Source organism: Falco biarmicus, chromosome 7, assembly GCF_023638135.1.
Source record: "Falco biarmicus isolate bFalBia1 chromosome 7, bFalBia1.pri, whole genome shotgun sequence".
In the NCBI taxonomy this organism is placed as follows: Eukaryota; Metazoa; Chordata; class Aves; order Falconiformes; family Falconidae; genus Falco; species Falco biarmicus.
This window is the reverse complement of record NC_079294.1, coordinates 55625972-55767064: the sequence shown is the minus strand read 5'-3', so window position 1 is coordinate 55767064 and position 141093 is coordinate 55625972. Positions and strand designations below refer to the sequence as shown.

At 40.2% G+C, this 141093-nt stretch overlaps 5 protein-coding genes across 16 annotated transcripts; 1 reads left to right on the top strand and 4 right to left on the bottom strand.

Moving 5' to 3' along the window:
* Positions 1-56724: 56724 nt before the first annotated feature.
* On the bottom strand, positions 56725-65136 carry RSL24D1 (ribosomal L24 domain containing 1). Its single transcript, XM_056345313.1, has 6 exons — positions 64978-65136; positions 62668-62781; positions 60101-60173; positions 59297-59360; positions 58718-58803; positions 56725-57124 (listed from the first exon to the last, which is right to left on the bottom strand). The coding sequence occupies exons 1-6, from the start codon at positions 65056-65058 to the stop codon at positions 57051-57053; spliced, it is 492 nt and encodes a 163-aa protein (XP_056201288.1). The 5' UTR covers positions 65059-65136; the 3' UTR covers positions 56725-57050.
* Positions 65137-69514: 4378 nt separating this feature from the next.
* Positions 69515-103477, bottom strand: RAB27A (RAB27A, member RAS oncogene family). 5 transcript variants are annotated; one of them, XM_056345309.1, is made up of 8 exons: positions 103169-103468; positions 93080-93197; positions 90592-90757; positions 78425-78597; positions 76659-76744; positions 75791-75894; positions 74906-75029; positions 69515-72275 (listed from the first exon to the last, which is right to left on the bottom strand). In XM_056345309.1, exons 4-8 carry the CDS (start codon positions 78575-78577, stop codon positions 72077-72079), a joined length of 666 nt encoding a protein of 221 aa, XP_056201284.1. In that variant the 5' UTR covers positions 78578-78597; positions 90592-90757; positions 93080-93197; positions 103169-103468; the 3' UTR covers positions 69515-72076. The 5 variants fall into 5 exon arrangements, with proteins under 5 accessions (XP_056201284.1, XP_056201283.1, XP_056201285.1 ...); XM_056345308.1 differs by lacking the exon at positions 90592-90757 and having other exon boundaries at positions 103169-103463; XM_056345312.1 differs by lacking the exon at positions 90592-90757 and having other exon boundaries at positions 72162-72298; positions 103169-103473.
* A 2523-nt stretch (positions 103478-106000) lies between these two features.
* LOC130152133 (protein PIGBOS1-like) lies at positions 106001-106549 on the bottom strand. Its single transcript, XM_056345136.1, has one exon. It carries the CDS (start codon positions 106545-106547, stop codon positions 106383-106385), a length of 165 nt encoding a protein of 54 aa, XP_056201111.1. The 5' UTR covers positions 106548-106549; the 3' UTR covers positions 106001-106382.
* A 296-nt stretch (positions 106550-106845) lies between these two features.
* PIGB (phosphatidylinositol glycan anchor biosynthesis class B) lies at positions 106846-116248 on the top strand. Of its 4 annotated transcripts, none has more exons than XM_056345132.1 (12): positions 106846-106979; positions 107071-107206; positions 107477-107594; positions 108209-108313; positions 108517-108647; positions 109241-109381; positions 109803-109854; positions 110281-110492; positions 111712-111776; positions 114014-114224; positions 114979-115159; positions 115758-116248. In XM_056345132.1, exons 1-12 carry the CDS (start codon positions 106865-106867, stop codon positions 115887-115889), a joined length of 1599 nt encoding a protein of 532 aa, XP_056201107.1. In that variant the 5' UTR covers positions 106846-106864; the 3' UTR covers positions 115890-116248. The 4 variants fall into 4 exon arrangements, with proteins under 4 accessions (XP_056201107.1, XP_056201108.1, XP_056201110.1 ...); XM_056345134.1 differs by having other exon boundaries at positions 106908-106979; positions 107145-107206; XM_056345133.1 differs by lacking the exon at positions 108209-108313.
* Positions 110376-140557, bottom strand: CCPG1 (cell cycle progression 1). Of its 5 annotated transcripts, XM_056345131.1 has the most exons (10): positions 140439-140557; positions 135922-135993; positions 130704-130818; positions 129815-129894; positions 129424-129631; positions 125010-125264; positions 121396-121517; positions 118923-120319; positions 116894-116982; positions 110376-110557 (listed from the first exon to the last, which is right to left on the bottom strand). In XM_056345131.1, the coding sequence occupies exons 2-10, from the start codon at positions 135979-135981 to the stop codon at positions 110547-110549; spliced, it is 2337 nt and encodes a 778-aa protein (XP_056201106.1). In that variant the 5' UTR covers positions 135982-135993; positions 140439-140557; the 3' UTR covers positions 110376-110546. The 5 variants fall into 5 exon arrangements, with proteins under 5 accessions (XP_056201106.1, XP_056201101.1, XP_056201102.1 ...); XM_056345126.1 differs by lacking the exon at positions 110376-110557 and having other exon boundaries at positions 114013-116982; XM_056345127.1 differs by lacking the exons at positions 110376-110557; positions 140439-140557 and adding an exon at positions 140051-140311 and having other exon boundaries at positions 114013-116982.
* Positions 140558-141093: the final 536 nt, after the last annotated feature.

The following is a 141093-nucleotide window of genomic DNA, read 5'->3' as shown; positions in this document are numbered from 1 at the left end:
CTGGACAAGGTAATTGCTCTGCCAAGTGCCCAGAGCCAGGCAAGGGCAGCAGCCATTTCTGCAGAGGGGTTGTATTAGATCTCTGCAGGTCGGAGCACCTTAGCCCAAGCTTTGCTGGTATTAGTAAATAAACTTTCTTTTCTCCTGAGAACAACTGGAAGTTGGATTGTTCATTCATGTATAACTTCTGGTATTGCCTCCAATGAAGAACTTTCATTTATAATCATTGTAGGTTTCATGCACTTAACCCAGAGCATAGAAATGAGATTTCTTCAGAGTCATTTTCACCTCCATATTTTCATTTATAACCTCTATTGGGACCATACGGTTTCTAGTAGTTCCATTCCACAAACAGGGTATGAATCTACAACACTTTTCTCCTACATATACAAAACATTTTCTTGCAAGAGCCAAAACTAATATTATTACAAATATAATAATGGCTTTATCTGAATACTTTCTATGTTTCCTACGGCTATTTGCTCCACATACAGAAATGGGTTTCCCACCCCAACAATTCCACAAAGATCCAGATAATGCCATTCAGCAATGACTGCCTCCCTGACCTTTCTTACCTGCATTAACTTCTCCTGGTGTAGTCTGCATTTTCATATGCTGAAACACCTAGGAGGTATGCGGTAGTGGCTATAAATAGCTGTTTCCCATTATTCTTTCTCTGACCTTTCTGTCTCTCATTCTTGCCAATGTTCCCTCTCAGGGCAGCCAAATGACAATTTTGTCAGTAGTTTTTTGGATGTACTGTCTTCCCTTATTTATACTCCTTTTTTTTCTATGCAAAATATCTCAGTAAACCTTTCCAATTAAATCACACATCTTACTTTTTTTAATCCAGAACTAGTGCTCCACATGCAGCTTCCAAATTATAGTTTACATGTATACACCTACTGTACACAGATTCATACAGTTCCTCAATCTTTGCTTTTTTCCACCCTGCTACACTCTTCATATGCTATCTTTCTGACCCTTTTTTATATGGCTAGAAATAAACTCGAGACTCTCCTCCAATATTTTAAATTTTCTATTCCTGAATGACTATTAGTGTATGCTGATTTGTTTAAAATGTCCCCTACTTTGTTTTCTACAGAAAAAAATATTTTAAACATACAGGCGCATAGAACCTGAAATGCATTGAGAAATTAGTGAAAATCACTACCTCTCCAGCTCTGGCAAGAGGATCTTGAATGACAAAAAGACCTGGAAGCCATAGCTTGCAGTTAGAAGTGTATTACTTTAAAAATTCAATACGTACAAAAGCTTGAAATAAACCAGTGTTTTGCACTGAAAGCACTCTTCAGCATAATAAAAAGTAACAATGCAATATTCTTGAATAAGAGCTTAAAAACAGAGGAGTAAAGTTATTTGCAAATGTTTGCACAAAAAGCTATAAAGTGTAACTCTTGCAAACTTAACCATCAAAACACATCTCTGTTATAAAACTATATAACACAAAGGCATCTTTTTAAGTGGAGAGCTTATTCAGCATTTGAAGCACTAAGGAGACATCAATTTCATACCATTTAACAAGTTTGGAGCAGTCTATGGAAGCAGGAGTCAGAAATATGCACTGTAGATGATACTGGGTGGAGAGAACTGATGTGAGGATGAGGAAGCTTACAGGTTTAGCTTGAAAAAGTTGAGTGAGGATTTACTTAACGATTCCCTCATTCTTTTATGAATCCATTAATGCTGCATGCAGTCACACAAACAGCTGTCAAACATTCATACCCATCCAACCAAGGATAGCATCCATCCAACAGTGGTTTGTGTAAACCTGAGGTTTTAATCTTGTGATCTGTGGACCCCTAGCAGGGGCTCTGTAATGTATATAAAAGGCTGGCAATATGTAACTAAGAGCAGAAAGCCCATTATTATCAGTAGGTTTACACTTGCAATACAAGAAACCAAACTGGCATTTTAAAAATTTAAGTGGTCCACAAGTGGAAAAAGGTTGGAAGTCACTGATACATCAGACAAGACTCACGATGGGGGTCACAATTCATCAAATATAGCATTACACTTTTTCCATTAATATTATGATAGTAGTCTGTGAAGAGATGATAGATCAGAATTTGCCTATAAAATTGTTCTGATTCTTTGTCGATATGTATTGAGCAGTTCAAACGACACTGACCACATCCTAACCTCTATTACTTTTATTTGAATTTATATGTGCACTGCAGGGTGAATACACGATATAGTTACCATACTTGCCATGCTTCTTAGGAAAAACAAGGTTACATAAAGTAAAGAAGATCTATACTACTTTCATTTAAAGCTCTGGACAAAACTGTAGCCGACAGCTTAATCCTGACAACAGCTACAGCAAATGTTTGAGATGTTCTGTAGTTTAATTTTACATCTCCAAATCTCTGACCCAAGTAAAAATCCATACACTCCAAAATTTTTTAAAGATTGCTTCTAGCACTCTTCAGAGAACAAGCTTTTCCCCCTAAGACCATACAGGTTGATGGATGACAACCATTTTTACAGTAAGACTGCATATCAAGTCTATTGTAGAAGATACAACAGGAAGTGTAGATGTGGCTTCCCTTCTCAGCTGATCAACAAATATAGCAGGATGAGGGTTTACAGACCCATGTTCACTCGAGAGAACACCACAAGTATTTAATCTTTCTGCAGAACTCTTTTAAGGCTGCTTTATAATGAAGGCAACACCTACACTTCAATTTTGCAAGACTTTTAATTTCACATGTGTTTATTGCACTATTTTTTGAAATCTCTGATTTTAAATCCTATAGTATTGAAATAATCAGAATGGAAGACCTTCCACAAAACCAGAGGTGTTACATGGGTTTATGCTAGTGATTCATAGAAAAGGTTCCTTCTATTAGGAGAGTAAACAATCCAACAAGACCTCAGGGAATACATACAAGAGATGACATTCTATCCAAGGAGTAAAGGCTGAGGCCTTGACATTTTTCTTATCATTAAGATTTCATAGAGCCATTTGTAAAAGTCAGGGATACCAGTACTTGCATGCTGGCCCAGCTCCAATTTTTGTAATTACTCCCTGACAACTTAAATTCCCGTTTGACTTTGAAGTATCTTCCTGTTCTTTGTACAAAATCCCTACCAGTTTTTCTTTAGTAGTACCTCTGCTTTTTGTAGAGGTTCAAACTTGTTTACCTTGATTTGACTTCAAGATCAAAACCAAATTTTACTGCTTGTACCTCTCTCACTACTGGAAAGGCTATAACATCTGTTGATGCATAACCTCCTCTGTTTTCTCACTAAAGGATGGCCCATGGAGTGCCAGTGAAACCAAAAGGTGCTCTCAGTCATACTCAAACGATTTCCATTAAAGCAATGGGTTAAATTTACTTCCAATAGTTCAGTCCAGGGAAGCAGGACTCTTAAATTGCTGATGAAAGAAGCCATAAGGAAACCTTCAAAGCTTAATTCCCAGAGCAGGAAGGCATAGGAAGGACTTGAGGAGCTGGGCTCCAAAGCAGAGGGGGAAAGGACTGAGCTTCAGTTCAGTCCCTGTCCATGATGCTTCCAATGAGCTTGCAGGAAAAAAAAATATCTTTTAATAAATGTTAACAGGTGAACTCAAATTATTAATTACTACCTAAGTAAACTGGTTATAGGCTGTGAACTGCAAATACAGTTGTTACACAGGAATTTTTTTCTTGTTTTTTCTTCAAGCCTTATGTCTTCCTATCACTGTTTTGAGATTTTATTTCCTCCGTCCATCCTTACAGCCACCTTCATACAGTTGCTTTAAAAACCCATGTACAGGGACTGGCCTTGCTGCTGGTAAAGAGAGCTTTGGAATCCAAACTCTTCCAGACATAACTACAACAAAAATACATGCAATTTTGGACATAATTATATTTATTGCACTTGTGGTTTTGTTTGGGTTTTAATCTAAATTTAATTAAAAATATTACTTGCTATGCAAAATCCTGCAAGTAGAAAGAGAACTCCAGGAACTGCCATGAAGTTCTGCTTTGCACTTTGGCCCCATCACAGACAAAGCCTGGATAATCCCCATGTGCTGCTGGTTTTGACTGTAAGATTTTAATTTGCAGGTAGCGAATCTGGAGTTGCTTAGATTTGATGCAAAACTCTACTCTTGAAACACTTCTGCTGAGATCTGGAAATCACATCGTCCACACAGCAATAACTCACTTTGCTATAACAGCCCTTACACTTACGAATATGAGATGTTCAGTTTATCTGTATCACCTCTGTGAAGGAAATAAAGGTTTTACAGACAAAAATATGGTCAAGATCACACTCTACTGCTTTGTACAGTATCTCACAGTATGTAAAGCCTCCTCTGCAGTTATCAGAACTACTCCCAGCACAGGAAAGTCTGAGCTCAAGGTGGTCCTACATGGCTGGACAAGGTCATACAGCACATCTGTGACCAAAATGGGCAGACAGCCCAAACCTCTTCCAGCTGCTGCCTCCTATGCCTTAAACTATGCCTCCTCTCAGTATGACATTCAGAGTCTTCAAAGCTTTTTAAAATATTGATACAGTACATTAATTTCTAAAATATTTGAGATAATGTATATTCTACAATGGCATGCATACAAAATAGGAGTCATCATAAGAAGACAGAAAGGCCATTTGTAGGGGGCACCGGAGTTAGAAGCAATAACACTGCTTAACAAGTAGTTCTGTGTCACAGTTACCTTAGTACCTGTGCTCTGACAAGGCCATAGAATACAGCAGGGGTCTGTGCAGCCCTCCCAGAGGCCTGAGAAGCACACACATTCACAGAGATAGTGTTTGCCATGCACAACACAGGAGTCTCTGTACAGATGCACATTACTTTTAAAGTGTCCCCATTGACTTTCATCTCAGATGTACACAGTTACAAAGAGCTATAAAGTAAAATTCTTAAATAATAATTTTTTCATGCTGCTTCTTGAATACACACTTTGGGGCTGTCTAATGCTAGAGACATACTAACTTGTTCCCCTTGAAATGCCTGTCTGTATCTATTGCAGTCTAATGCTTTGGCTGGTAACCAGGGTGTTTCTGCCAGCTGCATCCACTGTTTGCATCTTAACTTTTCACCTTTTAACGTCACTTCCTCCCCTGCACCAATAACCTAAAACAACGTTTTTCTATGACATTCAGTGCTGAAATAATCTTGGGATTTCTTGCAACTTCCTACCTGGGATATATGTCCCCAACCTTCAGTGCTCTTAGACAGCAACATCAAGTGAAGAACACTGCAGGCAGAGTTGTAACAGCTCAGGTACCTGCTTCTGCTAACTGCAGGCAAGAGAAAAAGAGCTCACAAACAATACGGGACTGCTAAGCCAGACTTATTGTGCAAAGTATTTTGCTCCCATTTTTGAAAGATGGATTCTGGACATTCTCTGTCAGAGAATGTCAACAGCTAAAAAGCAACACCAAGAAACCTGTCAAAACAGCTGAGTTAAACCATTTTGCAGAGCAAGTTCCCCTCTTGACAGCTCCCTGTGTTGGTAGTGAGTGCAAAGAAGCCTTCAAATTTTTGACAACTAAAGTTGCTGCACAGTAAAACACAAGGAACATTACTCAATATTTCCCTATGGGCTGCCATATTGAAAAGGTTACAGCTGTTATCTTTCATTGGTTTTCTGCTATCTGCCTTCTTTAATAAGAGATTTGGAGAGGGGAGGTCACCAAAAAAGGGAGTACCTGAGAGAATTAATTACCTGCCAGTAACGTCAGCTCTTCTGGGTGTGCTGCTCATGTGATTCCACGTCCTGTTCTCTCTGTTGACTCCACAAGCTGAAGACAGTACCATCCACCCCATTCCCACACATCTGCACATAACACTTTTTGCACATTTTAAGACAGTCTCACTCAAGGACTTTGTCACTGGAAGATGTCTTCTTCTGCAGCCTTGCACAGGAGACAAGTTTCTTTCTGAAACACTATTAAAAGGTAGTCTGCCTCAGTCATCGGTTTGTTTCTGTCTCTGACATTGCATTCTGCTGTGTAAACCAGAATAAATGACAATATTTCCATGCCACTGACCAGCAGTACTGACAGACTGATGGGCAACTGAAAGAGCATTGGTGTAATCTTGTTCATTTGACCTAGAAACATAATTGCAACTAATCAATTACATAGTGAATGGATTAGACTCCTCCACAACCAGGCTCAGTGAAGTCCACTTAATTGTCTTTGGCATCTGCAGCAAACAGCTCCTGCACTAGGTGTTCCTCATTCCCATCATTTTGGCTTTCACAGAGCAAAAGTATCATGTCAGCATCTCTGTGAGCCTCTGAACAACACAGTGACCTAGGTTACGGCACCAGGAGTTAAGAGCAAATCATCCCTGAGACAGTGTAAGCAGAGCTCGCATCAGCTATGCAGCCAGCTCACCAGGGGGTCTTCCCTTGATTACAGCTGGTTTATTTCAGAAAATTGTCAATGGAGATAATTCTAGCTCACTCCTCAAAAGATAGAGTATCTTAAAAAAAAAAAAAATTAATCTTACCTATGTATGAGACTAAAATAAACGTACCTGTTTCAGCATTATTCAGAACGCAAAAAAGAATCAAAGGTTCATTAAATTACAACTGAATCTGATTTCATTCTTTCATATGGAATAGAATGGTTGTTGGCTACATTAAACATCATGATTCAATACATTAATTATTAATTTAATGATTTCATAGCCTCAGAGCTGATAAAGGTCAGCAATTTAACAACTAAATTTGAGTAAAAATTAAGCAAAGCAATAAAATGCCATAGTTCAGATTAAAAATGTGACTCTTGCACGGAAGCAAACTGCACTCCCAGGGTTGTGCCACACACTCTGCATTCTGAAAATGTCATTATGCAATGATGCAGCTCGCTCACCTGCCAGGCAAAAATCCTCCAGCAGGAACCTTTGGGGAAAATTCAGTCACAATGAATATACGCAATTGCTAATTAACTTATTTTTTCTGTTGCATTCTTCCAGGCCTTCAGAACATGGCCACTGTTTTTGAATAGTCTACAGTATGCCACAGCATAGAGAAGTATTATAAGTTGAAGTAATTGTCCCCGGAAAATAGGGCTGTTTATATTACTTTCATTTTCTTTTTTAATATTTATAACTATGCCATTAGTGCACTGTAGTGTGGATGAATGATCTTTATTTCATATTGATCTTGGGCAACTCGGCAAAGGCTTTCTTTAATCTATAATTAAAAATTAAAACCTTCAGGGGAGCTATTCATCTGACAGTCAGTTTTCTTCCTGCTGCCCTCTGCCAGTAATTAAGTTCTGCTAGCACTTTCAATTTTTATAAGGACTTGGTTTATTATAATTTTCTTCAAATTTGTTGCTACAAAACACCAGAGGCTCATGTGACAGCAACTTCCATTTTAAAAAACCCTGCACAGTAATAATGAAAAGGTATCTAAAGGGTTTGTTACTACCAAGCTGTACTCTATGAAAATCTGTATTGCATATCCATCTGTCTTTACAGTATATGTATTACAGGTAAAACCTACAGTTTGCAGAAAGAAGAATGTAGATTTCACCATTCTCAACTCCATTTTGTTAGTTTAAAACTGCCTAGTTTTACCTAGCAAACTCAATCCACCTGACTGACAACAAAAAAGGATTGATTCCACAAAACAACATCTTTTTACCATCAGAGACATGTGCTGATCAAGTCTCAATATGTTTTGTGCAAGAGTATTCTTTCTGTGCTACCCCAACGGGACTACTGCTGATCTTTGTATTAACCATACTTTCCATCCAAAGAGCTCAGAGCACTTTGCTAGGGCTGAGCATAATTATCCCCACTTCCCAGGTGGGCCAGGCACTCCCATGACTAGCCAAAGACCCAGTTATAAAGAAACAAATGTTTGCCTAGATCTTCACCAAACCTTTTCACATTAGACTAGTTAATATGCAGAAACATCACCAGCAAAATGCCTCAGTAATGTCAAACAAGCAGGATATCCAACTCCCTTGCTGCCTAAAAAATATTTGACTTTCATCTCTGCTTGTCAAATCAGAAATCGTTAGTTTATAATAGAGTATCTGGCGCTTAGCACTTTCCTTATTAGAAAGGGAGCTTGGGAGAAAAACATGATAAGAACAGCTCTGCAGCAGCGTGCTCCTGTGATGAGGATAGTGGCATGTGGTGCTTGACACTGCAGGTCTTGCTGGAAGGCAAAACTGCAAAGCACCTACCAGCCTTCCCCAAACCCGTCATTAATTGTAACCATAGGACTTAAAAAATTAATAATAAAGATAGGATCTGAATAACCTCCTGCTGTGTTACACAGTTTCTCAAAAGGTTCTCAATCACTAGCTTGCAAAATGCTGTAGGAGAGACAAAAATTATGTTAGTTAAACAGCCAGGGAAACACAAAGGATCATAGCTAAAGCAAGCAAATCACTGTGCTGCTGCATTTCAGTGAGCATTTAGAATTTCAGCCCACACTGATTTTTTTTTATCTTTTTTCTTGTCAGTACAGGTAAAGAAACATTAGAGGAGTTTAGATTTTAGCCAGATTTAGAGTGTCAAACCCTGGAGCCAAGATGTTCACAGACATCAACATTCTTCCCATTTTTATAACATTTATTCGAATGCAAAGTAAAGCTAAAGTCTCTAACAGGCACTCAAGCAAAATAAAGTAGGTATTTAGAAAAAGTAATTGGCATGCGTTTTCATGCCATACTAAAAGGTTAAATATATGTCCATAAGTAACATGATTGGTCAAAACAACTCTGATATAAAGGAGACAAATTTATCTTTGGTCTTAACCAGAAGAACATGGACATTAATGCGTGTTATAAGTTTAAAATGTGGGTAAATTTGGAGTATCTGGTGAAGTATCTGATGCCAGCATTACTCACAACTTATTTGCTTATCACTTCTGATTTAAAAACACATGACTGTAAAGATACCTATTTTGAAAGACATTTGAATTTCTTATGAAATGGAATGAGAACATGAAAACCAAACAGCCAAGCAATCTCAGCACAAACCCAAATCCTGTGACATTGACAACTCCCTGAGGATCATAACCACAGCTTGAAAAAAATCACATATTTTCTGCAAAGACAGTGCTTCTCTGTTTCGATTCATACCTTGCATATTTATGAAGCCCAAGAAGGCAGTGAGGAATCTACTTTGTAGGAGGGGAACGTGTAAACCGCATGCTGGGCCTGCTTATTGTACCCGGGCTAGGAGGACTACAGGAAAATATTTTTGACAGTCTGTGTTCACTGACTATCCCAGTTATAGTGTTTAGATATATTTAACTTTCAAAATAGAAAATAACATATGCCAAAGCTCTGATTCTATGATTTTTCCCCTCTGAGATCTCTTGCATAGTGCTGCTTCTTATTTTTCTGAACTGAAGCAATAAGACTGACTTAGATCCTCCCACCAGTGTATGACAGAACAAAATCAGAAAGGTGTTAGATATTTTGGCTGTTTGGGGCTTTTTACCAGAAGGTGCTTGTTTTCTTTATTACTCCTTTTTCAAGAGTGAATTTCTAAATTACTAGATATATTATGATATATATTATTCTCCTCTGATTGTGATACATTACAAGACCTGAACTGGCCAGTACCTCAGCGTGGAACTGCTTCACCACTTCAAAGCCAAAAGGCAACAAAGGCTTCCAATCTGCAAAGCCAGGTTTCATTAAAATGAAACATACGGAAAACTAGACCAAGGTAACCTTTTAAAGCAAGAAAACATAGACCTGCTGGGATGGACAGATTAAAATTAAATTACCTGAGAACAAACCTTTTTCCCTTCCCTCCATGTCCTTGCACAGTGCTTCTTTCCACTGATCTTCACTTTCTACTACAGCAATTTTCAGTTCTTCCTGATTTACAAAAAATGCCTCAGACCCATAAAGAGCCCCTGTGGGATGTGCCCTCTCTCAGCCATAGGACTGGCTTTGGGCTGCTCTCCTGCCGCAGGTTTCCAGTGGGTTATGCCTCCCATGAGAGCTGTTTGCCTGATTGCCTTGCATGAATGCAGTCTCCTCTCCCCTCCACAGCCCTGCTCAACCTTCAGCACAGGGCCACAACGGGGCTGACAGGTTGCCTGCCCACCACCGCCTGGATGAAGTCACCCGATCAGAACAAAATACCACACTGTAAATGAAGTTCTGAAATCCCTCATACCTACAGAAAGATTATTTCTGGCTCTATAGCCCTTTGTGAACTAGCATATTCCCAAGTCACCCAGAGAAGGAGCCTTTTCTCCCTGCTAAGAAGCCAGTAGAAATACCAAACTTACTCTCTGCACCTCTCATAGCTGTAACCCAGGGAAGAGACCAGACCTGCATGGCCACATGAAAACATGCCACAGCAAAAAAGAAAGAATGCAACACCCATTTCTGTACAGGCCACATGTTCACAGAGGAATTAAGACAAGCTGTGTAAAAGGCATTATTGCATGGAAAGCAATACAGCCTCCAGTCTCAATTACAAGCATCATTCTACTATGCCAATTTACATTACATTTACTCATGATAAATGTGTGTTTCCATAAGCAAAACTATTTTCATAGCACTGCAGCTAATGCTGCTTTGTTTCACTGTACCTGACCAAGCAGCTCTCATGGAGAAATTGCACAGAAGCAGCAGAAGAGAGTGTGCATGTTGACCTTGTGAATGGGAGGAAAGTAAATCTCTGTGGCTTTATTTTTCTTCTAGAGAACTTCTACATTCTGCTGCTTCAATGTCTCTTTGCATGACTCAACAATCCTTGATCCCAAAGGGACATAAAGTTTGGCAACTTAATTTTCTGTTGCTTCCTTGTTTTCTATTAGCTGTTAGTGTGGAAATATTGGATTTTTTCTTTGATCCATCAGAGGGAAATTGATCTTTCTGAAGAAAAACAAGCACAGAATTGTCTACTAACAATCACTGTTCATTTGACTTTTTCCTAGTATTTGGAAGGCTGCAAATACTTCATTCTAATGTAACACTACCTGCATTAACACCAAGTATTCTCCAAGGCTTTCTATTTTACTACTTCAGCTAGAAGATTTCCTTTCCTGTTAGCTCAGGCTCTGCAGCAGCTGCACCACATGTGAAAGCAAATATTGCAGATTTTCTGTCCAGTGATTAAGACATGACTAAGTTACAAATCAAACCTCAAATGGACTAGAGCAGAAAATCTTTATTAAAGAAAAGGCTTAAAAAACTATAAACTTCAGAGTTGCACCTCATGTCCAAACTCAGTTGTTTGCAAATCCCCCAGAATGGAATCTGACCCAGGAACCTGCTATGAATATATGGCACAGGTGATCAGTGCATGGGCAGTAGATCCAATGTTTCTGATGCACACTGTGTTTGCTAGCTGGGCCCATATGGACGAGCAGCCCACTTTGGCTTGGCAGTGGGTTGTACAGCCTGTTGTGGTGTGTGGAGCACAAATAGTTGAGAAATGAGCAGAAGAGACTCTCCCAACATCCTAGCCTTCTCCTGCTTTGTTCAAGCAAAGTTTTCAAATCTTATTTTTCTACTTGTTAGTTTGCTACTGTTAGTTAGAAAGCATTGCCAAATAAGTTAGAAAACAAAGAAAAATATTTTCATCTGGTTAATAACCCAAATTTCATTTAGAAAAACTTGGAAATCTTGGAGGTAGAGTAAATCATGACACAAAAAATAATCTGCCCTTGAAAAATTGCAGAAAACAATATACTGCTAGTAAGTTTTGTCACATGAATATGCAAACTTTTATTAAATTAAGGAGGGGAAGACAAATTCAACAACAAAGTATATGAAATTAGTTATATTCAATCATCATGGTATATATTGTTCTTTTTTCCCCTGAGGTCAAGCAGTAAAGTTGTTTTTAAAATTCTGTTCATCTGCCTATATTAAATGTGATCATCAAAAAAGCTTTATCTCCCTCAAATACAGTTTGGTGGTCTCTCTGAAGAGCAGAAGGGAAGGCATTATAACTGACTTGTCAACAATAACATAACAATAACAAAAACAACAAAACTCAGCAATACTGCCTTTTCATACTTCAGAGGCGACAAGGATGTAATCAAAATTCCATGCTTAAAAGGCAAGGCAAAGGAAGCAAGACAGCTGCTATAACTAGATCTGCTAAAAATAAATAAATAGATAGATAAATAGAAGCAACTTTTCTGAGAAACAGGATACAAGTCTCACAGGGCAAGAGTTGGCTTCATTAATGGTGGCAACAGTGTCACAGAGAGTAATAGCAGATATCATTCCTCCTGGGTACTTGCAAAAAAAACCCCAAGCTGGGCATTTTTAGGGACCTTTCAATGTACACATGGCCTAAATCCCACAGGGTACTCTTAGACTGCACTAAAAAAAAATTTAATTTCTTAAAAACTGCTCACTTAATTCAGGCATTTTCACAGTGAGATCAGAAAATAGGAGCTCAACAAAATTGTCCAATAGCCTAGTTTGTCTCTAGTCTAGTCTAGCTAAGAACTGAGTGAGAGTAGTTCTACATTTTATACTCAGGAAATGCTGTGAGTACCCCAGATTTCTGGAGTGGACTCCCAAGGCCTCAGTGGAGGGTACCACGTACCCTTTGCTGAGGCACCCATGTGAGATACCACTGTGCTGCCCCACTGAAGCAACCTGCCCTGGCCCTGCAACCCCACCCCAAGGAGCACAGAAAGTGAGGTGACAGGTCCAGCCTGGCAGGGAAGATGATCTTTGTTCAAAACCACTACTGTTCTTCAATAGAGACAGACAAAAATTTTCCATCAGAAAAAAGTCAATCCAGCAAATTCTGCAAGGACAAGTCAGTTTAGTCAACTCCAATGACTGAGACTTTCTGGCTTCCTGCCCACTTGCCTGCCACCTTGCCATCCCATCTGTTCCAGCTCTTCACAGCCTTTCCCAGTTTCCTGCAATAAAAATGGCAGCCCAGAAGTGCCACCCTGAGCTGAGATTCCCATGGTGTCATCCCTGCAAGGCTGCAAGGAGGGCAGCCATCGGGGTCCCCATCTATCATCATTATTATTATTGTTATGATTTTAATAGAAACATACAGTCAAAAGAGCCAATGAAGATCATGCTGAGTATTCAGGTGTATTCAGTAATGCTTCTATTTCCCATCACATTAAAGACCAGATCTCCAATATAAATAGTCGAGGGAAGGGGTCCTCTCAAGAGCACCATTCATTTCCTGAGTAGACACATCTTTACAATTAGAAAACATGTTTATAGCCTAATTAGCTATCGTCAGGACTTCATTAACCACTGCCAAAAGCAACCAGAGAAAATGAGAAGTGCTGATGTTTTGTACAGTGATTTCTAAATATTTTCTTTCATGGAAAAGACACTTCAGTAAGATGAGAGGGAGAAACACAACTGAGAGAAGAGGAAGGGAAAGGAGAGAATTTAATTCAGAGAAAGAAATTAGAGCTTTTTCCCCCATGAATAAACATGTTTTATTATTGTCACAAGACAGGGTATGGTTTAATGCACATAAAATGTGTGTTAACTTCAGTCTCCTTTAAGTAAGATTTTACCTAGGTATAGGGAATTAAGAATCTCACTGTGCCTCCTATAAACACAGGGAGTCAGGATGCAATCCAACCAGAAAAGAATATTCAGGATGGCTGCAGCAGTTTATAGAACTCCGAAATCATTTCCAGAGGTGACTGGCTGAATAAAAGAAGAGTATTTTAATTGTGTAACAGAAAAGATTTCCAAATGAAATTACTACTAGATAAGGTACTGGCTTGACAGTGAGCCCCTGTTTCACTGTTTTTCATTGCTACTTGGTTCATCACAGGCACAGATACTTGGTTTCACCCAGCTCTTCAGGTTCAATATACACCTTTCTGCACTGATGAGGAACACTGACAGCTGATATTCTGGCTTCCTGTACATCTTGCAAAAAATCAAAACTGAAGTATATTTTAATACCTCCCTGCAAAATGTAAGCCCTAATAATATTCAGCTCCTGTTAGATTCCAGCAGGAAAAACTTTTGGGAATCTATGATTTTTTGTTACACAAAAATGTATTTTGGAAGGAGGATCTATAGGCCTACTTCACTTTCTTGCTTAAAGTAGGGCTAACATTAACGCTTTTTTTTTTTTTCCCTGAGATACTAACATGTTAAATCACATTGGCACATATGAAAGAATAAAGTCCCCCAAAATGTCAGAAACTGGGCAGGAAGTCCAAAACATATGTAAAGATTGGCTATTCCAGCGCAAACATCCATACTTTCATGCAAATGAAATTATCCCAGTTTATCTAACTTGCCCTTTGAATATTGTTTGTTCCCCACCCACACAGCTATGAGTAGTTGCTTTTCCAAGAAGGATTTTTCCAGGAAAGAAGGGTCTTGTATTGGTATTGTTCCTGAAGAAAACTCACACCATTTTTTAACTGTTCTTCCTCCAGTAGTAGGTAATTAGGGAGATTAAAGCATGCTTTTCTACCCAACCTAATTAGATCACGACATTAACTGAGCTACTTACTATCTCATTTATTTCTGAAGCTGCTAATGTTTATACCATTTCAGTGGTTGCACAAAATGTATGAGGACCTAAGGATATTCTAGTGCAACTATTTATTTGCTTGCTACAGACTTTTCATGACTTTGGGATATTGATTTATGTTGAAAGGGCTATTTTCATTCTAAGAACTGCAAACCCTTTGAGAGTAGCCAGGTTGTTTGTTCTGTGAATGAGATGCTGACAGCCTCACCAACATCAGCACCAAGATTTCTCTAGGAGTAAGAGCAGAGCCCAGATGATTTAATCAAGAACAGTGCTATTATAATAATGCAAGACAAACATTAATTTTAGTGATTTATAGGGCACCCATGCTGTCATCTTACTTCTCATGAAAGACTCATCAATTACCTGATGGCAATTTCAAGAAAATAACTCCTAGCTTAATTGCAAATACATGTTAAATATTCTTTGAATTCAGCCACTTGAAGCTTTACAGCATAATTTTTCACTTAGCTAGCTTTTCATCTGATGATGAGAAATCAGTTTACAAAGCTTAGTATTTTCCCAATGCTTCTATAAGTTGAGTGTCATTACCATCTCAAAAACACATGCTACGAATTCATCAAAAACATCAGAAGCAGCAATAAAAAGGATGGCGGTCTAAGAGATCACTTGATAAATAAACACCAGTTTATTTGCAAGCACTACTGCTTCAGCATAAAAGAAGGCTTTTCTCCTATTTTATTATTAGGCTTCTCTCACTTGTAGTAATTAAATAAAATTTAAATTCTGCTTTTTAATAGCTATTAAATTATAAAAAAAGGAAAATATAGTGTACTGCATTTCTCTGAATCTCAGTTTCTTTATCTTCATGTTATCCAAACTGCAGAATTTCAGTTTTCATCTTCTCTCAGATAAGAAATAACTGAGGATTTATAGCAAAAAGAAATGGCTAAATAGAAAATATTTTGTGCAGATATTCAATTTCAATTTAATCCTTAGCAGAAGTGCAAGAAAACTCCATAAACGTTTCAATACTTCTTAAACTTTGTTCAGTCATACTTCTTTGCAGTTATATAATTTCAGAAGTACAACATAGACACTTCAGTGGAAGACAAAAAGCTAGAGTATGCTGCACAGACAGGAACAACTAAAATTAGTACAACATAGAACTTAGTTCAGCAGATATGTATATACATAAGTAAAAGTAAAAAAAAAAAAAAAAGACTCAAAATAGTAAGCTCTGCAAGAGGTAGAGCCATGCTGCAGTCCTCTCTTGATTTTACCATTTGGATTTTATTCATATCCTCTTAAACAGTGAAAGATTTTTTTCCCCCCATCTGGAATTGCACAAGACCATTCCACAACAGGCTCTTTAGACAAATGTGTCTCCCCTTGCCACAATGAAGTTTTTTTTTAAAAAAAAAAAAAAAAAAAAAACCAAAAACGAGGCAGATGATTTGTTGTATTCATGTGGTCTCAGTGAGATGCATGGTCCCCTGGGAAGGAGCAGGGCCCAGTGGAACACTGGAGGAAATAGCAGACAGGACCCAGGGAGAAGCAGAAAGATGTGTGGGGCAGGGGAAGGGGTCAGAGGCCCAAGCAGAAACACAGAAATGAACAGGGAAGAGAGAGCTGCTCAGCGTATAACTTCCCAGGGACTAATGGGAACTGAGCAGTTTGCAGGTGCCAAAATTTCTCGAGTTAGAAAACACAAAGCTTTACATAGACTCACCTGCAAGGACAGTAGAGAACAAGTGCTGGAGCTCCGCTTTCTCTGGGATTTTTGGATTTTTTGTTTTAAACATTAAATCTTTGAGTTTAATTCTAATAAAACGTTTTAGATGGGCATAGGTTTAAAGTCTTTTGGGCGTTCTGGGTGGACACTTCACTTCGCAGACCATCTAGGCAGGTCCACTTCAAAGGTCTGTCTGCCTTGGAGCCCCATTACCCCAAAAATTAAATCAAGAAACTACCTTTTTTATCATTTGAATGTATATCTTTTAGTAGATGTAAGCAAGGAACATCAATTTTGTCAATATGTCAAATTTAACTGTTATTTGCTCCTCATGAAGTCCTTTCTTGTTGACTCTCACTCTCCCAAAATACAGCCCTTTTAGTGTGGCAGGTGCAAACTGGTAAGAATAGTTTGCAGCCAGAAAAAAGAGATAGATGAAAGATGACAGTCACACCAACAGGGTACACGTAAAGGAATTGGTCTTGCTGCTGTAGTGTGGTATTGATGGAAGTCAGAAAGCAAGGAAAATTACTGAAGGAGAACTCAGTGCTGCAGTAGGTCACAGAAAAGTATTGGAATTGTTTAAGTTAGCCTGGCCCAGAGCCACTCTGCTAATTGTTACTTGCTGCGAGCACCCACTCTTTCTCCTATTACTGCTGCTTGGGAGTGGAAGACCAGGACTGTGTGAATTGCTATCACAGCAGCTGCTCTGAGCACTCAGAAAACGACACTAAAATATTGACCAGGGATCTGTCACAGACACTGACTTTTTCCTGAATGAGTTTTTATATCAGCTTACAATTGTCAGCACTAAATCTTTATGTTTAAACAAAAATAATGTCAGATATTTAATGTTTTTTAAATTATGGTTTCCTGGAACCTTTCATTCAAAAACACCCCCCTGCCAAAGCAGAGTTTTGTCTTCTTTAAAGTACACAGCATTAATACAGCCTGCATTATTTATAACTGTCACTAGCTACATTTAGCCCTTTAGAGACAGTCATAAGCTTGAAAAATACTGTTGAGCATTGCTTCAGAATTTAAATTTGAAGTGTGTGGGTGGTGGGGAAAAAAGCTCTCTGTTATCTGTCATTCAATTAATCCAAAACCAAAACATGTATCATCTTCTTTGATTCCATTTACTTTTATCTTCTGCTTCACCAGAAAAATAACTTTAAATTCATAACTGATTTTATTTGTTTGGGTTTTGGAGTCCCACAAGATTGCTTAAAGTCAGATTATTTGTAACTAAAGTAATTTGGCAAAATTGCAAACTAATAGGTGCAATTTGTATTGTGACTGAGCATTAAGAACTCCCTGGAGTGCAAACTCAGTAAAGAGTATTTGTGATACAATACCTTTTCTGGAGTAGAAAATTTATTTTCATTGGAGCTCAGAACAGCTACAGAATAAAGGACACCACCAAAAAATCTCTAATTATGAGGGAAAATATAAAACTTGTAGCAAAAAGTTTCCTTTCTTTTACAAAGGGGGGAAGGATGAAAAGGGGGATCTAGAAAAGAGTTCAAGGTTTCAGATCTAGCATTTAACAAAATATGAAAAAACATGTAACAACAGATTGAAACTATGGAAACACCAAAGGAAGAATTTTATAAACTTTGAGTGTCACTGTCTCCCTCTTTTAGTTAGACTGATGGACTGCCCTAGCCATTTAGATGGGAGCAGACTATAGTACACTGTTACTAACATAAAGTAAGTGCAAAATACTTCATCATTGAAGATGTTTATCCAACCAGACTGATCCCACTTTCATGCATGCAATGCCCAGCTGGAGAAAAAGAACCTAAGAAAAATGAAGTAGCAGTCAGTATTTAGTTCCAATGCTCCATCAGAAAAGACTGATTCACCGATTGCCTGCCTTCCAGGCAGTATAAAAAATGTCTGTCCACAGCTATTCAAAAGCTTGAAAGGATGTTATAATTACTGCTCCACTGGCCAAATCCCCATTTTTCACAGGCCAAATGAATTCCAGCACCAGTTTGGGCTCTCTTCTGCCATGACTCATTACTTCAATCCATTACAGTAAAAGTGGAATGAAGACATTATTTGAGGTAATCAAAGGTTGTAAGTAGGAATAAGTATGGCACAAAACCCAGAGAAAGCTTCAGCTGAGCTGAACATTGTCCCTAAAAATAGTTAGGCAGAGAATAATTGTAGTTTACTAGGAAGTGAACAAAAAAGACTTATTTAGGTGTTTGCCATGCCAACTTTCTATGCTTCTATTATGTTTTATGTGGAATTTTTCTAAAATGCACTTTGAACAAGGTGAAAAAGAGCTTCCCAAGCACTGGACTACACTGTAGAGAACTTGCTGATGTCTACTAAGAAATTATAGATTATATGGTATTAGCTTACCTATTCTGATTATAAACTGAACTAAAAAGCTGATTGGACTTACAATTCAATATCCTTCAGAATAAAAGACATTGAATACTACAGAACACTGAAGGAAACTTCAGTATCATAGCATTAAGATTGGTACGAGAAAAAATTTGGAACTTGTATTAAGACGAGAAAAAATTTGGAACTTGTATTAAGAAGAGATACAGAATTATACACAAAAGTATCTACTGCTTTTCACTTTCTAGGGGTTTAAAATGTATAATTCAAACAAACCACCAAAGCTACAAGACTCCAAGACAGAGGGTTTTCTTTTCTGCATTTATGGACATAAAATCTCAAGGATGTCATACACTAGAAAATAGAATGTAGGCAATTCTTCTCCACAATATTGCCACTGCTTTGTAAATGCAGCAGTAACAATCTGCACTGGGCATTTGGAAATAGAAGTCTGAGAAGAGATCAAGCTGGCCAGACCTTTCTGCTGGATCTGGTTAGACCTTCAAAAAAAGCAAAAAATGAAAAATAAACCCCCAGAAGACTCTTATACTAACAGATAGAACTCAACTCAGAAGATAAGACAGAGACAAGATTTGTAGGCTAGACTGCTCCTGTACCCTGTCCCAGCAAGTGGTCTTTGTTTCCAGGCTTGCTGCTTCAGCAGTTTCTGAGCTGCAGTAAACTCTGCCCAGTGACCTCCAGAAGTTCTGTCTCTCCTAGTCGTAGACCTGGAAGGTTACTCCCTGCTTCTCCTTGCAGGTCCTTTGCACAAGGTGCAGACACACAGCTCCCCGCTGTGCCTCCTTCACCTGCTCTTCATTATCTAAAGCCACCTCTTTATTCTTTCAAAAGAAATAAACAGAGGTGAGCAACAAAAACATATAAAAGACACAGGCTGTTAGAACAGAACTGTTTAAATAGTCATTTTCTGATATGCTTTGCTGACACATGCAAATGACTAAGCCATTTAATACTAGAATATTCTCTTCCTTTAATCCCCATTTACAACACATTGGTAATGTTTAAGTACCATTCCTTGAGGGTTTCATTTATATATATAGTCCAAGGCATTTATGCATCATTGATCAGACTGTGTTTCAGTTTAGTCCCTAGAAACAATGCAGCCACAATGCAAACAGCTTAAAATAGTTTTATTATTCGAGATGATTTGCAATCTTCAAACTGAGGCACTGTCCTCAAAAAATGAAAAGGAGTAATTAAACTGTTATTGCAGTTTTGAGAAAATTTATTGAAGTGGCTTGATTTTAAGACTAGAACAAAAATCCTTAAAATGCTTGTTTTAAAACAGTGACTAAAACTCCTGGAAAATGAGGATGTTCTTGGTCCTATTTTTCCAGTTCAAAATGAAGTTCCAGTGCCTCCTAGTTTTGTCTCAATGGTCATAACAGCACCATCCACACCAGCATCAGCCTACACACAGTGTTTTATAAAGCACATTCCAAGCCATAGAATCCATGGAAGGACAAAAAGGGAAGCTGTCATCAAATCAGCTTGAAACTGTTTGGTAGAATAAATTGTGAATATTGTTGTTGAATCAGTCTTAACTGAACTATATGAAAGTACTGGATAATTATAGTTTCTCTCTAGACTCTCCAGATACGATTATCAGTCAAAGTCAAAAATTTGGAGTGACAGAACAAGGAAACACATGAGGGAGTCAGAAGTGTGCATTTAAAGATAAAGATTTCTAATTTGTAATTATGGCCTCAGACAAAACCATTTAAAGCAACATTGTAACAAGCTCAATTTTTCATATTCCTAGAAGACAATATGATCCTTGGTTACACACTCAGCTGGTTTAAGGGTAACCTGAGAAAGATGCAAACAGAACACAGAAAACTAGCCTTGGAGAATTTTGTTGCTCTGCATTTCTTTATATGTCAGTTAGCAGAAAAGTAGCTGACAGACTACTGCATACACTTCTAATTTGATGCTATGCTATCACTATTCCCAGCAGGTTTCTACACAGTTTACTATTTCAAGGAGTCACATTATATTGTCACTATGTGAAATTTACTGTATTAAAAGCCTTTTCAGTAAAATAATAATCAGTTTGCTGAGACAGTCTCCCACATGAATCAGCACAGAAGAGACAAACATGTTCGCCTTCCTCTAATCTGCTTTAAATTGCCATGTAGTCAGCTACAGAAATCAATACACCCAAACAGACAATACCTGGTTTTGACTTTAACATATACATAATGATGGATGCACAGTAGCCCTGTTCCTAATTATTAGGAGCACTATTTGTGGTACTACTGTTACCAATATGTCAGCCAGTTCAGTAGAGAAACTTATTCACAGAAGTTTGTAACTACATGACAGAAATTGTCTTCAGGCCACAACATAGCATTAAAAAGTTCCAGATGTGGTTTTTAGGGGTTCAAAATAATTAAAAAAAAAAACACCCTACATTTTTTAAGAAATTAAAAAAAAAAAAAAGGAAGGGGAAATAATCTTACTTCACAATTCCCATATCAGATGCCAAACACAGGCTTTGGCATCTCAGGCAAGATCAGTAATCCAAAGCATTCGTGATCATTACAGATTCTGTGGCATATTTCATTATGGTTAAGAGTATTCATGATGGTGACATGCCCTAGTTCTGATCAAAGAGATTACATCCTGCTCATACAATCTTTCTGGACGGTTTCATTTGGACAGAGAACTCATCCTTGCTGTAATCCAATCTATAGTATTGTGGACTTTATTAATAAGCCACTGTGGTGCACTCCAGAGACAGCTGCTCATTAGCAAGTTGAATTATTTTTATATGTGATTATTTTTAGAAAGACCTATGGCAAATGGCTCTGTCCTTTCTGTATTCAGGTAAGAACACTGCACACAGAAGCTGTCCATACCACATGGCACCTAACTGACATTCGCTTGGAGCTAAGGTTTACAGGAGTCCTCAAGTGCTGCTAGATCTGGGGCACTGGCATAGGCTACCTATACCCCTATTTATTTGCTGTAGGAAAGTTTAATTAGAAAGCTTGCAAAAGAAGTTTTAGAAGAAAAGCAAATACTTTCTTTTCAAGTGAGTCTGATGCTCTTAAAACTTGCCCGTGTATCTCCACTTTATCCACAGGAGCATGCCTGAACCTGGACTTGAGAGGGCCAAGAGCAGTACAGAGTGTCCAGTTAATTTAATCTTTAATCTGTGCAGTCTTTGTCAGCCAGGATAGCAAACCACAGCTGATAGATCTTTTTTGATAATTTTTTTTCCAGCTCCCCACACACTCTGGCATCAGGGTGACATGCTCCCCAGGCTTTGCAAAAGGCAAAACCAAATACGTATTGTTGCCGTTCTGCTCGTAGAGAATAATTATTTTCAGGCAATAGTCAGTAGGAGCTTTCAAGAAAAGACTATTGAAAGCTCTGGGTAGTCTTCTGAGTGATCTGAACAAATCTACCTTCTCCAGGTGCTTTTCTGCAGGATGTGAATTACATGTGCTCTTTTGCAGGGGAAATATAAAGCTGTGCAGAGTTCTCAGTCACGATTCTGCAGAGCTGCTATTACCTTTGCTCTCACAATACCTAGCAGAAACCTGGAGGCGTAAGGCAGGCATCAAGGTTCCACAGGCAGGAACAAACAAATACAGGATTTTTTCAACCACCATTATATCTGCTGGAAAGATAACACAGCCAGGCACACACAGTCCAGGAGGTCCCTGCAAAGCACTGATGATAACTTTTTGGTGCAGGTGGTGGAGAAGCCAGTGAGGTGAGGCATGCTCTTAGACCTTGTACTCACAAAGAAGGACCGGTTCGGGATGTGAAGGTTGGGGGCTGCCCCGGCTGCAGTGACCGTAAGATGGTGGAGTTCACGATCCTGTGTGGAGGAAGCAGGACAACAAATAGGATTGCAGCTCTGGCTAACGCGGCCTCTTCATGGACCTACTTGGAGGAGTCCCATGGGTTAGGGCTCAGGAAGGTAGGGGGATCCAAGACAGCTGGCTGATATTCAAGCATCGTTTCCTCCAAGATCAAGATCACTACATCCCCATGAGTAAGAAATCAAGCCAAGGGGCAGGAGGCCTGCATGGATGAGCAAGGAGCTTCTGGCAAACCTCAACAGAAGAAGGAAGTTTACAGAATGTAGAAAAAGTGGCAGGCCACTTGGGAGCAATAAAGGAACATTGTCAAGAGTACACAAGGATGCAACAAGGAAGGCTAAGGTCTGTTTGGAATTAAACCTGATAAGGGAGATCAAGGATGACAAGAAGGGATTCTGCAAGTACATCAAGCAGGAAAAGGAAGACTAGGGAAAATGTGAGTCCGCTGCTGAATGTGGTGGGTGCCCTGGTGATGAAGGACACGGAGAAGGCAGTTACTACATGCCGCCTTTGTTTCAATCTTCACTGCCAAGGCCAGCCTTCAGGTTTCCCAGACCCTGGAGGCCAGAGAGGAAGTGTGGAGAAAGGAAGACTTTCCCTTGGTCAAGGAGGACCAGGTTAGAAATCATTTAGGCGAACCTGAGACCCACAAAACCATGGGCCCAAATGGAGTGCGCCCCTGAGTGCTGAGGGAGTTGGCAGATGTTATTGCTAAGCCACTCTCCATCATCTTTTGAAAGGTCATGGAGAACGGCAGAGGTGCCCAAGGACTGGGGGAAAGCCACTGTCACTCCAGTCTTCAAGAAGGGCAAAAAGGAGGACCTGGGAAACTACAGGCCAGTCAGCCTCACCTCCATCCCTGGAATGGTGGTGGAACAGCTCATCCTGGAGGTCATCTCAAAGCATGTGGAGGAAAAGGAGGTTATCAGGAGTAGTCAACACGGATTCACCAAGGGGAAATCATGCCTAACCAGCCTGATAGCCTTCTGTGATGGAATGGCTGGCTGGGTTGATGAGGAGAGAGCGGTGGCTGTTGTCTACGTTGACCTCAGCAAGGCTTTTGGCACTGTCTCCCACAACACGCTCACAGGTAAGCTCGGCAGCGCGGGTTAGAGGAGCGGGCAGTGAGGTGGGCTGAGAACTGGCTGAACGGCAGAGCTCGGGAGGCTGTGACCAGCGGCGCAGGGTCGCGCTGGAGGCCTGTGGCCAGCGGTGTCCCCAGGGGTCAGTGCTGGGCCCGGCCTTGTTCAACTCCTTCACCAGTGACCTGGGTGGAGGGGCAGAGTGCGCCCTCAGCACCTTTGCTGGTGACACCAAACGGGGAGGAGCGGCTGCCCCCCCAGAGGCTGCGCTGCCCTTCAGCGAGACCTGGGCAGGCTGGAGAGCTGGCAGAGAGGGACACGGGGAAGTGCCACCAAGGCCAGCGTAGGGTCCTGCCCAGGGAGGGACGGCCCCACGCAGCAGCACAGGCTGGGGCTGCCCTGCTGGGGGGCAGCTCTGCGGGGAAGGGACTGGGCTGCTGGGGGACAGCAGGGTGCCCACGAGCCAGCAGTGTGCCCCGGTGGCCAAGGGGCCAGCGGTGCCCTGGGGTGCACGAGGAGGAGCGTGGCCTGCAGGTGGGGGGAGGTGACCCTCCCCTCTGCTCTGCCCTGGTGAGGCCCCAACTGGAGCCGTGCCCAGTGCTGGGCTCCCCAGTTTCAGACAAGGAACTATGGGAGAGGGTCCAGTGAGGGGCTACAGAGATGATGAGGGGACTGAAGCGTCTCCCTGATGACAAAAGGCTGGGAGAGCCGGGGCTGCCCAGCCTGGCGAGGAGAAGGCTGAGAGGGATCTTATCAACGCATACAAACAACTTAAGGGCGGGTATCAGGAGGATGGGGCCAGGCTCTTCCCTGTGGAGCCCAGCAACAGGACAAGGGGCAACAGGCACAAACAGGACACAGGCAGCTCCATCTGAATATGAGAAAGAACTTCTCTGAGGGTGACAAAGCACTGGAACAGGCTGCCAGAGAGACTGTGGAGTCTACTTCTCTGGGGACAGTCAAAATCCACCTGGATGCAATCCTTTGCAATCTGATCTAGGTGAACCTGCTGTGGCAGAGGGTTTGGACTAAATGGTCTCCAGAGGACCCTCCCAAACCCATCCATTCTGTGTTTGCGAGTTTTCTGCATTTTCTTTGCTGTCATACCTGGTACTTCTATGACGCCAAGAGGACATTTGGGTACTGCTAGGACTTTTAGCCTTTTCTATGACTTTACAGCTCACCCTGCTCTAACTTAATTCTACAGATCAAGATGAACAGATAGATATCATCATTTTGCATCACAGGCAAAAATTGGTTTTTCAGTTTTTCAGATTTTATTTTCAGAGATTATTAGCCCCTGTTCTGAGAGAGCTATGTGGTACTAAGGAAACCACTAAAGTCCTAGTACAGGTCCCAGTGGGCATGGAAGCAGAGAACCAAACTACAGACTTCGTATTGAGTTTCCTTTTTATTCAGTAATAGCATTCCAATACACATGGCTCCCATATCTGCCATACAATGATTAAAATGTTTTCTAATACAATTTAGAGGTGCCAATTTGCAGGTCCAGTCAAAAAAGCAAACCCCTTCACCAGAAAGTGCCAGCCCAATGAACCTTAGAAGACTTGAAGAGGAGCTATCCTCTGCCAAATAAATTTCCTTGACAGTTGAATAATTCTACTTTATAAAGGAACAGGAATCTGTTCACCTGTCTTGAGTCCCCTTGATGGAAATGCATAAGGACAGTAGTGTTTTTTAAATGCTGAGTTGCAGCAAGGTCTGATCACATGGCAAATATCAGCTTTTCTCCTGCACACTAGGAGTGGTTTTCAGATCCATGCTAAGAAGCGAAGGATGAGAGATTGGCCACAAGTCTGAAAGGTGAAGATAATTCATAACCCCTTCTAAAGCAAGATCTGAATCAAGATTACTTAGCTCTTCTCAGTCTGCCGTCTGCCCCCTCCCCCCACAGGGCACTACATTTGCCTGATTTTACAGGTAGAAAAAACTGCTAAACTGCAGTGGAAATACTAGGTTGGCCAGGTAGGTATTCCACTAGGCTCTGTCTCTCACATTATCACACAATATCCCCCAATTACAGAATAAGAAGATAGATTGTTCAAAATATGAAAAACTAGAAGACCCAAGGTAAAAATCAAGGCAGATTCTCATCTGTATTTTTTTTAGCTGGGCACTTCACAAGCTTTGGAAGTCTTTGTCATTTGTTCCCCATTCTCTATAAAGCACCACTTTGTAATGAGGGCCAATCTTGAGGTCTGTTTTGTAGTTCAGCTCTCAAAACAAAAAAGAAATAATTTTAAAGCAATAAGCCCTTATTTAAGTGCTGCATGTGAAGGGACTAAAACTAGTTTAAGCATGCAATAATACCTGAAGACATGGCTGTATTTCAGACAGAAATCTAAACAGTAGTGAAAATGAAACTAGAAAAGAAAGGCTATTAAAATTATCTGCAGAAGAAAAACAAGGCAGACTGTTGCAGTGCTGGGGCACCAGCTGACTCACAGAAAAACCCTTAATCTAAACAAAGATGTCAAGAAGACTTGGGAAAAAGATGCAATAACCTGTGGCCTGCATTTAAAAAAAAAAAAATATCTAAAACTCAAGTTAAATCCACTTTGCAAGCACACAGTGGGACACAACATTTTGAGCATTTTTCTATAACCAAAAATGTTCTGTCTGTATAAATGAATTTGAGCAATTTTTAACCTCTGGAATATCATATCAACAGAAAATTCCTTTTATCAATCTCGTTCTACAGAAGAGCTGTACTGTATCACCCTCCCAATGGGGAGGGAGAGCTCATAGCTGAAATCTGAGCCCTACTTTAGGTAGGTGCAAGTGAATTTTGCTCACTTTGTATTAGTATTTTTCAGATCTTCTGTTCTGACACGTGGCAGTTTCAGGATTTATCCTATTCAGACAATCATTGGTGAAGAAAGGAAAGTGAGGGCAAGAATTATGTTAAAAACATAGCATAAGATTTCTAGCTTATACCATTTCACCTCAAAGATATAAAAAATAAAGACTGTCATCCTTACGTCCAATCTGTAACCCCACTTTTCACTACACCTGTGAAAAAAATATTTTCTGACTGTAATCTTACCAAAATGCAGAAACCTAGAAAATCCTACACCCTCATTGCGACTGAAGCCTTCCAAAATCATCGAAGACAATACAGTGCCCTCTGCAGGTTTTCCTCTTATATTACAACTCCAGGAAGTACATGTCTTGGAGTATCTTCACAATAGAAAAATAAACTGAATTTTTATTGTAAAATTCTGTCTGTTAATCTTTGAAATAACCCTGTAAGTACTGTAAGCTTAAAGGAAGACAAACTAAATGGAAATAATCTCTTTTAAAGTAACAATAATGCTGTTCATTTATCTGAAAAACTCTGAATTATAATAGATGATAATATGCAGTTTTAAATGATTCATTACTTAGGTGATGGAATTGAATGAAAGCATAGAAAATATCTAACTGCTACCTAAGCATGTATTTGCAAGCTAATAGCTTTTACAGGAATTCCACTTGGTTTAATTGTTATTACTTTTAACAGGAGCAAGTACCATTACAAACTCGATTAACACTTAGCAAGTCAGAAAGGAGATTAAATCCCATCATACCAATTTGTACAAAGCTTTTCCTTCCCTAGTACCTGGACGTATACAAGCTAAGCATTTAAAGCCATAACCACTTTGGCCATACCACTTAAACAGCCTTAAACTCAGACATGGTAGTGCATAAAGCAGTTCAGATATAGCATGACAAACTTATTCCTTGGTCTACATTTTCACACAACAGAAAAGCCACGGATATTAATTATTTTTCATTAGCTGCATTACAAAAAGAATTAAATATTCATGAGAAGTTGATTCAGCACCTTTTTAAGGGACTTACGAAAGTACATCAAGTGCAACTCAGTGCAAAGGTAAATCTTCCTGAACTTCAGCACTTACATTCAATTGAGCTGTGGTGCGGTAATATATCACAGCAAATTTTGCCAGCAAACAGATTGATGACAGTGGCAGGACTGACTTTCTGAATGTGTAAAACCCAGACAGAAAAACGGAGGTTTTTATGTGAGGAAGCAAGGAAAAAGATTAATAATGTTGTCATTTTCCTTCCTTTGTATCCAGTATGATTCAGTGGCATGAAAACCCCTTTTAAATATATCGCTGAGCAAGGGGAAATGTCATGCAATAAAAGTTAGTTTCAAGACTGCAAAAAGTATTTTTTGTTGAGATAGCTATGCCTTGCATCAGAAGCATGGCAAATAGACATGGATTTTATACATGTGTGTACACATGTGTAATAAACGTATCATTGTCAGCATGCTTTATGTCACAATTCTTTTTAAGCTACTGAAAAGGAAAGTTCTAGATATATACCCAAACCATTTCACTAGAATTTCATGACTCGGGAAGAGCACAGCAAATATCTAGCTCATCAGATGTAACCACAAGCAAAGCAAAGACACCCTGACAAGCCACAGAACAAAGTGAATAACCCAAGTGGCAGTGCTCCAAATGCAAACCTGGTGAATTTGTTTATAAGCTCCCAAGGATACCAGCAGACTCTGGCTTTGCAGACAAGATTAAAGGAACTACTGTCCTTATTAATATGCAGCCTTTCAACAGTTTCAACACTAATAGGAGCAACATTCCATTAATATTTCAGCCATCTAGATTTTTTCCCTATTATGCAACAGCATTTTCTCCTAAGAGAAAACTTTGATTTTTCTACCTCTCCACAAAATGCTTACTACCCCCAGCAGTCCTGGGTCTCTAGCAATCCATGGTTTCTCTCCCTTGCCTTTGCTAATGTGATGGGGAAAACAAGCTAGAAATCTTAAGGGCAAGAGACTGGATACGTGTTGTTATCCCAGCAGATCATCTGCTGGGTGCTGCAAACTGCTCCGAATGTAAAAGCCTAAAAGATGCCAATGCCCCCAGACTCCAAGGTAACACCAGAAAGTTATCACCTATCACTAGTAGGGAAGCTGCAATCAGACTGTTCTTTGTCTTTTGAGAGGACAGGCAACCATGCAGTTATGAGAACTGTAACTCTTCTCTGACTGCTGTCCTCACACAGCCAGCATCAGCATGAGAAGGGTAAGTCATGTCCATGACTGCCATCTCCCCCAAGACTAAATCAGAGGGGCAATAGCACTCTGCTGCACAGAGCCAGAAACAGGATTTGTTGAGAAAAAGCAGAATCAGCTTCATCATCCCTCAGGAAGCAAGGAATGAGAGGAAAATCGATAGCTCTATGAGAGGATACACTGGTCATGTGACATGTCCCCTTGAGAAGGGGCTGCAGCACAGACTGGCTCCTTGACTGCAGCTCTAAGAGGATTCAGCTCCAACAGCAAAATAAACACAGGTTACACAGAGTGACATCTGCAGTGCTGCTGCTGAGGAGCAGGCTTATATGCACAGTACGAAAGTGAGTGATGTTTCACCCAAAACCTATCGGTATAAAATGGCATGTTTTGATTTCAGATACTCATTAAGTAGGAGGTTATCCATTACATAAATGGAACACTGACACTGTTCAGCCTTCCCTTTGTGCTGCCATTGCTGCTTCCTGGCAATGGGAGCCTTCACCAGGTTATTTCAGGGTAGTTGCTGTCTTCTGTGATTACAGCTTACTGCAGGGGTGACAGCCTCCAGGGACTCTTGCCCTGTGACAAGGAGTAAGATTCAAGAATTAAACAACTGCTCTGATGCTCACATTGATGTTCATAGGGAAGGCAGATTTTCCTGCTTTACTTCAAAGCAGGCTTTCGTTATTTTGTTAGCACAGCATGTATTGATCCATGTGGCCTCAGGTCCCTGGCTTTCACTTCATAATTTAATGTTAAAGAAAACCCAATATCTTACCCTCTAGCTTTCAAAATCTGGACACAGCAATCCAGATATACCTCAGGGAATTGTGTGATTATGTTCCCACAACTGTGTGTCTATAATTAGGAGCACAGTGTTTAATTTACCAAGTGAACCACTCAAAGTAGATTTCTTCACTGCAGCCAACTAATATTACCAGCCAAGTCCCTGGTCACAGGAGGAATTCCAAAATGGGTGATCAGGCAGCAGCTGAAAAATTACAATCAGTTGGATTCCAAGTAGAAAAGTTCATCAGGAATTAGCCATGTGTTACAAAACAGACCCAAATCCATTTCGAAATGAAATGCATACTTTCATTCCTGATAATCAGTGAAATATCCAGTATTCTGGTAGAACAGCAAATTTAGGTATTTTTTTTATCCATATATCTGATAATCTCTGCATTGCTACTTGAGCACAGAGATGCACAACCTCAGTGCAGCTGCCCCAGATATGACAGAGATGTTACTGTCTCCTGTGGCCCACACTGTACACAGACCCTGGCTGCAGCCATGTGAGATGCAGAGCACCTCAGTCTTTGTCACAGCACTGACTTGGAGGGCCTTTCCCAGTATTGCCCTTCTTTTTCCTCCTCACCATAGACAAGAGCTGAACACTTTCTCAAAACAAGCAAGACTTGACAAAGGAACACAACAGCCAGCATTTCACACCCATGTCATGCATTTAACAAACTTCTATCACAGTAAGACCAGTTTTCACTGAGGCACCCTGACACACAAAAACTCCCACTTTTGTCTCCCTGAGAGCAAGATGAATATTACCATTCCCATGTAACCAATAGGGAAAGAGAAGATGACATTCCACCAGCATCAAGCACCCAGAGCAGGGCAGCATACCAGAAAGAGATCCCAAGACTGCTCTACAGTTGCTGGAAACCTCATGAGCATGGTGACAAATGGTCCTGCCAATAATTCAGTCTGGACATTACACACACCACCACAATTCTGTTCAAAGCCTCCTTAGAGCTCCATTTGTTTCTTTTGTTTGTTTTGGTTTTAAGTTTTCTCCATTCTACTTGCCTTCCTTCCCCCTTCCCGTGACTCTTAGCCAAATTCACACCAAATTTAAGCGCATAGATTACATGGTTTTCCTCCAGAATTTAGGATAAAAGAGTTCTCATTAGAAAAGCCATATGGCCTGTTGATATGACTTCTGCAGTGCCCGTCAGCATTAAGTCATGCTGAGAAATATGATCATAAATTTAAGACCAGCTTTCGAAGAGAATATAATGAGCCTAGCCATTGTTGTGTGTAGATACACCTCATTAAATATTTTAAAATAATCAAATTAAAGGAGACAGATTTTAAAAAGTCTTCAGTTACAGCTGCTTATATTCTCCTTACTGGCTTTATAACTTAACCCAATTACATCGCAGCAATTGCTAGAGGTGTTTTGTTTAGGGCATCTTTTTTTGGCTTTACAGGGACACAGACAGAATACAGCTGTGCATCATGCAAAACTTACTGTTACCATGTACTAGATACAGAGTTCAGTTAACTGTGACTTGAGAAGCCAACCATTTAGGCTTGATGCTAATGAGACCCACTAATCTAACTTACATGCCCAATTTTTTTTACTTTAGCGCTGCTGTAACTCAAAAAGCATCTGAAAGATTGAAAGGAAAAAATATTTCTCCTAGTTTTCACCTTGAAGTTCTGTGCAATCACAAGTATTTTCTATAAAGCCTATTTTCTCTTTTACACGACATAGTTATTGTCAGAGATCCTTCCCCCATCACAACAAACAACTTTTTAAGTAAAAAAAGAATACTGTGAATATGAAACAGTCACAAAAACAGAAAATATGCAAAGTACCTGGAAATAAAAGGCAATACTACACAGAACATTGTGACTGATTTAAAACTATTTCCTGACCCCATTAGCTGTCCTCTGAATACACATGAGGTTCCACTGAATCATCAGGACTCCACTAGAGTTCAGATGTTTGCCCAAATGACCCCCACAAGAATGAAGCCACCAGGGAGGGAGAAGGAGAAGCTTCTTGCAATGTGCTTCAGCACAGTGAGCTTTGGTGAGCCGCTTCTTCAAGGATTACAGTAGGGATGCGCAAACTACACCACAGTTACTAAACTCCAGCAAACTAATGAACACAAAACAATACAGAGCAGAGGATGTCAGTTGCATCTTATTCACTAGTAAATATGGACATTATGGAATATTAGTTAAGCTCAATATTTACAGCAATAATTACTTGAAATCTACACTCCTCTAAGGCAGAGCTGGATCTCACTTTTTACAATCTCGCAAAGCAAAGGAAAATCCAGGTTGAAGTCTGGAACTTTTGAATTTTTTTTGTGTACATGGCGATTTGCTGCCTCACATGTGTGCTGAATCTGGATGTGGATAGGGAAAACCATAAAGAGCTGAACTCTGAAATTACACTTTTGGTAAGCTGAATCACAGTTTCTTCTCCATGTCAGAATGCAACAAGCAGTCAGACAGCAGCTGAGATGCAAGTACAAAAAGCAAATCACAGTAACTCAGAAAAGCTAGACGTAATAAAAGACAGCTTGCTTGTGTCTACAGCTCTAAGGAGAAAGAAAATAAATAACTCATTCCCAGAATCCTCTCCTGCCATTCTGGGCGCTCATATGCCACAATTATTCATAACACTTCTGTGCCTCAAGGAGCCATGAGCTGAGTGTCTCCAGGCACTCGGTACTTGAAATAGAGGAAGCCCACAAATGACAGCATAAAGTAACTGCTGTTTTTTCCAACCAAAACCAGTGGACTCTTCTTTAGAGTCTATGTTTATGCTTTCCTTTGGGTACACTAAACACCAGATTTTCAAGCCTGACTTCGCAGTTGGATGCTGACAGCATCCACTGACAAGAAAGCAAACCCAAATGCCCTCTTGAGAAGCACCGTTTTTGTAGTTATGGATGAAAATCTGTTTTGCCCTGGCACAAAGTAATATTCTGCATGTACCATGCAGCAGTAACCATCTCTGAGCCTAAATATGACTGATTATTGAGGTTAATGGCTTGTCCACAAAATGAGTCACACTATTCTAAAGCAAGTGTAATTATTTTTAAACCAAGTTAGTTATTTCAGCATAAAATGCTAAAAAGAGCTGAGTTTAATTCAGATGCATTTAATTTGATTTTAGAAGCCAGTAAGGAATATGCTGAGAGTAAACTCAAAATAAGAGTATCAAACAAAGGAGTTTCAAACAAATGAAACAAATTAAAGCAAGTTTATATATAGGTAGGCCCATAAAGGCCATACTTAGGGTAATAATTTACTCCAATTATTTTAGCAAACATAGCAATTTCACACTAACTATAATTTTAGAGATGCTTTAAAGGATCATGAATGGTTTATATTCAAGTGTTATTTATCCTACCTGAGGTCTGAAGGTCAACAGAGTGACTCATAAGAAGCTTATTTAAACATTATTTTCAAAAACACACATTATTTTCTTACATACAAAACTTCTTAATCTAAGAAAATCAGATTTCCTTCTGTAGCTTTAATTATAAATTAAACCCAAGTTGTAAGACAAGGCAAATCTATTTTTAAAGCTAAGCTCACTAGCACAGAGAAGAGGCATTAGCCTGTCTTCCCCAGGCAGCTGAACACCATTCATACTCCGCTTTTGAGAAGTTGTTTCATAAACACTCAATTTTCAGTGTAATGTGTATCAATTAACATAGCCTTCTGACTTAATGAGAGCAGCATTTAGAATTTAAGTAAGTCACTCTTTAGGGTGTTATCATGGACAGAAATCTGCTGCAACACCAAAGAGAAAGAAAGCAACAAAACCAGAGCTCAGCCAATATGCAGGCTCCTAGCTCTTTGAGTGAGAAGACAACCAAAGTTGAACACTTCTCAGATGAAAATACCTAAGTCTAGATCAAGACTTTAGATCTAACTAAAAACAATTCTATTTTTTCATGCAATTTTAAATACTACAGCTGATATTCAAGGATTTTCAAAAGATTTAAAAGTATCTCACCAGTCAGTGAAAAAGGGCTAATGAAAATTGCACATTCCCCTCCCAAAATAAAAAAGAAGATATTTTAATCAGGCAAATAATTCCCTCTTTGGGTTTCCAGTGTACTAAGTAGCAAGAAGGGACAGACGTATAATAATTGCTAATGGCTTCCATACAACAATAACAATTACAAAACTTACATTTCACAAAATAGAAAAGCTTAAATCTTGAAAAGCCTAAGTCTTGCATTGTAACGTTGTCTCTTGTGGTGACAACAGTAAGAATCTGAGGGGACTCTTGCATGTTTTATTCAGCTTTCAGTAGAAAACAGCTTTAGTTCCTGTGCTATTCCTGTCACTGTAGCAGTTCCGTATGTAGTCATTTTCACAAGATATTAAAGCTATCAGAAATTAAAGGAAGCTTGAATTTCTGATACCAGATTAAAGGTAGGTATCTTGGTATCCACTGATCATTTAATAAACATCCACAAGGAATTTGTGAGAGGAAAATAAACTCTTGATTTGACAAGAAAACAAGCAAGAAAATTTAAATTTGCAAGATAGAGACTTCATCTAATGACTAAAATCAGGAGTGTCAGGAGTGAGAACTTAGGTATTAGTACCATGGCAGAGCTCTGCAGTAGCCTCACATACTTGATTCTATTGTTAATGTCATGAGAAGATGGAAGACTTACCCATCGACAACTTAGAGTATCTATTTTTCAACCACTGATTCCAAGAACGTCACCAGCAGGCTGCTATAAAAGCAATCACAGCAAAATGTCTTCTTTCCTTGCCTGAGAAATCGTAGCTGCTGTGGCAACAGCATTTTCATGTTGCCTTTTTATTAAGAATGATCATAACAGTGACACATCCCCAGGGATTGTAGGAGTACTGGCACCCCTTGGCTGGAAAAGGCTTTAGCCAGTCGTGGTTTGCAACATAAACAAACACCATCCAAAGATGAACTTTTTCTCAGCTGTGCTATGTTATTGCTCAGCTGTTCAGCCAGATCACCTGTGTTTTCCAATATATTCTACACAATCATCAGATAACTCATATGGTTTGAATAACTGACATTCACACAGCCTCACAAATTCAGAACAGAAAATTGGAAATGTTTCTATATTTTTTAATGATATTCTAATTTTGAAGCTCATCTTTAAGGTGTTTAATATTCTCCCTGAATTTTTTCTGTATGCACTACGTCATAAAGAAAAATCATTACACTAACAGTACAAATAGTTGTTGCATAGTTACATGTTGCTTCCTTCTCTCTCTAGTGTTTATCTGGTCTGATGTCACAAAAACAACCCCAGATAGTTTGCAAACAAACTGCACAGGACTAAGCTGCTTCCCGATACCAACTCCAACAGCTTGCTACCATGCCCACTTCAGATAATCATTTCTTAAACTAAGAGTTGTTCTTGAGCTCCCATTTTGCTTCTGCTATAGATATATTGTTCCAATAGTTTTATTCTTCTCACAGTTAGGAACTTTACTTCCCATCCAAACTTCAAATGGGCCAGTTTAAGCCCATTACCTGTGCCAGCATTTACCTTGCAAAACTCTTTCCCTGGAGCTTGTTCTTTAGACATATTAACATAGTAACACATCCATTTTCAGGCTTTGCTTTCCTGAGCCAGCCAAAGCTTCCACTCAATACATATTCTCCGTTCCCTGATGAGCCTTGCAACTCCTTCTGCACCTGCTCCAGCCTGCATCAAAAGGGCTGTACATACTTGCACTGTTAAGGGCTTACCAGGGCCTCGAGCAATGGCCCTCAGAGTCACTTGCCCTCGCCCAGGGTGAGAGGAGAAGCAGCAGCATAACACCAGCCTGCAGGATGCCTGGGCAGCACAAGAGAAGCAGACAAGTGTCCCACACCTGGGGCCCAATTAGCTCTGTAGACCTACTGCAGCACAGACATCAGCAAGGCCCTGCTGGCACTCCATGCTGTTAAAACATCCCACCCATACTAAGGTGTCTGTCCACCACCAGCTGGGCACTGAGCCAGCCTGCATCCAGCAAGGCTGACACTAGGCATAAAACTAAAACAGTTGCATTTGACTAGTTCACTTAGCCCAAACCTGCCACAGGAGCTGTACAGCCAAACTCCAGCAATGCAGAGCCATAGGTGACAGATGCTGCCAGAGCCAAGCTGGATCCATGCAGTGCTAAACCAGGTATCTCTGACAGTGTGACCTCATCCACCTGCAGCTGAAGCTATTCACCCGTGAATAACAGAGGGTCAGCTGTATGCCCCTCTGGAAACATCTCTGTATGCATTTATGACTCCATCACACCGATGTTGCATACTCACCCTGGGCTGCTACAGTGCAGAAATCAAAACCAGTCATATTCTGTATTTCCTGTGGGACTTGGCCATTGGTTCATGTCTTTGTTGATTTATTGACAGGAAAAAAAATTGGTGTAGGTTATGATAATAAATAACTTTCTAATCAACTATTAATTTTTCAAGATGGTTGTTTCTGGACATTAGCCAGCCCCACAGCACAGTAGCCAGAAAGGTTTGAGGTGGGTGTCAGCAGGCACATCTTCCATGTCCCCCCAACACTGGTAATGCACTAGCAATACCACTCAGCTGGAAGGAGACCACCTCATCGTAATCTGATTCTGCTAGACCCCAAAAGTCTAACACAGTTACTTCAGTTATCTTCTCATGCTGTATCCATCATTGCCTGACATTTGCACCTTCACAAATACAGATGATACATTATAAAAGCTGCAGATTTGCATGCCAGATTTTGAAATCCTTTAGCAGCTGTTTCAGTTGACAATAATGCCATAATGCATCAGAGGGTTGAAACAGTGGTGTGTACCTATATGTCCCTCTAGCAATACCCATCTGGTGTGACATTTGCCTGCTGCATGCTTCAGTCTAGGAGAAAAACCATCCTCTCCGTCACACTGTGTTCAGTAAAAAGCTATGCTGCAGAAACTAAACCATCAGAGGCGAAAGGAAGAAGCTGAGACTAGCTACATGCAGCACATAGTTCCTGGCCTTAACAAAAGTCATTAATAGAGTCTGCTACTCCACAGGGACAGATCAGTAGATGGTATCCTGGATAAAGAAAAGAGATAGCACTCCAGTGATGGAGGAGAGACAATAAAAAATAGGGGAAGAATGCAGAAAGGAAACAGAAGAACCAGGACTCATACAAATAACAATGGGGAAAAGATGAAGGGGAGGAAAATAATAGAAGAGTAGCAAAAAAAAAGAACATAGAAGACAAGGATAGGGACTTGAAAAGAAAGGAAAGTGACTTTATAAACAAAGAGGATGAGTCAGAAAAGATTCCTGATTTCATTTGCAGAATAATTGCTTACAAAGCTGAACTGGTTTTGGCATCTGTAGCTTGAGATTGCAGGCCTCACAGGTGGCAAGGCAAAGGGAACAGGAAACTTTGCATGCTGTTGAAATAAGCTGAGTAGAGAATTACAAAAGGAGAGCTGAGACTCTTTCATTCCACAGAGTTACATACACACTAATTTTCCTCATTCCTGTGTGTAATGAGGAAGAGATCCTTTGCACTGGCTGGAGAACAAGACAAATTTTTTTGCAGGAAGAAAGCTGTATTTTAAGAGGTCTCAAAATTCAGAAAACAGAAGTTTGTTTTGCAAAGACTTTAAGAGATTGCTTGTTGGTTTAGAATGAACAAAAGGGAAGGCTCTCTTACTGCATAGGTGCTGAGCATGATTACATTCCTTTCAGCAGCAGTTCTAACATATTCACCATCTCCATTCTGGCTGCTCCTCGTCCCTATCCCAGGCTCCCTCTCCTGGTCTTTTGGGACAGCAATTAGTGGGAGCCCTGTTGGGAAGCAGGCCGTGAACAAACCTGCCCTCAAAATCATTACTGCTGTTAAGAGAAACGGACACATACCTCTGAATTCAGGTCAAACCACAAAAGCATTCAAGAAAAATTAAAAAAAAAAAAAAAACTGTTACTATGAAAATTAAGAATTTATTTCTTGATGCAGTGAGCAAGATAGCCTCACAACTAAAACACAACTCAGTTCCTAGTTCTGCCAATGAATCTGTTGTAACTTTGTCACTCTCCTCTGTGCCTCAGTTCATCAACTGCACACTACAAGCTTTGCAAGGACCCATTCAAAAATGTTTGAGATATTTACACTGCAGTCATGACAGTGAGAGACGAGCACACCAAGCTTTCAAACAGAAGGAAAAATTCCAGGCATGAAAAAACCCAACTGCCAAGCACACAGACCAGAGAGGCTTTCCATTTTCTTGGAGCAGGAAACCAAGAAAGTGATGAGGAAAGGGAGGAAAGAGAAGAAAGATGACTGAGCACATCAGAAGTGCTGAGTGTTCAGCCACAGCAGGGACCACCCTACAGAGGGGTAAGAGCTGCATGCCCTGCAAAAGAAGCGCACATGTTTGCAAGCAAGTTTTTATAGATCAGGACCCCTGGTTCTCTTATTGCATTGCTAGCTGAGAAGAATTTGCTAGTGTCAGCTGAGATAACAGACGGGCAGGTGAAACAGCAAGTTGGATTAAGATATATTAACAAGCTGCAATAGCAGAATGGTTGCCAGTGTAGTGGATAACACAGGAAAGACTAGAAGTCACTTTTGAAACAGAGGCTGCTATTTTCACTCACAAGAAAAACAAGCAATTTTTTCTCCAGATCATCAGCTGCTAATAGCATATCATATGAGCCAGTTAACAGAAATAAAGCATTCTGTAAAATACAGTTTACATCAGCTGAGGAACTACAACAAAATCATCATAGTTGACAGGTAATGGGACATATCCCTTCTGGTGTCCATTAGTACTGTTCCCTTTGTTTCAAATCCAGTTTACACCAGTTAACTGAGTGACACCACAAAACGCTGTGCTAACAATAACACCAGGTATGTGATCCATCAAAGGGTTGATGACAGGCACACTAATCAATGAGAGCTACTTGTTCTGGTAACTGCTGAGAACCTGAAAAACGGAAACCTGGGGAACATTCATCTTATAGAAGTCTACATGAGAAATGTAGAATTGTACAAGTCTATAGGCATAGTCTGGAGATGATGGAATTAAGTCTAGTGCATTTTTTCACTTCCGTTGTGGTGTCTGTGAAGGGCTAGAGTGCAGATCCTCAGGGAGATATCCAGGAATTGATTTGTGAAGTGAGATGTAGGTGCCTCACTGGAGATTTCACCTGCCTGACTTTTTCTGTCACAAACAAGTTGAGTGCAGACAAAAGGCTGCCTCTTGGCATCAAGGCCAGTCTTTCCATTTTTCCTACTGCTGGCATTTATCCTTTTGGTCTAATGAGATTTGAAAACTCATTCAAGGAATTCTACTATGAAGTGTCTTAACTTTAACCCAGGGAAAAGCAAAACAAAAGCATGTGATGAAGAATGTATTTTCTTCAACAGAGCTGCACCACTGCATAAAAGATGCAAACATCTTCCTAAATATATCACAATGGTAAGTTCAGCTCTGCAATCAAACTTGCTTTAAAATTGTATTTCAGCTATGCATGAGAGTAAGATAGTTTGTACATGAAATTGCCCAGAGAATGCAGTTTTCATCACTTTCAAACCCCCCTCCATGAAAATGTTCATACTTCTTCCTTTATATTCTTCTGTTTGTGTTTTTAATTCTACTCTTCCTTCAACAAGATTATTGGCTCTTTTTCTAGCACAGGATAAATGAGAAGGATTGCTCTGTCCTAGAGAAGGTCCACCAGCAATCATACTTTTTAATCAAAATCACCAGCCAACCAATGTATGTTTCTAATGAAATTGCACTTTTCTTTGATAAACCTCTTTCTATTATCTTTATCAAGGTTTTCCCTGCAGCTGATTTTGGCTGATAGGCTTGTAATTGACAACTCGGTACAAGTCAGTACCTTTTCTGAATAATAATCATACAATCTACTCCCTAGTCCTTAGAAATGTAATGCTAAGATCTAAAAATACTATTTTTCCCCTCTCAAAACTCAGACACATGGTGTCAAGATTTTTAGGTCTGATTCACAGCTGCAGCAATATTAGAACTAAATGAGCTTTGCTAAGCCACACCTTTAGGCAGGCATATCACCCACCAGTATAGTCATGAGGGGGTAGCACTGGACAGTTTTGGCCAGCAGGATCAAGCTCCCAAAGATTACTCAAATTTTCTGTATTTACCATCATAGCATCACTATTTTCTCTCCAAACACAGGAGAAATTGCTTTTTACTCTAGCTACTTGCCTCTTTGGCAGGTGAGATCACTCCTTATGGGCAGAAATCCCAGGGTCAATGGAAGATTGGGCATCGCTAAAGACAAAATATCAATAAGAGTGGTGTTATTGCATATTCCCAGATCCCACTTATCCGAGGACTGGTTATCTTGTCTCATACCCTAGCTGCAATGTACTTTCAGCAGTGTATCATAAGCAACCAGCCAGGGCTTTTTTTAGCTGTGTAATTAGAAGCCATTGCTTCTCTGTTTAATTTCTCCTTCTGTAAGTATAGCTCCCAGTCACTACCAGATGGCTATTGTTACTCTTATTACTGACCCTGCTGTCTAGTTACCTACTTGCACTTATTATCCACTCTTATTTTTCCAAATAAGGACCTTAATGAGGACAAGCATAGCCATTATCTCTACATTTGTGTATTAAATATTTCAACTTTAAAATTCAGATTGTAAGCAGTGAGAGAGCATATGTTAGGAGTTTTTTTTTAAAATAGTTCCTTTATCATACTGTCAAATGATTCAATACAAATTATATTTTTGCAGTCACTAGAACACTGATGTTTTATAACCTCTACCATATTTATTGTACAAGGTTTATTTCCTTGGATTTGCTCCAGAATAGCTTTTGGCTGTTCAACAAATTAAAAAGATGTTGGGGGGGGGGGGGGGGGAGGGCCTAGAAAAAACAACCAACAAACAAATCCTGGCTTAGCTCTAGAAATGTGTTCACATCTTAAGCTTTTTTTCTTAAAGGTTGTTATTCCCCTTGACTAATTGTAATTAAAATCCTATGGAAACTGTATTTTCCTTCTTCTACAAGCTCCCCTTAATTATAAAGATTTCCTGATCTTCTTTCTGTCACTGTCACGGGGATGTAGAAGATGCCAAACAGAAAAAATCACCTCATTACTTTCAGTGTCCATGACTTCCCTCCAAGTTGTCCCTGCCGTGTCAGCCAAAAGAAATGCATCATTTCTCCCCATCCACCAGCACCATCCATCAATGCCCTTTCTGCCACACTTGCTTTGTTTGCCTACCCCTTTGGTAAACTTTGCATTTTAACATCTGAAGGCAGCACTGAAGAGTTTGGTACTGAGCAAATCTACCAGGCACCATGGCAGGAAGACAAGTAAAAGCAGCCCCCCAGGGCACCCTGCCGGAGCTGGCCCCTGCACTGGAATGGCCCTGGGAAGCCAGCCCAGTAGTTATACACATACATACCTGATGAACAGAGGTATCTGACCATCCAGGGAAAAAACACTTTAAATGGATGATCTGCATTTGTAGCAACTTGCTACCAGTTGTGATTTAACAATGAGCTAACATGAGCTGAAAGCTGTAATTCTGTGTTGTATTCTTGAAGCTTGGGATACAAAGCTCAAGATTACATTAGCAAGAATTAGTGAGGTTCCTAGGAAGCATGCTCACAAACATAGGCAAACTGTAGTGATATATAAAGGCATATCACCAATATGTTGATAGCTTGGATGAGTATGCTGTGCCAGTAATATTAATAATAGATATATCTAGGGAGGGGACTGAATATTTTTCTTCGATTTTTTATTTCAGATATTCCTGTCAAAAAAACATTCACTATATGCTGGCCTTTCATATACAAGGGAACATAATAATAATACATTAAAATAACCAAGTTACATTCATTGTAGGTTTTAATCAGCAAATGCTAACAAGCACCATTTTCTGCTTTGCACACAGCTTTCCTTCAGTATTGGCCTGGGGAACTTAAGAGATAATTGAATTTATTGTCCACTAGAGCCCAAACTGTGAAGGTTCTAATTAGTTATGAAAACGCAAATGTCTAAGCTCTAGTATCATCTTGTACAGGCCACTGTACAAGAGAGTGAAATCTCTTGAAGACAGATCATTTGAAATTTACTCACATTACCAATGCATATGAAAGTACAGACAAGACTGTTAATGATACCTGGCATATTATCCCATGAAATTTATATTTCTCCACTTCTACAAGCGCATCACTTATTTTGTCTACAAGCCACAATTCATCAGAACTACAGATCATTTCAAGACACCCTTAAATTCTCCTCCCCCATGCTCATTTAATCGAAGTTGTTTATACTACGCATAACCAGCAGCTACACAAATTCTCCTCTTTTTTTCTTCAACAACAAAAGTATTTGCTAGTGTCACACCAGGACATGACATGAATACTTATGAAAAGATTTATTAGCATAAACAGGTACATTTATAGATTCATTTGTTTTTGTCAAAAAAATTTGTAACTTTCATTCTCATTCCTAACCTGGATGGCTCTTTGCCGACTCAGAAGCTTGCATTTGCAATCCTTCCCAACTTGTACCATGATTAAAAGTATCTGTCCTGCATCAAAACCCAGAAAAATCCCTAAAACAAATACACCCCCTGCAATTTTATTGAAATTTCTCCAGCACGCTACCCTTGGATCAGCCAAGAACAGTGCCTTTCACTGAGAATTATCACATAAATTCCTGTCTCAGTAACATTGCAAACACATGCTCAGCTACACACTGAAAAATCCAGTAACTATCTGGCAATTTGAAGCACATGAAGCCCGGCTCTGACCACAGGGCTGTAATCAAGAAAGATTAGAGATCTTATGACTCAGCAAATTAAATTTCCATAAGGTTTTCATTTCATTCACTATATTTACATCAACAGAAGAGAAAGTCTCAGAAGTCATAACACAGATTAGCATAGCCTAATGAAGCACACAGCAGAGGGGGAATCAAGTCAATAGTGTACCTTTTATTTCCCATACTTTAAGCAGTCATTTGATTAATCAGCAAACCAACAGATTCTTGGTAAAAAAAAAAAAAAAAAAAAGGGATTAAGTATTTTGCATTGGGTGCACACACAGGGACTGCCACTGAGCAGGAAGCCCCACCATGCAGAAGCCAACATGTGGGCAGCATACAAGCCCTTTACAGGTTGCACTGGGGCCTATCCCCACACCTCCTGCAGCTGTGTCAGTGTGCGAGAAACCAGGCTTCTCCCTCCGTTTTGGGGGTGGCCCAGGGCACGCAGCACCCAGAAGGCACACAGAGAGCACCAGCAGCCATCCCACAGCCCAGGCAGTAAGGAAATTAATTGACAGCTTCATTCAGGACCGGAGGTGGCAGAGAGGCAGAACTGAGATAAAAGGCAAACACAAACTCAGGTTTGCTCTCCATTTTTTAAATTTCTTCCATTACGTCCACATAAAAGCACAAGTTCTATAGCAGGAGAAACCCCTGATTAAAAACGGTTAGGGGAGACAGGGCTGAAATGAAGCACACTAGTCAGGACAGTTTAGGACTTGTGAAAGGCTCCAAGCCCATAAATCTAATCTCTTGCTGTAATGTCAGCCCCAACTGAGTAATAGTCATGGTGCAAAAGACAAAAGCAGGACAATCCCTCTTCTGCAACCCCAGTGTACAGTGGTGGGGACGTATCATCTTCCTGCAATTTAAGGTCCCTGGTCCTGTCTCAGTCCTAGGGTCCTGAGAACGGGACACAGCACTCTCAGAGGACCCAGACCCAGCATGACTGCTTGCAGGCAGCCTTGTTGCCTAGAGATGGTATCCCCTCCTTCTTATATCCTAAATAAATTCATTCCATGCCCAGTTTGCTCACAGAAATTCTAAGGGAACAGTAAGTCCCAGATAGTGCACCTCCGGACTAGCTTTTAATTATGCAGCTGCAACCCCTGCCAAACAGGCTCTGCTCTTTCATCTTCAGTTTAGTGCTGCCATAGGTGTTCTTAATCCCTTTTTCTTTCCAAGTACACTCATAAAGGCACAGAAAGGAGAATAAAGCAGAACAAGTTCCTGTTAAAGCTTAGGGGATTTTTGACCCAAACAAATAGCAAACCTGCTTTGAGCTGCTGGGGCCTCTTCCCTCCTGCCTCCTTTGATGAAAAGGAGACCCACATGTGGAGACTGGCTGAGCAAGCACACAGCAGCCTGTTGGTGCAAAATGGTCTGATGATTGTATGCATACAACAGGCAGAGGTTACGTACACCTAATCTCTTCATTTTCTGTTCCAAAGTGGCCTATCCTGAATACTAATCAATGGAAAATAGAGAAAGCAATTATTTATACGGGCCTTCTCATTTATCAAAGCAAGAAGCTATAGGTTCAGCATGCATTAGGTCAGAAGGCACTACAGGCAGCTTTCAGGTCCTTGCAGCTACCAAACTTGTGATTAAATTAATTCTGTGCCCACTTTTCTCACACAGCTGGGCACCCATCAATCACAGCTCCCCCCTGGAAGTCCACTTCCCTCAGCTCATCTCCCAAGAGCAGTTATGCATGTACAACATTAGCCACTACTGGTAGACTGCATGCTGTTAGCAGGTTGTTGGAGAGACACAATCACTGTCCGAGCAATAATCACTCACTGTACAGTCCCCCACCACTCCCATCCTGTCCGTATAATTAAAAATCTGTTACCTTCTCTGACTTGGCTAGCAATTGGCAGCTCTCTCACAATAGCGCTCCGCAGATATAGGGCTTTAACAGATGGCAGGACAATGATGCAGTTCAAAATCTAGATGCGATGCCACAAAATCAGAGTGGTGCAGACTCAGTAACAAAACGAAAAGCATGACAACCGTGGGATCAATAAGACATAAATGAAAAAATAAATTAAATTCCTCTCTCATACAGTAGAGAGTGGGTGTAATTTGTTGAGGGATAGAAATAACAAGCTTGCTTCTCTGGTACGTTGCAGTACCCGTAGAACCACTTTGTATGTTTCCAATTTCCCTACTAATGATGCTGCAAAGTAATATTAACCAATAAAATAGCTCTTCATACTAAATGCCCAGGCACTGAGAATTAAAAGATGTAGAACATAGATTTCATTCAAGTATGCCGTACATACCATTAGCCATTTCTTATAGAGGTAATGCACCACAACAGAAAATGAGGACTGAAACTGTCTTAAACATACTCCGATTTTGCACCTTGCTGCTTTGCTAAAAGTGAAAGCATGTGTAAAAAGATTAAGTAATTGGATCTTGTATTTTCATCTATCACTATCAATATTCAGAGAAGACAGGCCGAAACAAAGATACTAGGAAACTTCTAAGACCAAGTCAGGATAACTCAAAAGGAATGCTCAAAAATGGATGCGAAAAACAATGTCAAGAATTTCTTCTCTTATTTATGTTTGTTATTTTTTAGTCAAAAGTATTTAAAATACCAGCATCTCACTAACTCTGTGTCTCTGTCATATAAACCTACATGAAAATATGCCTTTGGTTCTTGAACTTTTTGACAAACAACCAGTATGCCACATGATGAATGAGTACCTAAACATGATGTGAAAGATTCCTATAAAAACAGTAAAAATGCATTACATATTTCAGCACTTAAACCATGTATCAAGTCTCCCCTCTGTCTGGAATTAGAGGCAAAGAGCACCACAGCAATTATTTCACATCTAGCTCTTGAGGCCTAGTGTTTGCTACTGCTGTCTGTCACCATTGAGGGTGGCATTAAATCAACCAGATCATGCAACAGTAAGAAAGTTACCAGGTAGGTCTTCTGGGCTGCCAGTATGTAAGGTGGCAAATGTAGAGATACAGACAAGTAGAGCACTGTGTCCTTGCCCCAGGGGAAAGCCACATCACGCCATTTTAGGTCATTTTAGTTCATTCAGAAAGTTAATATGTTTCCTTGGAACAAAAAAATCAGGTCAAGAATCATGGACTTGGGTTTCACTTGAACACTTTTTATATGGAGCTTTCAAAACCCAGCTGAAGCATCGATCATGTCTTACTATTTCCCAGGATATGTTTATCATAACAGCTCCTATGGACTAAGAAAGGATCAGACACCACCATGCAAGAAGACAGACGACAGGTATGGAGAGAGCTGCGGGGAAGCTGTGAAGGATGGTGGTGATGGCTGGTGAAAAGAGCTGCAGGGCAGCAAGAAAGTACAAGAGAAACTTCTTATTTATTGAAAGCTGTTGCTCTAGCTGTTACACAGCCTGCACAAAAGCTGCTGTAGAGTCAGTTTCCCTTACATAAGGGACATCCTCAGATCCAGTTTGCTTCTTTCTAACGCAAGGCACAACACATCCAAGACAGATCGGATGTTATCCTTGCAAAATATTTAGCTTTAATTTTACAGGTAGAAAGACAGCAGCAGCAAGGAATCCCCATTGCATAGAAACCCTGAAGCTCTAGTGCTCAAGGTATCAAACAGTGCTTCCTCCCCTCCCCATGGCTCAGCCTCTACACAAGCCCAGTGTATTATTAATTCCACCCAAAGTTACTACTGATCTTCAGGATCCCGATATTAGTTTCTGAAATCAGATGGTGCCCCTGAGGTACTGGAATTAACCAGGCCACTTTGGCTCTCACCCGAGGGCCATGCACTCTAACACATTTGAGTAAATTACATTATACCTTCCCCGATCTCCCTGCCCACACATGCTCTGTTCTCCCAGGGCACTTGGACACCCAGATTCCTTCCATTCCCTCCCCAGGAAAGCCAGCCTTCCCCAAAGGAGCCTTCTAGAGTACTGCAAGTTAAACTGCAGGAGAACAAGTAATTGAAGCAGGTCCCACACAGCATTCAAAAATCAATCCTTAATAACAAACTGGCAACCTCAAAAAGGTCAAAAACTGAAGTAGGTGAAAGCCTCACAGAAAAGCCATAAAAATAGATTTTAAAAGATTACAGGGTTAAAAAAAAAAAAAGTTTAGGTCTGTTTTGACAGAACTTCTTTCACTCCTCCATCACATAAAATCTAAGACAGTTGATGCTATAACTGTCTCAAGTTCATCAGGTATTAACTCTTACTTTTCAGAGCTCTTCATCCCTACATCCACCCACACTAACTCCAGAATTAAAATTTATTCTGAAAACTCTATATCCATAGAACAAAAGCTTTTTCAGGGCATTATTCCTAATGTATCATAAAGGTGTTTCACCCCCCCTTCCCAGCAGAAGTTTTAGAATATTACAGAGGAAAAGCTACAGGAAAAAATAAATGTGCATCTGATGATAAAAAGGAGTAGAGTTTGACAAAGCACCTAAATATATGCCTAACTTCAGGGAGGAAGAGGGACCTTCAGTAGTTATTTCAAGTCTCTGCTGAACTGTCGTCCTTTATACACACAGATTTCCTCCTTTTCCATTTCAGAAATGTAAGTGGTTTGTCTGAAGTTACATGAGCATCTTTAAATAAGTATTCAGTAGAAAAGATTCAGATCACAAGACAAGCTGAAATATCAAAAGCTTGAACTTTAAAGCTAATGTTTACCTCTATTTCATTTTCAAAGTACATAGAATGCCAAATCCTGCTTGCTTTTCATATGCAATTAATCCCACCAAAATCCTTTGGGACTACTTTTGAAAATAAAACGAGCAGGATTTAGTTTATAATCCAACACCAACAGGAAGGGAAAATATGATACAGTGTTTTATCCCTAGCAAAGTACCTTGGCACTAAATCCTCATGAGTGAGCAGAGCATCAGTGAATATTCTGCAGCTAATCTGGCAACGAGGCAATTTCCTGTCTGTAATTTATATTTTTGCCCAAATGACTATATAGAGACAGATGGCCACACCAAAGGAGGACAGTTCTGGAAAGAAATCTTCTTCCCTCAGGAATACTTCACAAGATCAGTCTGGGGACTGCCAAAGCAAGATCTTTCGCCAGGCAGATGAATCATAAAACACCAAACACCTTCTTTAGGTTCTGGCTTCTGTATCAAATTCTTACCATCTAATAAATATAATGCTGAGGAAAGAAGAGCAAAAAGACACTTTTGTGACTGGATAGGGCTTTGAATGCTAATGACTGGATGTTGAGACTCATTTCAAGTTTTTATCATCCAAGTAAGGAAAGCTTTTCTGACTGCATTTTCTCCATCCTTAAGAGCATGCCCTAGGTTACTGATTATCTAGGATCCCATCATCAGGTTTTCAAGAAAGATACTTGTTTCCTTCAGGCTGCAATGGCTCAAGCAGATCCAGTTTCTAAAACACACGCCATAGAAATCTGATTTCAGCCAAGGGCTTTATTCTCCTTCATAATTTTCCACTGTTTTCTGACACCAATTAACAGTGCCATCTTAGTTTTGTTTTAAAGAGAAAATGAGGAACTTTAAAAATTATCTACGAAAATGCATGATATAGTTAGTATAGCAACCCATGTATTCTTTATTTGAATGCTGAATTTGTCTGCCTTTGAATTTTCAACATGTCAAGAAGATTTATATCATCAACTTCAGCTTAAAAAGCTTCAGAGTTGTCAGGTAGCGAAAGTGATTTTTAGAAAGCAAGATGAAATCAAATGCCACTGTGATCAACAACCTGAAGAGCTGCCAGTTTTGATTTATGATTAATCAGAATTAAAACTGAATTTAGAATAGTGAAAATCTGTCTCACCTTTTATCTATCTGTTTTGTTTGGCTGCAAATAATAATATTATTAGAATCCTGATATAGAATATACTGTATATATTATATATATATTCTATACTGTATACATACAGTATAGAATATACTGATTATATAGAAATATATAAAGAATAGTAAGATGGAATAAGACATCACTTCTTTAAGGCATTCATACTTGGCTGAGATACATTCTTCAGAAGCTCAAGGGCTAAGGAAAAAAGTTTTGAATTACATTTTAAAATACTGGATTACATTTCATGCTATAAATCATAAAATCTGCAACCTTGGAATCATAAAATACGTATTACTATATCCTCAGTGAATAGCTTAGGAATATTTCAGCTCTTTTGTCCTGTCTCCCTAGTGATAATAAAAATAGATATTTCAATGCTAAATTTGGTTGCTTACTAGACTTATGCTGGTCTATTAGGATTTGCAAATTACATAACCAAAGAGAGTTTCTGAAATGTGGCTTAAAGGAAAAATCATATAGAATACAATGTGTTAGTAGATGTAAGAACTACTATAATTTCCAATTTTAACTTCAGCAGAAGAAGCAGAAATAAGATGTCCCATGGCCTAGACATTCACCTAGCAAAACAACAGTCAACTTCTTGTTTGCATGGAAGCTTCTTCATTCCCAGTCAGGTGTTTGGGGTCAGACCAAGAGAGTTATTACTGAATGGCACCCTGTCTGATTTGTATTATACTGATTTCTATCAGACACACACATTGGGAGCCCATCTGACTTCCACAGCAACCAGCAAAGCTGTCTTATCACTGAATATGGCCCTAGAGGCCCCAGTCAGCGACACAAACCTGGGGGGAGGATGGAATAGAATGAATGAAAGGAACTCTGTTTCACAGCTGGGAAGGCAAGGTTGGAAGGACATTTAAAAGGTTCTCTAGGCTTCCAAGATGAAATTAATTGTTGGGTAAGTCCCACTTCAGTCCTTTACTAAGCATGGAAAAGAGGGAATGTACCTCTCAGGATCAAGCAGACCATTTTAGGCAGGACTAAGAAAAGATGAGCAACTTGAGTGAAATAACTGAGGAAAGCAGAGCCAGGAATAAAAATCAGGTCTGCCAACTTGTAGCTGTCTACTCACTGCTCAGCTATTGCATGTAATGTGTGGGAATGAAAACAGCATACGGTATTTAGGATGTCAGAATTTACTTCCAAAAAGGAAAATGATTCATAGAACTCCATACCAGCAAACACTTCCCTGCATCTATGATCAACTATACTTAAGCACTTAAGACAACAGCACCACTCACTTCCAAGTCACAGTTCTCATGAACAAAGAGCATTCAAGGTGATATTCTTGGCTTGTTAAGAGCAGCAGATGCCCATCTGTTGAGATCTGCTTTGACAGAATTTAATGCCTTCGCAGTTCTTTTTTGTGTGTCTGTTTATTTTTTTATAATGTTGTCTATCTCAATTCTCTTAAAAGCAAAATCCTAACCACGATGTCTGGTACATTCAGGTAGCCATGTATTTGTCTGTTCACCAAAGATTTATAAAGACAAAACACAGTGAATGACCCAGCAAATTATAAATCAAAAGAAACATCAACAGTCGCAGTTATTTTTCTTTCTGCAAAACATGCAGGAAAAAGCTGGGGGTATCGTTTGAAAAGACAGTTACAACGGAATCAAAGAACAAAGGGGAAACAGTATAAATATCCAGGACACATCCATATCATGAATATTGCAAGAATTTCTCATCATTCCACCCCACAAACCAGACAAGAGAAGTAAGTATAAGAAGGAGCAACAAAGATGCTCAGAAGGGTATGCCTTCCTACAGAACAGGACAACAGATTAGGACCCTTTGGTTTAGAAAATTGGCAACAGGAGGCCCTGCAAATACTGCAGAGAGGGTGATGAGAATTATTCAACTTCTTACAATACCAGAACTACAGAAAACCCAGTGGTATCTAAGCCAAATCACAAATAAGGTCTTCCTCACAATAAGCAATTAAACAGAAGTATTCATCACCACAGGACATTTCAGAAATGAAAGTATAGAGGGGTTCAAAATTAGGTTAGATACAGTCATAGAAGACTGATTCACCAGCAATTTCCAAAGAAATCCCTAAACTACCAACTGGGAAGATAAACCATGGAAAGGATCACTCAAATCCATGCTTTGTTATACTTCTCTGAAAGGATCTGGCACACTGGCTACCATAGGTATTACTAGCTTAAACGGACATTAGATTTGAACCAGCACAGAAGTTCCTCTATTTTTCAGTCTAAAGGCTTTAAGGGTTTCCAAAACTGGACTTGACATGATTGTCATGAAAAGTGAAAAAACTATTAACAAATTTTGGATAAACAGATGAAACCCATGTAATTAAGGCAGATATTTAAATGACTGGGAGAATCAGTTCAGCAATTGTTGGCATATCCTTAGAAAATAGAGCACAGTTCAGGTGTTCCTTGTATGACCAGGTTCATGTAGATCATTACATATGATACAGTAAGAAAATAAATTTAACTGAGTGAAGTGAATACCATGAAGATCACTGGAAAAGCTTGTAATATTACTGCCTGCAGACACTATTTTCCTGTCAACAGAGGAAGTGGATAAATTTGTTATTAGAAGCCTACAGGAGTTTGCCCTGCTCATGCACTGCTTTTAGTTTGACCTAAGAATGCCTCCAGTGTTTACAACTGTATGTTTTTAAGCAGAACCTGAATTCTGCATGTCTGCTGTAGAAATCTTCAACAGCGAGTAAAAGCAATTTCCAGAGAGCCATCTCCTTCCCTTTCAAAACAAATGAATCTACATTAGCATGATAAGTGAAGAATTCTTCCTGTCACCTTCGTATCACAGCTTTCTGACAGCACCAGTGAGAATATCTGGCACAATCTTACCCCAAGTCAACACCAGACATGGAGGCAGATATTTATAGAGAAAAAGCACAAGTTCTTTAAAAGCAGCATCACAGTACTCCCCAGATATCCTGGGGATCCTCTGTATGAGGCATCCCAAGCAGTAGCAAGGCCATGCCCTAAAGAAATCTGGATTAGACTGTGCTTTGCACATAGATCATTGTAAATTTATTCCTAGCTCAAGGGTAAATTCTATTTCTTCCTAAATATCACACATACATTAAGATCACATTATGATATCTGTATCTTCTATTTCAAAAGAAGATCATTCAAAAGCTGGGTAGAGCTAATCAAATTAACCTTGAAATTTTCCATCCATACCCAGGCATAACTAACCAAACAGAGAAGGCAGGAGCAGCCCAGGGGGGCAGCCTGCCTGGTTCCTCCTGAATCCCAAACCCACCATCAGTTTGTTTGGCTTGTTAGAAGAAAAAGCTATCTTCAGAGCTGACACTGAAGACTGCTAGGTTCAGGTCCGCCACCTTTATGAATCAAGCTAAACCTGTATAGCCTGTAGTACTCTGTCCCCGAGTTTTGTGTCAGGGAGTACGTAAAGACTGACTACATGGGGATTTGAAGTGCAATCTGAACTTGCTCAATGCTGGGAATGGCAGGCAACGGTCACATGAGAGAAAACCATCTGGTGTTTCCACCATTCACCTCATCCAGTACTGCAGAGTCAATTCCTGCAGTGAAGCTAAAAGAATGAAAACGTTACCTTTGGCAACATCTCGCATAAACAGAGATACTTCAAGCAGTGCTAGCTTCAACACAATAGATAATTTCTGACAGCTTTTTATTTTGTCAAGTACTAAGAAATCTCTCAAATTCTCCATTCAGGAATTACTTCAGTCAAAGTGGATTACCAAAGCAATTGTCTTTATCAGCAAGTTTAGCGCACAGTGGAGCCTTACAGAGAACAGCTTATATAACTGTAAACAAGAATGTCTTTCCAGTTATGTAGAGACCCCTGCCTTGATTCATTATGGTAAGTTGTGGATGCACAATATTATTGCCTTATAAACAACACCTTTAGTTCCATTCAGGAGTTGGTTCCCTGTACTGAAACAATGTCACTAATAAATGACACTGCTTGTAGAGCTAGATCTGATATTCCTCTTTACTCAGTACATACCTTTACTGCCATTTGTATGTATGTGTAAGGTAAAATGTTCCCCAAGTACTTTTTAAAGTGAAGCAACAGTTTAAGAAACAGGAGTGACTTTCCCAAACTAAATATATATATGGAAAAAAAAAGGGGGGGTGTGGGGTGTGGTGTGGTGTGTGGAAGACCAGACCCACAAACCCAAACAACCAAAACCAGCAAAGAATGTCTTCCAACTCAGCCACCTCCACAAATCCTTATTTCTCCCTCTGTTCCTACCCAGTCTCCACTGATGCAGCTTGTTCAAAACACTATGGCTATTATCAGTTCAATTACATCACAATTAGGGAAAAAAACCTTCCTTGTATTTAGCAAACACCACCAAAGAATGACTATTAGTTATACCAATCAAAAAAAAAAATCTTGGCCATTTCTCTGCATAAGGCTTTTTTAAATTGAGATCTAAAAACAGATAGACAGACAGCAAGAAGACTTCAACAGTTTTATCAGTGGTTGATTTATTTCGGCTTTCTGCTCTCCCTGGTCGCAGTTCAGTGCAATCCATAAATAAGTTAGGTTGGTGAAGGAGATTGAATTTTTGAGGCCAGAACAGTAATTGAGGAATTGAACAGCCTGGAGGCTGAAATACTGTCTCCTGGGACATAAGCCTTCAGACCTATTAGCAGCTGTCTATATTGCTTTTCCAGCCATTGACATACATGACCGTGTCAACATATTGAACTGATGTACATTTCTTTGTGTCACAGGATAGACCTCAGATGTGTTCTATGCTCCACCATGCTATTACTCTAATAGTACTGTTTCAAGAATACCTCTAACTAAAAGGTCTGATCTTTCAAAACTGCGGGAAGGCCCAGTTTCCTGCGAAGAAAATCTGCACCAGTTAGCACAATTGGACTACACAGAAAGCAGTAATTTTCACTTTTTCTACACTGTATTAGTCAGCACTTGCAAAGGAAAGACTGAAAGTGAAGCCTGAGGTTTTTGCTTTTGTTCTTAAAAACAAAAACAAATAAAAAACAAAACCAAAAAACACCACAGTTACCCACGACTTTGTTTTTCCAGTCATACTCTCAGGACAACATCTGACAAGAAAACAAGCGACCCCACAGAAAACCCCAGCAACAAGCGACGGATTACAAAACCAACCCATGACAAAAGGCAGAAAGTATATCCAGGCCTTACCGTGTTTGAAAACATTGAAATCTCCTCAGCAGAAGCACAGGCCGCGGAGGATGCCCAAGCGCTCCCTGGGGCACAGCTGCAGATGGCTTTACCTCAGGAGGGTGCCCCGACCACCGCACCCGGCATCTTCACCCAGGGCCACAGACAAAGCTCAATACCCAGAAATAAATAGTGCTTTCCCCCCCTCACCAACCGGGCATTCCACAAAACCTACAGTAAATATTTCTAAGATGGCGTCCCTCTGCACTGGCCACAGGCTTTCCTGTGCGTTACAGAAATGGTTCCTCACACACCACCTCAGGCAGTCAGGTTTTGGATAGTTAGGATGACAATCATATACTGAAGAAAGAGTAAAACTTGACAAAAAATAAATCTAAAAGGCATCTCTGGGGACTCCTGGCAGTGCTGTAATGTTACAGGGCCGCAGGCCTGCTCAGGGCCTGGCAGCACAAGCAGAGAAAATGCATTAGCACAAGGTTAACCTCCTGAAAACAAGGCCAGCGTTTAATTTGAAATCATTAAAGCCATGGATTAAAAAGAAGAAGGGGAAATATGAGGAAAAAGTTACTTCATAAATCACTATTAAAATGCACATTTCCACCTTTTGCAGTCAGTCTGTAAAAAGAGAAAAATATACATCTGGTTTTATTTTTTAAGAAAAGGTGCCTGCAACTGGAACCAAGAAGCTTTTCTTAAAAATAAGAGTATCGCATTTGTTTAGACCGAGCCCCTCATACTTGTTTTGAAGAAATGTTCCCAACGGCATCAAGTCCTAATGCAAAACAGCAGAAGTCTGTTGGATCTGGTAAATGCGGAGCAAGACGGACCGTGGACTGGAATTCAGCACTACCAGTTATTAATTATTTTTCTAATCAAACATTGAATCAAATGGACACATCATCATCATTTGTCTTTTAACAGACTGTGCTCACAGCACCTTGTGCTCTGCTCCTAGATCTCGGCACAGACAGGATCAGCGGTTTGGATGTATGACACTGAAAGAGAGATCTATAACATGCTGCTCATAAAACACCATCCCTGCGCTTGCTGCTGGGGGAAGGGACAGCAAGTCCTGCCTCCCCAGAGGCCTGGGTGCTGCTTGGCCCCCCAGGCAGGAGGCAGGCAAGGGCTCCCCATCTCTATCTCACTGCGCTCCGCCAGCGGCGCCTCAACTGGAGCTATTCTAGTGGGAAGAGGGATGCGTTTACTCCCTGGTGTTTGGCAGTTATTTCTCCACAACCACCAGAACACTGCTCAGCTGGACATTTTCTCTCCAGGTCTTGTAAAAAAAATCCAAAATCTAAAGGAATTTTGAGTCAGCTTTGGCTTAATTGAAAATTTTCACCCTAAGGAAGCAAGGAAAGTAACAGTTCTTTACCAAAATGCCCTTGAATAAGAACAATTCCAATTAGAAACAAGGTTTGACAGCCAGCCCCCTAAAAGAAAGAAAAAGAAAAACTACCACTCATCCACAGCTCAGCAGCTCCTCAGAAGTCTCTAGGTTATGCAGAGCTGTGCAGGAGGGATCAGCAGCCCTGTGTTGTTCTTCAGCTGCAGCTGTTCTCCCCCTCGCCCCCCCCGCCACTGTCTTAGCAGCATCCCGTTCCAGCTGACAGACAACAGGACACCATAGCAATTACATTTAAAAAAAAAAATAAATCACAAGGGCACCTTCAGAACAGGTGCTGTAAGCATGTTACTCATGACAAATTTTTAAAATAAGCCACCTCCCACGCACTCACAAGGTATACCCAGCAGGCTGCAAGTCTCTGCTTCTCAGGGAAATAGGACACCCATACAATGATGGACAACTTCAGTATTAACTTTCAAAGCCCTTGCTTGAATTACACAGGCTGTAATGAGGTACACAGGTTAAGCAACTCATAAACCTGGCAGGATGTTCAGGATTTATGGTTGTAGTGTACTCCCCAAACGGCCCTTCACAGCTGCTGCACAATGATGACTTTACAGACCTTCACAGGAAAGGGTTAACAATCCCATAGAGACACTATTACAGAGCACAAAAGTTAAATACTGCAGTTCATTTCAAGATGTGTGGACAGAGAAACTACAGATATTACATAATATAAATTATTTAATGCTAAAAAAAACTCACACGAAGTAAAAGATTGCATATAAATACTATATCACATCCAACGGGATTCATTGCCTTTGCTTTGCACAGGTTTACTATTTCTGGAGAACATTACAAATTGGCAGTCACTGAACTGTCATGACTGGCAGTCCTATCTTTCAGTAAAAAAATAATCTGTAATAAAGATAAGGAATGCCACTTCAAGGATTACAGACATCAAATACTATGGCAAAACAAGCCACACAAAAAACACATTTCCCAAGCTGAAATACTGAGTTAACTCATACAGTCACACATAAACATACTAATTAACCTTCTGAGGTCTCCCTTCACTATGTCCAAGCATCTTAGTGCAGCTATAGCATGTATATACTGTATTTATGCTGCAGCATCTTAGTGATTTCACCCCATCGACATGTTCTCTAGCCAACTTATTGAGATCTTATTTATATTAGTTTACAGGGGAAATACTAATACTGTACGAGTGAAATACCAGCTATCACGGTATCAGAAAATCTTACATTACAGTAAAATTTTAATTTCGTGAAAATATGAATTAATTAATATATTTTTATTACTAGATTTCTACTATTACCTCACTAAAAATAAATCCATGTTTTCTAAATATCTGAAATATACAGAATTCATAAATCAAGAGATGAAAAATCAGGTACAATGCCTGTTTATTTCTCACACTGCCCACCACTCCTTTTCGTATGTTCAAATATGAATCTTTTCTGAACTACACAGTACACATGTAGGCAGGTGGCAGGTATGAGGAAGTCTTCCAGTGCTTCATACAACACAATCAAATTTGGAATAGAACTACAAATTAGCATTTCTCAGGATAAACAGCACTGACAAGAAAGCAAGTACTATTTTAAATGCCTTTGAAAGGCTTCTCTGATCACACTGTCGTAGATAAACTGACATTCACAAAAGCAAGAGTATTTATCTCAGTACTGATGACACACTGAATAAAGATACATACCACCACAATATGCCAAATACCTACACTTTAACATGACCTTCTTTTCTATCAAAATAATCCTGAGTGTTAGGTAAAAACAGTCAAAAGTGTGATTAATTGAGCATCTCAATCAGCCTGATTACATGTTAGATTTGAACTTCAGTAGGTCAGAAGGATGGCAGGTCCAACTTCAGACTGGATGCTATCACCACTACTGTTTTCCAAAAACAGCAGTAAGTCCTACATCAATGCTAGCTTTGCCAGGCTTCAGTGTCAACTGCAATATAATTCTGGGGAAGCTGACTTAAAAAGGAGATGAAACAAACAATACAAACATTGATAACAAACTGAAAAACTTGCCCAATCACAAGTGTGAAAACAGTCTAGACTGCACTGGACTGAAAGAAAATAATACAACCTGCCACATCCTGTAACCATTAAGCTACATTTTTATCTGCTTTTACCACTATGAAAGAACAACAGACAAAATAAGGAAAGCTCAGGGCCAACATCTTTTATTCCTTGAATTTTCAGGGAAAATTTACCCAGAAAGAAAGTGTTAACTTTCCAAGGAGCACACAGTATCTCAAACAATATGCCTTATTCTCCATCCAGCTGACAAGGTTTTCTCAAATTTTAAGTACTGTCCAAACCAGTATCCATCTTGTAATATTATATAAACCCAAAAATCATTCAAACTGTAAATGACCACTATTTATTAAAATGTATTTTTCTTCAACTGTAAGCACAGTTCTGAATGATGTCAGGTGATGCAGTAAGGAACTGTTAACTACTGAAGAAATATAAATAGAAAATAAAAGCATTTTAAGAGTCTTCTTCCATAGCCACGTCCTCTTGTAGTTTCTGCACCATTTTGTCCTCCAGCTGTTTTGGTGTGCCTTCAAAGCAAAGAAAAATTAATTTCATGGTGTCTCTCTGAACCCAAGTAACTATTCTTTGAACAATACATGTGTTTATTCTAGGCAAAACACTCTAAATATATTGCTTAAAGAGTTGTTTAGGAGTAAACCCATCAAGCTTACAAGTATTTACTGCTAACCTCCATCATCACCTAAAACTACTGAAGAAACATTTTGACAGAAAAGCTGCTGCTGTTTTTACACAAAATCTAAAATGCAGTCAAACACATTTTTAATATAGTACAATGAACTTTGATATAGCTGGTAATACCTAGCAGAACTTTGCAAAGGACTATAATAACACATTACTTCTAACAGATCAGTGGCCTTCACCACATTAGTTTTTACACTAAAGATTTAAGCCCTCCTGAATGCTGTGCTGGATGGCAAAAGTGTTAACTCTCAATAATACTACCAAAAAAATAATCCAGGATTGCTACTTGATTCTGCTGTCTTTAAGGCCCAGCAGGAACTGCACAGCACTGAAAATGTAGCTGATGTTTGACAAACAGATGGACTACATGCTACTGTGCGTCATTTATTTAACATATGCAAAGCCAAACAAAAGAAATATACACTCAGGTTTATTCCTTTAAATTCACATCTTTTTTCTTTTTCTTCACCCAAAAAACAAGGGACAGTTTAAATCAAAGTTTAAATATATCCTGTCAAGACCTTGTTTCAAATATATACCATCTCAGACTATAGTTAATGCAAACAAGAAGAAAAAACACACAACAGATTTCTCATGTCTAATAATGTGTCACACCTACATCCAGGGAGACAAAAATCACTGGTAAATACACAATAACTAACAGTAACGTATTTATCTCCATTACTCTATTCCATTAACTGTATTTTAAAAAATAATCACCTTTACACTTCATTTTTATTAACATCATCTAACAGAAGCTACTACTTTTAATATTTTAGAAACCAGGAAATTATTTAGGAGTAACAGGTTTCTCAAACTGAAAAACTCTGTTCACTAACGAAAAAACATACATTATTATATGTGAACTAGGCACAGATTCGAGTGAAAATCTGTAAAGTTACCATGCTATTTTAAAAAACAAATGTTAGGCTTACACTGAAGAAAACAGTATTTTCATGTAAGTTTCATTATATGCAGTAAACTACAAAAAAACTATTGTCACAATTAGCTAACAAATTCAAAAAGCAGAATTTAACTACTGTATCTTATATCAATCATTAGTATAGCCTGTTGAGTTCAAATAATCAGTTCAAAGGGGAGACTTAAATAAACGTATTGGTTAACAAATACGCAGTTCATAGAGTACCAGGTATTGAGTGTAGTGCAAATCATTCAAATAAGGAAAAGACAGGGCAAACGCAGGACTAGATAAATCAAAAGGTAATTTGGATGAGCACTACGCTGCTTACAATTAATGATAAGAGCTGTTCTCCATATTCAATAGACAAATTAACTGCAAGAAAAAAGCAGTTATTGATCTGTAGAATTAGTCATATAAAAAAAAATAATACCAATATCCATCAATAAAATTGTATACACAAGTTAACCTAAGCAAACCAGGTAAAGCAAGTTCTTACCTGCATGTGGAGCACGAAGAAGGTGGATATTCTGTTTGACTTCTTTGATGTCTTCTGCCTTCTGCAACTCTTTGCTCTTCTTTAATCTGGGGAGTGAGAAAATTAAATTTAACTACTTTCAAAGAGGAGATGTATGTTTTCATTTTAACGCACGACAAATCTGTAGCTAAAGGTATGTAAACTGTAAATAACTATGATTATAAAGAAATCAAGGTAATAGAAGTATCTGAAAACCAATTCAAGCATATATTGGACACAAAATCAGAAAAAAAAAAACCAGCACTGTATCAACTCTTACCAGAAATCTGTTCAAATCTAAGAGTCCTTGTTACAAAGAAGGAAAACAAGAAAACGTAACTGTTATCAAGTGTCCAGAAGTTACATTTCACTGGACAGCCAATAAAGTGTAGTGGTTTGGTAGCACAGTAGAGCCCATTCAAACTATTTTATCGCATTGCTTGGATGACTGTGTATGTACAAGGCAAACAGCCATTCACAACTTCTGATCCTTTCTCCAGAAAGGCTGACTGTCTTAATACAATTTGCAAGCGCTCCCATAATACAAACATTTCTCCTCACCTGTTCATGATATATCTAGCTTGGCGTTTTTGCTTTATTTCCTCCACTCTCTTCATTGCATCAACTGAAATAAAGCAGAAGTTGTTTTAAATGTGCTTACATACCTACAGCTGAAAATACATGTTATTTTGCAGAGCAACACTACCAGGATTCCATAATACCTCTATATCAGAGGTAACACATAACACTATGTAAAGGAAGTTATTCCTTCTTCGGTGAGCAGGGTAGGGGAATATTCTGTGTACAACGATAATGAACTGTGTTTTAAAACTTATTCATGCTTCCACTTTTGTGCCTACACCTATTTTCTACAGTTAACCATCGCTACAAAAGACACTCTACTTGAAATCAGATGCAAGTTACCACCTTCTCATTTATGGTATTCATTCATGATGTAAGTAACTCTTCCATATATATATATATATATATATATATATATGATCCATTAAAACTGAAGCAGAATGAGCAGGAACAAAGAACCAACTGCATCAGTATAAAAGGTTCAAACTCAGAGCCTCTTAAAAAGCTGGAGAACCACTATCTTCAAAAAACCTTAGTAATTCAAAATAGAGGAATGCAGCACCTCATTTTCTAAAGTTTGGGGGGGGGCGGAAAAAAAAGGGAAACTCCACACCTGTTCACAATTCAAACCTCCTCAACATAAAAATTTAGTCATGATTCCTGTAATTTCAAACACAATCACTAAAAAGTATTAATACTCTAAGAAGTCTTCTGAAAACATATTCATGTAGAGTACAAGTTCACTCCCCACAGTTCATTTTTTGTTTTTTTTAAATGACTCACCAGTCTTGTTCCACAACTCTCTTTGGTATTTCACTGGTTCATTTCGACGTTTTTCAAACTCAAATGAATTATCCTATATTAAGGAAAAGTAAATATAGACTATATACAGAACCATATTTAGATCAATACATTCTTACTATAGCACTCACTATTATAACAATACTTTATGTGATATTTTTTCCCCCCCTTTCAGAATCTCAGTTCCTGTACTTTAACAGCCTTGAGAGATTACTAAACCAGAAGGAAACAGAGTGGAGTGTTTGACCTCAAAGTGCCAAAGTCAAGGTGATATGGCTGAAGAGGACTATTTACCAAAACATCTCCCTCAGCTATTCTCTTTATAGCGAAACAAAAAGAACAGAGAAGACCAATGTGGAATAGAAAATACAGAGTAGACTAGACAGGTAGAAAGCAAAATTGAAAATGCACAGTGTCAAAAGCATTTAATGCAGGTCCAGTAAGTTCTACTCAACAGCCTGTAATTTTGAACAGTTTAAAAAAAAAAAAAAAAAACAAACCCAAACCACTACTTCATTTTAAGAATATTGAAACAACACAAAATAATTTGAAATTGTGAAATATTTCAACTGATGACATTGTGGTGTCTGAGGCAGGTGGGAGTATTTCTTTTTGGGGTTATTTTGGGTTTTTTCCTCAAGATTTTAGGATGGAAAAACAGCTTCCTGGTTTGGTTTTTTTTTTTTTGCTCAGCATGCTTAGCTTTATACCAGCTTTTTCTGAGGACATTTCCCTGCCAAAAGGTTCTTTTTTTGTAGAGGTAAAGCAGAGCTATGAGACCAGCAGCTAATCTTCACTTGAGCTAAAGACAGCTCCAGTAACAGAAACTACACAGAACAGCAAGAAATGGCATGTACACCCTCACAAGCCATGCTCCATTGGCAGACGTCTCAAGTTTTCACAATGGGATAGCACGAAGCAAAATATCCAAAATACAAGCTGTAAAGCACACCGCATGCTAACATCTACATGCCATTCTTATACTTAAAAAACAAAAAGAAAATTCATTTCTAGCCAAGCATGACCCAGCACTGCACCAATTCACTGCAGTTTATCCTGAACTGTGTCAGCTTTTACATATTTGTAACACACACAGCATTGTTTTGTATCATGAGAACACACCACGAACAGTGAAAAGTAGTCTCCTAAGAGATGTTCAGAGTGCTATGGTCTTCTAACCTACATGCACAGAGATCAACTACAGCTGCCCCACACCAGCCAATGGATGTTTTCAATCTCAAACATGAGGGGACAGAACAACCAACTCCTCAGTCATTCTGAGCGAGCGAGTAAGAGAAAGTCCCTCAGAAATACCTTGTGAACAACCATCTGGCAAAATTATGTTCTTCATCTTTTTTGTTGTTTAATAAAAACCACTTGAAATCCAGGAAAACAAGTAAATATATTTAAGGCCTATCCAATGTACTTGTTTAAAGCAGCAAGAACTGCCACCTTCTTACAAACTACAGTAGTTCCCACTGTCACAAGCCTATTTAGACAATCTCCCCAAAGCTGGCTTTTGAAAAAATGAATACCAACCAATCTACAAGAAAGCACTATATTGATGTATTGTTTTCGTTCTTAGCATACATAGATATATCTCAATATTGGAGAATATTGTCACCTATTTAGACATGTATAAAAGGAATTTTAAAAGTTCTTTTCAAAAAGGTAATTCAACTTGGCAAGAAACAACTTGAAAGCAAGAAATACAATTACAGAAGATGCTAGTTAAAGATAGCTTCTCAGAGTCACATTACTAAATGAAATAAAATCACATTCTTCCCCTCAGAAGATCCACAGAAGGCACCAAATCACCGTGTCAAAATACTTACCAAATTCTTTGTATTCTGTCACAATACAGGAAATTAGCTCACAATAATTCTTGAATTATTCAAGGACTGTGACATCAAATATGAGTTCACTATTTCTACAACTGAAGTAACTTTGTCTTGAAACTGCTTTTAAAATCTCATATGCCGTCTCTGAAACACTCCAATCTATGCAAGGACTTTTCCTATACACTGTATGCTTTAAAGAGGCTTCAAAAGGTAACCATCTTATGTGTCTACATAAAGAGACTTCCTGGGGTACCCAGTAACCCAAATGATCTGACTGTAAAGAAACAACTACCAAATGTGTAGGTACAGAGAGCAGGGGACTTGTAGATGGAAAAAAAAATGCCTTGGATGTGGGAACCACCATGTATTACCAGCACAGACACCTGATACGCTGGCTTCCACACAAAAGCTGAAATGGGAAGTTCCAAGTTATAGTCAAGCTGAATGAATTTTATTTCAATTATTGATTTTTTCTTATCTTCATCCATGAGTTTTACCCTTTTTCTAATTATCTTCCCCATCCCACTGAGGGGGGAAGGCGGGGGGGGGGGGGGGGGGGCGGAGGGTAGAGGTGAGCAGCTGCGTGAGACTTAGTTGCCAGCTGAGGTTAAACCACAACACTAAACTAACCTTTTTGTAACTGGAAGAGGCTAGATTTCTGCCATTTTAGTGATCTAATATAAAGTGTGAACCGGTTCAGCTTCTTACCACTGTCAATTCTTTGCCAGATGCTTTCCGGAATGCTTTGGTCCATCTCATCTTTCTGGGATTTCGCTTCTTTTTAAAGTTTCTGTGGCATTTTGATTTGCAGAATCTAAATATCTTAAAAGAAGAAGGGGAGAGGGGGTCACCAAAAAAAAGCTTATGGTCAAATCACATTATTTTTGCCCCATTGCAAACATAATATCAAACACTATAGTTTCTCTAACATTGCTCATAGAGAAAACATCCATCTTTCAAATCTCAGTATTTTCAGTTCAAATAAAGCTATTAACAAGAAGAATTTCAAGCACTATTCTTGTTTTTTCATTATAAAGTCATTTCCACAGCTGTCAGGGACATGCACAAACACTTATAAATAAGCTGATCAGAAGTAAAATACGCCGGAGTTGTGATAATTATCATCTGCAAAAATAACTAGAAAACCAAACCTGTACTATGAGCAAACAATTCTCCATACCTGTCAGCACTTTTTAGATACAGTGCCATCCTGACAACAAAAAATTCTCACACCTCTCATATAACACTTTTGAATGTGATACACATAGACAAAAAAAGGTCTATCTTCTAGAATGTAGCTTTAAGCCTTAAAGATTACCCTGCAACAGGAGTCCTAAGCACATTACTTAAGTCCTGGACTGAATTTACTGAAACCAGTTAAAGCATATGCCAAAACATTCTAACTGACCTTTAATCATTTTAGGTACCTGCCACTGCTAGCCATGGCAGCGCCTTATGTTCGTCCAGGTGATGTTTTCAGGCCCATTAAAGATGCATAAAAGAAACTTCACTATCTACACCTGAAGTTTCCCTTTTGTTAGTATTGAAATTATGTAATTAACAGCCATACTGAAGTTCAACCCTCTATCCCCTATCCCAAACTGTCCCAAATTCAATAAACATTTCCCAGTCAAAGGGTATGCAGCAAGATGGCAGTAAGTTAAAGAGGGGGGCAACGATATAATCATATCCCTACATACAGTTCTTAATCTTCCCTAAATTTGTGCATCAACTTGCAAAACCCTGGGCTGTCTAGTAACCAGTGCAGAGCTGAAACATTACTTAAGAAAATTCAAAATCACATTTGTTATTCACCAGTTTTTGCAAACCCTGTTTTTCCTCAACCATACTCTCCTGCCCACCTAACAGTCACTTCTAAAGAAAAGGAATAGAAAATATGAAACCTCTAACAAAGGTAATAAACTTCAAATAATTTTTTTCTACATTCTTCTACCACATCTTTTTACCTTACCTCCGACAAATCTGCTATTACATTTTGCTCTTTCACAGACTACCTGTTCACAACTAATCTGTCATTGTGCTTTTTTTGCCTTTTTTTTTTTTTTAAATTAAAGAACATGCACCCCTTATGGCCATTTTCTAGTAAATGGAACTGTGTCAATCTACATCTACCTCTAAATTCCCAAAAGCTGTGACTCACATGAGTAACAGCATTGAGCCTGCACTTGTTTTCACATCCGAGCATGGGAAGGAAGCTATTTCTGTAAGCCTCATTTCACACCAGGGTCTCCAATGCCCTATAGAAGTGATGAGTAGTACAGCAGAGGCTGGGAAGCTGTACGCAAGATTTCACGTACCAAACTGTCACCGGGATGTAAAGCCCAAAGCGCTATATGCATCCTGTTCCGACAGGATCAACTGGGTGAGCCACATCAGCTATCTGAGCGGCTTACAACCTTTAGCAAGTACCACGAGAGAGACAACCCGCAGCTTTTCTGGACTGATCAAAGTTTCAGAATCACCTGCTGTTAATCTGAAGGCCCTACTTCTCCAAAATCAGAAAATTAAAGGATGACGATTTTGTATTGCTCTGCCAAGAACCTCGTTTCTTAGCAAAAACCGACCCCCAGCCTTCAGCCCACGCTTCTGACAGCCCCGACAGACACCAAATGACAGCATGGCTCCACGGAACGGCTCCCACACCGCGGACGGGCCGGGGCGGTGGCGGCGCCACGCAGCAGCACCGCAACGGGGGGCTGGAGCCCCGGGGGACTCTGCCGCCCGCAGGCCCAGCCAGGCCTGGCAGGCCGGGACAGGGGCACCGACCGGGCCGGGGGTCCCCCGCGGGCCCTGGCAGCGGCTGGCACCGAACCGCGTGAAAAGCGGACACAGCGGGGCGAGCGAGAGCCTCCCGCCCCCGCGGGGGGAGCCCCCGGCACAGGGCCCGTGGCGGCGGCGGGGAGGCCGAGCCACCCAGCCGCGCAGGCCGCGAAGGGGCGGCGGGCCGGGCGCGGGCGCTGCCGGGGCCAGCCTCGCTGCCGCCGCGGCGGGCGGTACCTTGCAGTCGTTGCGCACGAACATGACGCCGTGGCCGGGGTAGATGGGCCCCGAGCAGAAGTAGCACTTCTCGATGCGCATGGCCGCGCCGCTCGGCTCCGCAGGCCGCGCCGCTCCGCAGGCCCCGCCGGAAGGGCGCGCTCAGCTGACCGGAGGCGGCGGGGCGCCGCAGCTGGGGTAGCCACAGCGCCCCCTGTCGGCCGCGCGGCCCGCCAGAGCCCGCGCAGCCGCCGGCCGGGGCCCTGACAGGCCGCGGGCAGCGGCGGCGGCGCTGGGCTTGATGGCGCGTTACCGCCGCCGCTACCCGCAGCCCCGGCGCCCAGGGGCTCCAGCGGCCCGACGGAGGCAGCGGGCTGGGAACAAGACAGCCGTGGGCCGCTTCCTCGGCGGCACGGCCCGCAGCACGCGTCCTGAGCGAGCCCGCCGTGTGTGGGCGTTACAAAACACTTGGTGGTGTGGCACGAAAGCGACCCGGCGGCCGGCCCGGCCCCAGCGCCTCGGCCGGGCCCGCGTTGCACCCGGAGGTACAATGTGCCAGTGCCGTAGCTGTCCCAGGGTGCTCGCTGGAAAATGGCGCTTCCAATTGTGTCGGGGCCGTGGCAGCCTCCCCTCACACCCACAACGCACAGCCTTGCGACACGAGAGCTCTGTCACACGCTACAGGCATCTAGCAACCTACTGTGCAGCGGCCAGCAACCCACAATTAAGCAACACCCTCCCAAGAGTCCTGTAAATTGGACCACATAAAGCCTACCTAAAAAACCATGAGCTCCTTTTGTACAAGCCAGCTGAAGAAATCAGATACAGCTGCTTTCTGATGCAGTCTCCGCCGGACTACATGGGAAATAGGGAAGGCAGCTCCAGTGGAACATAAAGCCCTTCACAGCACAATGTTGGACTGACCCTTCACCTCACCAAAACAAACACATTCCAGACCACATTCCCTGCCAAGTATTCCGAAAGAACGTTATTTTTTAATTCCAGACCACATTCCCTCCCAGGGATTCTGGAAGAACGTTATTTTTTAATTCAGGGATTTTGGTTTGGTTTTGACTCTTTGAGGAGTAGAGTTGCACAAGCTTTTCTAATTGGTCTTCATTTCTTTGGCAGGCTTTAACTGTCATGGAACACAAGGAGGGCCATAACACTTTTTACATGTCTTAGCAAGACCTCTTTATAAAAATAAAACAGATCAGTCATATATAAAATGTCAAAAAGATTACTGCTCCAAAAAAGAGAAACTGGGGCACAAGGCTGCCACATGCACGATGCTGAGACTATAGTTTGTGTGGAAGTTCCCACTGCTGTGCTTTCTTTGAAGCCGTAAGCAAGCTCCATTTGCCACCTGATTGGAGCCACAATTTCTAAATCATTACACAAACAGTTTACTCAGGGGAAAAGGGTGAGAAGAGTATCTACAAAAGCAGCAATATGCCAAAACCCACAAACGCTACATTCGCTCACCAGACACATACAATGGCCACATGCGTGCTAACTGCAATCCATTATACCAGGAGTGTGGTCTGTCCTTTGATTTCACCAGAAAGAATCCTTTTGGAAGCTGAGAGATATTCGTGCTCATAAAAGTATTTAAAAAAGCAAAAAAGCACCCCATACATAGAAACAAAGTTGGGGTGAACTATTGGACAATGCTGCATCTTCAAAAAGAAGCTGACTTCTCTCTTTCCCAACTGATGCTCCCCTTCCCTGAAACATACATTCATATCTTAGCATGGAAATTAAATACAGATTAAAAAATTCTATGATCAGCCTGTGTCTGATCCCTGCTGGTTTCTCATTATAAATGCAAAATTTTGTTCCAAGTGTGAAAAAGGAATGAAGCTGAAATGGCTCAGTATTAACAATACAGTTAGAGACAGTAACCCAAGAAAAGGAAAAGGAGTCAGACAAATTTTTAAATCTATAGTTGATTTACTCTAGAATTCAGGCAAATTACTTTCTGCTCCATTTCAGTATTTGTAAGATTCAAGTCTTCTACAGGAGAATTAATTTTTAAAGCAAAATTTGAAGCACTGTCTAAAGCCAACAGTTATGCACATATTACTCTAAGAAACCTGTAACTCCTGTTCCCCCTCATACAGAGTAACCAGTTTATTGTGAAAAGACCTAAATGACAGGCCCTGTACCTTCCTAAAATGTTTGGAACAGGAGGTCTTCTCCCTGTTCTTCAGTCTTAGGATGCCGTCCCACCTCAAAGTCTGAAATCCTCCTCAACACCTAAGGCTTTACCACCACAATTCCTGCCTCTCCATTTAAAAGAAATTAACTATCTGTGCATTTGGTGAAAAATCCATGTGCTGAATTGCATGTGCCATTAGGGCAGATTTTGCTTTCTGGTGTTCAGAACGACAAAAAAGGCAGTCAGCTTGGGGCTATATTAAGAAAGATAGAAGGAAGAAAAAAAAAAAAAAAGAGCTACACAGTACAGTCACTAACTTTATCAGCACAGAACTTGTCTCCAATCTTTTTGAAAACCAGACCTCAGCCACATCCTATTGTAGGAGAGAGAGGCTAGAGTGTATGACTGGTGACTAGTACTCACCCCCAGCCCTAAGGAGCAACAGCTCCAAAGTGACTCGGAGGCAGAGAGCAAGATAGGACGGTGCAGGATGTTAGTCTCACACTGCACGCCGGAGGGAAGGCTCTGTGGCTGCACAGAAGATGGCAATGCAGCTGATAAGAGGAAACAGCAGAGACACATACAGAAAGCAGTTTTCTGAGGAAAGTTATGAAGACACCAAGTTTACAGCTAGAGGCAAAACCAAATAGTAAACAAGTCTGCTGAGGTCTAGGGCTGCTGTGCTTTGGCATATGCAGTTGCAATCCTTCTTTTTCAGTTTGATTACTTGTGAGTTTCCTGCCCATGTGACTTCCCCACGGGCTGTATTTATTTCACTCAAGACAGCTTTTTCCTGGCAGAGTACTGTATTGTGAAGTCTTTGGTGGCTTCTACAATTTAAACACTGCGGATTACAGACTGTCACCAACGCCTCCAGCAGACAGATGGGATGTAAGAGCACAGCCATACTACAAGCGTTTACAATTGGATCCTCCCCCACCCCCTGCTCTTTTTTCATATCAAGGCACTAATCTCCTCTTCAAGTACAAGCCATTATGTTGTGGATTTGAAGTGCTTATTCCTGATCTAAAATGCAATGTAGATTGAAGGTTGCTGGCGCCAGAATCCAGATTAATTATAAGAAAAAAAAAGAGTATGTACTTCTACTGCATTAACAATTATTCACAGACAGAATTAAGCATCCAGCTGAAAAACAGCCTCACTGGAAGAGGTTTTGAGTACAGAGCCACTCATTTGTTTGATTTTTGACAGATTACCACAGCAAGAATTGTTTCACCAAATAACTCAATACCTTAATCTCATAGCAAAACTGTGGTAGGCAAATATTTACGTACTTGTCCAAGTTTCCCAACAGAAGTAAAAGAACTGTCATACAGTCATACAAAACAACTGTCATGCGCACTTGTAGCACCAGCTTCGTAGAGTATACAATCATGCTGGCTGGTAGACATGTCTGGAGGTCATCTAGACCAAAGTCCTGCTCCAAGCAGGACAAATCAACACCAGGTGGCTCCAGGCCACATCCAATTGAATTGGGGATGAGACAGCACTGGAACAGGCTGCCCAGAGAGGCTGTGGAGTCTCCTTCTCTGGAGACATTAAAAACCCACCTGGATGAGATCCTGTGCAAACGGCTCTAGGAGAAGCTGCTTCAGCAGAAGGTTGGACTAGATGATCCCCAGAGGTCTCTTCCAACCCCAACCATTCTGCAATTTAAACTAGAAAACCCATAATGCACAGGGACAGCACAGAAGGACACAGACTGATACCGAACTGAGACAACAGGAAATGTTACAATTGAGTTCAACTAATGCTAACTGTGTTGGGTCTGGCTGAGCACCACAGCAGCCCCTAGCGCTGTGCTTTGTGTTGGTAGCCAGAAAGGTGGTGGGAACACACCAGTGTGTTGCTGCTGCTGAGCAGCGCCGGCCCAGCACCAAGGCTGCCTCTCCAGCATTCCCACCACCGGTACGCTGCGGGTGGGCAGGATCTTGGGAGGGGACAGAGCCAGGACAGCTGACCCACGCTGACCAAGGGGATATTCCATTCCACATGATGTCTGCTCAGACATAAAAGCTAAGAGAGAGGAGGAGGAAGGGGGGCATTCGGTATTTCCAACATTTGTCTCCCTCTTCTGCAGCAACCTCTACACATACTGAAGCCCTGCTTCCCGGGAAGTGGCTGAGCATCACCTGCTGATGGGAAGCACAGAATAACATCTTTTGTTTTCCTTTGCTTCTGCACACATGACTTGCTATTGCTTCGTTATACTGCCTTTAGCTTGACCCATAAGCGTTTTTTTTCATCTTATTTTCTGTCCCTCACACCCCCACCCCCATCCCCATTCTGCTGAGGAGGGGAATGATAGATCAGCTTGCTGGGCACCTGGCATCCAGCCACGGGCACCCCACCAAACTAACAAGGTTCAGATAAGAGATGTTTAACTGTTTTATATTAATACGAAATCCTAGGACAAAGTGTCATAATGGAAATCCTTCTCAAAGCTTTGTTCCATTACAGATCAACACTTTTGTCTGACACTGGATTGAAAAAACTTTTCTTGAAGTAAGTGTTTCTCATCACGGAGAATTCTTCTTTGTTTCCTTGTTTGTTTTGAAACCAATGCTAGACTTGTAACAATACTGTAATTTGCTGTCAAGAAACATTTACCATGATTTCTCGTGAGAGTTAAAAAGGGAACAAAAGTTTTGTCACAGAATAATTCAAACTGATAAATCTTACAGCCCATTTCAAACGCTGACATCAAAGCAATTTTATGTAGACTTCTTTATACAGTAAATAGTGACATATAATATGCATAACAAAAATATGACAGTTTCAGCATTTACTATTTAATATCAAATCTAAACTAGGTATTCAAAAGGAAATATTTTTACACCATTTCAGTAGTCACTTAGCTCAGTAGTTGGTTGCAATAATCCTTGGATGTTTTCAGGAACTGGATAGAGCTATAAGCACAAAAACTCCCATTAAAGTTAACACATGATAAAGTTCCACTGCAACCCTCTGAAAAGCAAAGAGTTACATGAAAAGAAATTCAGACACTGCAGTACATTGAAATGTATTGTGTCCTACAGTAGCTTGATACTCTACTGGTCAGAAACATGATGGTAACTTCAAAAGGCACTCTGAGTTAAACTACAGTAATGCTGGTCTACAAGCATTTTAGAAACTTGGTATTGTACAGTAGGAGAAAAAAAAAACCCAACCACAAAACTGTATTTATTCAATATAAATTGCTTTAATCTCTGTCCTAGCCCCAAAGCAGTCAAATTATATTGCACTTTCAAAATATTCTGTGTAGGCTGTGATAAAAATCTAATATTTACATGTTGTGTTAAAGAACAATGCGTTACTTTGTAAAATATTTTAAGAACCAAGTTTTAACACTTATTCTTGTATTATTAATATAACCAGAGGCTACTTCAAATATTTTTTTTTTTTTAATTAGCTCCTATTCTAGAAACATTTTTGGTCCTTCAAAAAATTTGTTATGCTGCAATTCATGTTCGAAACTGGTATCAATACTTGCCCGAAAATGCAGCGGTTAGAATATTTAAATAAATAAATACATAATTTCTAAAGTAGTAATAGCTTTTTAGTTTTGTAAACAAACTGTTGTGGAAAGTCTAACAAGACTCAATTTGGCATGTTATGACTATAAGTGGCAATACTTTACAGTTATACAACCTCTGCTAGGGTAGAAAACAGTTTGGCAGGCACATCTTATAAATCAGTCTGGAAAAAAGACCCCAAAAATACTGATTGCTCCTTAGGTTGTATGAATAAATAAAAATGATCAAAGAGTAACATGATCCACTGAAACCAAAATCGACATTTATGTGATCCATAGGGGGAAAAAAAAGAAAAGCAACTCTATTCTTTTTTAAATACTACCTAAAGGAAATGAACAAGCCATAAAGGAATATATGATAGCCAAGATATACATGACACAAAGGTTGGCAGAATAAAACGAGCATTATAAATTTATAGAAATACTGATCTAGACAGAACTGGTATCTTAGCTGCATCTCACCAGAAGACAATCATCATTCACTTATCAATCCAATTTGAAGAAACATTCCAAATCTGTGTTTAGTAAAACAAACCCCGTGCAAAGCAGTAGCTCTGATGAAATTTTGCTGACATCTAGGTTGCCCCTACATTCCTGTTGAAACATGATCGGTCAGTAACATAAAAGAAACACAACAACAGATGTACAGTTATGCCATTTACATATAAATATATGTATATGCATGTTCTAGAAATTCAAATTATTTCAGGAGGTCTTATAGGCTGTGTTGGATATATTTGATATAGTACAGTTGTAGTTGACAAGTTCAATTTCATGACATACCCAAAATGCTCTACATACGTGCCCCTGTGCTTCTGTGCAGCTCTTTATTCTATATAGAATACCTTTCTTTTGGTTTTGATCACTAAAAATCGATGGTTTGAGAGCGCAAGGAAAAGCTACTCGCAAGCTTTTGTGGAGAACACAGGATTTGCTCTTCAAGATTGTTATTGATTGATGAAATGATTAAATGTTTCTGTTCAAAACCAAGGACCATGTTGTAAGCTTCCTGTTAACAGAGACCATGAGCTGTCACAGTATGTAAATGCCTAGTCTGTGCATTTAATGCAGCCTTCAAAGGGCCATTGAAAATCCCTCAGTTCAGAAGGCTACCCCTTCTCATTGCCCATGCATGTTTCTAAATTTGATAATGAAAATTCCTCTCCTTCCCTTCCCTCCCAGTTAGAGAATTAGAGGAATATCCAATGTTGCACCAAATTAAACCTCTGTCCCATCACTAATAAACTACATAACTTTTTTGTTGTTGTTTGAGAGAACAAAACCAAAAATTAATATCAAGAATTAATATAGCTCATACACAATGGGATTTGTCCATAAGTTAAACAGTGAAACTGCAACTGTACTATACTTTATGATATACATTAAACTTCACTGTAACTGAGTTAACAGCCACATTTGCCTTTTTCTTGCTCCTCGTTCAACTGTTCTGTAGAGCTGTGCCCGTTGGAACGCACTACCCCTTCTGGGATCCAGGATTTATCCACACACCGTTCCATGCGCTTCATAATGAGGTCAAGCAGAGTTTCAATGGCTTTGCTTACATTATTCCCATTAGCTGCACTGGTTTCAAAATACGGTATTCTGCAGAAGACAAAACCCACAAACTGACACAGTTTATTATATGCATAGGAGAAAAAACAGTACAAGATTACTGCCACATACTTAGAAGTCACACAAAGGCAACTGCTACTCCATAGCAGAAAGACACTAAGTGGCTAGTGGTCTGACACGCAAAAGAAATTAATGAAATGGCTGACTCTGTAGGTAGGGCAGAAGGATAACCTTTAATTTACATCATGGAGTCCACAGTTTACAGAGGCACTGGTCAGTATAAGTTCCTGAAGCTGTGCTCCTGAGGTCTGGTTTTTTCAGCCCTGTTCCCCACAAGAGATGCAATTACTTTATATGGCCTTGTGTGCACAAGTGTCCTCCTCACTGTTTTCTATCTACATCAGCTAGGGATTCTTGCCAGTATGGACGTTCCCCTGCAGGCAAGGCAGTACAGATTCCTAATGTGGTGCCCTTACCACTACAAAATGTGACTGTTCTGTTGGCACTTCAACTATAAACTCGCTTACGTAACAAAAAAAATATAATAATCTCCCTGCTCAGACTACCTATGTCTTTGTTAACAAGTGTTTCTGGGCACCTGCGTACTGAAAATACATTGCTAGCTTTCATTCCTGCTGTGGATCAGGATGTTTCAATGGCGAGTCTGTAGGCTTCAAGCTTCCATACTCGGTGCTCCCCACAGGGTGGTGCTAGGGCAGCTCCATCAGCGTTACTCCCCAAGTGACAGGTATTACCACTTCGTAATTTTAAGTCTTTCTTACTTAACCTGAAAGATTCAATGAGTCGTCGAAGTATTACCTTACTGCCTCAGTGTGTAGGTCTCCTGCAACCATTTTCAAAGTACATCACCTAACAGCACAACGCCTTTCCACAGAAAGGGGATATTCACTATCTCACACTTGTGCTGAAGCAGGATTTATTTTGCTCCCCTCAGGAGTGACTCCCATCAGCTATCCTGTCTCATCTCTAGAGGGCAGAGAACTTTTTAACTGCCAACATATTGGACGTGATCTATAACTTCGACTTGTAGCTCCCTATTCCTAAATGAAGTTGGCATTTTCACCCACAAAGATAAATATTTAATAAATTATTTCCAAAAGTCACACAGAGAGAGATCCCTTTCAAATCTGTAAGAAATAGCCACAAGCCATCAACCGCTGTTTAAAAGTTTTTGCTCCTTCACAAGTAGCTGCTTAAAGTACCGTCTGCACTTGCTGTTGTCTGTGTGACATGGACTTCAAACAAGCATTTTCGCAGCAGAAGGAAAAAATAATAAGGTAATACTGCTCTAATAGGTTGCTTGTGATTTGCCTCAAATGATTCTTCAAAGTCAAGGAAAGCTAATTTGTGACTATACGATAGGAAACAGCATGGCACAGGAGGGCTGGACCTCCAGAACAAGGCAGTCAGCACTGCTGACCTAGCGTTCACGCTATGCGCATTCTGTAGGCTTTACTTTGGACCAGCTCTCATCTACCCATCCAGATTGAGTGCAGATTACTGGCTGGAGCACATAGTCTTGTTTATTCTTCAACCGAGAAGGAATCCAGTTCTCATGCTAGAAAGCTGCTCCACTATGTGAATCAAACCACAACAAAATATTTGGTTCAGAAGTGCACTTCTGATCCACGCTGAAATGCAATGTAATCCAGAGATGAGACCCATGGAAGAGTTAAGGGGGTATGAGTGCTATGGGATTAATTAGTGTTCGACAGAAACAAAGATTTCACATAGTTCCTCTAGGAACACATGACCTGTGCCTGTGGGGAAGGGCAAAGCTACCCTGTCTTCCTGCTGGTCTGACTTGGTTTTCAGACTCTCCCTGGGAGTCTGTGAGCACGCAGATGCCTGCAGTAAGACACAGCAATAAGACACAGCTTACGCCTATGGAGCTAAGCCACAAAAAATTCACCTAAGGTACAGTCCTACCAAAACTGCTTGAACAGTTGAGGGAAGACTGAGGAGGAGGCAGAGAACTAGGGAACTGGGGAACCGTGGTCTGGACCAGAACTGCTCTTCTGTGGGAACCCAGCACTCTGTAAGCAGACTGTGCAAATGCTGGGGAATGGGTCCCAAGGCTCTCAAAGAAACTGAGGCCACATGTTTCCATGGCCATGCTAGAGACAATGGTTACCTTACAGCAAACTTGTGTAAAACAGCTTAGCTTGTAAATTAGGATATCATTGCTTGGAATTATTTTTGCTTTCCCTAAAATCTGACATGACACTCATCACCTCACCAAATGCTCTTTTGGATTTCATTTTATAAGAGACCTGGGGTCCCTGTGCCCCTGGAAAGCCTCAGCACAGGCAAGAACAAAGAATTAGACTCCCATCATTCACCCACCTCTCCAGCTAAATTCTGTCTGTTTTCCAGAATGTTTGTGAAAACTTACTTTGTTTACTGCAAGGAAAGAAGAAGAATAACCAATCTCCAGTGCAGGAGTATTGCAATACTGATGAATTTTTAAGCAATGCAGAAACCAGTAATCTCTGACAGAAAAAAAGGTATCAATACTGGCCAGTTAAGCATTCTAAAATACTTACTCTCACAATAACCTTTCGGTATACAGAAAAGGCATTACACAAAACATTTCATTCTGCTTTAAACACAGCAATAACTGGAAGGAAGTTATTTACCCATATTTTTCTGCAAGTTCCTTAGCCTCTTCTTCTTTCACCATTCTTTGGTCTTCCAGATCACTCTTGTTTCCACATAATACAATGTCAGGGTTTTCACAATATGCATGCATTTGTAGCTGACCTAACAGCAACAACACGAATTGGGGTCACAACCTACTGTCACACATAAAGCTCATTAAGAGCACTACTGCATTTCAGGGGACACAAAGTCCTTCAGGAAAATTACTCTTGGAAAGATGGAAAACAAGTATGTTCTCTGTTATCTCACAGGACTTCTGCTATTGCACGAGGAGCCAGCGAACAGGTGGACATCTGCTATCATGTACCCAATGAAAAAGCCAGGGAGCGAGCCAGGGGAGCAGAAGCCTGGCAAAGTCAGCACAGAAGCTCTGTATTTGTAGCTTAAGGAGTTAGGCTCACCAAGCATCTTCAGTGAGCTGCCAGGAAAGGATATGCTTCCCTCTCCTGGTGGATGATGCAGTTTAGGAACTCCTTCGCCTAGATACATCAGCTTAGTAACACTTGCCTTCCATCAAGTTTTGCTGACAAAGCTTCAGGTGAGTCAAAACAGAGTTTTGCACAGGCTTTCCACACACTTACATTACTGAATATCACCAGAGCTGGGGATATGATGTTCTCTCATCCTGCTTTTATATAGGTTAAGATTCAAAGTCCAGTAGACAAAGCTGTATTTCAAGTCAGCACTAGAAGCCACCACTTGAAGCTATCACAATTATGAATGCAACATTTACTTTCTTCTGCTGAGAAAGCTATAAAAACCAGTATTTTCAATTCTGTTTCTCAGTGAGACTCCATATTTATAAAAATAGCCCTCTCCACACCCATGCAAAGAAATAAAGAAAAAATAAAGAAATGCCATACTTATCCAGTTCCTGACATTCAGAAAGCTTTGCTCATTTGTCAGATCAAAGAGTAGAAGAAACCCCATGGCATCTCTGAAGAAAGCCGTTGTCAAGCTACGAAACCTAGGCCAGCAAAGTCAAATTAGTTGGCTCGTCTCACAAGTTACTTAGAAAATATAATTGCATATAGTCATAAACCAGAGGTAACTTAAGACTGAATTAACTAGAACAAAATATTTATCGTAATCATTTTGCTGGAGGAGGGACTGCATAACAAGAATTGCTGACATTACTATGGTCTAATCAAGGCCTAAGGAAATCAAGGAGACATTTCACTTGAGTGTGACAGCTTTAGACAAAGACTTATGCTATAAAGCATGACTTGATCAAGATTCAGAAATTAAAATAAGAATGAAATTCAAACTTTGAACAGAAATTTTTCCCCTGTACGTATCAGTTCTTAATTTTAAGATCATCAACCACTGCTGCTAGTCTTTTGATAGAGAAATAGAAAAGAATCTTTTGAGGTGATTTCACCTGTCTGACCTTCCCAAGACCTCAACATATTTACAGAAATTTAAGGAAAACTAAAAAAAGAAAAGCTTTAAAAACATCTATATGCATTGGCCATGAAAAAATAAACTGACAGTTTCCAAAAGATGAAAAGCAACGATTACAGTTTAAATGTTCTAGAGTTGTAAATTACACTTGTAATTTAATGGGTATTCATAGGAAACTTTCCATCACTGTTAAAATAAGCGCACATTCCCATCTTCCATCATACAATTAAAATGGAAAAATTGACAAATAGAATTCATGTACTTGGTTCTGTTTGCACCTAGCTTGATGACAACAGCCTTACTTGCTAGGTGGGTGGTGGAACATACCTTTCCTGCCCTGCAGTATCCCAGAGCTGAAGATGTATCCTCTGTCCTCTGCCACCAACACCATCTGGCCCGTTGGGTCTATACACCTGTAAAAGGTAAATTCGCAAGACTGAGTGTTAGCAGTCCAGCCTCTGTAGAACACAAAATAACTGACATTTAAAGTCATTAAATGCAGCACTTGTCGACACAAAGATCCCAGCTACAATTCAGTCCCCCTGCTTTATAAGACAGAAGTAATATGGGTTACATTATGCTTCTTTTTGAATATTCAATTAGATGCAAAATTATAAAAAAGTGAAACTGGAAGAACATTATCCAATAGACAGTGGACTCAAAACAGATTTACAGCGACCATTGTCTCATTAGACAAGCTTAATTTTAATATTTTCATTTTCTAATTTTTCCTATTATCCTGTATCATGTTCAAATTAAAATATAATTACAAGAAAGCAACGATCGGATCAAGCAATCTGGCAATACATTCATACCACTATCAGAACCTCATTAGCAAACTCATGAAGATAATGATACCTCTTCTTAGGTGCCAAAAGATTGCTGGAAAAGAGCTGAGAGTAGATCTTATCATATCACAGCTTAAAAAGCAGAAACTGGATGATAATAATAAAAGCTGAAGAGAGTACTGGCATGAAATTATAAATAAGGGCATCTGTTAGCTTTGGAAGGATCAGATGAAAATAGATTCATGTCTTGTTTAGAACACTTCATGTTAGGTCATCTTCTTTACCTTCAACTGTCATTGTACCTAAGATTAAAGATATGTTTGTAACTCTGGTAAAGACACATAAACTTGCTGAATTTGTGGATTACGTGATTCAGGTCGTGAAACCTAAACCTTATCCTGCATTACCAAATACGCCGATCAAGCATATCTGCCACGTCTACTATCCCAAAGAAGGAACAGTAACTTCTTCAAGAGACCAGTTTCGCATTTCACTAAGATATTTACTCATTGCGCTACAGTGGTGCATTGTCATCCATCAAAAGCCAGTCTGCACAATGCCCATGACACCATCCGGATTTCTGGACACTTGGGAAATCATCAGACTACACTGAAAGGCATTTAATACTTCTACATAAGAATTAAAAAAATTTGTGCCAGCTCTATTTCTCAGTGCGGTAAGGACGAGCATCCAATTAGTTATCATAACGCACTGCTCAGCTTCATGTCAAACGTATGTTTGCCTAGTTTAGTAACAATTCAGGGCTTAAAAAATGCACCCCAAACTACCTTATTTTTCACAGCTCTTCTCTGGTAGTGGTAACTGCTTAGGAAGCCAAATAAGCTCCACGTATCATGTGATCCCATTTCATTCATGTGTTTTAAAATCAACATTGCACTCTTTGTACAGTAGCCATTTTGGTTCAAAAAAAACCAACAACATTTTTATTACAGCCCAATCCTTCCTCTTGAAGAGAGTTCAACAATAAAAGTGCTAATCCAGGTATTGTGTGCACAACTCTTGGAGTAAATACACTCATCAACACTTGCTGAGCAGTAAGAAATGGTTGCCTATATCAGCTCTTCTTACTTTAACTTTGGGAGAAACAGAAAGGGATAACACACAACAATGACAAAAATAACCAGGTCAAATGAGATCATTTCCTTGTCAAGAGATTAAGTACACAGTAAGTATTGATTGCACGCCTACACATAAGGATCAGATTTTTTAAAAATAGATTCTAGCCATCACCAAGATAGGTACCATTTTACAGTTTTACCACTTTCACTGGTTGTGAAGACTCACCACTCTCTTTTCCCGAAAGTCAATGCCCACCGTTGTGATAAATTTGGAATTAAATTTGCCATCTGTGTATTGGTAAAGAAGGCTGGTCTTTCCTACTCCAGAATCACCGAGTGCTAGAAATTTTATGAGGTAATCGTAGTCCCCATCAGACATAGTGAGAATTCAGAAGACACCTTAAAAAGCAAAGCAAAAAAGGATTAGTTAGTCAACAACTCTGCCAAGGCATATTTTGACAAATGTTTAAAATATAAATCATGATTTGTACCACAGAGCATCCAGCAGTGGGACCAGTTCTGTACTTGTACGCTGGTTTTACCTTAAACTCTCAATTATGCCATTTACCAATATCAAATGCAGCTGTGACTGAAAAAGGACATAGTTAATTTTATAACATTCTTCCTACTAGAAAGAGATTTTAACTTCAGGAGAAGACTGGAAAACAAGATCTAAGTATCCAAGACATCTGGAACACGAACTGCAGAACCATTTATAATCTGCATGGAAGCTGGCAAAAGCTACTTAAACCTACAAGCAATGTAATTCTGACTTTACGTTCACTGGGACGTTTATTAACATATGAAAAAAAAAATTGCCTGACGGCCCACTGTATTTAAATAAAAATGACAATCGTTTTCTATTAATAGCTATTTTTCAGTCTCAAATAAGTTATTTCATACAAAAAGGAAAAATAACCAAGCAACATTTTGTTGTTTATGTTGGGGTTTGCTCTATTTAGAGGACGAATTTTCAAAGGTTTTAAAGTTTTCATCATGATGCTAGTTAATAATTTAAACTAAATCTTGATCCTGAATTGCCATTAAACAACATACATTTTCGTGTGGCCTGTACACATTTTATGAAGTTTCTTTCTATCCTTTTAAGCCTTTGAAAAAATAACCATATTAGATATTGTGTGAACAAAGAGCAGTAAGAGCTAGAACATATTACAAAAATCACTGGTAAATTTCATGTATACTAGATACTAGAAAGACTGATGTAAGTGCACTAGTACTTCCCTGTTGAGTAGCTACTGAGCCTCTCTTCCCTGCAAACAAACAGTAGAGAGCTGCCTTATGTTGTGTTCAAACATATGAACATGAAAAGATAAGCCTAAAATAACCATTCTAAAAACAACATAAAACTGGCATTATATTGCCTCTTATGAAGGAGGGAAACAGATACCAAAATACAAAAAAATAAGATAGATGATGAAATAATATACAAAAAAAGGAAAAAAAAATGTGCTGTTTCAACTGTAAGTATTTTTGGAACTACCTGTAGCTTGAACTACATAAAGATATTCATTTCAAGTCAAACACCGCAATAGTTTGCATCAATGACAAAATATCAAATCCCTTCTTGAATATCAACTGACAGTTTGAGGTTTAGAACAAACTCCGTATCTCAATCACCACTGTTAAGCTAAAACCGTAACTCTCAAACCGTAACTATCTTTAAAGCTTCAACTCTGTAAGTACCACTCTTGGTTACAAGACAGAACCGTGATCAGTCAACTTAGCCATGACGGGACTTACCACACTCACACACCGACGATGGTCAGATTTACACCCAGATACTCTCCAACTGAAAAGGCAGTGGAAAGCATCTAACACCTTGTTGCCATTTCCAGTTTTCAAGTTTCCCTTTCCCCAGCCAAGGCGTATTTTGCATTATGCCACCGAGGACAGTAAAATCTTGCAGGAAAGGGGGTTTAGGTGACAGAGTTCACACTCACTACCACACCACAGCCAGCCAATTCACTTTCCACTGTGGCATTTTAATACAAAGGTTTGCGCAATAGAGTAAAAAATTGAACTAAAAACCCCTGCAGTAATAGTATGAGCTTTTTACATAAATACACCACAATCTGGTCTGAAGGAGCAGCATATTCAAGTAAGCAAGCTGAACAGGCAGCCACACACTGACATAAGAACAGTTTTTGAAGAAATTAAAAGCCCTGACTCATTAGCCACACTCAATGTACCAGCAAAGGGCTTTTTGGGGGTTTTGTTGTTTTTTAAATCCTCCCCACTGTTGGGAAAGGAAAAAGGAAAAAAAAAAGAAAAAAAAAGTAAAATCAGATTGCCTACCTTGTAGCTCTACAAAGTCTTTTAATTGAAATGCACTAGAAGGAAGGGAAAAATATTTTAAAAGGCAAACAAGGAGTTTTTTACTAAAGACTGGGTTTGATTTAGACTTTCATCTCATACATGGTTTTTCATTTGCCCTTCATTTGCCCATGATCTCCAAGGGCAAAGGGCTGTGTAAGCTGCCCCTCTACTCAAGTAAATGTTCTTTCAGCTTCAATACACCTAAACTAATTGTTGCTTAAAAGGCTTAAATGCAAATATTGGGGCCAGTATATTCTACAAAGCCAAGTTACCTTCACATCTTTTACGATGCTATCCGACCTGTATAGAAGTATTTGCCTTGTCTTGTTGATATTTTGTTAGCTAGCTATAACTAGGTACCTTTTCATAACAGCTACAAATGATAGTGCCACCAAATCACTGCTAATTAATGTTGTAAGAAAGCTAATCTATCATGCACCCTGTGCAAGATCTTATAGAGGAAGAAAGGGCGCTACAGCTCTTCCTCGGAGCTGTAAAACTGTTACGGTTCAGCTGCACCCTGCCACTGGACAGAGCTGGGTGAAAACTCTGGGTAAGAGAGGTCACAGTTAGACCTTGGGGCAGCAAAACCTAAAGGCGTTCCTAGCGTTCTATCCAATTTTTAGAGTATCTGTTTGGGCAAACATGCCACATCATTCGGACCATTTGAACCTCAATTCTCCATAGAGCTGGTAACAAATACAATTTGCAAATGACTGACAGAGGACTAGGAACCCTTCACAGGAAGGGCATAAAAATGCATCTGAAGGATTTGCTTGAGAAGGAATTTTTCTCCTTAGCCTTTTGAAATGCACACACCTTTCACTGCACCTCATAATGTCAATCTATTATTCAAATACCTCCAGGGAGTGGTTCTTGTGAAATCCTGCACAGTTAACCTATCCTTGGAGACATGCAAAGAGCTATTTTCATAGCAGTTTCAAGCCTTGTCCTCCTCCCTGTACAAATATTTAAAAAGTGATCTCCACCCTCTACTTCCCAGACCTGCAGTCCTAATGCCCAGACACATCCAGCTCCACATAACAGAAATAAAAATATATTCACAGCAAAGTATATTCATAGCAAAAACTGCTGTGGGGTTTTTAAAAGTCATGGCCCTGTTACTAAAAACCCATGCCACTTTTTCCTTTCAGTTTTGCTTTTTTTAAAATAAGACTTTACAGCTTCACACCTTCCAGTGTTTCCTTCCAGATTTTTGTACCTTTTGTATCAGGAGTGGGAAGCAGAAAAGGAAGAACCAGAGGAAATTGATGATACACTTAGAATTCATCAGGTCACCAAAAGAAAAAAAAAAAAATCTGAGTTCATTTTAAATGATCATTCCCAAATCTTGCTTCCAAAAGTAAGAACTCCTTGGCTGAAAAAAATCACTGATGGGCACAGTTCTAGGCTCCACATCAAGCCCTCCAGGGTCTTGCCTTTTGTAAACTCCTCCTTAAATTCCATTCAGCTCTAGCTTTGCACTTCAACTAGCATGCAGATAGACAGGGGTTATGACCAAGTGCTGGGAAAACTCCACCGGCCTTTTCTGTTGCTGACAGGACCCCCACAGCCATCACGTAAGCTGTGCCCATACAGCTGCTGCTCTGGAGCCTCCACATACACATATCCAGATTGTGGCTTGCCAAGAGGGGATGCTCTGCTAAACAAGTGCTCTTCTTGTTCAGTGGATTTCCTAATCCAAGGTACTTTCACATTAATAGGCTTCAGTATTAACAGGCTCGCATTTTTGCCTCCAGAACACAAATATCAGAACCCTATGGTGTGATAAAACATTCAAGACTATGGCAGTGCTGCTACTGCATAAATTAAGGAAATTGGCTTGGCATGCAGGCTTTCCCCTGTGCAGTCTGGGGACAGGGAATATGCATTTTGAACTGGCCTTGCACAAAACATGCAAATCCCATGCTGCTACAGGGCTGATGGGGGGGGAGAAGGAAAAGGAAGAAGGCACAAAAGAGATGAATAAACGAAAACATGAGGGAAAAAAAAAAAAGGCACTGAGCTGCAAATAAAAATTTGTACCCACGTGCACAGTGTACAATTCAGGAAATCTGAACATGCTCTTAATCGGACAGTCCTCAAGCACAGCAATTTAAAATAAAGTATACCACTTACCCCAAACTCTGCTAAAGGAATAGTTAGGGCACACTGGCAACAGTGCTTCCAATAGGAGTATTTTTCTAGCACCACCTCTTTTAACACACAACCAAGAGGCCTATGTGTCACCTGTTTGCATTCATGTTGATAGGTGCTCAGAGATAAGGAGGTGTGCCTCATGCCTCCCCATGCAAGGAGGGTGCTGCCTGACAGCATGGCTTGGAAGCAATTACACAGTTCACACGTCCTATTTATTCCTAGAGGCAAACAGCATTTCAGAAGAGATTTGTGCATGACCTACCTAGGAGCAGATCTGAAGTATGTGCGAAATCACACACACATCTTACTACAGTTACATTGTACCTAACAAGTGTTTTCATACTAAAACGTGTTTTACGATGGAGTATATGGATCACAGCTGTTCAGTTCTGCTCGCTACTTTACATCCTCTCTCAGGTGCAAGGAGGATACAGCAGTCTCTAACACAAACTGCTGTTTTCTTTCTTTCCGTCTTGTGCAGACTTGAGGACACTGCATTGCCCCATAGCTACGATGATGAAAGCCATCTTTACCATACATTTCTAAAGAGAAAAATTATTCTGTGGCAAAGACTGGAACATAAGGCTTGACATGACTTCAGACCACACCTGCACCACAGCCCCATGTTGCAGAGAAGCAATACATATTTAACGGAGGAAGCTTGGAGGGGGGGAGCGTCCTCCCCCACACTACACCACCTAGCCAGCCCTCCCAAGAGCAAAAAAAACACTATTCTGTATGAAACTAGTCAAATAAAACCATTTGCTTGATTCAACCCATTCTTTCCCCTCATACCAAGTGAAATGACTCTCTGTACAACTCTGACATCATCCTGAGCATCCCAGACCTGCACTGTAGCAGCCATAAAGCCAGCGAATAACATGGGAGGCTATACCACACAATTATAGAGACATACTAATTCAAATCTGCCAAAACACAGATATTAGACCTATAATTAATCCATATGTTAAGATACCACAGATTTTCATCATTATCCTTTTGGGGATGGACAGCAGACACTCAGGGTTACAACTAACAGTGTCACTCAGCTTTCAGGTAGATCTTACAGACAGATAAATTGTGTCTTGGCCTTGCCTTCTCTGCTCAGGAAAGGCAGACCCCACTGGAACAGTGGGGCATTCACCAGGCTGCATCATAGAGACAGGAGTGAAGTCTGCATATTCCCCCTGCAATGGAGATCCAGCCCTCCATGGATGGAGGGAGCGCAGTGATGGGGTTACATCCCTCGGCATCTATCACAGCAAGGGTAGCATATGATAGGTGAAAGAGTTGGGAATCTGCTTAAGAATGTTCCACTGTATTAATATATAATTGAGCCATATTTGTAAATATACCACGAAAAAGTCAATGCTGTTTAGAGTTCACAAATGCTTTGCAAATGAAGGTTTTCCCCAAATATGGCTTTATTCTTAAAAAGCAGTTGAGGCTGCATGCCTGTGATTGAAGAGCTGACAGGGACATTGAGGGAAGAGGAGTCCAAATCCCACAGAGACAGAAAAGGAAGAGCCTGCAGGTCTCTCAATGAACAATATGTACATACAAGTACGTGGTAATAATGCACTTGTACAGGTTTGATCATTCTGCAAGTGCGAGTCAATTCATACGACAAAAGCTTCCCACCCAGGCACTCCACAGGCTTGAACAACTTCAATAGCTGTTTTACATGTCCCCTGATCTGTTATGGCAGAAGCACAAAGCAAGCGATCTGGACCTCAAAGGAGTAAGTTTGCTAATCCTGTCATACCAGCACTCCGATCACACTACAGCAAAGCAATAACCACATTCTTGCCTAGCGTGGGTGAAGCGTAGCCAACAGCCTCACCCTGCTCTAAGGCTTCAGTGGCACCTTAATGCTTGCAAAACTGGTCACCATCAGACACTTCCAGTTCTGTCAAAACAAGAGACAGAGAGTTAAACAATGTTCCTGCTAAGTCAACACATTATTAGAAGTGCCTTTGGCTAAAAGCTGCCAAATATGTAAAACGTAATATAAACAAATTATGACAATTTTTTATAAACTCAAGTAACTGCTATGCTGGGGGAAGAGTGTTAGTAAATAAGCACTTTACTGAAATACTCTGAGCTGTACCGGTTTTTTCTCAGTAAAACATATGACCTGGCTTGCTTTAGTTTTGGCCAAAATAGCACTTTCTGTGACTTCTGGAACTTTTCTAGAACAGAAATAACAGGAAGGAAAATACCCCTTCCTCTCAAAAATGAGAGAAAGAGATTCAGTTGCTCTGAGCATTTTTTTTGATTACTCTCAATTGCTTTACTTGACATTTTATTCCTATGACTTTTTTAGGTTCAGCTATAGAGGAATTCAAAGGAATCGTAGGATCAATGTCTAAGGATTGTCTTTTTCCTGGAAGGATCTATGTTATTTTGAGGGTGCTCAGAATACATACAGGAGTCTGCAAAAACACATGCAAAAACTAGGCTGCAAGGTTTTAGCTTCCAAATGCTGTTGTCACTTTTATCTCAGCTGAAGGTGCTCTAGGACACTTTGTCAGCTGTCAGCATTGCTAGAACTGCAGAATTTTGCAGAGCAAGAACTGACAGGCACACAAAGCACTCTGACAATGAGTTATAATGGGACATGTCAGGCATAAAATTGTGATCCTATGCAGAAAGGGGGCACAAAAAGAGGTAAGTGAAGCAACAGGCCTGCAGATGTGGTGAGAACTTTGCACAACAGGCCAGGCAAGGAAACAGCAGATTTTGGATTTCGTTTCCAGAAACTCAGGGCAAACTGGGAATGGAGAAGCCAGGAAAGGAAACAACAGTTAGGTTTGCAACTACATCTGCATTTCAACATAACCAAGCCAACGAAAAGGAGGCTGAATTTCAAAGACTGGCTGTTACATAAAGGAATGAAAGGCAGCAAGGGACTGGAAAACAATGGCAAGTAAAACCAGGAATGTTGCAGGGAATACTCCATCACTCCCTCACCACCCATATGGAAGGATCTCTGTGCAGTTTCAACTTCTCTGCAAAAACCACACCATCATCTCTATTCCCTCATCGGTTTCTAACATTTTCATGCTTCATGGTAATAAAATACTGTAAATAAAGATTTGCAATGCTACCTGATGAAAACAGTTGAACTCTCTAATAAGACCTGTCCCCTTCCTGAGAACAAGAGCTTTTGCCTCTCAAGTTACGTCTTTGAATTCTCATCAGAAGTTGCTTTCCAATTGTAGCAGTGAAGCTAACACCTGTACCATGTGAATAAATTCCAGAGCAGACTGGGAAAAATAAAGCGAACATTTTTTTTTAAAAAAAAAAAACAAAACAGCTCCATACTACTCACTCCTTCCTGAGCTATTTAACTGTTCCTTTAATAAATACGTTAAACCACAACATCCTACAAGTTAATGTGCCATGCTTTTTCGCTGACTTTATAAACAGGAAATTCAGAGCAACGTCCAGCATCCTTCCTTGACATGAGAATTCTGACCACTTTGGGATCCAGCTCATAGCTTACCCACAGCCTAACCTTAACATCTGTAACACATCACTACACTGCACCTGCCCTTGACAGTATCAAGGAATGATGAATGACAGTCTTGCATAGATTTACAGTTTCCAATCCTTTCAGTCAACACAGCAGCCACCAGGATTTCACCCATAAAGCTGGTCATATTCACAGAAGGATGGAAATATCCAGAAGCCTACCCACTCATTCAGCAACACTTCCAACTCCAAAAGTGTAAGGAAAAAGAGTACACTTTATTTCTGCCCTCAGAAATAGCCACTGAAAGATAAAGGAGAAGATAGTAAGAATCACAGAGGATCATAAGAATTGATCATTTCTTTAAGGAATGGTTTGGTTTTTTCTGGAGATAGCAAAAATCTCCAGCAGACAGCTAGAATAAGCAGACACAAGAAAAAGCAGAATAAAAGGAAAAAATAAAAAAATATAAAAACTGAAAAAGGATGCAATTTCATATGTGCAGTTATAATATGAATGAAGCAACATCTCAGGGAAAACGTGCATGTACTCATACTAAAGACAGTAGTATATTTCATGCTCTGCCTATGTGAGCAATTCAGTAGGGTACATGCAACACACCTTAGTCAGGCCAGGTTCTTTGTTTAAGCCCATTAAATCACACACTGCAAACAGCCAGAGGAAAATATTTGCATCTTCTTTAAAATGTTGGGGGTTTGGGGTTTTTTTTCTCATCCAGGGCAAGAAAATTCTCAGCTGCCTTCCATCTTGTTTTGTAGAACAGCTACCTGGAATACAGAAAATGATTCTCCAGAAGGTCACACTGCCAAGTTTGTGAAGGATACTTTTACTAGAGGGATGCTGCATTCCAGGGAAATAATCTGGCAAAAATAAATTATCATTATTAAGTCTATGAAAAGTTTATGGAAAAGGTCAGGCATCAGACAACCTCTAGGCACTGTTAGATAAATGTGAAACCCACACAAATATACAAATAGGACTATAAAACTGAATGATTCATCTAACATGATGTGGGCGAGTGTACAAAGGGGCGAGGCAGGAAAGAATTGCAGTGCAGAATTTAATCCACCTCTTCATCCTTTGGATTGGGAAATACCTGCTTCTCTTGTTTTTTCATAGGAGGTAAACTCTGTTTCTTGCTAACTCTGGTTTTTGATAGGAAGATGCAATAAAAGTTACTATTTTTGTTTGTTTTGTAGCTGCTACCATTCTTTAGCATTGTTGTTTTTCTATAATATTGTGATCTGTCCTTATTTTTGGTGCAAGTTACTTGACTTAGTTCAAGAGTAAATAACAAGGGGACATAGTATATAGCATTTCCTACATTTGTTCTGGCTATTTATTCCTCAGGAAATTAAAAGTTTTCTCATCGCTTAGATGACATTGAAATATCCAAAGATTTTTTAGTCCATCAGAAGTTTGTCTATGCATGCCAAATGAAAACAGCTAACCGCAAGGCATCACGGCCTTTTGGAGGAGGACTGAAGTGTTGGATCACATTTCCGGCACCAAAGAAAACATCTTGTTCCTCAGAAAACTTACTAGTTATCAAAGTTACTAACTGAACAAGTAATCAATATCCATTTCTAATGAGCTGGAAAATATTACCTATGAATATTGGGCATGGTGTTAGGAATAATGCTCATGTCATCACATCCAAGTGAGGAATAAGCCAACCAGAGCAGCAACAAGTGTTCCTCAGCTGCCTCTGGAGATAAGAGCCAGCAGTGTGCCCCGGTGGCCAAGGGGCCAGCGATGCCCTGGGGTGTACGAGGAGGAGCATGGCCGGCAGGTGGGGGGAGGTGACCCTCCCCTCTGCTCTGCCCTGGTGAGGCCCCAGCTGGAGCCGTGCCCAGTGCTGGGCTCCCCGGTTCCAGACAAGGAACTATGGGAGAGGGTCCAGTGAGGGGCTACAGAGATGATGAGGGGACTGAAGCGTCTCCCTGATGACAAAAGGCTGGGAGAGCCGGGGCTGCCCGGCCTGGCGAGGAGAAGGCTGAGAGGGATCTTATCAACGCACACAAACACCTGACCGGGGTGTCAGGGGGACGGGGCCAGGCTCTTGGCTGTGGTGCCCAGCGACAGGGCAGGGGGCAGCGGGCACAAACTGGGACACAGGCAGCTCCAGCTGGGTGTGAGGAAGAACTTCCTTCCCTGGAGGGTGGCAGAGCCCTGGCACAGGCTGCCAGAAGGGCTGTGGAGTTTCCTTCTCTGGCGACATTGAAAACCTGCCTGGATGTGACTCTGTGCAACCTGCTCAAGGTGAACCTGCTTTAGCAGGGGGGTGGACTAGATAACCTCCAGGTGACCCTTCCAACCCCAACCATTCTGTGATTCTCTGAATAATAGTAAGTCATCTGTAGAAGTATTTCATCACAAGTGTTTCTTAAATTGATCTAGAAATAGGGCAGAATAAATTTAGTTATCTGTGGGAAAGCAAGGAAAACTGTCAGCTGAGAAAAGCCCTGTCCAGTAACTAGAAAAGGTCATTCCTCCTAGTCCTTCATCTCGAATCCAATGTCATTGGACTTGAAATACAAGAGACAGTCTGAGATGCCAAGCAGGGGAGTGGTGCATATAGACAGAGACGGATGTATCTAGATTGATAAAACTGAGGTTTAGAGCTAGCATTCACTTCTCCCAAATCATAAAAATCATGAAATCTTGACAAAAGCATCCTTGCAGGTGCCGAGCTCATGGGGCCTGCTCCAGATCATGCTGGCAATCACTGCAGCGTGGAGACAGCCAGAGCACTGCAGGCTGTTAGCATGACACTTGAAAGAAATTGAGAGATGGGTTGGTCATGAATAATCTGCTCTTAAGAAGTCTCAGAAAACAACTGAGCCTTCTGATTTCACAGTCTGTAATAGCTACATCTGAGAGATACTTTCAGCCAGTACTGGGCAGGAGGTTTTAGTAAATGTGTCTGGAGATAGTAAGCATATGTGATGCTTCCTTGTTTCATACATGCTATGAAAAGGTTAGAAATAACCCACTGAGAATACTCTGGGCATAATTTAACTTGTCCCTTACATAATAAAACACTTCAGCCTGAAACAGAACCAGGCAGTATTCAATAGGCCACAACCTATTCTCTTCAGGAAGTTACTAATGTGCAACAGCAAAGCAGAAATCTCAATCTGTGACAGCAAGACACAGTCATTCTGGAGTACGCTGTGGCTCAGAAGTACCACTTTTAAACTCTTCTAACAAAGCAAAGCTAAAACTACAGGTTATTTTTCTTGTTTCACAAGAATTGAAAAATAAGCCCATGCTTTCAACACGTGACTGAATCTTCCACTTGAACAGCTCCATTAGAACTCCATTAACGCTGCCCAAGCTTTCTACTGAGGCTCTGCAGTCAGCCAAAATATTCAGACAGTGCTTTGGCCAAATGTTTGCTTCAATTTGTATCCTAGTACAGCTTCTTTTCTAGAGCCTCGGGGAAGGGATAATTCAAAAGAAACACTGATTAAGCAGGCTGAACTGCACAACACAAAGATTCCATTCAAAAAGTCTGCTGTTTTTCAACCTGAGTTGCCAACACTATTTATCTCACTGCTCTGGTCAGAATGCCATATTGCAGCATGAATTATAGTTAAATCTTGATACACAACAAAGACCACTCAAATAAACAGCACAGCAAGCTAGGATTTCTTACACTAATTCTTGACATGGAGGTATGCACGAGCCCTGCAAGGAAAGCAAGAAGAATCACAAGTGTCATGTCACAGTTTACCCATACTATTCATTTTAATTATTCCCAGACTGAGGGAGGCTCCCAAGATGGCTGTGGAGTAACACCTCTGACTGAAACCTGGCAGTTGTTGCCAGCTTTTTGTGCTGTAGATGCCTTCCTACAGAATTCTGCAACATTTCATGCCGACGTTGCTTCCTTAAGCTTCACTTTAACTGATGTACAATAGCAGGCAATTTCCTACCTCTCCCCTCAGAAGTCTTCCATTATAATTATTATTCATAATGTTTCTGCTATAGCTAATAAATGGCTCAGCAGCAGCAAGCTTACACAACAACCACCTCTATAACCCAAGTTCTGTAAAAAATATACAAAGTTATTCTAAGAAATCAAATTGCAGTCAGACTGCTCTAATTGATCCAAGCAGCAGAAGTTCCCTGTAGAAAACTGTGTCAAGGAAACACCTACAGAGTTTTAATACCACAGTGGATTCAGATTGTGCTTCCCTGACTTAACACTAAGTATAAAGCTTCGCATACTTATAAAGAATCTGAAAAGCTCATGCAAACTGACAAACTGACTTCATATAATACTTTGCAATTTTTACGTTCCACATTATGACTGAGAAAGGCATCAAACCTCGGAAATGAGAAACAGGATGTAAAGGGTAAGTAGATAAGAAAGAATCTATTCAGCTATGCACTGCGTGGAGAAGTCACAAGAAACTGGGAGTATGCAATGGCACTGTCTGACAAGAGTTTCTATTTGAAAAGACTCATTAAAGTAGGTGCTGCTGTTTCATCTTCTATTAAAAGACTGACTTTGGCTTGCAGTGTTTGATTTGATTTTAAACCAGTGCATACGATTTCCTATGGAAGGAAATAAAAATCCAGTAATGAGATTCCAGTAAAAACAAATTCAGTACGTGGAAAAACAAAGTCTCAGTTAGCACTAATCAGTACAGCTGCAGTGGCTATCATAGAGCTATGCTAACATACAACCACCCCCTCACTCCCAGAGAATTCCCACTTCACCAAGATCCCAGGTCTGCTTCTGTTTACACCAACAGCTGCACCATGATGCATCAAAACTGGATTTTTGTGAAGAAAATTTATCCCTGTGACACAGTGTTGAAACAAAATACAGAAGCAAGAGCTATATTATTTCCCAGTTATGAAATCAAACATTTTAAAGCAAAGAAAAGTTACTCTTAACTTTTTCTCCTTAAGTTATTTCTACTTCCCTTGGACTAGAGCTTATTTACCTCATTCTACTAGGATATGTTCCAGGTCTTTTTCCATTAACTGCTTTTAAGATTTTTTGAGTTCATTCTTTAAATTTTGCATAGTTGCAGAATTTTTGGTCTTTTTAAAAAAATTTTTTTAAAGTAAAAAAATTACAATTTCTCTTTGATGCCATTCTTAGTGACATGTTCAAAGAATTCCAGCTGAACTAGATACCTAGTTCGTCTTTTAACAGGCTCAATTACTCCGGGTGTTTTGTTTAAGATAGTGATACAAATGAAAGACATGCTGGAAATAAGCAAATATACTGAAACCCTCTGGGAGTATGGTGAGGGCAAGGTGGGCAACACCACATGCCAGAATATAGTTTTTGCTCTATACAACTGAATCCCAACATTATCAAAATGTAATCCCCTCAAATATCTTAGGCTATTAGAAATCAATACCCTAAAATGTGCTAGAAATTGTTTGTGTAGCACACATGCAAAATGCACATGTAATGCAATGATTGAAAACAGTAAAATTACAATGAAGCCACTATGACAACCAATCCAACACAGCACAGAAAAAAAAAAACAAACCACCATGCTAAGTCAAGCATCAATGTTTACAAAAAACCTTCCTTCCAGTTATTTTATGTAAGTTTTTCAGACATTGAGGATGTCTATAAGGAAACAGCAAGACAACATATTTATTTAACAACATTTATGAATCTGGCACTTCCTTCTCATAAACACAAGTCAAGGGATGATGAATCAGGGCTAGAAAAATAATCTTAAGACACTCTATCCTAGACAGCAGGTAAACCCTGGGAAAACCTTGTGACCTTCCCACAGAAGTGGAGAATACTGTTTTCTGTTCTCTGAACAACTCCTCCTTGGTTATATACAGTCTACAAATCTAGGACATTTGGTCCATGATTAGAAAAATGCTGGCAAATGGGCTAGAAAAGATGCCCGATTAAAAATTCCTGCTTGGGGTGGCAAGGAATGACCTAGTCAGATGGGCACATGCATTCTGAGTTTCTTCCAGAGGAGATACAAAACGCAGTAATAACATCCCACCCCCATATTGCTTTTACCAGAACTAATTTTAAGATTGAAACTGTTACTGTATGATTTAACAAAGAATGTGAACTAGATGAGCTCTCATGGTTCCTTGCAGTCCAATTTCTTTTGCTAATTAAAAATAACAGACTGTGCAACACCATTTTTATTCCTTTTATCAACAATACATTTAGTATACGTGAGAACAAACACATCAGTGTGCAACCCAGTTAAAAAACCCATCATTCTAAAGGACTGTTTTATTAATTATGATTTATCTTTATAAGTTAATGACAACACAGGAATACATAGAGGGAGGGGAAGTTTAAGCAGTACAACATTTAAAAATACCGAGTTACTTTGTTCTCTATTATGAAGTGTTATTTGCACAGCACACTTTACTATCAAAGGTCTAATTCCACGTTCTAACTGTAGAACAAGTTTGACTTTACACAGAAGGAAATGTAGGGTGATGACTTAGGACCTGACAGGGCACCTTATGGTTACTGAATCCAGACAATGGTCGCTGCAGTCATTTATTTTAACCTTACTGATAAACTTAACCAGGTTTGTCTTTAAATCTGACTGATTTCTTCATGAAAAGCAATGGCCAAAGACATACCGAAGAGCTGCAGTTTTGTCATTTCAACCCAAAGCCTATGATTTACATTAACCAGTATACCTCCCAGTTTTAAGTTTATTTTTCCCCCTAGAACATGAGGATGCAACAATGCTGAACTCTGTCTCTTAAAATCAAAATATTTCAGGCAGTTTGTTAAAAATAAAGCAACTTGTTTTGAAGCTCTTAACTGAGAAACAGTTGGCACACAACTGTCATCTCAAGGAAAACAATGTAATAAATCTTATGAAAATAAATAAAAAAGAGAAGGTGTTTACATACCAATGCTTAACAGCTGCAAAAGGATCTGTAGTTTTCCAAGGGTACTTCAGTGACAAATTTCCTGACACAGTTCAGATTTCTTGAATACCACAGTCATGCAAAAAGAGCCATTTCTCATCTGCAGGTAGGGTCAGCAGAGAAAGAAAATAAAACCAAAATAGTGTAGTTCAGAATAACAACTCTAAAATTCACACTGACGCGCAGAGCTGTGAGCCCCATACAACCACCCTACCCACCTAATTACATTCAGCTGCTTGTCATGTGGTCTTGCTAACAGATCAAGTGATCTCTTTTACTCCTTTTAAAACTAAGCAACAGTAGCTAACCAGATCTCCCTAAACCAGGTAACAAACATTGAGCCTTTGCGTACACTACTGACCCTCCTCCTTCTTGTCATAGGGAGAGGAAGTTGCACTGTTTCATTACAAAAAAGTAAAATAAAATACAGCAAACACCGTAGTCTAATGAAACACAGTGAGCACCAAAAGCTCCCAAAACCTAATGGAGAATTTTAAGTTTTGAACCTGGTTTTATTTTATGCCTTTGCAGATGACAAAATGGGCACAGACACCAAAGTGAGACCATGTGACAAGGAGCTGGAAGGATTTAAGAGGGCAGTGGCAACAGTACTGCATGGCTTTGTGGGCATCCATGTCCAGCCTCTTCTGCTCAAGCACTTCTGATGGCAACAAGCTCCAACAAAAGACCAGAGTGAAGATGTTGCCAGAAAATTTCTGAGCCGTTGCAGCTAAATCTGCGAGCCCCAACCCCCTGCACAATCCTGAGACATGTGCAGCCATTTTAAACATGTAAATAGTTTCAAGGAAATAAAGTTACTGATTTAACATGTAAACCAAGTCAACAATGAGTCCACAAGCACCCAACAGGCAAGATTCACATGTCTGGCCACATTGCACCACTGGGTCTGCACCCAGGCACTTGCTGGACGGAGACCCCTGCGCTTGGTCCAAGGGGTGAGAGGGACCACCCAGGCGCCTGCAGGCACCATGAAGCATCGCCTCTCTCACAAACACCCCTGACACTACAGATGCTAGCACCAGAGGTCTGTCAAACTTGCTTTGTCCGTGCCTTTCATTCATGTGTAAGATGTCGCAGATGGGAGCTTTTACAGGTAACAAGTAGCCTTGCACAGCCTTTTTCGTCTCAACTTCTTTCCTCACAGTGTTTGAGAGCAGATATGTAAGAAAGAAAACTAAAAAGGCTTCTAAGACTCCCCTCCAGTCTCATCATTTAAGAAGTGCTGCAGACAGCCTGCTACAACATTTAACATATCCTTAATGCATTCACCTACCAGTAACAAAGACGACTCCACAAGCTCCTTAATCCACCACTCATTTCAGTGCTCAACTATTGCGCCTCCTTTCCTGTGAATCAAGGCAATTTTCATTGCCCTGACCCCAGTGAAAAACCTAAGTTCTGTTACACAGAGTTGGCAAACAACTATCCATGGTGGAACACTTTTTCATGCTGTGCCTTAGCATTTTTCCAGATTTAACTAAAATCCATTTCTTTGACATTTTGTTACAGGTTATAATTTTAAACACTCTACCCCTTCTTCGCTTATTTTGGTATCCTATAAATTTCACCACACTTTCAGAAGAATACAGAAGTCCCTTTTTTGCTTCCACATGCAGTAAAAAAGTTTGTGTTCAATTGTCAGCAACGTGAACATTTTTAACCTTTAACTGCTTCCCTGATCGATACTAGCACATTGCTTACTGTGAAGAAATATTCAGACCACAAGCACCCGAGAATTTCTCGTAACTGCTCCAGAGCACAGAAGGAGGAACAGGATAAGAAGTGTTGACAGACAAAGCAACAACTCTTCTGCCATGTTGCAAACAGCCCTGGGGGGTGGCTACACACACTGAACACCCTGTCTTGAAGCCTCAACCAGCAATGTAAATGGAGTTCAAACTTGTCTCAAACAGTAAGGTTTTTGCCATCTTTAAGGGAAAAACAATTCATAAATAATTCCTAGACTTCAGCTTTTTACTTCAGGATGAAACGAGGGTGCTTAACTTTCTTCTTACCAACCTGGTGTGAGGAATACCAATTGATTTTCCCTTCACCCTTCCAGGAAAGAGTGTTATCCAAAACAGTAAGACTGTGCTAGGAAGGTACAGATGAAATAAAGCTTGTTTTCTGAGGGTGACGTTATGTTGATTTCAAACTGCAGAGTTAGAATCCAGAGGGCCTCACTTTATAAACTGGGAAAACATCAATGTTTGGTTACTTAAAGTCTTTGTTTTCAGACACACAAATCTGCTGTGGTGTGATTTGTGTGAAGAGGGTTGGGAAGAGCCAACCCTGCTGTGGTGGCAGGCAGCACAGGCAAACGGTGCGGCAGCAGCTGGCACAGGAACCACTGCAGCCAGCCCAGGGTAAGCCTTGATCTCACTGCTACCCGGATCTTAGGGGGTTATAAGAGCTTGGGCATTTTCTAAGTTTATGTAGGGGGATCAAAATTACTCCAGTAAAGTCCTGAAACTGTGAATGTAGTTTTGAAGCTACAGTTCTACAAAGGAATGGCCACCTATTTAGTTATTAAATCTTCCCACCATTTTTACAGACAAGTTTTATGAACAGGTTGTATGAACAAGATGGTCAGAATGCATGGAATTTATATCTGCCTTGTAAACATTATCTATGATATACAGGTCTAGGAATTTAGGGGGAAATTTGAGGAGGGTCAAAAAGAGTGGACAGTGTGGAGCATTCTTCATCACAAGCACCAGAATATTTGCCTTCATACATTTAATGCTCTTGAGAAAAGTAGCAAATGTCTTAACTGTCCTGTGGCAGGTGTTTCCCCTAGAAGAAAATACTGGATTGTTACTTGTCTGACCATGGTTCTTGCAGGAATTAAGACATCTGCCACTGGAGACAGAAAGAGAGGAAGAGGAGGATCTCGCAACAGTCTATTTCAGGTAGTGCTACAGAAAAACTCACCTGTTTTCAAAGCCAAAAGCTGTGCCTAACATCAGTGTCAACTGCCCCCCCTCTCCCCACTCCCCAACAACCCAATTCTGCTGGAGGTCTCCTCTTCAGCACTCTGACCTGATAATGGCTTTTTCCAACACACACTAAAAAACTCACCACGCTTTTACCAACAGCCATAGGTTTCACACATGCATTCAACAGATGACCTGCAAGTCTATGAAATTAAAACCAACCAGCAGGCAGCCAAGGGTAATGGTATTTGTTAGCATCCACAAATCTTATCTGTGCCACAAAACCCCTACTAGCCATCAAAGAAGAAACTTTTAAAAAAATGCAAGAGGGGGGAAAAGCCACTGGGACACACTGCCTACAAAGGGACTCGCATATATGGTAGCAAACTTCAAGAAGAGCCAGAGCACATGCTATACAGAAATTAATTCACAGTGACAAAAATACCCTACAAAACACAAAAAGAAGAGATGAGAAAACAGTAAATAGGAAAAATATGAACATATTAATTGGTACAGGCAGATTCCTACAACTGTAAAACAGAATTATAGTTGTTTCTGTGGAAGGAAGTCAGCTTCTCATGAAAAGACACTCTGGAAAAAATTAAGAGGGACTGATGGGATGCGCTGCGAAAGTAAATTGACCAGCTGTCATGTGAATGAGCTTGCTACTTACTGCCGCAGCAGTCCATAAATGCAGTAATGTGCCAATACCTCAAGAAAGAACTAAAAAGACCTGAAAGAAGACAAAATCCTATATATTGATTTTTTTCCTGTTTTCCTCTCACCAATATCCTTCCAAGAAAAAAAGACAGACAACCCACACAAAAGAGCGGCTTTCACATCAGAAATGTAATAGCTGAACTTTGCCAGCATCAAATCATGAAATTCCTCTTTAGCGATTAAAATGAAAGTAGGTCAGGCAGGCCTTCCTGCTACCCAAAAGGCACATCTAAATATTTAGTAATATTATAGATTAAAGTAAAAGTTTTATGTTTTGTTCTTTTAACTATAAGCCAGTCTAGGCAGTTTAGATCTAGTAATGGTAACAACTTTCTTTTAACATTAAAGTGTTGGTATGTTTAAGGTCAGTAGTGTTTTACACAGAAAAGAATTTCTTATAAACAGTCCCCTTCAAGAGAGGCTCTAGATGACCAACTTTCAAGAGTTACTAGTGTCTCTTCAAGAACATAAAAAAGTTAACACTAAAAAAATCAATAAAATAAATGCATCAATTTTGTTTTCATGGAACATTATAAGGTCTAAAGACAGGAATCCTTCCCAGCAGCTGGGCACTCAACATCAGCACTTTGGAAAACATTAGGTCAAACCATCACCTTTTTCACAGGAAAAACATCAAAAGATTGCTTCCCAAAATAAAATTTGTTTATATTTGAACCCATTAGTATCTCAGAAAGAACTACTAAAATTATCCCAAACAAGCAGATCTAAACGATTTTTCAGTTCTGTTGAACTACGAATTTACTGCCTCCTCATCACTTTTTATTAATGTCAGTGCAGGCACAGTTTATCCTGAGGCAAAGCCAAGAGCGTAGGTGCTTGCTCCAGATCTGAATGAAAAGGGAAAGAAAAAAAATTAATTCAGTTCTGAAATATTAGAAAGCAAACAATAGGAAAAGATACAGCGTTCATGTACAAGGTGTTAAGACACCGAGAAATAATGAATAGAAAGTTCTGTATTTAAAACAGCAATAAAATAAATGTATTAGTGTAAGAACAAACAGGATTATCCATTTTGACTGAAATGAACCAATTTGATCCTTTTGCTTGTAGGAAATTCTATTTTGGCAACATTCACACTATTCAAATTACATCATCTGCAATTAAAAGAGGAATATTTAACCTAATGATGGATGTATTACTCGACATGCTACAGCTCTTCTGTGAGATTTACGCTGGTTCCACATTTAGTAAAACCAGAGTGGGTGCCTGACAATGAAGAGAGCACCTAGAACAGTAATGCATGCAGATAGAAAAGTTCCTGTGTTTCGGTAAGAAGCTATAAAAGCACGCTATTCAGACTGAAGAGAGATGTTAAATGATGAGTTACTAATCGCATTTTAGATCAATGATCTTTATCTACATATAAAAAGGGCTGATGACTAAGTGTTTGGTTTTTTTTAAATTAACAAACATAGTAGCTTTACAGGAAGCTGTTGTACCAATGTAAGGAACATGTGCACTACAGCTTCCTTAGAAAGGATTTTCAACATTTTACAATCCTATAATGTTAATATAGTTTTGAGGTTTCTTTCGTATTTTTATTCATGCTTAAGCTTAATCAACATGCATTTGTTCTTCGCACTACCCAATCCAGTGTGTCTTTGCCAAGTAAAAGACACTGCTTTTTAAAACTGATCAGCAGAGTTCCAATTTGGACACAGCTGCATTTTCTTCCCAGCACAAGATGACCCTGTTCACAGCTTTTGTAAATCTACTTAATAGATCAAGTGGTCCTTCATTCCCCACATAAGCTGACAATAGTGTCATTTACAGTTTAGTTGCTCTCAGGAGGAAAAATCAAAAGGCTAGTTATTTGTACTGTTTGACAGATACAGAAGTATGCCTCTTCTGAGCCACAGCAAAGTACTCCTTTCGTCCTATATTATTCTTTGATCTTCCATGCAATGAAGCATATGAAACCTAACTAAACACCTGTGATGCCTATTTTTCTCCTTTACCATTTCTTAAACTGTGAACATCATTAACAGTACAGCTTCTTCATTTTTACACTTACTCAGTGACTCCCTAAGTTAAATAACCTGACTGGTTGATCTTCTTTCCTTCAGGGTGGGCTTATAAAGGTGGTGATTCTGAAGTATATTACCGAAGTAGGTCTTTCGGTTCCATTGGCCACTCCCTGAGCAACTCCCCATTATGAAAAATGCTACTGCTCCCATTCCTCATGAACCCTCAGGATGCTAGGCTGAAGAAAAATTCCCTAAAGCTCAACAGACCACACTGGAGATTATGAATGCAAAAAGGACTTCTCAGAGCAAAGCTCCAAATTTGCAATGTAAAAAACAAAGCTGAAATGAGGACATTCCTTAGCCTAGTTTCCTAAAGAAACAAAGCTCATTAGAGAGAGGGGCAGAGACATTGTATTTCTGTCATTTCTGCCTTCTCCCCCAACATTTGAATCTGTCAATCAGTTTTAACACTCCTTCACAAAGGGGAAGAAGCCACAAAGATATGAGGTTGCTATATGCTTTGTGAAAAATTGGCAGCTGGATAAAGGAAAGAAGCAGACGCATGCCTCCACTGAAAGCTGGCAGTTCAGGTTTTCAGTTCTGTAAGGGGCACCCACTAGCTGGCCAAGTTTTACCTGCATTGCTCCAGGCTAGCTGCAGTACATACTGTGACATTCAACTTCATGTTTACTTTCAATTTGGATTTAAAGTAATTTTCTATTTTAAAGCACTTCTATTATTAAAAATAAAAATTAATAGAATAAAACCTAGTTGAGTTTCACTGTATTAGCAGATCAAAATTTTTGGGTTTCTGTGTTTTGTTTTTAAACCTACTAGAAAGCATGATTCTACTTTGGCAGCACATACTTTTCATAGGTCTTCCAAAGCCTGCTCTTCAGCTTCTGCTGACACACAGCAGGATCTCAGGCCCTGTCCTGTGCACTGGGTGCGGTGTCCAAACTGACAATTCTAGAAAACTATCGAATAAAGATTGTCACCTCTTCTACTTCATAGCTGAAGAACATTAAAAAAAGTACTTCAACAATTCCAACTTTGGGCTACATTTATCCCAACTAAAATTATGAGAGTTTTACCATCAAAATCAGAAAAAATACAATCAAATTCAGACAGCGCTGTCTTCAAACTTGGATGACACCATCTCTGTACAGAGATGTCTATCCTGACACCATTCTAATGCAAGAAAGAGTATGGAAAAATTAAGTGTAGCCAGACAGTTTGTGCCTCAGCACAAAAGGCCTGTCAAGTTGAATCATTGTTAGAGGAGAAAGTCAGCGGAGCATGTGCTGTTACAGGCACCAGATCTTTTAAAGTGCTGGGTAAGAAACACTCTGTTGCAAATGGACGATACCAGCACGGCTGGAATCTGACCCGATGCTTGTATTTTGGGTGGCATTCAGTCATGCACAAAATTACTAAGCTTGTATCTTTGCTGCTGCCTCCTGCCCCTTTCCTACCTTACTATCAGTCTTCCCATCGTCTTCCAGAAGTGCCTTTATCTAATATGGTTTAGTCTTACCCATTTTTCATCTGTGAAAGTATCAGACATAGAAAAAGGGAACAGCTATTGGGAAATGGGTTTGCAAACTCAGGAGAATAGCACTGCATTGGTTTACACTTTGATACTACCTTCAGAACCATAAAAACAAGGACATTTGCTTTTTTTTTTCCCCCCTGAGGTAGTTTAAAATACTGAAGAACTTGTCAGGTCAGCTCAAAAGCACTGGCCAGTACATGAAAAGGATTCCAATGCCTGGTACTATGCAAAACTGCCATACATATATCCGAGTATTTTCAACCCCCTGACACCACAGTAACATCACAGGAAAAAGTTACTCTGGTTACGTGTCATATTTTGACCTATATGCCATAACTTAATCTTCAAAGCTCACTATATTGGAAAACAAATCACAGACATTGAGACTACTTATTACAATAATCAAAAGTAAATTCTGTTGTGTTATGTATGAAAACAACATAAGGATGTTCCAGGAAAGAAATTAGGGGTTAGGACTTCTCATTCACTGTGGTTTTACCTCCACTGGAGATAAAAGGGTATGATTTCAACTGATTGAACGTCATTCATGTTTGTCCTGTGTCCTGACAGGGATGCAGCTTTCAGACTAAAAAGACCAAAAAAAAGAAATGAGGAAAAGAAATCTCATAACCAGATGCTATTCCCAGAGGAAGACTGCTTAGGAATATATTTGTATAAATAGGGGAAAAAAAAAAAGTGTAGCTATATAAAATGCTGGCTTTTAGATAAGTATTTTTTAAACCATGCTGTATTTAAAAAACTCTTCAGCCGTGTTTGAAGTCCATTCTGTAAACACAACTGTATCTCCAGCATGAATGGTATCCGCAAGACAAGAGGAGTGAAAGCAAGTCCTTGAACACTTAACATGGCCAGCCAAGTAAATAAATGCTTAGCTATAAATATATAAGTAACCCTGTGAAATTACTGAAGAACAAACTTAACTATCTGCAGGACCGGATCACATGTGCAGTGAAGTACTATAATGCAGCTTTAATACAGAAGAGTGTATTTGATGATTAACTATTTAAATCCTAAGTTCAATAGATTTTAAATGCAACTTGTTACAATTCTTTGCTAAGGCATTAACAGGGGAAAAAGAGTTGTAATTCCTTATATTCCACCTCTAGTGCCAATTTTGCCTGTTTCTAAACTAAATTCTTACTAACCCTCTGCTGACTACAACAGACTGCTCTTAGCAATGCCATTGATCTGCAAGTCTAGGGTTATGCTGAAAACTGACATAATCAATGGTCATTATGCCAGCAGAGCAGACACCTGGCAGTAAGAGAACAACCAAGAATCCAGAGATGACATACAAAGATTACTGATGATAATACTTTTTTCGGTAAATACCAAAAGCTACTTAAAAATTCTTCTATCTCACCAATCTTCTCTTCAAAAGAAAAGGAAACATGTAGTCAAGTGATAAAATGATGTTCTCCCATGTTTAATGATAGTGATGAAAACAAGCTTACAGTCTGGTTTTAGCTATCTGGTCACAGATGAGAAGTTTTAACTGTAAACCAGCGTAAATTGTAGCACATTCCCCCCACCCAGAAATCCTTTGTGCAAGAGATTAAGTAGATGTAAAATTAGAACCCTGAACTAGAAACACAGGAACAGGCAGTTCTTTTTGTCATCTTTTTAACCGTGCTTTTGAGACATTCATTTAGCATCACAAATACTATTCCTACAATTAACAATTCAGCATTTGAAACACATATTGTAGTATACGCTCTTCCTTGTCTGGAAAACACTTGGAACAGTCACAAAGGTAGTATAAGTCTATGAAAAGAAACAAGGGGTAGAAGGCAAGTCTATGTAATGATAGATTTCAAAGAAAAGGCAGGCAGAATAGATTTTAGAAACTGGTCAGTGCCACTAATGCATTCTATGTCATGGGAATCAATAAACATTTTGTAGAGTTTCAATAAAAACCATAAGTATAGAGAAATATCACCTTGCCAGTAACACCTAGCAGAACTGCTAACTCCAAACATGCCTGTGTTATCCTAACAAAAAAACTCCTGAGCAGTAACCATCAGGGAAAGCATTTGGGGAGTCACATGATCAGAAAGCTCAAAATACACCTGATGCATCTCTAAGGAGAGCTAAAAACTAAAGTTTCGTGTCTTTGACAGTTCTAGACATGTCCTTTTTACTTTGCCAGCGCTGTAAAAGAACACCATATATATGAATATAACCTCGTTACTTACAGAGCCAGAAAAAGCAAGCTGTTTTTCTGATGGATTTAACTTTCCTTAGATCCAAGGGCATCAAGGCGTTAGCTTATCCCGAGCAAGGCCAAGACGGCTAAATTCTGGCTAAACAGATAAATCACACCTTACAGTGCTCCCTCAACAATTTACCATTTTTAAAGGCTGGTTTTTGTTGTTTTTTTTTTAATCAGACATGCGACAAACTTCACTTTTTGAACAAAAGAAACGCACGCCTTGAGCTGCGGGAAGCTCGGCTGCTCCACGCGAAGGAAGGCCTGAGAGGGACTATTTGCGGCCGCGGAAGCACCCGTGCAGGTGTGTGGAGAGCAGCCGACCGGCCTCGGCCTCGCAGCGGCTCCCCGGAGCTCAGGGCTGAGCCCCCTCAGTACCGAGCGGCCCGGCCGCGCTCCCCGCGCCGCCCTGAGGGGGGTCCCCGCGCCACCCGCCCGCTGCGAGCACGGGCGTCACTCTCCCACCGGTGATTCCACTCGCAGCCCAAACCACGCGTCCCGACGCTATTCATTAACTCCCCCTGCAGCGGAGCCGTGTCCCTGAGCCCCCCGCCCTGCAGCGCCCCCCTCGGAGGGCGACATGGCGGCCAGAGCCCCCCGCCCGGCTCGCTACCCGCCTACCTGCTCGCCTCCCCCGGTCACCGGGGCTCCCGCGGCCGCGTCCCTCCGGCCCTGCCCTTCCCGTCAAGGCAGCATCACTTCCCGTACGGCCCGAGGCGGGGGCGGGCAGCACCGCCCCTGCCCCCCGGCCTGGCTGAGCGGGCTGGCGGACGGCGCAGCCCCGCGGGTCCAGGCGCTGCCCCCGGCCACTCGCCCCGCTCAGACCCAGGAGGCCGGTTCAATTCAGCCGGCTGGCGGGCTCTCCAGCCGTAACCCTCCCCGCTCTTCGGAGTTTAATCGCAGTTCCAGTGGGGCGAGGGAGGCTGCGGCAGGTGGTGCCGGGTTACACACGCCCCGCCGTGGATGTGGCGGGTTTTCCCGCCGCCCGCTGGCTCCAGTCCCTCAGGAGGGAGCGGCCGCCCCTGCGCCCCCGCCGCCCAGCGCCTCAGGGAGCCAGCCGGCCGCACCACCACCCCTGCCTGCCTGCGGCAGTCCGGACACCCCCTCTTCTTCGGACCCGCCGTCTTTATGGACAAACCTCCAGCAATTCATCCTTACTAAGAAAGGGCCTACCAGACTGCCGTCACGCCTTGTTAGAATAGCTGGTTAATCAATCTGTCCTGGTCCTGTAAAGAAAGAAAGCCGCAGTAGTAGTTCTGTGTTCGCACTCGCCACAGACTTGTGGCATTCCTTCAGGTCCAAACTGGATTTATCACGTGCTTGACTGCACCTCCCAGTCCACTTCTGCTGCTGTCCTCCCACCTTGGCTCCTTTCTGCAAAGTCCACGCAGTGCCTCCTCCAGCTGTCATGCTGTTCCCAGCTGTGGGAAAATCACCTTGAGGGGGGAAATTAGAGAAAAATTGGGTCCTAATAGAAGCGTATTACAAAAAGTTTCTTAGGGTAAAACACAGCGATCGCCTTCAGGATGGTTGGCATGCACAGAATCTACCATCACCACAGTTCCCTAAACAACACATCCCGCCAGCTCAGCAGATGCTGACAGGAGTGACAGAGGATGGAGCGGAGACCCTGTGGCCAGGCACTGTCCTGCTCCCTGCAGGAATGGTACTCAATGGCACCACACAGCTGACAAGCTGCGTACCAGCTGTCACATGAAGAATCCATGAGATGTCCATGCCCGAGCCAACTGTTCTGCTGAAATGACTTCCCTCAGATGAAATAATCTCATCGTAATACTAATGCACACCTCCATCTCAAAGTTACCTGCCTCCACGGCACTACTACACCTCACTGGGCACACGATACCAGTTAGTAACAACAATATCTATGACTAGAGTCACTCAAGCTACACCTAAATGTGACGGAAGTGGACCAGTCCTGAACTGAACTAAGTCCAGGGCAGGGGGAATTGTCTAAACTCTTGGATTACCCAACTCTGATTCAGTGTTCACAAAGTTAGGTCAATCTAACTCACTCTAAAGTTGTTATGAAGGGACTTCTAATCAAGGTAGTCAGCCTTGGGGGAGCATGAGAAACACAGAACAGATAGTGAAAAGAACACCCTTATCTAAGTTACGCAGAAAGAAGCCTTCAAGTGAGGAAAGTTCTGTTTATGAGAGGAAACAGGATGTTAAGGTGTTGCAATCCACTGACATCAACAGAAAATGAGTTGAAATTAGGACAAAGATAATAGTGGTAGTAGGAGATCATGACCTCCGACGCAAATAGCCCCCCTGAAAGAGGGCAAACCCTCGCTTGAGGAGCATGCATAGTCAGCAGAGAACTTCAGCAGTGCTGAGGATGTGTACTAATTTGCATTAGAAGCGAGAAACTTGTAACCAATCTTGTGTATGCTGAATGAATATGCAATATACTGTGAAGTATAAAAAGTGGAGAAGTGAGGGGAAGATTCCATCTCAACTTCTGGGATCAGTCAACTGGCTGAACCTGTCCTCTCCCCCATTGACTTATGCATGCTAAATAACTTATTCTAGCTGTCATTAGTAATTAAGGTTTTGGTTGTGTATAGTTCAGTTGTGCATCATTTCAAGCTTGGTTTTGCGGACAGCCCCTATCACCAGCAATCATGAATCTTAATTTGTCACAACTTTATAATAAAGAGTGTTATTCCAGTAACTGTTAGTGTGAGTCCTTTGTGGGCACTAGCAGTTGCCAGCAGCAGGTGCGGGCAGACCCGCCGAGGGGTCCCCTGGATGCTGTTGGCATGTTTCTCTGAACAAGGCAGTCAAATTGCCCTTAGATCCAGTGGGACTGTTCAGGGAAGGGTCCCTGTAACGTGACACTGACAGACTGGTCGGGCACAAGGGTCTCGGCTTTTCTGGTGTGCTGACAGACAGATCAAACACCTGGCGTTGAGAGGATTCCCCCCTCTCCCCCCTTTTCACGTGACACTGGCTTTAAATAGCACGCACCCAGGGAAAGGATTCTTTCCCTCACGCTGCCTGAACAAGATTTTGTGTTAAAACCAAAAGAAATTTCTCCCAAGATCTGCAGGTTTTAGGTGGTTTTTTTAGAATTACTAAAGTCTTGAAAGATCTACTCATCTCGTTTCCCTGAGACTCCTCTCAGATACTGTTCCCTTTATCAGACAGGTCCACAGCTATTGCAAGATGAGTGCTGTCCTACTGAGCTACACACTGAAGCGCTTCTCCAAGTACAACCCCACTTTCAGGCAACCGTGTCTCCTGAACAGCCACTCCAGCCTCATTTTGTCAGGAACAGGTGTGCGTATGCATGTGCTGTATGCGTGTGTATGTCTGTATATACAGGGATGAATATAGGCTAAGGACACCAAAGCTGGGTAACACTCCCTTCTCAGTCCTCCGTACACCCACATTCCCAACAGAACTGAAGCATTAAGAACAGAGAGCTTGACAAGCAGATAAAAATGGGGTTTATTACTTGGAGGATCAGAGGCAATCCAAAAAATCCCACAAAGAGCGTAACTGTCCAACAGCGACTTTCTTTTTCCAGTTCTCTGGTGGTTATTTCAACTTAGACGTGAAGACATATGTTTAAACATTCAGAATTTTAGACATATTTCAACATTCACGTCCCTACAGGCTGGTAGCACACACACGGGTCTGCAGTTACATCTTCGGCGAGCGGGCTTCCCCGGAGGCGACGGCAGGAACGCTCCGTGTCCCCGAGGGGCCGGGCTGCTGTGTCCTCCCGGGGCAGACGCGCAGGCCCGGGCTGCGAGGCGGCCCCTGGGGACGGCGCCAGTGCCGCGGCGCGGCTCGCACGGCTCCTTCAAGGCCTCTTCTCCGGTGCGGCGGCCGCCGGCGGCCCCGCCGTGCCCTCGGGGGGCTGCGGCGGCCCGGGCGACTGGAAGACGGGCCGGTAGATGTAGAGCCCGCTGGCCACGCCGAGCGTCACGGCCAGCGCCAGGTGCGGCAGCGGCAGCCGCCCCAACATGGCCGGCAGGGGGCGCCGCCGCGCCCGCAGGCACCGGCGTGAGGCGGCCGGGCCTCTCCGCGCCCCTCGGCGGCGCCTTCGCCCCCCGGCGGGGAGCGGGGAGCTGGGAGCGGGGGCCGGGAGAGGGGGAGGCAGCAGGCCCTGCTCCCCCCGCCCCAGCAGCGCTTCGCCCCGCGGGCCCGGCGCCCCTCACCTGAAGGACGCGGGGACAGCACCGAGCGACGGCACCTCCCCTTCGCTGGAGCGACCGGAAGGAAGTGCCGCGGGGTCGCGCATGCGCCGGCGGAAGCGCGGCCCGGCCCGGCCCGGCCCGGCGGATGGAGGCGGCGGGCGGGCTGCTGGCGCCGGCCCGGGCGCGGCGGCCGGAGGCGGTGCGGCTCCGTAAGCGGCGGTCGGTGCTCTACAGCGGAGCCGCCGCGCAGCGAAGCGCCGGTAAGCGGGACGGGGGGGCGGGTGGGGGGGCGGGCGGGGGCGGCGCCCTCGGCGCGACCGGTGACGGGGCCCTCCCTCCCCCCTCCCGCAGGCCCTGCCGGCCGCCCGGCGCCGCTGCTGACCCTGGCGGTGGCGCTGCGGGCGCTCAACTGCGCAGTCGTCCAGACCAGCTTCGTCCCGGACGAGTACTGGCAGTCGCTGGAGGTGGCGCACCGCATGGTCTTCAAATATCCTTCGCCGTGCCAGCCTCCCGCCCCTCCTCGCGGGCCCTCGCTATCGCGACACGGCCCCTCCCTATCGCGACGCGCCACCCCGCTTCCCGAGCTGCTGCGTCGCCCCTGCGCGACTGCAGGGTCACGGCCGCAGCAAGGCTTAGCCTGACCTGTAAGAAACCCCCTGCAACTGTCCGTGTCTTGATCCGGGCAAGTCATAAGGTGACACTGCTCAAATGAAACTTCTTGTTTCGGTTGTTCCCGATTTATCCTTAATATTGGCAATTATGGCTACCTGACCTGGGAGTGGGCAAGCGGCCTAAGGGGCTATTCATATCCACTGATCTTTGCAAGCATCTACAAAACCTTACAGCTGTTGGCCAAGGATGATGTTCAGTTGCTGGTGAGTATAATCAAACAACGCATCCGCTACTAAAATCCAATTTGAAAGCATTGCATTTCAATTCCTTGTATTTTTATCATCGTCCAGGTGAAATACAAAGCGTCGAACCTGGCGATTAGAGATGTATGAGCCCAGAGGCCTGACCAAAGTGTTTTGCCTGGGTGCAGAACTCATTCGTAGGTCTCCAGTCACAACTGATGCCTGTGGCTGCGGAGGATTTTTCTTGGCCTCCATCAGCCCCCTTGAGTTTCATACCGATAGTTTGCCACTACATGATAATTGCTCAGTGGTTCAGCTTTCCCAAGCATTTCGTATTTGTACTAAAATCACTAACAACAGCCCCTTCTGACTTCTGTTGGAGATGAATGACAAAGAATCCTACCTTCAATTTCTGAACACTTTCAGTTGAACTTTACACTTACTTTGTTTTGGGAAAAATACTAGTTTTACCAAGGAACTTTACTATTTAAAAAAAAAAATAAAAAGCTCTAGAGAATATTCACTAATTGACTATTTTCATGTCTGAACAGTCACTCACCAATTCAGTAGTTCTCTCTTCAAACTTGGAATTTGACAGGTTTATTGCAAGTAAGATTTTCTATCTGCTTACGTAGATATGGGTCCCTAGACTTGCACAGGCAGTGCTGGCAGCTTTTGCTGATGTGAAGCTTTACTCATTAGTGCAACACCTTGAAAATGCAGAAACAGCAAAGTGCGTGGTGAGTCTCAGCCTTGAAAAAAATTTTATGTTAATAACCACTGTGTAAACTGTGCAGTTTTCAGTAAACAACTGTGTAAACTGTGCAGTAAACAACAGCTGAATTATAAGTCACACCTTGAAGAATTACCACCTTCTTTTAAAACTACAGCATTTGTTTTAACATTTCTCCCTCTGCATCCTGTTGTTCATAATTATTTTCAGTACTTCTGCCAGCTGTGTTCCTGGTTTACATGGTATTCCTGTACCAGAACTCTAACAAACACCATGGAAACTCTTCTTACCATGTTTGCTCTTTCCTACTACCCAATAAAGGGTTCCAAGATGGGGAGCAGGTGAGAAACTTTCTACTAACAGTACTGATAATTTTTTGCCTTGGGATAACACCAGTCTACTGATACCATTTATACTGCTAACACCAAACACACCTCATTCATGTAGCAAGAGCTCTAGGTCATGGAAGGAACAGTAATTGTGGTATTTCCTCTAAAAATTTTTTTTAAGCCATGATACAGCTGGTATGTAAAATTACTATTCTCCAGTTCCCTTAACGCAAAATATCACTTTAAGGGAAACTTCAATTTATACTTGAAAGGACTGGAATTTGCGGTAACTCGGGAAAAGTTAATAAAAGCTTGTTTGGGTTCAGGCATAGGTGAATGTGTGGTCACAACTTTCTTTACCAGCTATCTATTTTAAAGCAAGAATGTGCTTCTAGTTAGCAACTCCATTGCTAATAAAGCAACTACATAGTTGGCAGCCTTCCAAGCAAAACAGAGTATCTGCACTGAGAGAAAGTTTTCTGCAGTACAAAAAACTTTTGGTCAAAGACATGACAGTATTTAAATTGTTGAAATGTCACTGTCTGCAAAAGAATGGACCAAACCTTTTGATAAACTTCTGGTTTTCTTGTGTTCCCTCATTCTAGTTGCAAGTATTTAGCTTTGGTAGCACTTGCAATTGTTATTCGTCCCACTGCTGTTATCCCATGGATACCTCTGGTCTTCACCCATTTTATGCAAGAACAGAGGAAAGCAGACCTTATCCTACACAACTGCATTCCAGTTGGGTAAGTTCTTTCTGAATTTAAAGGACGACTGTGCACAGCCATATCCTAAAATTGATTTTACCACTGCAGAGGCAGACAACCCAAAAAAGCTGATTTAGTGTAAAAACCAAGGAAAATAACAGCATTCTTTTGCAAAAGTTTAAAGAAGGGACATGCTTCTTTTGAAGTAACGTATATGCGGCAAAAAAGTACTAAGAGAGATTTCATGAGGGTGAGACCTGAACAGTGTTCCAGTTTAATCTGGGATTATGCCAGCGTCGCTGGGCAATGGCAACTGGCCGCTGCAAAATGGCCATGAATATGGATAATCTCAAAAAAAGATCACGAATCAGGGAGTTTTGACAGCTATTTGGCGAGGAGTAGAATCTGATACAAAAGCAATTCAGGCAGTATCAGTGCAACCAACTTTCCATTTTTGCAGATTGGTCACAGTAGGAACCTCTTTAATAATTGACCGTGTGTTTTTTGGTAAGGTAAGTTGTTCTAAACTTGACTTTAAAAGGTTGGGGTTTAGCACTTTAACACTGATGTTAACACTGAAGTTTCAGACTTCTCTAATTTCTGTTATTTCTTTGACTGTGTCTGGCCTATGGTCTCTCAATATATCCTAAGCCATAAACCCTTAAACATTTACTTCTCAAGTTATTTTAAATTATGAACTGTTACTTAAAATTAGTATGCTCAGCTGTCAATAAATCATTATCAACAAACTCCAAAACTTAAACAGTTCTGTGTTTAATTGCTAAATATAGGAATTCTGTGACAAGTCTTAATAGAAAAAACCCCAGTAACGCTGTATCATTTAAGGCCAGCATTGACTGTGTAATTGAGTTTAGCTGTTGGCTTTCACTTTGGATTTATATTTAACTTTCTCCCCCCACCTCCCCTAAATCTCCCAGTGGGTACTGGTTCAGCTGAACTTCGTGAAATTCAACGTGCTGCAGAATTTGGGAACATTTTATGGATCTCATCCTTGGCACTGGTACTTCACTCAGGGACTCCCAGTCATCTTGGGTACCCATCTGCCTTTCTTTATTCACGGCTGTGTGCTTGCACCAAAAAGGTACCGCATCTTTCTACTGGCAGTGATTTGGACAGTACTGGTATACAGGTAATTTCTCTTAAGTGTAACTACTGTCTTTCCCAGTTGTGTTCTTTTCAAAGCTTATGTGCTCTCTAGAACAAAAAAAGCATAGCATTCGGCTTAAGTGATAGAAAACTTTAAACTATTCAGACACTCCAAGAAATGCAGTTAACTATACAAGAGTTTCTAGAATTTTGTATAATAGTACTTCTTGTATTGTTACCAAACATGTATTTTTAGAACTGAGACTCTTATTAAAGAATAAAATAATTTCGCATGAAATTCAATGGAAAATGAAAAACCAATCACCTAATAGGTGTTTAAGCAACAACAAAACCAGCTGGAAAACTGTTTACTAGATGCTTTTTACTGAAAATACCATTTCATTTGGTTTTTAATACATCCCCAGTAAGATGAGAGCTTCTTAGGCCAAAACTTACTCCATTCACAAGTCTACACACAGTTCAACATTTATCATAGGACTGTACGTCTCATTTTAAGTTGAGAAGTAGAAGAAAAAATAAACTGTTTCTAAAGCATGAGAATTAACTGTCGATTAAGTAAGACACACTTCCACACAAGAAAAGAAACAGCAAATTAGTAACTACTAAGTAAGAAACGGTATTAGACTAGAGTAGTAACTGAACACAGACAAACAGTAGTGAGGCCACAAATGCCACCTTCTACAGTCCAGCTCAAAACTGGATGTAGCTCTGTTGGTTTTAGGCCTTTCTTCTTGTAGGAACCTGCTTGGTTCCCATGACACAAGTCTTGCAGTAATCCCCAAAACAGCCCCAAAAGCTGGCATGGGAAACTGTGTAAAGCTGCATTAGCAGAGGCGAATGTTACTTTGTTAGATACAAATGTGTAACTTGAATCTTTGCTTCTCATCCACAGTTTTTATTGTGTTTTGTTACAGGAAGCAAACTGGTGATGTACTAGCTGAGTTGTATCTAGTAGTCATAGACCACTTAGTTGCTAGAGTAGTAGGCAGGTACTTTTATTAGTGCTTGGTTTAAACTTACGTTGCTAGAGTAGTAGGCAGGTACTTTTATTAGTGCTTGGTTTAAACTTACGTTGAACGTGCTCATGTTCTTAACAAGTGACAATTTTTACTCTAAACTGCTTCAATGCCAAAAGTACATGCAAGTGCTTTTCTTCCAGTCCTCCATGCTGCAGAACACGTTTTGTCAAAAGAACTGATGCACTTAACTTTCTTGCTCTAGTATTATGTGTTTCATTACAGCATGCTGAGCCATAAAGAATTCAGGTTCATCTATCCAGTACTACCATTTTGCATGGTTTTTTGTGGTAAGCATTGGTTTCAAATTCTTGCAGCCTTCCCTGTATTGTAATTACTACCTAAAGAGAGACTAATGGTCAACATAGGTATTTTGACAAGGGATTCTTAGAACCAGCCTAACCAGGTAGGGGGAAAAAAAGAGGGGGTGGGGCAGGGGAAGAAGAGATGAGGAACAGCAAGTGACCGAAGCACAGATGGAGAATCCTGAGCATGGATAAAATCCTTTCTGCAAAATAGTATAAAGGTTGCCTCGGTGACTCCTAACTTTATAGCAATGCCACCCTGACGGTGAATTTTGCTCCTTGGCTCCTTTTGTAGTATTTCTTTCACCTCGTTCTTTCAAATATGCCTGACAGACGCCTTTAAGTATGGAACAACAACAACAAAAAAATTACTGACAAACCTAAAATTATCTTTGTCTAGATTCAGGCATATTAGTAGACTTAGTTTTCTGTCTTGACCAACCACCAGCTGGAGGCTACTTTCCACAGTTTTAGAGCAGTTAAAACAGGAATAAGGTCCCTAAACTAACGTAGTTAACTTTAAATTTAAAGAGAATCTGTCAAACTGGAAAGCATATTGCTTTTGCCAACAAAGATTTTTCTAATGCTTTAGCAGAAACTTTTAAAGTATTCATTTATTTTTTTTCCAGTTTGTTTTGTGTTTCTTTTAAACACAGAAAAAAGCCTAAGTATTTTAGATTTTACAAAACTAGGTATTAACTACAGTAGCGTATCTATAGGAGAAGGAAAATCATGATGTAAAGTCTAGTATGCTGCAAAGTTACGAAGGAAAGATTAAAACTTCTGGAAGGTGAAGCTGTACATCTTTAGTTTAAATACAAGTGCAAACCACATGAATCATTGAAAATAATTTTCTTTACCCTGTTCTCCTATCTAAACAAAGGTAAATCTTATTTCAGTGGTTTTGTGCTTTGCTGAGATCAGGATGTACTGTATCCTGGCTTAGCTCAATAGCAGATTTAAGGTGAACCAGTTCTACCTCACATGCAGGAAAATGCCAATCAGACCACTATTTTTTGTTAATTTCCCTCTGAACTTTCGTGTCTATAAGGGAATGAGGTCATCTATGCAATTTATCAAGAGCAATTTATCATCTGTTTGGATACTTCAGTAAAGAAAAAAATTACAAAAATTATTTCTGATAATTCAGCGGTTACAGAGAGGTCTTTACATTGCTCAAAAGATTAAAAATAAAAGCAGAAAAAAAACCCCGCATGTGGGTTCGAAGTGATTTCCAAGCACACTTAAAGATAAGCTATGAGCATTTCACAAAAGCAGTAAAAAATGCCTATAATAGAATGTTTCTACTAGCGTGTAAACCACAGGCTAATTAGTGGACTTTGTTTTCATCTGAGGTTAAAGATCTGCAATTTGTCAGAACAGACCAGCTGAAGACTAGTTTATTTTACTTGTTACTGCCTTCTGAAACAGGCCTACTCTAACTTGTTCCTTGTGATTCAGTAAGGTGCTCACAGAGCTAGGCTGCGTAAAATATTTTATCTCCTACTACTGACAAGTACATGACCTAAGGGTTTCATGGCTGGTCACAACGCGAAGCGGTCTTCTGTGCCAGGTTCGTCTAAGTTGTGGCTGTGGGTAACAGGTTTATACAGCTATCTCCCATCAGAAGGAACGGCTCTTCATCCTGAGCTCCTTCAAGAAAAGTCAGGGGGAAGGGGCAGGGATAGGAAAAGATGGAAGAGGAAGCTTTTCCAAGGATAGTAGCTCAAAACCAAAATAAAAGTAAGAGAATGCTGTAGCTTTCAGCATGTTGGAGAAAAAGAATACCACAGCCACCATACCAGAGCACATGTAGTTATCATTTATTCTGGCTCTACTTGGACATGCATGAATCTGAACACAACAGTAAGTTGCCACGTATCATTCATCCAAACTACTGAATGGGCTATTTTTCCCCACAAGAAATTAAAATTAAGCTCTAAAGAGACAAAGCACTGGCTTTGAAATTGTAATTCTGTACTTCAAAAGACAGCTATGGGCTTAACAATTACACTGTTAAAGCCAAGAAGTTTATAAGGGCAAAGTCAACCTTTGAATTTCCATTTAAAGAGTAAATACCAAAAGAACACTGTCTTAAAATGCCTCAAAGTAAGGTATTATTATCAACCAAGTAATGGTTTTCCAGTAAGCTGTGGTACTTTCAAAAATACTGTGTGGAACTGTTAGTATTTGTTTATCTTTAAACTTAAATGTTTCTATAGGATATTCTTTGAAACATCTGAAATCATGGAAGAAATCTGCAGCAAGTTTCCTGCTTTTATCAAACTTACTCCCAGCCCTGTATACAGGCTTGATTCACCAGCGAGGCTCTCTTGATGTTATGAGTCACGTACAGCAACTCTGTAATAACTCTTATCAGTCACAAGCTTTTGTCTTCTTCATGATGCCGTGCCACTCTACTCCATTTTACAGGTATTAGATTAGTTAACAGTGTACTATATTAAAAACCATACACTTAAGCAGAAATTATTTTTTTTTTCCTAAGCTTATACATTGAGATGGACAAATGTATACAGGAGGAGTTTTGATTTTTCAAGCAGTTAATACAGAGTGAATAGGGGGAATAAGCCAAATGCTTATACTACAGAATAAAAGTCTGACTTTATTCAGTTTTTATAAAATAGCTTTGTATGAGGATATACAGTAAGTCTTATGACTTCTGAAAATAAGTCATACCGCTTCATTACGGTAACTTTTGTGGAAAAACTAAAGGCTAATTGTACAGTCAAACTGCATTAATTCTACCTTTACTTCTGCTGCTAGAGAGTAAAGAAATTTAATTCCAAGGTACAGTGACTGAAGTCAGGACTCCAAAGAGTTTGCAATAAATCCTGGCAAGCAGACAAAACATTAACGCAGATATAAACAGTGAAGCTAATATGGAAAACCACCTTTTGAAGAAACTGATGTTACACAGATGGTATTTTTGTTAAGATAACTCTGCTTTCTGTGAACTGCTAACAACACAGTCACAGCAGTTTGGAGCCGAATCCGTTTATTACACTTTTCCTTTGATATGAAGGAGGGAAGAAAATATGGTGCTGGGGGAAAAAGTACCCAACTATTCACTTTTGGGTTTGACTGAAGTATCTTTAAGTGATGAGTCATTTCAAATCTTAGATATTGGTCAGTTTATCCTGAAGTGTTTGTTTTGTTTTTCTCCTAGTCATGTTCACTGTCCTCTAAAAATGAGATTCCTTCAGTGTCCCCCAGACCTAACTGGAAATGAGAGTTACATTGATGAAGCAGATTTATTTTACTCTAATCCACTTGGCTGGCTTAATAAGGAGTTTTACAAAGATACATTATTACCCAGTCACTTGATCTTCTTCAGTGTGCTAGAACAGGTATGGTAACTGCAAGATGCAACAAACTAGTTTTGAAGTAAAGTTACAAAATTAACAAAGTTTAAAAAAAAAAAGGGGGGGGGAGAGTTACAGTTCCAAGTTTTTTGAAAATCGTTGTCCACAACTTTTAAAACCACAAATTAAAATTGAACCCTCTAGTCCATAATATAGATACCATTCCGGGGATAGATGTTTAACATTCATGTATGCCCTCTTTGTGCAAATTCTACAGGCCATAAAATAATGTTTTATGGAATTCCCCTCTAGCTGTGTTAAAACAGACGTGCCATCTGTTCCCAGAAATATACACTTTTAAGTAAGCAACAGTGACAAGCAAAAATGCCTGCAGTCAGAGTACCTCTTCCCATCAATTCTTTTATAAAGTCCATGTACTCAAAACAACAGTGTCTGGTGAATGTCCACTCCAGACAGGATCAAACATGATAGGTACCTCTTTTTCTAGCAGTCTTTCCTAAAATAAAAGACAAAACTTCCAGGGGACAGTTGACTTGATGGTTTTCAGAAGACTTTGGGACACTGTTTTGATGCTACCAACTGCACTTTTTGACTGTGGAAATTAATGTATGTTCATCTGCAGGAAATATCATCATTTCTAGTTTTAAGGGGCTATGAGAAAACAGCCACTGTCTTTCACACTCATGTACCTCAAGGACGAGTTGGAAGCCACATCTACGTCTACAGGAAAAAGACTGAAATGAATCACACCTGAAGATCAGTTTCTAGACTCAGCACCTAATGAGATCCGTTTTTCACAGCAGTACTATGCTTAGACGATCTTGTACTGCAGAAAGGGAAGAGTATTGAGTCTGAAACTGGGTAAGTCAAGTGGGGAAGGTCTGATTAGGCAGCCAGGTTGTCTGGAAACATGTAAAACCTCTTCCTGAAGCAACCTGAGTAGCAGTATGGCAGGGTGGGGTTGCTGACCTACCTTACAACACTAGGAAACATCAGGAAGACCAAAGTTACCATATGACTACTTAAGTAAGAAAGCAGACAAGACTGGACCATTTTTATAGAACTGTACAGCTATGCTAGGTTTGTTTTATAAATAAAGACTTTTACCCACAATGTCTCTTTATTTTTCTTCTACAATATGCAGATATGCAAGACATTTCAAGTGTTTAAATCAGCAAGCTGATTAGAATGCAGCACAGCAAATTCTTCACAATTCAACAGGCTCTTGAACACTGCCCCCCCCAAAGACAAGAAGCAAGTGTAAGATTACAAAACACTAACAAATACATTACCATAATGTAGACCTATTTTTTGAAGGATGAGATGAAGTTAGTATATCAAACACTGGAGTTCATTATTGGTACATTATGCATGACTCAAGCTTGAACTACACTAATGGAATGCAATTAAGCATATTTTTCATACACAAGTCATTGCATGCCGAGTTTCTGCAACAATACTGCTGGCACCCAAACTACCACTTCCAAAGAACAGTTAAAGCAACAGCACAGAATATGCAAATTAGAAAGCTTGACTTCTGCCTTTTAACAAAAATGTGTAAAAATCAAGTTATTTAGAGAAAAAACTTGCATCTTGCTGCTTTGTTGAAAAACAATTAGTTTCCAGAGAGGATGTGAATGCTAATCTTATTTTTACCATAAATTACTCAATATTTCGGATCAAAGGGTAATTGCCCCAATTCTATTTCAAGATTTGCCATATGTCTTCCATTAGTGCGACCATGTTTATGCCATTTACCTTCTCTTTTATTACGGTGGTGGTACTTCTGAGCTTGTTTTTCATGTCTGGAATTTTCAGTTTGTGTAAAAGAAGGCCTTTTAGGTCGACTGCAAGGAGCAAACAAAAGCTTATTACTCTCTTATGAAAGCATCTCTAACAACATTTTGAAACAGTTACATTGTCAAGAGCAGCTTCTAAATTAGTATTAATTAGTCCTTTCTCTTGTAAGCAAAATGGGGGGAGGGGGGCGTACTTGTTTAAATCATCAATAAGATGGTATATTTAAGAGAAATCCTTTCTAAAAATAAAAATGCTCTGCAGCTGCTTGCCCACAGTTCTCTTTAGACTAAAGCCAGGTAAACAGCTATTTGATTATCCCTACTGTGCTTCTTGACTGAGGTCTCAATCTATTTTTCAGCTATTCTACTACATTCTGCTCTGTAAAAACAATGAAAACTTTACAGACCCTTAGGAAAGCACGCTTTGTGTAAACATCGGCACTTCAAAGGTTTTTATGAACAGTAAGTACATTTATACAGAAAGAGGGGGCACTGACTGAACACCATTTCTCACTCGTTGCAGTTCTTGATGCAAACAGCCTCATACTACGTGTTGTTCTATGACATGGGTCTGTAGCCTGCTAAATTAAGGCTATTTCCATCCTCAGCATCATCTAAATTTCTGCACAGCATTATCAGTAAATGAATTTTATGATTCTGTTTTTCTGCAAACTGAATTAAAGCACTCAAAAATAAAGTATTTAATTACAAATTAAAGTTAATTTAATAATAAATTAATAAGTAGCACTTGGACTGTAAATCAAACCGTAAAACTTGAGTCATGTGTTTGCCAGAACTGCACGCTAAAAAGGCTACTTGGTAGTTGGCAAAAGGAGATTCACCCTCATGGTTCAACTCTTAATAACAGAAAGTACGACCTCAGATAATATATAATAACCCCAAAGTAGCTCAGTGCTGCAATAAAACACATGACATAATAAAACACTACAAGTCCAAAAGAGAAACCTGACAGAAGAACTTGATCTAAATACTGAATATGCTTTGCACTGAGTACCAGCACAGAGAAGAGTTCTACTACGGCTACAAGGACACCTTCTTGTGTATTATAGATTAGTTTGTATACCACATTTTTTCTTACCTGGCCAGAATAAACATTAGTACAGCAAATTTTGTAATAGTGATGATGTTAAAAGCCACATAAAATATATACATAAAAGTGTTCCATAAAGAGCAAGCTCCACCACTACATTAAAGTCACTTGCTTTATGTTCTTTCACCAGAGTCTATGCAGCAGAACCAGTTGCCCATATCTAGCTCGACCACGTATAGCACAGCCAGCCAGGCAGCGTACCACAGCCGCTCTGCCCTGGGAATACCATCGGATACAGGAAAAGAACATAGGGAACAACTCATGCCAAGGACCTTTGCAAACAAGTCTGAAGAAAATTTAGTCAGGCTCAGGATGTGAACTCAAGCCTGCTATTTGAGCAGCTCTGGGCACAGACACTTGGTATTCTACTAAACTCCAACAGAACACTGAAATTCCTGAAAAGCCAGCAGGGAATATACCTGCCAGAACAGGACTTTGAGCCTGCTCAAATATACCCCAAGCCCACCTCATTCAGGGAGAGATGACAAGGAAGTCCTAGTTAATGCTTCTTCTGAGACAGTTATTCATTCCATCAGATAGGCCATCATAGCTGTTTAGTCTAAAGTACACCTGCTTGCAGTTACACCATTTTCTAAAGAACTCAGTAGAAATGGCATGCTGTGTACTGTGGATCTGTAGTACCTCCCAAACTAACATCTCACACACACAAAATTTATATATAAGGTACTACAGAACCACTGTATGCAACGCAATCTAGTATTTCCATTGAGTCCTTCAAAAGCCTTCTAGCATATATGTAATTCTATATACAGTAAGAGACACACACTAGAGGACCACCTACTGGAACAAGGACACTAGGTGACTTCACAAAGACTACTACATTGTGTTAACAAGTTCAGGAAACATGAAAACAAACCTGGGTCCATACTGGGGTGAATTATCATAATGAAAGTAGTATCTATAGACGTATTTGTCCAAATCTTCAAAAACCTTTTCATTATTATTTTGGTATTCCTTCATATCTTCCAGGTAATCCTTGACATCGTTAACAAAATCAGTGAACAGCATCTGGTCATGTATAAATAGCCCGTTATGAAAAAACTTATTGATGAAATTTTCTAGTTCTCTCCAGTGATGAAAGTTATGTACAACTTGTTGCAAATACGTTTTCATTAGCCGATTAAATTCATCCACCCTGATAGGATCTGATACCCTATTAAAGAGACTAACGAACTCTTGATGAGCACATTCAAAAATACCAGAGCAGCCCTTTAGGACAAACTGATGTTTTCTATTACACAAAGGGTTGTTGAGACACTTCTGTGAATCTGTATCTTTTTCAAATGTTGTGAACTGATGTTTTCTTCCATCTTTGAATTCTTTTGGCATGTGAGGTCCCCTGTAATGCATGTGCTTCAGATTCTCATAAGCGTTATGTTCTCGGTAAAAAGTCCGAGCTTTCTTGTTTGCCTCTTGTCTTTTATCATTCGACTTCCTCTCTTTTTCATCAAAGATGTTTTTTGTGGTATCTTTGAAGTGTCTGAATGTAGACTTTACAGAATCAGAGAATTTTTTCAGGTTTTCTTTCACTGCTTCTTTAGCCTGCTTAATCTTTTCTTTATGGTGTCTTACAAACTCTTTAGTGGAATTTTTCATAGCATCAAAAGTTTCCTTAACTGAACCAAAAAATGATTCCTTTGATTTCTTTTTAGTTTTACTTTGCCCTTTAGCACCTTTCTTTTGTCCTTTTTCATTCAGTTCTTGTTTTTCAGTTTGGTCTTTCGCTTCAACATACAGCTTCTCCCATAAGTCAGAGCGTTGCTGCTCAAAGTTTAGCTTTTTTTCAAGTTCTACTAGCCTTCCTCGCAGAGTTTCTATTTCTTGATTTTCTCTTAATGTATCATCATCATTGTCAGGTGTTTGATGCGAACTTAACTGTTCCAGTTCTTTTTTCAGAGCTTCTGTAATATGACGTTCTTTGTCCAGTTCTCTCCTTAACATCTGTGCCTCTGCAAAGAGCGTTTCCTTTTGCCGAAGAAAGTTGTGGTTTCTTTGCTTTTCCTCTTCCAAATGTTCCCTTAGTTTCTGATTTTCCATTACAATAGAATCAGTGCTAGTACCTTTATCTTCCAAGTTTCTAATTTGTTGTCTTAGCTTCCTTAATTCTTCCTGGAGTGAGGCTAAAGCTTTTTCTTCCTTCTCTAGAGATTCTCTTAAGTGCTGATTTTCTGCCGCAAGACTTTTTTTTTGAGATTCAAAGGATTTCTTCTCGACCTCGGAAGTCAAACACATGGCAAGATCCCCCTTGAGCGACTAACACAAACAAAAAGAAAATGAGGAAAAATACTACCATTAGAATTGTTACAATTTCAGCTAGAAAGATGGCAAGTAAACTCTTGGCTACCTCTGCTTGTCATTTTGGATGCAGTGACACATGTTGCAGCAAGATGCAAAAATAGAGCTACTTTGTTTATCTCAGATACACACACAAACACTATCGTGGCAACAATGATCATGTGAGAGGCTCCCCCTTCCAACCAGGGGTCATCACCCCTCCCTTCTATTTGTTAACTAACTGAAGGACTGCAAATTGGGTACATGGATTGTAACATCTTAAAAGGAAATGAAAATCTGCATGTTTGCTGTTGATTTATGTTCAGCAAACTGGGTTTATGGATTACAAAACCAAGTACGTTAGCAGAAGCAAGGGCATTCAACAGTTGGGGCAGAAATTCAGGAACTGATTTTGAACTAAACTTGTTGCTGAAAATACGTGTTCATGTAACTACATCCAGACACAAAAGGATCTCCCCAGTATCTTGGCATTCTTGGCAAACTCTAGAACTAAACATATTAAGTTATGTATAAATGCTGCTACCAGCAACATAAAACTAAAAAAAAACCCAAAAAACAAAAACAAAAGACACACACAAAGCACTCCCTAACCTTCCCTCTGAAGGATCTAACAGTAAAAAACTAAAAGTATTTTAAAAATTAATAAATGTCGACAGTTTAGAACACAAATTCACAAAACCCGTAGCTCCAGCCTGTAATAGGTTTTAACCAGCATGTTCTGCTTCAGTTGCCTCCATAAATGACAACCTGGCATTATGTCACAGGGAAAGAGACAGCCTCTGTGTCCAGGTAACTCCTAGACTACACATGTGAAAACCAGTATGTTTAAACACATTCCAAACACATTCCAACAGCAAATTTGATCAAAATACAATTTTTTTGTCATTTTCCTTTCTCCTGAATTCTTGACATTCTCAGAAAGAACTTACTAAGGAAAAGTGTAATGGATTTGTGTGATAAATTAATTTCACTTTGTGTAAGTTACACATGTAATGACAGAACAACCCAATGGTTCCATCTCAACTCACACCTACCCCCGCCTTAGGATGCACTTTATCCCCTTGCTCTTGTTGGCACTGGTAAAGGTCATCTTTCAGATCTTTTAATTCACGTGTCTTTGTCACCAGCTGCTGACGTTTCTGGATCTGTATTGTACCTACAAAGATAAAAAACCTTTCTTTTGATAGTCTTGACTTAGACGAAGTAGTTAGAGGAACAGACGTACCTAAACATCACCTTCATTTTCTCTGCAAATTCAAAAGCATTCTTACCTTGCAATTTTTGCCCCGAGCTTATTAGTAACTGTTTAGCTTAAAGATTTTAAAACCAGATTGTTACATACGAATTCTGTTTCTTCCAACAATAAACAATTTCTCAGACCTAAAAATTCTCTTATTACATTGTCTTTTATTTGATGATAACAAATGAAAGGATTTTGGAACACTACGTAGAGATAAGTTAGATAAAAACCAACAGAAGTTACACAGGAAAGGGTGTGTGTGACTGTCATTTTCAGTAACATGCAAGCCAACCAGTATCACAGGGAGACCATTAGTCCATGCATTATCCATTTCAGAACTACAACTTCTACTGTTAAGTTACATGAATAAGAGGGTACTAGCACAGTATTTAAGCTTTCATGCAGAAACACAATTATTACACACTGCTCACAAGGCAGCAACTACTTGCAGGCCCTATCTCATCATTCTTACCCATGAGTGAAGGCTGAAGAGTAAGCAAATATCCTATCTTCCGATTATCAGGCAAAGGCTGAGACATACTATTTTTCTGAAAGGAGTATTTTCGTTGTACCATCCACCAATTTCTTCAGTCAAGTAAAACTTCTTTACTGGTACTTCCCTACCTATACACATTCTCTAAATCCAAACACTGATGTAGTTTTTATTTCTTCACTTTTAAGATTCTCTTGACTTGATTCTACAGTAGATGGCAACAGCAACTTTTAGGTATCTGCTTCCAAACCAATGCAGCATATGCAAAGTTCTATTTCTGTATTTAAACTGTATTAAAGGCTGTGGGGGGGGGCGGGGGGCGCTTATTATTAAAGAGGAGAGAAGAAATTCTATATATACTATTACAACTGAGGAATTTTTTGTGCTCTCTTAATTTCTATTTAATTTATTGCCAAGTATGAACTTAAAAACAGTGCTCTACTAAACCTCAATAGTTGTTCAGCACTCACTGGAAGCATAGATCCTTGCGTAAGTGAATTTGTGTATACTGACAGTAAATTTGGTTTTCATATTTATGCTTTACAGATACACTTGAAGAAGTCCACTGATCCTAGGAACCTGAAGACTGTATCTGAAAAATCATTTAGTGTAAAGGGTTCACGTTAAGAGGAACATGAATTACAGAAAAACACTTAAAACTCTGTTTCTGTCCTTATCAAGAATCCTAATTTAGATACAGTAAGCTATAATGACATTTAACAACACAGAAAAGGTAGCAAAGACCCTGAAAATGTATGTAATGAGGTACTATTCCTCAGTAATTGGTTTGTATTTCCAGCTGGTACTCTTAACTCACAGTATCCTTCAGATTCTTTATGAATCCATCTAAACCCCTAGCACTACAGCAATATTCACTTTTGCAGGTTCTGGTTGAAGAAAAAAATTAAATACCTAAAATGTCCATAAGAAGCATTCTTCTGACAAGGGCTTACTGACTTTAGCTTGTCCAGTTACCTATTTCCTGGAAAGCTTCTCCTCTTTCACATCTCCTCCCTAGACTATCATAAAGCCAGCTAACTCTGTTTAATACTGATTAGGAAACAGTAATTGATTAAAACCTAATCCTAGTTGCTTTCTACATCTTTAGAAGTCTTAAAGGAGTCCTGGAGCTCTACCTAAAGGGAAAACACTATTGTGATACTGACACATATGATAAAAAAAACAAAAAACTGCACACACACACCCCCCACATAATTTCATAAAAAGTAACCCCTTCCAATCCTCTTACATGACAATTAGCCTAGCATTAAAAAAAATGCTGGGGAATACATTGATTCCAACCTGAAGCACAAAACCACAAAGTAGTCCTCCAGGGAGAAGGACTTTTCTCTTTTGAAGTTCATGTTTAAAAAAACCAAACAGAAAACAGGAAGATGGAAAGCAGGGTTTGATTTCCTTTCTAGTGGTAGAAACATTAGTTATCACATAACCGCAAAGAACTTTCACTTGAAGAAGCAAAACCCAAAGCCACACAGAGCTGCCTTCTTTCTGCTGGGAATGTTGTCATCACTGTCACCAGCGATGACAATTCCTGTTTAGAAGTACCTCAATGAATGAACAAGTCAGAGTGAATCCCTTAATATAGATATGGCTCTTGAGTATATTTCCAAAAGGTAGTTCTCATCCATAGATCTCAAAGTTCTTTAAAAGGACAGTATTTACCACTAACCTCAATTTAAACACAGTAAAATGATTGACAGAACTGAAACCTCAAGTTAACACCCCAAAGCACTACCAAAGACTGGTCTAGTCACCGCGCTGCTCTCTGCTGCTTGCACGCCAATACACACCAGTTAGTTTTTACACCAGCTAGCAACTGTTAAATTTTAAAACTACTAAATTAGTCATTCCTATAATCCCACATACACTAGTAATTCTTAAGACCCAATTTATTTATTTTTTGAAATTTAAGTATGCATACATATATGGATGTGTGATAGCACAATTTCAGAAGTAAATATGAATGCAAGCACAGCATCCAGAATACACCACTCATAACTCTTACCTTCAGGTTTACCTAAGAACAAAAAAAAATACTAGGGTCAAATGAAAATTAGTATAAATCTCAAAATATATGTCAAAATTTAGACCTCTAACAATCAGATGAAAATCAAATCCAATTAGAATCATATTCCTAGTCTCAAACTCAATCGCCAAGTCTTCTTATGAAAGCACATTTTCATATAAAAATAAAATTACTCAGGAAAAGTTACTACTAAAAATAAATGCCCTCTATCATTTTCATCATAATACATGTATCTTAGAAGATCAGGACTGCACTAAGTAGATTTTGATCTGCAGTGAGTTCTGCTGTTAAATGTAGTAACAATCTGTGTAATGCTTAACTTTAGGCAACGCATTAACACAGAAAAATTGCTGCTGTCCTTGATTTCTTAAGCCACTCTGGAACTGCAAGGACAACTACAGTGTATTTTTCTCCACCAGAAAGAGGAAAATATTGATACTATGAACTCCTGTAAAAAGTGTGCCTTGCTTTTCTATTTACCAAATAAGCACATATGGGATAAAAACCTGAAATAACTCTCTGAATGCTGTTGAGAATGGTAAGCACTACCACAAATGTATTTTAAAAAAAAAAAAAAAAAAAGATGGGAAAATCGAAGGGTACACACTGCATTACGAGAACAACAAGAAATTTTTATCTGGAAGGACAATCAAAATTTAATTTCTTTTTATTTACTTTAAGATTAAAGTAGTGTATATTAAACAACTGCACTGCCGAAAGGCCTCTTTGTATTATCCATACATTAGCAGTTGCTTTTTCTCATTTTTAAGTTTAGATTGTTAGCAGAGAACAAGAAAAAAAATCAGTCATGATAAAACGGTGGTTGTTACAGAAGACCTTGATTCAATGTCTTTTTCTACAAACTCACCATAGAAGTGTCCAAAGCCCATGCTGATGGCAATCACCAAAGCCAGTATGATGCACCTGTTAAGGCCACTGCTGAACTGGCGTTTGTGCTGCTCTTCTCTGGGAGGTTCAGGCTCGGGTTCAGCCGGTGATCCACCCTCAGCCTCGGAGCTAGAGATGAGCCTCTTCTTAGCCCGACGTTTCCGTACTGTGGGACTGGACTGATTGCTAGTTTCATCACTGCTTGATTCATCGTTGCTAGCCTGAGATGGAAAAACTGAAAACCAGCATAGAACAGGCTTTAAAATGTATTAATTTTTGCTTTAAAAAAAAAAAGCAGAGTACCAAAATCCATCATATTTATGCAAAACGTATTTGGCACTTGTCTTAGAGAACATTAACAAAAATTCTCAATGTAATAGTTTATGCTGGCCATCATGCTCAATCTCCGAAGTTAAAAATTTGTTTCTTAAAAGGAATTGAATCAAGAAATCAGCAAAAAAAAGTGTATGGCACTTCCGCCATACCTCATCATTCCTTCATTAGAAAGTGTTTCTCTTTCAGACAATCCTGCCTCTTAAAACATCTACATGTACTGACTCCAAATTCTTGTGAAGCAGAAAGGTTAAGAATTCAGTTTTTCTTCTCTTACAGATATTGAGACTGAACTATTTAATAATACAAGAGCAACATAAAGGCTTGCTAAAAGCAACCCTGCTACAAGACAGACATGGTTCTATTATATTCTCTCAAAAAACTTCATTCTGTGACTTCCATAAAGCTGCAGACAGAATTTTAATAAAGTTCCATCAATGTAGGTATTATAAATATCCAAATCTTTGCATTGCAAATTTATTTAAATACGTATAATTTTGTTTACTTTTAGCATCTACCATATACTACCTATTAACATCTTAACCCACTTTTCAAAAAAGCTTTTTTCAACAACTACTGCGCAGGAGAAGAACCAACTACTCAGGTGCTTCTGTGTTTGTCCTTCCCTAACACTCTGAATCCAAAATGCTTCTATTACCTGACTGATGCTTTGGAAGATTGAAATGGCCAAGATTTGAGGTAAGAACAAATTCTACCCATAAAAAATAGCATTTTTGTAAAATGGTATTTATGATACCACTTGTATGTTCATGTTTCTTTGGCCCAAAAGTCATATATTCTAACTGGGAAAGTAACATCAGGGCTGTAATTGCTTGTTGCTATTAGTGGTAAATGCTTGCTGCATACACTGGAAATAAATGTGTACAATCCAGCATGTAAGTAACGATTATTTAATCTCCTTCCTTTGAAAGCATCGTTTTCCAGTGTAAGGCAATATCAAGGGTGAGCAGCATCAGGGTGAAAAAGCAGCTTTCAAGTATGTTCACGTACCTAATTCACATGCCTGAAATAGATTTAATGTGATCAATGAAGCCTCTAGCACATGACAAAGTGTTCCTGCTCGGACACTAAATCTGATGCCTGCAATTACACAATGCTAATGCCCCTTCTAGAAATACGGTTGTTCATTCTCATACCAGAGATCATCACTCAAACGTGAAAGTATAAATACAGTTACTGGCCTTGAATGTTTCACAACCAAAAATAGTTTGAGCGAAGCCACGCACACGTCGCTGAACAGACAAGAATGCCAAGCAGTGCTAGCCATTGTCTATAAAAAGCGTTACCAATTAAGATTCTTCATTTAAAGCAAATTCCAACTTAACAGAATTGATTGCATCAACCCCAGGAAAGATTACCAATTAGTATCTGGAATACATGTCTAATTTCTGACTCCACGGACAAGCATCACGTCAGACAATGAAAGGTAACTTCCCCTCTTACTAAAAAACAAATCCATTTGAGTCAATTAGTCAAACCAGACTGACCAAGCAGACATTGCAATAAAGACAAATCACTTCAACCACGACTTGACATGCAGATTAGTAAATGAATTCATATAGCTTGGCAAAAAAGGACACTATTTTAGAATCAGTCATTTAAGCAGATGCATACTTTCCCAAATACAAGCATTCAGAAATTAAGTCAGGACAGAGGTATTTTCACTAAATTGCAGAGGTCAGACATTATAAAGGATTATACCAGACATATGTAAGACAGGTGTTATTACGGTTTATTTGGGGTTTTTTTAGGGTTTTTTCAACAACCAAAAGAAGCTTACGCATGTGGAATACAAAAGTGATTAAGGAACAAGCTGCTTCTAGACAAATGGGGAACTCTTTGATATACACCGGACAGCAAAGAATAGGAAAGGGAAAAAAAACAGACAATCAGAAAGCAAAGAGAAAAAAAGCTGTAAGACACTTAACAGCCATTTATAAGCACTTACTGGCAAGTTGTCAACAGTATTACACTTTCAGGCAGCTTACAGCTGCCTTACAGCTGCTGTAAGAATTCAGTACAAAGCTGTACTCTGAACAATTATTCACAGGATAAAAAGGAGTACAAGTGAAACAAAGCATGACCACAATAGCAGTCCAAAATTCTAATTTCTGCTATGATTTGGAAGTGTCAGGTCTACACTAGAAAACTAGGGGAAGTAGCAATGTCGATTAAGAATACGGTTTTCTTTGATGTTTCTGCATAGGTACGACTCAAGCCTAGATGAGGTTTAGCTCAGTACATGAGCGCTTCTGCTAGTTCACTTCATTCATGAAGCAATATTAAAAACATTTCTGTTTACGCAGTGAAGACAGCCCAAAACAGGAATTGGTCTGCAAGTAGAAGTGGCAGAAAAATCCTTGTAAGATGTTTTAGTATCTACATTAGCAAAATCTGAAGCTCTTCATTTTCCAGCACAACAGAAAACTGAACAGGAAATGGATAGCAAAGATCTCCACTGCCAAAAAGTGGCATGAAAGTTTTGACAGCTAAAACTTTGGCATTTAAAATAAATGCAGAAGTACCCCAGACATCTTCTGTACTACTTGGTCAATCAAATGCACACCACTAAAGACCAGGCTGAAATCAGCTTAAGTTAGAAGGAAGACATTCTTTTTGCCAGTCACACATGAATCTGGAATCCAACAAGAACCATTCATTTAAATGGCCAAGCATACACATTAAAATGTATTACAAAGCTTACTGATGCCCATTCCAAATTTACATGTAAGCTTACCATATTTCAAAAAAGCAAATAAAACACTGACAGCTTAGCAAAATTCCTCAGCGAGGACTGGCTGTCAGCTTCTGTTTGGAATATTGCTACTATACAATCAAGACAGATTGTTACTGATAATTTTAAGAACACTCCATGCAATCCATAAGCAATCAGCTTTACAGAAGCTGATCAAATTTAATCACACCACCTTGGAAAGGAAGACTGTGAGACACATGCTCTTTCACCTCATTTCCCCATCCCCTTACACAACCAGGAATCTTCCTCAGCTTCTCCAGCCAACTGACTTTTGTGTACAAAAACATAGGGGGGGGAAAAAAAAGCACTTTTAGAACTCAGCCCTAAAACAAAACTGAAAATCAACTAAATTTTACATTAAAAATCAAGCCATCCAGAAGACTTAGAGAAGGCAACATCTTCGTTACAAATCATCACTAGTCATGATCAGATGCTAAGCTGTCATCTTCAGATTCCAATGGATACTACACAGATACATGAACATTTAATGCCGCTTTATTCTAACACTAAGATAAACCAGTATTTTAAGAAAAAACTCTTGCAATAAACTTAGTTTGAAAAGTAAAAATCACCAACACGGAAGTGTTATAGAGAATAAAGAGAAAAGATAACAAATAAGCAGCCAAAAAAAAATTAAAAGGAAGACCAGAGAACTAGAGAAGAATAACACAACAGGGAAAGTTTTTTGTTTCAGTTTGTTGGGGTTGGGTTTTTTTGTTTTGTTTTTAATTGGCCAAATATTCATATCCTTCCACCTGAATATCACTCATTCCGTATTTCTGCCAAGTACTGGGAGTATCTTAAAACACCCAAATATATATATTCTAACATAGCTATGAAAGTAAGCACAAGTTTTTGTACTCATGCTGCTATTAGTCCTCATGGTCCCAAAAAGTCAATTCTCTCCCAGTTGCTGGTTACTTACGCCAACTCTATAAAATCCCAAAACATTGTAGGTTTTGTCTTGGCAATTATTCTATGCACTGAAAGTAATTTTAATTCTCAAAAATATGCTAGAAATTTACTACTTCTTATTTAGAATAGTGAATACACAATGGGAGAGAACACTTTCAAACAAGAAGACTGAAGACATATTTGGACAAATTTTCGAGTTAGGGCAACTGGAGTTGTCCTAGAGACAGCAAATACTTGGACATGTATTGAACAAGACCAATTTTTTCCCCTCTCCACACAAAGAAGGTTCCCTAAACAAAGGTTTTCTGGTTTTGGCTTTTTTTCCCTAGTGACATTTTTGCAGAGTTGCTCAGTAATTTATTGCTCTTACCAGTTTCTATATGGGAAAATGCATACTGACTGCTCGAGGAGGAACCCATATTAAAATCCTCTGAACTTGGAGCTTCTTCACCATCAGCAGGAGCTTCCTCGTGACTTTGAGTTTCTTCTAGTTTTGGAGTTTCAAGTGTAACAATGTCAGAATCATCACTAATAGTTCCAATACAGGACCCGTCATCAGGGGTTTTTCTTTTCTTTCTCTAAGGAAATGGACAATGTAAAATTTACTCAGATACATACAAAATGAAGTCATTTTTAAAAATAGCAAGAACTCAATGCTTCAAAAAAAGGAAAAAATCTGTATATTTCAACGCTTTCACAACATTGCTTAGCATTGTCAGATGGGGCTCATAGATGCTTCTGTATAATATAACATAATTTACCTCTGGAACTGTCTGAGTTTCCTCAGAAGCAGAGAGAGTATTATCTACTACTGGTGTCTCTTCATCATTGTTGCACTGAGCTGTGTAAATTAAAAGAGGACAGAACAAACATGGCATTAAAGCCAGTAAACACAAACTATGTCCATTCCCATATAATATTAAAATATGTAAAATTGTAACAGATTTCTGTTGTCTACTCATATCAGGGAAGGTTTTCTAAAATATCCCTCTAACAAACATCAGAACCTAATTTGCCATTATGTAATGCAACGTTTTGAAGGATATTTAAATTCAAATGCTCATTCTGGCCATAATGCAAGTAACCTGTAAACGAAAAGCACAGTCAGATAAAAACCAACCAAACATGGCCAAGTTCAAATTTAGTCAACTGCACACTGAAGCTGTCACATCTGTATTCTCATACTGAGTAATAAATTTAGCAATTAAAGTAAGTGGAAGGATCTTCATTATGTTAATATGCACCAGGCTTACACTTCCAAATCAAGAAATGCTAACAGTGCCACAATGTAATTTTTTAGGTGTAAAAGCATTGATGGTCCCTTCCAAATTACTCTTACTTGACCTAATGATGTTAAGGAATACTTCTTTTTTCAACAGCACCTCTATAAACTATCTCCAGCAACACCAGTGCATACTATTCTGGAGCACATCTAAGGTATTGACAAAATAAAAGACATACTGCTGATTTCAACTATTTCAAGAAAAAATACTTTTATGAAGTCAATGACTGAATATTTTCTGTAACACTGATGAAGCAAGTACTTTGACAGAGGCCTACATAGTATACAAACTTTATTAAAAATATTCATGTTGTGCTAATGCTACAACAGATACTTACCTGTTTTATGGAACTGCTCCTCTGTCTTACCTTGCAAATCAATTGGTTGCTCCTCTTCTTGCAAAGAAACATATTCTTCCGAAACAAACTCGTGGTTATCATTTGTGCTTCCATTTTCTGAAATCACTGTCTCTATGTCAGAACCCTGGAGTTTAAGAGTTTTAAACAGACATCACAGTTATTGGGGTTTCCATCCGTAAAGCAGAAAGAAAGGGTTACAAAGAAAACAGAAATTAAGACAAAAACAGAAGAGAACAATAACCTTTAAAATGGATTAAGATTTTAAGCAAAGAAAAGCAAGATCAAACCCAAGTAATCAGGTAATTACCTAGAGGGTAACAACTGTTACTGTTTAGTACTTATGATCACGATTGAAAAAAGGCAGAGGACGGCAATTCGGGGCAGAGGGGAGGGTGCAATTTAGGCATCAGTTAACAACTATGCTAAGTATTTAAAATTACAATTTTCTATTAGCTTCAATAGACCTATTTATAAATATAATACAGAGAAACAGAGGAGGTTGTCAAATGAGTTTGAATATGGGATCTAGTTCTTGCACACATGTCCATGAATTGTTTGTAAATACACACACTCTCCCCAAAGAGGAGCTTCCAAGAGTACCACCATGAACCCTGGGAAGTACTACTACTACAAGCAAACTTGAATGGCTGATTTAATAGTAGTACATCTCTGACACCAGGAAAACAAGTATTTACACAGTCTCTAAATTGAATTTCTTTAATCCAGAGAGAAGCCTTAGCTATCAGTCAGCTGCCAGTCAGCAACAACCTCAGAGCAAATCAGACGCTGAAGATAAACACTTGGGACACTGCGGGGCACTAAAGTCGAGCAATAGAGTTGACAGCTCTACGTTTTAAATCTTCATATTGTAATCTTTGTTTAAAAGAACTGATGGAATACAACATTATTAGAGAACCAGAAACATGCAAAACCTTAACTGAAAAATACTAAGTCACTCCGATCCATAAATAACTTGAGCTGTTTTTGTAAACAGAGATAGTTATTTTTGCAACAGCAGGTGTGAAATTACAGTAGTAGTAATACTTCCAGATCAGTTTCCCTAGATGCCTCATTTCAGGGCTCAAGCAAACATGCATGCTTTCATTTTTAAGAGGAGACTGTACTTCAGGAAGATTAGACACCTCAGAAAGAGTTGCTTAAGCTATATTCTACAATCACATTACAAAGTTCTGTTCCTTTTTAAAAGGCTGCAAAAATTACCTGCTTTAGCAATTTGACAGTTGGCAGGGTTTTTTTCTTTTGACTATAAAAGTATCACAATTTTAGTCTCAAATGTATTGCAGAAATTCACTACTCCTAAGTAACATATTGAAATCTGAGTGAAATCTCAGGAATGAAAATATAAAACTCTTTGGGGGGGGTTGCATGGTTGGGTTTTATAGGCAGGTACATAGATTTATTCTGTGACAATTGTCCTCTGTTTTAATAGAACCATTACTTCTGTTTCTTAAGCTGTGAAGAAGAAAGAGAGCAAAGAGTAACAAAAATTCAGGTTGCCCAGGCTGCAAAACAAGACAAACATCAGGAATATAGCTGAAAACAGGTTGAAGTTTTAACTAAAATACCAAATGCAGCATGCACAGCTGTCAGCTCTCTGCAACCACAACCCAGCCCACTGCCATCTCCGGCCCCTCTTAACTCAGGGCCTTTGTAAATGACGAAACAAATCCAGAAACTGATTCTGTTGTGTCATCATCTATGCAGGTCGCCATAATACATGAGAAAGTACTACTGCAGTATTCCAAATCTGCCTAATCCTTAGCTCTATCCCTTTCCTGATTATCCAGATCATTTCCCTGAATTACACAGTAGTCTGCATGTCACCCCCTCCCTGGGTAACGAGTGTGTGAAGGGTATCTCGCTGTCCCATTCATTCCACCTTCTTCATACTCAGATTCAAAGCTGTCTTGCCAGGAGAATGCCCACAATGGAAGCTCTTAAACAAAAGTTTTTTCCCATCCTGAGCAGAATTATTTTATTTCTTTTAATTAGGGAAGAATAACTGGGAACACCAAATCTCTACACCACAGAAATCTCTTCTGCTTTGGCTAGACAAACCCCTGCCCTCCAATAACCTTGTGTTACGTTAACTTATTTAGACTGCATAATTTTTTTTCAGTTACAGTATAAAATAACCATCCCAAGTATGAAAACAGTCTGCAATTCACAGCTGAATAAGCCAACTGTTGCAGCCAGCTCCTAAATCCTTCCACTTTGAAGTCTGTAAAGTCCAGCAAACTGTGTGCTCCTGTATCCCACCTGGCCTTGAGGACTGGAGCGAGTTTACTGCTTCTCCCTTAGTGACAGGATTCCCAACCTGCCATCCAACCCAAAAGGAAAAGAAGTTTTAATCATCTCTTAAATGCCACCTTGCTGCCCACAGAAATGTAACCACGGCCCAGTATTTATAAGCTACAAACCACATCTCTTGCGCTTTTGAAACTGGACTGTACCTTGAAGACTTCAGTACAATCAGAAGCTTGCCTTTCAAATTACCCAGATTTTCATTATAATCCACAAATAGGAGAGCATGCAGTGAAGGACAAACAGCTGATCACTACCCATGATCTCTTCCCATTTTTTCCTGTTTTCCTCCTATGAATGAAACATCTCAAATATCGTTCCTCAAAAACGTTCTGGGGCAGGCAACAAGAAAATATAGCCAGGCAATATGTAAGTGTCATTCCAGGAAAACAGTTAACCCATTTGCTCTGAGGATTCTGTCTCAATAACCTGCTCAGTTTACAAGACAACGCTAAATAACTAAAAAAACCCACAAACCCACAACAAAACAAAACAACCTCAAACCATACTACACCCACACATCAGCCAAGATCTGGAGAGATAAAAAAATCCTGAGGACTAAAGGAAAAAAGCATCCCGGAGGTCCACACCAATAGGCAGAGCCTCCGAGCAACTTAAGCCTGTGCTGTTCACTGCCAGGGGAAAGTAAGATCAAACATTAACCTTACCTAACTTCAAGCATCTACACCTGAGCAAATTGCTGAAGGCACCTTTACAATCAATACAGTCAGTGGAATCAAGACAGCAAATCATTTGATCAAATAAGTGTTGACCTTAGCATAAGAATTACCGCTCTCCAGACTTCCATTGATTGTATTGATTTAATCTATACAATGCAAACTTAGAAACTATGAGAGATTCAGAAGCCTACCCTGTAGACACCTAGGCAGCAACAAAGCCCATCCCAACAGACCTTTCATCGCTTGACTTTTTTTCTTTTGTCTCCAGCTTTTTTCTACTAGGAATTAAAATTTACTCATGTCTTAATGAAGTTACTGTCACTTTATACAACTAGTCAATCAGAAGACAGGAAACACAAACACACAAACCAGGGCTACACAAACGTAATAGTGACTTTACAACTACCTATACCCCAAGACTTGAACAAAGAATGAAGGAATTCCAGCATTTTATCCCAAATAAAAGTATTCCTAACAAACGAAACTATAGCAGAGATCAAAAGATGAACAGAAACACAACTGAAGTCATACATATTTAATAGAGCTCCACACAGCAACTGAAAAGGGCTTCAAAGGCAACAAATATTTTGAATGAAGAACAGCTTTTTTTCCTTGCACACAGTCTCTTGGCTTTTTCCACCTGCTGCCACACAATCTACCATTACAACTTCCTTACAGAATAATTAGATTGCTTTTATGTATTTCCTTATGGAAAATACCTCTTCAATGACAGTTTGCCTAATAGAAAAAAAAAATCTCTTAGTTGCTGCCACTAACTCAGTCCTGCACTGCCACAGGAATTCCTCCTCCACAAGGTGCCAACATCCAGGTTATTTCTACACATTTCATGCCCTGTGCTCTCCTGTCTGAAAAATAGGGCCAAGGAAACCCAGAATTCCAACATGAATTGCAAAGAACTCATACTAAAAGCTCCTGCGTGTCCCTGGAAAACACAAAAGAAAGTCACTTCAAAATTCTCACCCATGTCCAAGCCTCTCAGCCTTCAAGCACAAGTACAGCAAGCTCTCACGTATCACAGAAATGGCTACAATTCTCATTCCTGACCTTACAGTACAGATGTAAGGAGAGCTGCCCTGCTCTCCCATCACCTTCATTTCCCAATAAACCTAGTCAAATGTTGGCACTTCTTTGCTCACTATAGCTTCCCCAATTTGAGGCAAGAAAGCCTAGGAAAAATTCAGCATCTTAAGTATGGAATATATAACTACATACTCTCTGTAACGTAACCCTTCCCAAGGATTCCCAACCAGTCTTTGCAAAACCTGTTTTTGGAGATCCCAGACCCTCCAAACTCCCCCCGTATCTTTCCTTTTCAACGCAGAATTCCGCACAAATGAAAGTGCTTTAAGTCATACAAATAAGACCCAATAGATGCATGTGCATCTTTCTCCAAACAGCCTATGCATCCATACACCAGGCGAGGAATTACAGAAGATTAGAGGCAGCATCTCTCACAGACGTCTTTATGGCAGCCCTCAACCTCCTGAGCTCAGAAGCTCAATTCAAAGACAGAGCCTATTCCAGCCTGGAACAAAAGCAGTCAGTTATGTACAAACTGTAGCATTTGCATAAGCCTTGAAAATGCCTTCTTCTAATATTCCAGTCATCGACTATAAACTTGCCTCTATCCTATTTTTTCGCAATAAAAAAGAAAGAATGTAAGGACAGTGGGCTGTTCCTAAGCAGTAACTGTTGAAGCTAGGATCAGACACATTAGTGGTAGAAAAGTCCTGGAGAAATCATGGAATCAATGGAATCATTCCCTTCTGCATGAGGTATTTTTCCTGCCCATTATTCCCAACAATTTTTTTTTTTTTTGGAGGGGGGGGGTGCGGGCCGGGGCACAGGAATTGAAAGGAAAAGAAGAAATATATTAGCAACAACAGACAAATTACATAGAATGTCAATGTCTTCAGGGAAGACAGAACAGAGGGGAGCATCTCACTAGCTTTCTGGCAGTTCTTCAAACTAAAACCTTTGTAGAAAAAAATTATTCTTTTAAATAACAAAACTTATATCAGTTATAGCAAAGGATACACACCTTTATAAAGAAAAAAAACTGTAAAACTAAATCTCTCCTCTATATTCCCTGTTGATATGCAAGATCTATGCAACACAAGAACTACAAAGTTGAAATAATATTTTACTGTATATGGCTAGTCTTAAACCTGACAGAACTTTATTAATTTGAAATTGCGTACCTCATGATTGATGACAGTCCAGCCACAAGATGAGTCACTGTCACTGGAGTTTTCAGACATTTTCAAAGCACACTGCAAGCAAAAGTAGATTCTTTTAACACGCAAGATATGTAACTTCACCGTTCTTGAAAAAAAACAAACAAAGCAAGCAGACTAATCCAAATCATGACATTAAAGAACACTACACTAACTCACAAACTATTATTCTGGAATTAAAAAAAAAAAAGAATAAAATATTAGAAAGAAAATATATTATTTTGTACATATTCCCTATTATCTTTTTTATACTTGGAGCAAATAAGGTTTTGCTAGGTACACACCTATTTCAACCAGTCAAAAAGCTCCTTACACTAGCTAAAAACACACACAAGGCTAGCCAATAAATCAATAATCAAACCTAAAATATTCTGTAGCACCATGTTTAAGACATTTTCAGTAGATAAAGTCTTCTCTGCCTCGTTACATGCACAGGAACTACAGTTGATTCAAGAACAACACCGTGGGTTTTTTGAGAAGACACAAGTTAGGATCTTTTGGAACTAATTCTCTCTTCAACTGCTAGGCAAAACACCGGTTCATATTTCTTTGACTCCTTTCAAGTGCTCTCAAATATACTGATTCTGAAGAACACTGAGAGAGTACCTGGAGAGTACAAAAACAGAACAAAAAACCCTGAAGTACAAATTTTACTTCTTACAATACCACTGGATTACTTTGGTTGCTATTTTCAGGAAACAGTCTGCTTGCTGCAGTTGCCTGTTTATTTTTTCTCCTGTACGAAGAATACAGAGTATTCATTATTGTTACACACTCAGATTATTTTTTTTAAGTTCTTATGTAACAGAAAAACTAAGAAGAAATTTAATCCATTTCTTTTTTCCTTAAAATGAAACTATATCAAGTTGTTAAATAAAATTTACTATAGGATTTATCTTGGGGGTAAAAACAAAAAAATCCCCCAAATAGAACAATGTCCAATCAATTGTGTTGAGTTTTGCATCCAATGTAATAAAACAGCAAAAGAAACCATGGATCAATGAAGCTTCTATAAAACAACAATTACGCTGACAATGCAGAGAGTTCTGAGAACTTCAGACAGCTGCTTTATTTCCCACCCTTAGTTACCTCAGGTGCTTTCTCTGTGTTCTTACTGATTTGTTTAAATTTATTTACTCTCTATTATCCACCCTGTCTTTACTCCCAGTTTGTTAACACAGAAAATACACACACCCCTTGAATTAGAACATCTGAAGATAGCAGTGTGGCTATTAATTTGCACAACAAAACACAAAACTTCCGATTCCATTTAAAGTTACTTACAAAATACAGTAAACATTCGTCTCATATCTCAGCATTATAGTACTTATCCTATGTTTTGCTAATACAACACTTCCTCATTGACTTCAACTAACATATTTGGGGGTTCCTCTCTGAAAAATGCAATGATGACAATCACAACCACAGTTTATAAAGCAAAAATATTCACAATCAATCAACTTAGGTATCAAACTTTGAGAGAAACTGGATTTCCATTTATTATAAAGCCATATATATACATATATATATAAAAATATGGTTGGCATTTTCCTTCAGATCTTTTTATTCATTCATTAGTGCTTTCCCTGGAATCTCAGCTAGGGGACATCAGGGTTGGGAGGCGTATATGTGTTGTTTTGGGTTGTTTGTGGGCTTTTTTAAAATCATACTGTATGCAATCATCAACATTTTGTTTAAATCATTATCTTTTTGAAATCATACTACTTCAATCATCAAAACAACAAATGCCCAAATGGCAAAGACTGTGTTCCAGCGTTCTCATGAGACATAACATCTGCTTGCTGTCATTAAATTTTGAATTTGATCAGGCACTCAGCAACAGCATTCCTTTAGAGGAAGGTAACTCCCGGCACTAGAACTTGCCACCTATCGGAAACATCACTGGCTATGTTGCAAGAACTGTACTAGTGATCTGAAATTATCTTTTAAGAAGTCTTTTCAGCATAAAAACATTCCCCATTTAATTATTCTACAGTTCAGTGAATAAAGCGATCGTAAAAGTACAAAATTTATTGTCACTGAAAACCAAGCCTTTTGCGTAACCATAAAAAATAGTTTGGGGCAAATACAGTGCAGGCAGCTACTCAGTCCTTACTAGAGTCTGATCTCCGCTGTGGAAGAGATTCAGGCTGTGGTTTCAGAATTACAGCAATTCAAGTTTTAGTGCATCTCAGTGCTAGATGAAAAACAATGAAATCACCTAATGCAAACCCTTTAATAGGATTCTGCACCTCCCCCCCAAAAAAAAACCCAAAAAACACCAAACCAACAACAACCAAAAAATAAAACACCCTAATGAAAATCTCTTGATACAAGTGCATTTACAAGTTTTGAAAGGGCAAGACTTAAGAGCAGATTCTGCACTGGACATTATAACATCTGTCTTCCTCTAGCTCACTCAGCACTTCATCTTTGGCCCTGTCTAACAACTTAAATGCTATCCTGTCCTCCCTCTCCATCCAAATCACAGACTGACAGGTGACTGAGCACTGCACAAAACCAATTCTACTGAACACAAAACCGCGGCTTCAGGCTCCACAAATCATTAAACATCTGTCTTCCCAAACAAAAGCTTCAGGACCTAACTACGTGGGTATCGACATAAACAAAAAATATTAAAAAAACCAAACAACAGAGGAACAGGCAGACAATAATCATTTTCTATTACTTGCTGGCTTTGATAAATGGTCTCGAGTTAAAAGTTATTTATCTTGTGTTCAATCAGAATATTATACTAATACTGCATATATAACTGCATACAGGTGATCAATCTCCAAAACAGAAAAGTTTTTAATATCAAGAAAAAGAATGGAATAGTAAATAGCAATCACAAAATCATTGAGGTTTATGGATAGAACTGCTAAATTTATCAAAATTATGATAGATAACATGGCATCAGACTGAAGGGCATCTCTAGGGTCACTATATTCCTACAAGCACATTCAGCAAACGTATATACATGTGTAAAACAGTTATCAAAAGTAAAGCATTTTATTAATTATAATTAATTACATCTAAAAGAGCAAAACAGCCTAAAAAGCTTTAATAGAAAAATACCTAGGTAAAGTGTTCCTAAACCATCAAGCTAAACACCATATTCCTGTAAAAGATCAATAACATATACACAGTCATAACTAAATCTGAGGTCAAATCCGGTCCCTTAACTGAAATACAGATTAATGTGAGCCCAATGGCTAAACCGACCTACTCACAGTATCCTCACCAGCTGGTATTGTCCACCACCAAACGACAGAGACCCACTAAGAACCAGTGACTTTTCCTACCAGCCCAAAGGTGCTGGATAAGTTGGCACCATCTTCCTGAATGGAAGCTATTTTTAAAAAGTAGCTTTGAGCAGCAATTGAACAGACATGAAGCCTGCAAACTTCTTAATAAATCAAAACAATGCTAATGGATGCTAGTCCAGTAACATCTGGGATAAGTGGAGGATACAGCACAGTATTCAGCATCTCCTGTATGTCAGGTGAAGCCAAAAGATTGAAAAACAGAAAAACTGGCCCATCCACACAACTTCACCGGTTTGGCTTCTCACTAGGTATCAGCATTGCCACCATTTTTCAAAAGAAAGTTACAGTTTAAGTTCTTCTGTGCTTCAGTTTCAATGCAAACTGACTGTAGGCCCACAAACGCCCTACACTCAGTGACAGCGCCTTTTAAATTTCTATTGAGATAAAATAAACACCGTTACATGAGGAATTCAACCCCTGTGTACTGTGGAGGGGCATCAGAGCTGTGAACTCCTTTCCGAACCTTCCTGAAACACCAGCCAGAAGCACAAGGTGCAAACGCTTATGGCCATATGCATTGCTGATAACGTAATCCCGAGTTACCCAACGAGGTACTACATCCTATTTATCCACTGCAAAGCAGAATAAATACCAGTCTCGGAGTAACCACGGCAGTCTGAAGAAACCCCGAAGTTTTTCCATCTTGGAAGAGGATTCCCTGGACTAAACCCCCCGGTAAGCACTGGCAAGGATGAGCAACAAGGCACCGGCAGAGACGGGTGATCTCAGCGCCTGCTGCGCCGTCGTTCCAGCTAAAAACTCACAGTTCTGCAGCAGCTGCTTTGCTGCACGGCAGACACAGCGCCCGGTTACAGCCGTACGATACTGCAGGGGGTGCCGCGCGTTTGTTATCGCTGCCCAGCGGCACCAGCGCTCCCCAAAGTACCGTTCTTCGTGACCGTATGTCGCAGCCCACCAGGGCTGTGCCTCCCAGCCCGGCAGACGCGGGGTCCCGGGGCTCCCCCGCCGCCCCCTTGCATCAGCCGCGGCCGGTGCAGGTGATGCGCGAACAGGGAGTGGGCGAGCGCCAGCGTCCGGGGCCGGCACGGGGCCAGCGCCGCCCGCCCCGCAGCGCCCGGTCACCCGCCCCCGCGCCCCGCCGCGGGCAGCCCCCGCGCACCCCGGCCGCCCCCTCGCCCCCCCGCCGTCCACCTGAGCGCGGCCCCCGGCGGGGCCCGGCGCAGACGAGGGGCCGCCGGCTGCCGCCGCCAGTGACGCCGTCAAAAACAACCCCGGCCCGCCCGCGCCGGCGCCTGCGCAGGCGGCCGCGCCCCGCGGCACCCTGGCCAGCGTAGTCCAGCGCCGCCCGCCGCCTACAGCGCCCGGCGCGCCCCGCGCCCCGGCCCGCCCGCTGCTGCGGCAGCGCCGCGCCGCCGAGGTCGGGCCCGCCCGGCCGCCGCGGCACCCGGCAGGGCCTCGCCCGGGCCGTCAGGGCGCTGACGCGAGAAAACACAGTGAAAACCCTCAAACTGCCTGCACAGGTATCGGGAGCCATCGGCAGGCGGGCAGGGGCCGCGCTGCCTGGGGAGAAGGGCTGGGGCTCGGCCCGCTCGGCGCCTCGGGGGGCAGTCGGTGCAGATGGAGGTGAGCCCCACAGGAATGTCAGTCAGCCTTCCGACAAGGACCTGCTAACCGCTAACAGAAAAACTGCGGAAGTGATAAGGCTCGAGGACACTAGGATAAACTTAAGTGCGGTAGTGGGAGATCACGACCTCCTACTCCAGTGGCCCCCTCGAAGAGAGTGCATCCCCCGCGCGGGCAGCATGCCCGGTGATTGTAAAGTGAGCTGTACCTTTAAATTGAAGCG

What these genes read in the sequence shown, in the direction of transcription:
- RSL24D1 (XM_056345313.1), bottom strand. Translation starts at nt 65,058, where the DNA reads ATGCGCATCGAGAAGTGCTACTTCTGCTCGGGGCCCATCTACCCCGGC. An exon ending in AGAGTTGTGGAACAAGACTG is followed by an intron (nt 59,361 to 60,100) that starts GTGAGTCATTTA and finishes GCTTTATTTCAG; the next exon opens with TTGATGCAATGAAGAGAGTG. An exon ending in TCTTCGTGCTCCACATGCAG is followed by an intron (nt 57,125 to 58,717) that starts GTAAGAACTTGC and finishes TTTGCTTTGAAG; the next exon opens with GCACACCAAAACAGCTGGAG.
- RAB27A (XM_056345309.1), bottom strand. Translation starts at nt 78,577, where the DNA reads ATGTCTGATGGGGACTACGATTACCTCATAAAATTTCTAGCACTCGGT. An exon ending in ACTTTCGGGAAAAGAGAGTG is followed by an intron (nt 76,745 to 78,424) that starts GTGAGTCTTCAC and finishes TACCTTTTACAG; the next exon opens with GTGTATAGACCCAACGGGCC. An exon ending in GATACTGCAGGGCAGGAAAG is followed by an intron (nt 75,895 to 76,658) that starts GTATGTTCCACC and finishes TTGCTGGCCTAG; the next exon opens with GTTTCGTAGCTTGACAACGG.
- LOC130152133 (XM_056345136.1), bottom strand. Translation starts at nt 106,547, where the DNA reads ATGTTGGGGCGGCTGCCGCTGCCGCACCTGGCGCTGGCCGTGACGCTC.
- PIGB (XM_056345132.1), top strand. Translation starts at nt 106,865, where the DNA reads ATGGAGGCGGCGGGCGGGCTGCTGGCGCCGGCCCGGGCGCGGCGGCCG. An exon ending in ACCGTGTGTTTTTTGGTAAG is followed by an intron (nt 109,855 to 110,280) that starts GTAAGTTGTTCT and finishes TAAATCTCCCAG; the next exon opens with TGGGTACTGGTTCAGCTGAA. An exon ending in ATTTTGCATGGTTTTTTGTG is followed by an intron (nt 111,777 to 114,013) that starts GTAAGCATTGGT and finishes ATGTTTCTATAG; the next exon opens with GATATTCTTTGAAACATCTG.
- CCPG1 (XM_056345126.1), bottom strand. Translation starts at nt 135,981, where the DNA reads ATGTCTGAAAACTCCAGTGACAGTGACTCATCTTGTGGCTGGACTGTC. An exon ending in GCAACCAATTGATTTGCAAG is followed by an intron (nt 129,895 to 130,703) that starts GTAAGACAGAGG and finishes TAATTTACACAG; the next exon opens with CTCAGTGCAACAATGATGAA. An exon ending in ATTTTCCCATATAGAAACTG is followed by an intron (nt 125,265 to 129,423) that starts GTAAGAGCAATA and finishes GCTGGTTTTCAG; the next exon opens with TTTTTCCATCTCAGGCTAGC.